At 45.1% G+C, this 106,243-nt stretch overlaps 4 protein-coding genes and 1 long non-coding RNA gene across 10 annotated transcripts; 2 read left to right on the top strand and 3 right to left on the bottom strand.

Moving 5' to 3' along the window:
* Positions 1-8,751: 8,751 nt before the first annotated feature.
* On the bottom strand, positions 8,752-18,862 carry RND1 (Rho family GTPase 1). The gene is made up of 5 exons (XM_061614821.1): positions 18,026-18,862; positions 17,067-17,154; positions 15,207-15,316; positions 12,094-12,228; positions 8,752-9,765 (listed from the first exon to the last, which is right to left on the bottom strand). The coding sequence occupies exons 1-5, from the start codon at positions 18,143-18,145 to the stop codon at positions 9,520-9,522; spliced, it is 699 nt and encodes a 232-aa protein (XP_061470805.1). The 5' UTR covers positions 18,146-18,862; the 3' UTR covers positions 8,752-9,519.
* Positions 18,407-27,187, top strand: LOC133379473 (uncharacterized). Its single transcript, XR_009761183.1, has 5 exons — positions 18,407-18,520; positions 20,713-20,876; positions 21,881-21,980; positions 23,496-23,629; positions 25,676-27,187. It is a non-coding gene; the product is annotated as an uncharacterized LOC133379473 (long non-coding RNA).
* Positions 27,188-39,584: 12,397 nt separating this feature from the next.
* On the top strand, positions 39,585-65,860 carry CCDC65 (coiled-coil domain containing 65). Of its 5 annotated transcripts, none has more exons than XM_061614817.1 (10): positions 39,585-39,780; positions 44,844-45,013; positions 47,326-47,465; positions 51,066-51,233; positions 51,678-51,847; positions 51,953-52,091; positions 53,909-54,106; positions 56,814-57,032; positions 59,435-59,587; positions 60,713-65,860. In XM_061614817.1, exons 3-10 carry the CDS (start codon positions 47,334-47,336, stop codon positions 61,025-61,027), a joined length of 1,494 nt encoding a protein of 497 aa, XP_061470801.1. In that variant the 5' UTR covers positions 39,585-39,780; positions 44,844-45,013; positions 47,326-47,333; the 3' UTR covers positions 61,028-65,860. The 5 variants fall into 5 exon arrangements, with proteins under 5 accessions (XP_061470801.1, XP_061470803.1, XP_061470800.1 ...); XM_061614816.1 differs by lacking the exon at positions 39,585-39,780 and adding an exon at positions 40,765-40,892; XM_061614818.1 differs by lacking the exon at positions 39,585-39,780 and adding an exon at positions 40,985-41,079.
* On the bottom strand, positions 61,701-70,351 carry FKBP11 (FKBP prolyl isomerase 11). The gene is made up of 6 exons (XM_061614822.1): positions 70,121-70,351; positions 69,671-69,736; positions 66,852-66,939; positions 64,398-64,431; positions 63,907-63,977; positions 61,701-61,937 (listed from the first exon to the last, which is right to left on the bottom strand). Exons 1-6 carry the CDS (start codon positions 70,259-70,261, stop codon positions 61,720-61,722), a joined length of 618 nt encoding a protein of 205 aa, XP_061470806.1. The 5' UTR covers positions 70,262-70,351; the 3' UTR covers positions 61,701-61,719.
* Positions 70,352-92,168: 21,817 nt separating this feature from the next.
* Positions 92,169-105,992, bottom strand: ARF3 (ADP ribosylation factor 3). 2 transcript variants are annotated; one of them, XM_061614808.1, is made up of 5 exons: positions 105,885-105,992; positions 101,070-101,280; positions 98,848-98,958; positions 97,175-97,299; positions 92,169-93,928 (listed from the first exon to the last, which is right to left on the bottom strand). In XM_061614808.1, exons 2-5 carry the CDS (start codon positions 101,215-101,217, stop codon positions 93,767-93,769), a joined length of 546 nt encoding a protein of 181 aa, XP_061470792.1. In that variant the 5' UTR covers positions 101,218-101,280; positions 105,885-105,992; the 3' UTR covers positions 92,169-93,766. The 2 variants fall into 2 exon arrangements, with proteins under 2 accessions (XP_061470792.1, XP_061470793.1); XM_061614809.1 differs by lacking the exon at positions 105,885-105,992 and adding an exon at positions 105,712-105,869.
* Positions 105,993-106,243: the final 251 nt, after the last annotated feature.

Raw genomic sequence — 106,243 nt, 5'->3', positions numbered from 1 at the left:
GGCATCATGTGTATTAAAGCTATTGCCTCTTCTGGGCCATCCCTCAGCCAACAAGATTAGGGTTGGCATACCAACCTGTGGCCTTTCAGCTCATGTTGTTAGATGCCAGGTCAGTCCACAATATAACAACTCTCATCTATAATTTGACTATGGATGAGGTGGCTCACCTAGCATGTATTATCAAGACCTGTGTAGACAAGCTGGGCAGGCCTGATCTGACCCAGTCTTCCACCCTGGATATTCAGTGCAGCACCAACCAGGCATGGGGCTAGCCTGAAGTTGCAGGGGGAGGACCTAAACAATGGGGGGGTTCTGTAATAAATTTAATTATTTTGTTTTTGTAAAAAATTAGGGGGGGAGAAAAAGTGTGGGCTACAGGTCTGGCACCAACACAGGTTACAGTGTTGGTGTTGGGGAGATTGCCCTCACCCATAGGAATTCCATCTTTCCTACTAGGAAATCATTCCTCTGGGAGCAGGAATTGAGAGCTTTTTCTTGGCATTGGGTCATAGAGACAGCGGTCCTGTTGCTGAACTGCTTACCCTGCTGCATGGTTGTCTTCCTCCCTGAGCTGACAGTGGTGGTCTTGATGGTGGTGCTGGAGAATTCCCAGACTATTGTGCTGGGGGACTTCAGTATTACGTCTGGGGCTGCCTTGTCTTAGCTGTCTCGGGACTTCATGGCTGCCATGGCAATCATGAGTCTCTCAATATATGGTGAGAAGGCTGGTGAAATCTGGCCCACAGGCAGGATTATCAGAATCCTTGGAGGCCTGCTGTGATAAAATTGCAGGGAGGACGGAGTCTCTCAACTTCACTCAGAATTTGATGCCACAGTTGGGATAAGTTGTAGAGAGGTTTCCAGAGCACTGTCTGATCTGGTTCTGTGGGATCAATTTCAGTTGTTGCAGCCTGAGGTTGTGGGTACACACTTGAAGGGGTCCAGCCAACTATGTGCCTGACCTTATCAACCTTCTTGGCTGATAAAATCTAACTGAAGGGGATTGGTTGGATGGTGTGACCTCTTCTCGAGAGGCACTTCTGGGATCTTGGGGTGCTTGATATCTACTGTTCACTTTGGGGCAAAGTGATCAAGATGATGGTGGCTGGTCAGCGTCAGCTGTGCTTGGAGGAAACATTATTTGGACCCATTTCAAACTGGCTTTAGGCTTAGTTTTATTATTATTTATTAGCTTTATTAGTCTCTTGATACCTGAAGGTCCCCAAGAGATTTACACAGTGTTAAAACAAAACAAATAGACTGTAAAAACATAACAATAAACAACAAAACAATAGCAATACCACTCCCGCACAGCCACAGGAAGGTTTGGCTAAAAACAAAACATCATCTCAATCTATCAAATGCCTGGGAGAAAAGATACTTCTTTACCTGGCACCCAAAAGATGTCAATGATGGCACCAGGTGGACCTCACTAGGGAGCAAATTCCACAGATGGGGAGCCACAACTGAAAAGGACCTCTCCCTTGTCACTTCCTTTGGCACTGAAACAGTCTTATTTCCCTGACTGATGACTTGTATCAGGAGAGGGATGGGTAGGAAGTGCGACTCTGTTGACTCTCCTTGATCTCTCATTGGGTTTTGATATAATCAGCCATGGTATCCTCCTGGAGCAGGCCAGTATGTTAGGAGCTGGAAGCAGAGTGTTATGATGGTTCTGCTCTTACTGCAGGACCACTGCAAGAGAGTAGCATTGGGAGATTTCTGCTTTACCACTTCTGGGCTTTGGCATCCTGCACAGTTCCATCCTGCCCCCCCATGTTGTTTAACATCTATATTAAGCCATTGGGAGTGTCATCTGGAGATGAGCAAGGTGGTGTCAATATGCTGACGATATCCAGCTCTGTCTGTCTATACCATCTGAATCAGGTGAGGCTGTGCAGGTGCTGGACCAGTGCTTGGAGTCAGTAAGGGACTGGATGATGGCCAGGCCTATAGCCATGGAGATGGAGGGGGGGAGCTGCCCCCCTAAGAATGTTTTGCCCCATAAATTTTTTTACAAAAAAAGTAATTAAATTTATTACAGAAAAAAACCTCCCCCCTTTTTTGTCCCCCTCCCACCGAACTTTTAGACTGAACTGAAGCCAGATCCTAACAAGACAGAGGTGCTGTTAGCGAGTGGTTTTCATGTCTGGGAATTGGAGAGACATCCTGTTTTGGATGGAATCACACTCCCCTCTGAAGGAGTGATATTTTGCTTGGGGCTACCCCTGAATCCAACTTGTGGCCCAGGTTGCTTCAGTGGCTATGGCTGGTTTACCAGCCAAGCTCTTTCCTGGACATAAATAGCCTGGCTACAGTGATCCATGCTCTGACGACCTCCAAGTAAAATTATTGTAATGTGCTCTTTGTGGAGCTACTCTTGAAGATGATCCAGAAGAACATAAGACGAGCCTGCTGTATTAGGCCAATGGCCCATCTAGTCCAGCTCACAAGCAGGATCTAGCTAATGCAGGATATGGCTGCAAGAGTTTTGAGTGGCATGGCAAAGAGAATTCATATAACATCAATCCTTCGGGAACTGTGTTGGCTGCCTATTTGCTTCTGGGCCCAATTCAAGGGGTTCTCAACTGTAAGCCTGTGATCTGCAGAGGTGCTCTTATGATCCTGCCAATGTGTGTGGCCCAATTATGGAACTCTCTTCCTTTGGAGATACAGCTGTTTTTCTCACTCACGATTTTTAGGCAACAACTGAAAATGCATCTTTTCACACAGGCATTTGAGGAAGGATTGTAAGCTTGGTACGGCTTCTTTTGTGTCTGCCACTGAATTAGCGAATAGTTTGATGTAGTGTTTTAATGTAATGTTTAATGTGATTATTTGTATTTTTTTTGTTCTGTTTATTGCCCTGGGATCCTTTACGATGAAGGGCAATCTAAGAATATATAAATAAATGCTAAGATACACAATCAATAAAGCAGCAGCAATTTTTATTGTACTTTTGAGTGAATATTAATTGGTGGCCACTTTGTGAGCCAATCTTGATTAAAAAATATAGCAAAATAACACTTAATTATTATTAAAGAGCCATGCAAATAAAACCATGTTGACCAGGTGCCAGATTCAAGTTATCTAGAAACCCTGAAAACCTCTGTTTCTTATTATTTGAAATAGACCTCTGACCATATTTGTGTCTAAACAAGCTTTAAAATATTGTTAGCCACTATTTGGACCTTTTGTCTGCCTTCCCAGTTTTGCATATGTTTATCAGTTTTGATTAGGCCAGGGCAACCCCTGTCCCTTGGAGATATTTTGTTTTGGTTCATTTAATTTTTTTGGCAGCAGTGGAGAGAGGGCTGCTTATCTCACTGTCAACTTCCAGTTACTTTGCCTGAGTTTGTCATTCTCCTTTTTTTTTCTTTTTTTTTGGTCATTTGGTCAAGACTTCTCTTTTCTGGAAGAAGCTTTGTTGCCTTTTATAGCTTCCTTGACTCTGTTCATTAGCCATGTTGGCATCCTCTTGCATTTCTTTGCACCTTTCCTACTCCACTGTGTACCTTCCAGCTGAGTTCATTATCAAAATTTTGTGTAACTACCAAATATATTGAAGAGATTTTACCTCCTTTGCTCACCCTTTCAATTTCTGTTCCACTAATTCTCCCCATTTATAAAAAAGCTCTCTCTTTTGCAGTTCAGTGGGAGAAAGTTGGAGTTTCCGTGCAGTTTCCCACTTACATACATGCTGAATTTGGCAGCATTGTGGTTACTATTTCTAATCATTGTGATGGGCAATGTGTACATAGAAAGCTGCCTGACCCCAGGTCAGCCAGTTTGCTCATCTATAAGAATATAACAGCAGCCCTACTGGATCAGGCCCAAGGCCTATCTGCTCCAGCATTCTAACAGAGTATTGTCTGCTTTGAGTAACAGCAGCTCCCTGAACTCACAGAGGCTTTCCCATCACCTGCTAGCTGATACTTTTAATGCAGGGGTGGGGATCCTGTGGCTTTTCAGATGTGGCTGAACTACAACTTTCATTATCACTGAACATGGTTATACTGGCTGGGGCTGCTGGGAGTTGGAGTCCAACAACATCTGGAAGGCCACAAGCTCCCTAGTCCTGCTTTAACTGAACCTGAGAGCTTCCACATGCAAAGCCTGTGCTCTGCTACCGAGCTATAAGCCTCTCCGTTTGTGTATGTTGCAGGAGGGTTGCATATTGCAAGAAACCTGGGTTGGGCTGTAATGCTGCTGCGTGTGCTCCACATACATTGCACCTTTGCAGGATCTCCATTCAAAAGCTGGGCTAACCAGCATTATGAATGGAGGACAAGTTTTTGCATTCTCCCCAAGCCTTACTTATTCAGCACTTTTCTTTGCCCCATAGAAATTACTAGCATCTATGTATTTATATAGGTAAAAGAAAAGAAGCTGTGTCAATTCTTTTATACGGGTGGCATTGTTGGGATTGAAACTAGTACTCAAATTTTAAGGGAAAAGGTGGGGGAAGGCTTAATGAAATTTACAACAAGCCGTACCATTATAGTCAAATCATGGCCTTCCTGTAGACTCCTAAAAACTATATCTAAGCAGGCTGTTGTAAAAGAAAGTTTGGCCCCCTCTACCTCATCCCCACCCTCAGTAAACACTGGTGGAAACTAAAGTTGTCCTCTGTTCCCACTAATCTCAACCCAGCCAGTAAGAATCCAGACTGTATATTTGCATAGTTCTATGCCATTATATGCATAGCCACAATATTGGTTTTGTTTCTTGTTATCTCTACTTTAGTTTTTGCCGACCTGGTGCCTTCCAGAGAGTTTGGACTGTAGCTCCCATCAGCCTCTGCTGCTAAGAGTAGCAGTCCAAAACATTTGGAGGGCACCGGGTTGGTGAAGACTGAACTAGAGTATATGCAGGGTGGAACATTGAGAACGGTTGTATTTAGATAACTATGCTCTCAGGGAATCATCTCTGCCTGTACTCCTTGGTAGAGCAAAAGAAAACAGCCTCTGACTCTTTATATTACCTTCTCCTTGCTTGCAACTTGGAAACTTAAATTGGTCCAGAATGCAGCAGCGAGATTACTATCTGGGGTTCCAATTAGATCGCCTATAACTCCCATTTCAAAACAGCTGCATTGCTTGCTAGTTCATTTCCAAGTCCAATTGAAAGTGTTCATGTTAGTGTTTAAACCCCTAAACCGCTCAGGCCCCAGATGTCTGAAAGACCGCCTCCTTTCCTATAGACCCTCTCCGGTGTTGAGATGAGCAGAGGGGGCCATTTTGGTAGTTCTGCCACCCTCAGAAACTCAGGCGGTGGTCCCAGGAGAGGGTGGGTAATTCATTCGTTAATTCATGTGCTTAAAGTGAAACCTTCAATTGGAAGTATAGACAATGCAGATGATGATTGTTATTATTAATGACCTGCATTGTCTATATTTTCAATTTATAGTTTCAGTTTAAGCCAAGGAGCTGGAACCTGTGACCCTCCAGGTGTTGTTGGACTGCATCTCCCACCAGACCCAGCCAGCATAGCCAATAGTCAGGGATGATGGGAGTTGTAGCCCAGCAACTTCTAGAGGAGCATAGGTTCCCTCGCTCCTGCTTTAGGCCCAAGTGATGGAGGTACTCCAGAAAGTTCATACCCTGTTAAAAGCAAATAAACCAGAGCCCTTCCACCTCGGTTGGTAACAGAGGACAACCCACCCACCCTAAGTGGACACACCTGTGGAAGTTGCTGTTGTGAGTCCTCTCTTCATGACATGGTGTACTCCTGCACTATGGCCACTGCAACTCTGAGAGAATGAGTAGGCCGGATGTGATAGTAGACATCTGTTTGCCAAGAGGGTAAAGTCCAGTGCAGTGGTGAGTCCCTACCTGTCTACAGCATAGTGTAGTATAACTATGGAAAAACCTTGGGTCAATAGAGGTGGGTTGAGATGCCTAGCCTCCCTTCTGTCACCGTTTCTCCCTCTCTCAAAAGAGAGGATCTGTACCAACCCTGCCCCATGGAATACTTCAGGCTTCTTTAGCTCTCGGTGTCGAGAATTTTTCTCCCTGCCAGAGACTCTTGGAAAGCTTGCTCTAAACAGAACAAAATATGTAAAGATTAAGCAATAATGATCATTAAATGACACACATTTTATTTACAAGACACAATTCTGCATCAAGCTATTCAAATGTACCTCTGGTGGTCAGGTGTTTTAATTGTAGATATGCAGAGCAAGCCAATATATGTCTGTTCAGAAATAAATTCCATAGAGCTCAATATGACTTAATCTCACCTATTTGTGCATGTGACTACAGTCTTAATGTGGTAGAAGAAAGGGAAAAGGGACTTGGATAGCAAATAGGGAAAGGTAAATATAGGTGTAGACCTGGGAGGGACAGGTTTAAATCCCAGCTTCTTTTTAACAGTCAATGGGTAAAGTCCATCATCATGAGGACTAGGATCTTTCCATCTTTTTATGAGGAAAGCTGGAATTGAGAAGACTCTGGTAAAACTTCTGTCCACTTCCTGAGAGCCACATTTGCAATACAGAAAATACAGGTGTGCCACTGCAAAACAGCTGCCCTCATACACTGTCAAGCATTTTGAGTTATCTTCCAGCAGCAGGCTCAGGTAGTTGCTAGAGTGACCCCTTCCAGCTAAGGTGCAGATTCTTGATTTGGGCTGTAGAGTACCAAAAGCATCATTTGACAACCTTTTCTTCCCCATGGCACTCCATCCCACTTGAAACTACAGAATTAAAACTTCCATTCTGTATTTTGCTAACCAGATTTGGACATAGTGAAAGGAGACAGAATTCAGGCCCAGCTCATGGCAAAGCTTCTTACAATGTAGGTTAAGGTGATGGCTTGGCTAACTAGTAGGAGGGGAGGAGTTGTACCATTTAACATCATTACAGGGAAACACTGCACAAAGCTGCCATTTATCACTAAAGTGTGTTTTAGTAGTTGGTATTTGAAAGGGAGCCATAAGGTCTGCCATCGCAGCCTAAGTAGATGGTGGCAGCATTGACTTGCTCATGTATCACCTTACATTACCTTTAGCCAGTCTGGATGAGGGTCATGCTTTTTTGAAACTGGTATTTTTCTAGTTGCATTCATTGGCTGTCTTCCAGTCCAGCCTTACTGCTAGCCTTTGTTATGAAGCAATTGTTTGGAGATTGCTCATTGCCTCGGTCAGGCAAGAGAATCAAAATTGTTACAGGAACTGTAGCATTCCCTGATCAAAAGAGCTATAGTGGCAGAGAAGCTGTCCTAGAAAGACAGCTTGTTCATAATTGATCTGTTCCTGCAATACACATCATCACAAAGTATTGAGTATGTTCTCGAGTGCACTAAAGCAGGGCAGCAATGAGGCAGATTTGACCAACCAATCATCCGCCCAAAAAACATGCCCCATTATCTACTGCAATGGATAGGGGTATTAACAGACATGTCAGTGTGGGAAGGATTCCTTAAAATGAGAGTTCGAAAAACACTCATCTAGTGATACATATGCTCTCATTTAGAGCGTCAAAATACATTTTTAACAGCTGATATGTGAAGATATTGGAGCTTAACCAATGGCAAGTTGGCCATCAATAGCTAGCCGCTGAAGTCCTGATAGCTGCTGCTGCTAGGGGCTGAGATTGTATATAGATGTAATGAAAATAAGTGATCTGGCAACACAACCACACCTAACATAACAACATCACCAGCAACACAATGGTGGTGGTGGTGAGATTGCCTGGGAAACCACATGCGATAAACCTTCATGCACTGTTTAAAGCCGTATCTTCACCATGCTTATGCAATGCAATGCAAAGGCATACAGGATTTTGGAAGACAGGAGTGCTGCAGCAGCAGATTCTCCTCCCCAACCCCTGGAATCTGAGCAGACCTCCAGTATTGTCAGCACACTAGCACTGCATCAGGCTGGGTTCTCAAGCCTCCAAATTCCATGGGGCATTGGCACATACCTAGTGCAACCCACACAATAGTTCAGATTCCACATAGGTAATTCCAACCAGATGCAGGTAAAACCAAGGCAGTAGCAGCCTAAAAGCCACAGAGGCCATTTGTGATCACTATATGAAAAGAGGGATCGTGTGTATATTTGATGTATTAATGTATTCTGCTCAACTGAGGGAGACTGACCCTGGCAGGGTTTGAGAAACTGTCCTGGAGGCTCAGATCAAGGCAGCCACAAAAACCTTTGAACACCATAATTCCATACTGTTCAACAACGACTGGCAGCAATTCTCCGAGGTCTTAGGAAGGGGCCTTCTTCTAGCCTTGCTACTAGAGATCCACTCAAGCGCAGATGCTGAGGAATGTAGCTGGGCCCTACTGCATACAAGGAAAGTGCACAGCCACTGAGCTGTTGCCCAAGAATAGGGAATCTGTGATCCTCCAGAGGTTGTTGGACTGCCAGCTCCTATCAGTCCCAGCCATGGTCAGGGCTGATGGGGAGTCCTAAGTCCAATAACATCTAGAGGGGCATAGGTTCCCCACCTCTGTTATAGGTGATCCAAGTGTTTCTAGAGGTACTGAGCTCCAGGTCACTTAGCACAAGTGGTGGGAAATCTGTGACCCTTCAAATGTTGATGAACTACAACTATCATCAAGCCCTGACCATTAGTGATGCTGGCTAGGACTGATGGGAGTCCAACGCTCCTGCTTTAGGGGATGAGGAGAAAAGCCAACGGTTTGCCTTCATTTGGTATTTGCAGGTAAATTTCTCAGTTTCTTCTACTACTGGGAAAGCCCAAGAGAGGTACTCCAATAAATCAGAAACGCCCTTGAATGAGGCTGTTAATCTGTGTTATATTTTTATTAATAAATAAGTTTTTTCTTTTAATAACACTGAACACTTAACAGATTCCACCCCCCAGTATTTCCTTTCCTTCTCATACACAAAGAGACAATGTCTATAAAACAGTCACTCCTGCCTCCCTTCCACCACCCCCATTTGCAGAGGGAGAAGGAGAGTGCCCAAACACCTCTCTTAAAGGGAGGAGGGTGAAAGGAAGGGTGCCAGATTGGGAGGGGAGCAGAAGGAGAAGGGAGAGGTGGTCTTCAATCAGCCTGCTTTGCACAGGCAATGGAGACAAGCAGCAGATGTGAGAAGATGATCAGGGCCAAATGAAAGTATCTTCGGTGCCTCAGAACAGGGTAGATTCTTCTGAATCCTTCCAATCTACGTGGAACAGCCACCAGAGCCACTACTGTCCAAGATGTTGCTATGCCAAGGCCCAAAGGCTTTTCCAGAGCAGGGCAGGTCTTGGGCCAACCTTCACCCTCATAGTCCAGCCAAACTCCCCCGCTCCCTCACATCTATCTGGAAGAAGTGCACACAGCAGTCGCACGGTGGGAAGCATTGCAATGCAAAAGGGATGGCAGGCTTGCTCAAGCCAGTGGGGGAGTGGGGAACTGGATCCTCCGGGATTCTCTAGGCCTGGCCCATGCGCACCAAGCAGCCCCCCTCCCCACCCCCAGAAGGGCCAGCTGGAGGGCCCAGAGTCCGCAATGCTTCCACCGCCACCACCCCTTGCTCCCAGAAACAGGCAGCCCTTTACATGACTGAGCAACTTTTTGCTTTCTCCTTCTTAAAAGTGGAAGAGATGAGCTCAGATCGACTGGGTAAGCGGAGGAGTCTCTTAGGGAAGCTTCGGGCTGGGCTCTTGGGGGGCGGGGGGCCAGGCTTGCTCAGGCAGATGGAGGCTGCTGTCCGGAAGATGCTGTGGATGCTCTTCTCCGATGTGAAGGCTGAACACTCCAGGTAGGTCTCTGCTCCAAGTTGCTTGGCCGTGGCACAACCCTGGAAAGGGGGAAAAAAAGAGAGAGGACATGAGAACCTGGCTGAGGAACATAGCCAGCGCTCCAAATCAGGACATGCATGTTGGCCTGGTTTGCATAACTATATAAACTATTAAACTATGGTTTGATGTGAACATGAGCTGTGCTGATGGATGCTGCTGACAGGTTCTTGCTCCGCTAGGAAACAAGCCAGAATCTGGAGTATCATCTGAATCCAGGCTTACGGTTGGTTTCACCCAACCAACCATGAGGAGTAACCCAAGTACAAACCGGGAATGCAGCTCATGGTTGGTTTGGAAAGAAACAAACCACAAGCCCAGGCTTGGACATCATCACAACAAGCTAGACTCTGGCTTGTTTCCTGGAAGAAGCAGGAGCAGGAGAGGAGCAGAGCAAGAACTTTTCAGTTTGTTTTTTAAGTGTTGTTTAAGCAATGTGTGAACTGGGGCACTATGAGGTTTTGGGAATTAAGGCGCTAAGCACGCTTTAAGCACATCCCAATGTTACAGGCCTCCTGGCAAGGCCTTTAGTCGTGACAGAGGAAAAAATGTGTGGGTGTCCACATGGAATTTCCCCCAGGTCCTATCTCTACCGGAGCTATTTTCCTAAGTCCTCCAAGAGTGAAGACTCAGTCAACAGTCCTCAGCCCCTTTCTGTGAAATGACAGACATACTGCTCCCTTTCTGGGCCTTTTGGAAGATTCCCTGCAGCTCAGGAACAGGATATGTGGCTCTTACCATCACAGAGGGAGAGCATCAGCCACAATAGCTGCTGCAGTAGTTTTGTTGTTGTTATGTGCCTTCAAGTCAACTACGACTTATGGCAACCCTATGAATCAGTGACCTCCAATAGCATCTGTCATGAACCACCCTGTTCAGATCTTGTAAGTTCAGGTCTGTGGCTTCCTTTATGGAATCAATCCATCTCTTGTTTGGCCTTCCTCTTTTTCTACTCCCTTCTGTTTTTCCCAGCATTATTGTCTTTTCTAGTGAATCAAGTCTTCTCATGATGCATCCAAAGTATGATAACCCCCGTTTCATCATTTTAGCTTCTAATGGTAGTTCTGGTTTAATCTATTCTAACACCCAATTATTTGTCTTTTTCACAGTCCATGGTATCCACAAAGCTCTCCTCCAACACCACATTTCAAATGAGCTGATTTTTCTCTTATCCGCTTTTTTCACTGTCCAACTTTCACGTCCATACATAGAGATCGGGAATACCATGGTCTGAATGATCCTGACTTTAGTGTTCAGTGATACATCTTTACATTTGAGGACCTTTTCTAGTTCTCTCACACCTGCCCTCCCCAGTCCTAGTGTTCTTCTGATTTCTTGACTATTGTCTCCCATTTTGGCATAATGGTAACCAGGCTCTCTGTGGAGCAGCTACCAAGAGTGACTAAAAGAGCTTGGGGTGGGGATGCTTTACATTTTGCCTGCAATCCTCTTTGGGAAGCTAACAGATAAGAATGAGGTAGGCAATAGTCCTGGTGGTTTCAGCTCAAGTCGCCAATGTTGCAAACTTCCTTTTGATCTGGCTTGTTTCCTCTCTATCCCTTTGGGATTCTGGCTGAACACTAAAGCACCAAGCAGCTTCAGGGCAGCTGAGCTGTATTTTGGTTGCAACTGACCCATTTGCCCTGGCTACAGGATGGTTGCAAAATCTAATGCACAATTGCCCATATGAAATGCACAGCAGATGGTTGGCCACAAGCATCCATCTTAAGGAGGCATGTTCCCTCAGTGGCTTGTTCATCCCAGGACAGTTCCAACAGTATTGGCAATACCCAAAAGGTACAAGACAGCAAAACGCTATAAATCCAAATGCTGCAACATGGCTCAGCTGTACAAAATGCCTTTCATCAAAACCACTATTAGTAGGAGTAAGCCTTCGCAGAAAGGCTCATTGGCTATAAACCTAGTGGATTTTGAAGAAAGTTTTGTAGTATACTGTATCATGCAATTGGAGTGTTCATCTTATGGCTTTTGAGACTGCATAGATGATTGTCTATGGTTTTAAAGTAATATGATTCATTAGAATAATTAAGAGGATGTGTTCAGAATGCCTTTTTGAGTTGAACACAATGCTGGTTCCAGTTTGCAAGATAGTCTTTGGGAGGTTTTTGTTGTCCCCCTCCTTTAAGGAATTTGAGCTTGACATGGGATTTTGTTTAATTAATCATTTGTGCCATCATAACAGGTGCAAGTAACACCCTGAGCTCAGAGGATTCAAAAAGTGATGACACCTGCCCTTCTAGGAAGGGGTTCAGATTGGAGGAAGGAATTCCATTACAGGTTAGATAGTCAGACTAGCACCCTGACCTTACCTGTTCATAAGAGATAGGGGCTTGCTTTTGGTGAGACAGCTCCATCAGGGTGCTGAGGTCAGTGCGCAGGTCTGTCTTGCAGCCAATCAGCAACACACGGGTGCTAGGACAGTAGTCCAGGATTTCTGTCTTCCACTAGAACGGAAGAAATATACTGAAGGTGAGTTGAACCCCTAACATTCCAAGGTTCCAAACATGTATCCCAGGTAGAGAAGTCACCACACTACCACAATACAAGCTGTCCTGCCCTCCTGGGCTCACTTAAAAAACTGCTTTGCTGACTGGGAAAATTCTACACTTGGTGCTGCTATTGCTTTGTTTCTGCAGAGGGTATGAGATTGTTAAGCACAAAGTGTTAAAGAGTTCTATATGAAAATTTAAGGATGCACACTCTCTCCCTCTCTCCCCCCCCATAGACTGGACACACCTGGAAGAAATCTCTATAGCTTTCATTACTGTCAACAGTTCTATTCCCAAGCCAAGTTACACATGACAAGAATTACAGAGTATTTGCAAACATAAGAATGGAGAAGTAGGCCCAGATCTTAGAACATTAGTTTTCTAGGGCCATGATTAATCCTAAAGGCAGATTTCAATTACTACTAGAAGAGAATTTAAAGGATGACATATTATATAGGTCAGTTGGCTTGGTGTTACTAATATGGCCACATCTTAGGACAAATCTCTTTCAAGAACCTTTGAAGTCCTCCTCTCTTGCCCTGAACATGATAGGTAGGAGCTCAGATTATGAATAAAAAACATGCAATTTCTAACGGAGGATACATAATAGTACATTTAGCACTAGCGATCAGGCAGTGTATACATTGCAGCTTCTTGCACAAGTGGATCAGTTCAGATTTCCCCCCTTAATGACACCCAATGCTGGGAAACCATCCTACACCCTTTTGGCAATTGTCTTCTCTGAATTTGTGCTTTTAATATGTTTTAATCCATCCTACACCAAATCATAGAATAGTAGAGTTGGAAGGGGCCTATAAGGCCATCAAATCCAACCCCCTACTCAATGCAGGAATCCAAATTAAAGCATACCCGACAGGTGGCTGTCCAGCTGCCTCTTGAAGGCCTCCAGTGTTGGACAGTCCTCCACCTCCCTAGGTAATTGGTTCCACTGTTGTACTGCTCTATCAATTAGGACGTTTTTCCTGATATTCAGTTATAATCTGGCTTCCTGCAACTTGAGCCCATTATTCCATGTCCTGCACTCTGGGATGATCGAGAAGAGATCCTGGCCCTCCTCTGTGTGGCAACCTTTCAAGTACTATCATATCTCCCCTCAGTCTTCTCTTCTCAAGGCTAAACATGCCCAGTCTTTCAGTCTCTCCTCACAGGGCTTTGTTTCAGGTTCTCTTGTTGCCCTCCTCAGAACCTGTTCGTCGGCATCCTTCTTAAAGTGTGGTGTCCAGAACTGGATGCAGTACTCAAGATGAGGCCTAACCAGTGTCGAATAGAGGGGAATCGATATTTCACGCGATTTGAAAACTATACTTGTTAACGCAGCCTAAAACAGCATTTGTCTTTACCCGCTAGAAATGAATCTGTCTTCTTATGGCTCACCATTAATAAGACTCAATTACAGGACTGTCCCCAATGCTTAGAATACTCGTGGATTTTAAGTGACAGGTATGTACAAACATACATGGACTATGAACACACATTTTTCTAAATATAAATGCTCAAAGTGGCAAGAAATTAAATTGAGAACTATGAGCTATTATTTAAATATTAGGCTGATGGGAAACTGGAGTTTAAGGATGCCACAGAATCTTCCTCGCTGGAGGATTTTTTGGAGATTGAGGAAAGAGTAGCACTATCCATTTTTAATTTTTTTGTATAGCACATAGAAAGTGCAGATGCTGGAGGCCTCTAAGGGTAGACAGGATATGCATTTGTTTAAGTGGATGAAAGGGAGTAGTAGAAATATGATCTGGCAATTCACTTTCGTCTCTGGGGACACAGGAGATTAGGCAGAACATTTGTTTTGTGTTCAGTACGATTCCTGAGGCAGTGTCACAGCTGAGTGGAAAGAGAATCTGCTTTGCATGCAGAAGTCTCCAGGTTCAATCCTTGGCAGCTCCAAGGAGGGCTGGGAAAGACTCCTGGTCTGAAATCCTGGAGAGCTGCTGCCATTCAATATAAACAGTACTGGGTAGACAGATTTCTGTGTTACATGGTATGTCCTTGCAAACTATTGTTCCACTCGTTCCCAAGACAATCTGTGTTCTTGAAGGCCACTCTTCTTCAGACAGTGGTCGAAAGAGAAACGAGAGGTATTTTGCTGCACCAGCAAGTCTCCTAAAGAATGGTCAGACTCCATAGTGAAGCTGGCTCCAACAGACAGGGCTGGCATCAGACTGCAGCAGGCCCTTGAAGGCGGCGGTGACACTACTGCCACTGCCGGGGGCTTAAATGGGCCCGGCTGCATTAGTGTGTGCTTGCCTGCTATCACCCAAGATGGCAGCGGGGGCATGTTGATGCCCCCGCCGCCATCTTGGATGACAGCAAGCATACACGTACAGCACACTGATGCAGTGACACAGGAAGTGGCACAGCCAGCCCACGCCAGCAGCATGGAATGTGTTGCCTGGGAGGGTGGCTCCCACTCTGTGATCTGATGCTGGTGCAGATTGTGGAGCGGGAGCTACACCCACCCAGCTGAAGGGGTCCCCAGCCAGCGCCCAATCTGGCTGCCTCCTGGCAGCAGGCCTGCCAACAGAAAGGGCTTCAAAGTTGTGGAACAGATAGATAAATATATATTGTGCACACGCACACTAGTGTACATGGCTTACACCTATGTACATTTACATGCAAAATTAAAAACAGAATAAATATTAACATGGAACAGGTTCCTCTTGTGCACCATACTTTGACAAAAGGGTTACCCATATCCAGATACAAGTGCATTGGGGGCCTGCATCCAGCCCAAGAGGCCAGATGGCCATCTCTTTGCTCTACAAGTTTCTGTGGCACTGCACCCTCAAAGTCACTACCCCTTGACGCTTGGGAGTTTTTACAAGCTCTGATGCGAAGTATGGACCACTGACAAGGATGCCTCACTTCCTCATTCAGCATGTAGGCAAGAACCCATCTCTCACCTTCTTCAGTGCACTATCCATGGTCTCAGGATGGCTGACATCAAAGCACAGCAGGACTGCGTCCGAATCACTGTAGCATAGGGGACGCACATTGTCATAGTAGGGGGATCCTGTGGAAAGCAGATAAGAAAGTCATGAAGCAGTTCAGGACACCTTCTCCCCCACTTCACACAAAAAAGTGGCATCCAATTCAAATAAGCCTAGAATAAAGATGCCCTATTTTAGGATTAATTAGGCACACCTTAGGAATAGGTAAAGTAAAAGGAAGCAGCCCTTGAGTTCTTCACCCCGCCTTTTAAATACTGTCTTCTCAGGAAATAGCTTCAGCAGGGTTTATATAGCCAAAGCCATCCCCCATTCCCACCCCATACAAGTAATATTGAGGGGAGGAGGGGGTGCAGGGCCCCTATTTTCCAGGAATGGTTGGGGGGGGGAATGCAACATACAGGGAGGAACAGGGGTTGCTTAGCAACATCTCTCACCAGTGAGTGTTGAGAAAAATGGGTTGCATATGTGCAAGAGATGTTATGGACGCAAGAAGGGGGGGAACTGCTGCATAGACGCAAGAGGGTGGAAGAATAGGATCACGCAGCCCCCTTCTCTCAGAAGCAGCAGCATCCAAAATGCTTCCGCAGCCCAGACACTGCGTGCCCAGAATAGCAAGCAGCCCCTGGCTCCCTGCACCAGCACAATTGCCATGGCAACAAGGGGGATCCAAATAGCCAGGGACCCCCACCCCCAGGCCCCCTTCAAAAGAGGGGATGCTGCAGCCATTCCTTATCCCTGGTTGCTAAGGTAACTTCACTACACCCCTCCATGCACACACACAATGTGTTTAAGATCCCCTTATTGTGAGTGGCCGTTTTGTCCCCATTTCACTAGCAAAGGCCACCAAGCCCCTTGCCCTGGGAACCCCCCCTCCTCCTGAACACACATACACACACACACACAATGGACAGATCTCCCCTCTGCATTCCGGGGGGGGGGTGAATAAAGAATGGAGTCAAAACTGAGCACACGGAAAAGCAAGGATTTTTCAGCAGCCTCCAGATACTCCAGAAGATGTGGGAACAAACAGGAGTTTGGGGAGGGAAGAGACGATTACTGCATTTTTTCTTCAACCCTGGGGGAGTGGAGAGTCTCATTCTAACAGGAGTCTCACACAAGATTTCTTGTACACAAGCACATCCTTACGACTGTTCTGATCTTAACACACAAAATGAGTTGCTTTTTAGGGCAGTGCCCCTTAAAAATGGGGTCTTGGTTCCCTTGGGTCAGGATGCCAACTCTATAATAGGATAAAGTCTTTGCCTTTCCCACCCTCCCCAGTTCTGCCTTTCCCACCCTCCCCAGTTCTTCCTCTCCCCCCCCCACTTCCTTGGAGGAGCCATCCACTCTGCATGCCAATGCTCGATGTCCTCTTTTTTCAGTTCAGAGCTGCACCGCAGTATATAACGCATCCTCCCCCCCAAAAAACCCCCTCTGAAATACAAAGTAATCTTATATTTGCTTCAAAGTCATTTATTTGCCAGATCCTTTCCTGGTCTTTACGAAGGGATTTAATGCACACCCACCTATCAGCCTTATATCCTCCTATACCCAGAGCTAAGAGAGATCAAGAGGTCCCCTGGGCAAATGAACACTAGGAACAGACATGGTTATTAAAATGCCCTCTCCCCACACTGAACCATTGAGAAATTCTAATTTCATCATCTATAGCCCATAAATACTCAGAACAGGTGCATTTGTATTTCCACAAATTAGCCCTCTACTCAAGATGCTTTATGGCATTGCAGCCGATGAGTGTAGGCTGGTCCTTCACACAGCAAGGCAGAGTCTAGAAGGGAAAAAGGTGCTCACCAGATGTGTCCCACAAACTGAGCTCCACATGCTGCTCCTCTGTCTCCAGGCACGCTGTATAGTTCTCAAAAACAGTGGGCACGTATGTCTGGAGAGAAGACATGGAAGGGCATCAGGCAGAACTTTTTTGGGATAGTGTTGGGTGTTGGAAGAGCTATAAAATACAATGCTGTGCTCTGTCCGGAGAACATTGCTGACATCAAAGGAGAGTGGGGGGAGAATCCCACTACCTCCAAGTGGAGACAGTGGTGAGATCAGCACCAGATGACTCCCCCCAGCCCCATCATCATTCTGAAAGTCTCATGTGATTGACAAAAGCAGTTTAGTTCACAGCTATACATATCAAGCCAATGCCACTAAAAGGCTGGGGGGGGAGGCCATATTGATCGTCATACAAACAAATAGCTAAGACGACAGCAACACGCTAAAAACAGCAAGCCCTCTGACGGACAGCGCCACAGTTAAGACAGCAGCAGAGGGAACCCGTGCACAAAGCAAAACCTCCAGGTTTTAACGAGCCTAGGAGTCTGACAGGCAATTTCCCATAATAGCTCCCCCCCCCGAACGCCCTGGAGGCACGTAACACCGTTACATTGCTGCAGCTAAGCAGGGCTCCAATCCAATACACACTTACCGGGTAGTAAGTCCCATTGAACCCAATGGAGCTTTCGTTTAAGTAGACATGTATTGGATTGCAGCCTAGATCTCCGCCGGATCAGTGCCTGGATGGAGGGCTCCCTTAAAGCCTCCAAAGAAGCCGCTCTGCGCTTCCCGAAAGGAAAAAGCGAAACGCACAAATTTCCCTGTTTAATAAAGATGGGCAGCCAGAGCTTTTTCTCTACAGAATATACTGTAACGTCTTCAGCTAGAAAGCGACCGCAGTCCACGAACCGCAAGGCCAAGGCAAGCCAGGTGCCTCCCGCAACTTAAGGCCCCGATCCCCATTCACTCCCACTTACCTCCGGGTAGCAGTCTTTGGCCAACACTTGCAACATGGCAGTCTTCCCACAGTGTACATCCCCGACTAAAACCAACTTGCATCTGGCTACCACTGGCTGAGGAGTTCTCCTCTCCCTCATGACGACGTCAAGTGCAGCTCAACGCACCGGCAAGGTCTTGCCGGCAAAAAATTAAAAATAATAAAGATCCAAAACGGCTCTCAGCCGGCAGCCTCTCCCCTTCTGGCACGCTAAGCTGAGTATTTCGGCGGAGTCTACCTTTATAGATAATATGAGAAACCAATGAAAAGCAGAGGCGGTCTCTCTTCGCAACCAATCAGAAGAAGCAGGACTGTAGCCCGTTGACCGGTGATAGAGCAAGGTAGCTGAGTCAGAGTTTCTTCCTGCCCCCTCCCTCATCGTAAAAATATATTCCGACGTCTGGAAGGATTTCTCACCTTTCGTGTGGGGTTAAAAGGGGGAGGGAGAGTAGAAGAGCGCTCGGGACAATGTGGGGTAAAGTAACTGTAAATCATTTTACAAGGGGCTTCATCTTTGTTTTTTTTCTTGTGGCGTTGAGATGGAGCTGGGTAAAAGGTTAGATTTGTTGAAGAAGCATTGTCGGGATTTGTTGAAAAAATGAATTAATCGGTGACTAAGTTTGTTGGGTTCATGACCAAACAATGTTTTTGTTTCAATGTCCTACGTAAGAGGAAATGGACGGCATCCTGCCAAGTATATCTCCTCAAAAACAAGTGTGTGTGTGTTTGAATTTGCATGTGGAAATGGTCAAATGTTCCCAAATCCAGAACGCTGTCCCAATTTGGGCCTGCTTTTTAAAAGGAGTTAATTTGTTTACTGGTGACTGCTAGGCTGGAAATAGCTCAACAATGGAAACATACTTGCTAAAAGAAACGTATAAAGAATTAGGGTATAAGATTATTCAATATGGAAATGAACTGGAAACAGCAAATGCCGCCACAGACACGTAGAAGGCTTTGACCTGATTTAGGGCGCAGTCCAACTCACCTTTCCGCTGGGCTGGGGTGAGTTGTATGCCGCGGAGCCTGGGCTGCAGTGGCTGAGCCGTGGTACCGCTAGGAATCTGCCGGCGTTGCCGGGGGTCCGCCGAGGATAGCCAGCCCAGCAGATGGAGGGCTGATGGAAGCTGGCGGAAGCCCCAAAAATGGGGCAATCTGGGGGCATGGTGGGGGAGGAGCTGCAGGGTGGGGGACTTATGCAAGATCTCCTTGCATTCAGAGCCCTCTCCCAAGTCCCGATCCCCTTGCAAACTCCACCGGCCTTGCGGGCGCAGTAAAATGTTTTTAATTATTCCTTGTCACGGCCTACGGGGAGCACTTATTCCCCAGGAGTCCTGTTGGAGCCAGCTCCTCCTGGCCCGCTCATGCATGCGGCTCCCAACAGAGCTGGTGTTCAGCTGGGCTGGCCCCTCCCGAGCGAGAGGAGGATCCCGTGGAGCTTTCCACCGGCTCCTTCTCCACCAGTCCCCCATCCGCCGGCTTCCCTGCATTTTGATGGCTTTGCCCATTAGATGAGAAGGGAAGTTGGTAGGGAACTCAAGAGCATCTTAACTCTTGTATTTCACTACACGGTTGTAACCTCATCCCCGAAGAAGGATTTGATTATCTGTCTTGCTTTGCACTACAACAAACTGTTTTTGTTAATGTAGATCTATGTAGTATTGTTTTGATGTCCTTTTCCTAAGAAAAATCTTCAATCCAGAAACCACAACATCAGCATTTCAAACTTTATTTTTTGAAATGTAACCCCTAAGAACAGTCTTTGAGATAAGTGTGCTTCAAATTTGGTGAGTCGTATGTGCGAGTCTGTTGTCTAATTCACTGTTCTTCAACCTTGGGTCCCCAAATGTTGGACTACAACACCCATCATCTCCAGACAGCATGGTCAATGGTCAGGGATCATGGGAACTGTAGTCCAACAACATCGGGAGACCTATAGTTGAAGATCAATGCTCTCAATCACTCCAGCTCCCACCAGTCTCAGCCAGCATGGCCAATTGCTGGGGATGATGGGAGCTGTAGGCCAACAATGTTAAAGAATCCTGGTCTAATTTTAATGATAGAATTATAGGGTGATATTTATTTATTGCATTTGTATACCGCCCCATAGCCGAAGCTCTCTGGGTGGTTTACAACAATTACAAAAATTAAAAAAAAATACACAAATTTAAAAACACATGCTAAAATGATATCTGGTCATACTAGCAGCAGATCCACTGATTTAACTGAATGTACTCTGGGTATAACTTAGTTGGATATCACCCATAGTTTAATGAAAAACAGAAGTTGCCCCAAATACCAGATGTTCCCTGAAAATATTCTGTTCATATTTTTAGTATCTTCCAGGTAGGAAAGAAATAGAAGATATTTTGATATGATTTGTAGGTACAATAAAAGAAGTTTAAGAGAGAAATTCTGAGATTTCATTGTCATTTTTCTCTTTTCTCTAAACATTGAGAAATCAATACAAAATTTCATTCTAGTTCTCTTAAAAAAACATGGAAAAACAGTGCCCTCTGTAGGAAACACCTAGAAATACCAGTGATATAAAGCAAAACTGATATGTGAGATCAAGTCCTGGCTTGTCCTGTTAGTGCTGTGGTTAAGGTATACCAGTTTCTGTGGTAAGCCAAACTGCATGTTACATTCTTTTCTTCTTTTAAATAGGCTTGACCTTGTCACTCTTATATGAAGCAAAAACAGAGGCATGGGACCAATCTGCTGCTGCTGTCCTGATCCAAATTGGTCCCAGCACCAGGTTTCCACCAAACCATCACTCTGCCTGGCTACTATTTATCCCCGAAGGAAGCTGTTTGCAGTAAATTGCACAGGTATTTGTCCAGATCAGGAGCGTGATCCTGGAGTGTGGCCCCATGTGCCTGCTTGTGCTTCAAAATAAAAGTGGCAGCATTCAACATGCTTGATACATATATATGAAATATGAATAACATCACATGTAGCTTGATTGCTGTGGTTCATCCCACATCCAACTATATTTTAAGGGTTGTATTCACTCTTAGTCCTACTTAGAGAAGTTCCATTAAAATTAATGGGCATGGCTTATCTTAAGGCCTTTGATTGCAGTGGGTCTTCTCTGAGTTGACTAACACTGGTTACAACCCTAAATCCAAACAAGCATATATAATGAGCTCTATACTGACTCAGATGAATGGTCAATGGTGGCTGATGCTCATTGGGACTGGTAGGACGGAAGTGTGATATACACAAAATATGTTGCTTTTACAAAATGTTTTTTATTCTTGGCTTTGTGTAGATTGCTTGCTTTTACAAAATACTTTTTGCTTTTTGCAAAATGCTTTAAGTTGCTAGAAAGAGAATTTCATAGGAACACAGTTAAGTAGGACGGAAAGGGATTTTTGCTTGAAGTCAGCGAAACTAGAAGGCAAGCTAAAATAGACAAGAACCAGAAACACAGGGGCAGCTTAGATGTTTGTGTTTAGATTCTGCTTCGCTTGATTAACAGAAGGGTTTTTTTTCTTAGACTGATGTAAGGAGGGGAATACCAAGGGAGGAGGAGATATGCCAAATATGGATAAAAGTAAATATGAGGATGGGGGATCCACAAAGTTAGTAGTGGGAGATGTAAACAGGGGCGGAGATTCATGTGACATGAATAGGCGGCACGGATAGGTTGTAAACCCTGGAGTACTCGAGGAAACAGGGGAGGGAACCAAAGCGTTGGGCTATAGGATAAAAGAACTGTACCAATGTCACTTGGGTGTGCCTCCCTTGTGGTGGACACCCGTTCTTGCAAGACCGTATAATAAACATGTTAATGCTGCTTCACTAAAAATCTTGTTGTGAATCTCTCTAGAACCGTTGTTTCTTACAGAAGTCAGGGGGACAAACAGCAGGTGGAGCCAATGACAGGCAAAGCCACTCCCCTGATTGACTGTGAGTAAGAAGGTCGGCAGGTAGGTGCTGGGTGAGGGCAGGTTGAGGTTGGTAGGGCAGTGCTCTCGTCCTAAAGGACCAGCCTTCACTGCTAATGGACCATTCTGTCAAGTGTTGTTAACCATGAATGGCAGTGGCTCTCCAGTGTTTTGATCAAGCTCTTTTCATGTTTCTGTAATCTAGCAACTGGTTCTTGGGGTTTCATACAAATAAAATATTACCAGGAGCCATGTCTAAAAGACATCCCTATCAGTGTAAAATGTGGTATGGCTAGGAACAGTGAACCAGATCAACATTTTCAATTAGTAATTTCTCCCTCTCCCTCTCCCCCTCCCTCCCTCCTGGCTGCTTTCCCCCTGAAACGTCCTCTCTTTCCCCATCCCTTGTGGGACGTTCAGATACACACTTGAGAGGTAAACATGAGTTAGTAGAGAGAGAAAAAAAGCATTGGGGTTGGGGAACCAGCTGGCAAGCTGGGTAGCTTCCAGGGAGTATGGCCTGAAGGTCTGTTCTCTGCACCAGTGCAAATGATTTAGGTGTTTCAAGAACAAAAGAAAAGCCCTGCTGGATTAGATTAAAGTTTTATCTAATCCAGCATTCTGTTTCACACAGTGGCCACCCAGATCTCTCTGGGAAGCCCAGAAACAGGACACACGACCAATGGCTGTCTCCCACTATTGCTTCCCTGTGACTGGCATTCAGAGGCATGCTGCCTCTGAGCCTGAATATAGCATATAGCCATTGATAGCCTTATCCACCATGAACATGTCTAACATCCTTTAAGGGCAGAGAGACCCTTGCGGTTGTGTTGGCTTCAGTGTCTCTCCTCCTCTGTTTTCTGAACCTGAGGACTCACAACACTAGTCAAACTCTGCCCCCTGAAAGCTCTGAAGTTTTACCTTGAAGTCAGTTTCACAACTGATTGGCCATCAACTCCGTTGCCACCCCAGGTGTGTCCAATGGAAACTCTTTGCTGTAGGCTCAGGCAAACACAGTGATTGGCTCAACACTTTGCTGTGGGTGGTCCTAAACGGTCTGACATCAGCAGTGGGGAAGGGGAATGCGTCCAGCCATGGGCAAATATGTTTGAAACTGCAGCCAGACAAAATGGTCTTGCTGCTTTCGAAACAACTAGTGTGCACGTAGCCTAACTTAAACATGTCTAACATCCTTTATCAATGACCATCAACTGTTTTAGCTGAAGCGTGTATGGTCTTGCACGAAGCCCAAGTGGGCAGATCAGAGTGAAATAATTATGGGGGTCTGTCTGATCAGTATGTCATCCACAGTGCCAAGATCAGGAGGACTGTGCCTTGAAACTGTGCAAGGCTGCATTCCTAAAAGATAAGTCCTAATTCAAAACAGAAGACCAACATCAAAATATAAGGCCACTGGGATGTACAAAGCCCTTGTCACACAAACAATTTTCAGGCATCCCAAAAAACAAACACCCTGAACAATCTCTCCTATGACAAACCCCACCCTCATATGCCCCAAAATCACCCCCCCTCTTTCTCTGTCATCCATGGAAGCAGGTTGTTCAAACAGCAAGGGTAGCAAACAGACCTTACTGGGAACTCATATAGCGCATGGATGACAAACAGGATATGAGCCCAACCACAGCAGTTTTAAGGACCATACACATAATGAAAAGTAAGACAACAATAAGGTAAGTGATGGCACTTTGCTCTGGGCACTTTTGCCTAAGGAAAAAAAATCTTGTGTGGTTTTCACACTTGTAATTTGTGAGTACCAAGCTGGTTCAGTTAAACACATGCATAAAGAAAATAAGAATATAAAAAGAGTCTTTCTGGGCTGATTGATTTTATTGAGTGTCAGTCCTGCTCTTCCTCCCAAATGAGCCCAGAGATTAGACTAATGGTCCATCTAGACTCGCATTCTGTTCCCAGAGAGGTCAGCTAGATGCCTCAGGGAAGCCTGCAAGCAGGACATGAACCCAACCTCACTCTCCTACTCTTGTTCCACCAGCAACTAATAGGCTGTGTCTGATACTGAAGGTAATAAGAGCCATCATGAGTAGTAGCCAAGGGGTAGCCTCTTATTAAGAGGCACATATGAATGCTGCTGCTATCCTAGGATGGAGCCAGTGGCCAATTGAAGTGCCCAATGCTGCAATAATACACACAGCATCAGTAAGACTTTTTGAAATGTGTTGGTTGTTGAGTGTTGATTTTGGTTATTTCCCCCTTAAGGCCAAAGGTTTCTGTCAGATTACTGAGTCTTGCATCTATGTTGAAATAGGTTTGTTTTGTGCCATTGTCCTTGAGAAAGGGAGTCAGCAGCAGTTCTGCCCATTGTCCTGCACAGTGACATTTATTATTTAGGAGTGAAGTGCCCTTCATTACGGAGGGAGGAACATAGAGGGGAGAATAAGGACATTTCAGAGGCCATCCATTTTAACTGGAAAATAGTGCTTGCTACCATCAGATTTACCTGTCACCTATGAACATGTCATTCTGAAGTGAGGTGAAGCACACTTGCAAGGGAGTATGTCTTCTTGAACATAGGTAATGGAGAGGGGCCATAGAACAGTGTTAGAGCAGTGGCTTTGGATAAAGAAGGTCCCAGGTTCAATTCATGGCATCTCCAGTTATTAATATTTATTAAATTTCCATCCTGCTCTTCCTCCCAAAGGAGCACAAGGCAGCAAAATTAGCAAAGCTATAGAATTAAAAATGAAGCATATTTAAAACATTAAGAACATCTAAAACAATTTAAAATATGTTTTAAAAGATCAGGTAGCAAGTGATAGGAAAGATCCCTGCCTAAGACCTTGGAGAGCCACTGCCAGACAGAGTAGAGGATACTGAGCTCAATGGACAAATGTTCTGGCCTGGAATAAGTTAGCTTCCTATGTCCCTAATTCAATAGGACTTAGTTTGAAGTAAACAGCCATAGGATTCAGCGGTGGCTGGTGGTTCCATGTCAATGGGGCAGTGTAATCCTCTCCAGGTTTTAGTCCACACTTTCAAGGAGCTGACCAGCCAATACTGATAGGATTGCACTGGTCATGAACGCCATCTCAGGATATGTGGGCAGGCAATTGAAATGTAAGGGTAGACATCTAGGGATGCTAAATGAAGCCCCCAACTACATGAAACCCCACTGCCCACACTTTTCTTTTAAATGTAAAAAGAAAAGGTATACTCCATAGAAGAGAAGGGGTGATGCTGGCTGCATTTTTTTAAACATGTATTTAGTTTTAGTTTATACTCTGGTTTTCTATTATCAGAACAGCTTATGCCATAGAACAATGACACACAGCAACCCATTCAAATTCAGTTACAAACAAATGACAAAACATTCAAGAAAAAGAGTATAAAATTAACAACTAAATAAAGTGCATTAAGTAGCTGTTTGTCCCCTCCCCCCACAAGCCTGGAAAAGGGGAAAGCCAAAGCCTTGACAGGTTTACTAAAAGTTCAAATGGAACTGTTGCATGGACTTCTTTAGAATTTGACAAGAGGGGCACCATTAGTGAGAATGCTCTATTTCCAGGGCAAGCCTATTTTGCTGCAGAGAGCAGGGGCTTCAGTCCTGGCCAGCCAGCATCCTGTGGAAATTCCCAACAGATCTTCCCTTGAACTGAGCTGGGAAGTACAGTTCCCAAAATAGCTCCTCATTGAAAGTAACTTGGAATAGATTTGGCCCTCATATGTCAAGGAGGTGTGACATTCTCCACTTTCCATTCTAGGTGTTGATTCACAGTCTAGTTCCTGTCATCAACAACATCAGAGAATTCACATCACTTTTACAGATTAGCTGCAATGTTGTCTGAGCATTTGGGGATGGGAATGAAAAGATCTTGCTCATTGCTGTTCGGACAGTTGAGCTTATGAAGAACCTGGCATTGGACAAGTAGGAAAACTGAGGCACAGAGCTGTAAAGTGGTTTTCCTAATGCAGTAATTTGAGAGCAATTACACATTTTCTTTATCTTTATCTCTTGGGCCCATTTCCAAGATGGATAAAAAGAGACCGCTGGCTCATAGTCTCCTTGGTGTAGCCAAGGATGGTCCTCAACCACACAAAAAAAATCTTCAGTGCCTCTTTCCATTGGTTCAAGCTTTGGATGCCTTATTTTGTATTGCATATGTAGCCTCCATTTTAACACATGATTTGCATGCATGATTTATAGCTGTCACATAAGATGATCTGATCATAATTGCATATATTTATCTGATTACAATTGCTTGCATGTGCACCCGGTTCTCAAACAGGCACTGCTGAATGTAAAATTAATTAATTAATTAATTAAAATTAAAATTAAACAACTGTGAATGTAACGCTGGCCACAAAGGTCAGTGCTGCCAGCTTTACAAGGGAAGACGAGCTATTAATACTACTAGTGGGATCTGCCACAAAAGCTGCAGAGTGGTGGAGTGATCCTGTTCAGTATTCAAGCAACTTGGCCATGCCTTCTTCTGGGATATTTCATTCCATTCCCTTTTTCTGTAGTTTTCCATCCCCAACCCCTCAATATTCAGTCAGCATTCTGTGGCCACTGAGCATACTCAGTCCTTGTTGGGCTGGCTTGGGGTTGTTCTCTCCTTACATTTTCCCCCTAAAGATTTTTTGTGTACTTCCTTGGTATTTCCCAGAGCCCGCTGATGCCTCCCTCTTGTGCAGTTTTGGCTACATAAGGATCTACACTCACCCCTGAACTTGGAATATAGAGGAAATTATTTGTTCCAGGTCTTCGGTAAATAGCTGAGTAGAGAGCCTGTGAGAAGCATCCCCTGAGCCTGACTTTCCCAGCAGTCTACTGGTTAGCTAGCCACTAAATTTGGCCCTGGATGTAGCTCCTGAGATGCATACACATCATAGCTTTAAAGGATATCCCCCCCCAAGAATCCTGTAGCTTACCCCTCACAGAACTACAATTCCCAGCACCCTCAGCAAACTACAGTTCCCAGGATTTGGGTGTGTGTGTGTGTGTGTGTGTGTGTGTGTGGATATGCACTTTGAATGTGCTTTAAAGATATGGTGTGTAAGCAGGCCTGAGACATTCAACTTCCAAAGGCAGAGCAAGTGTTCAGTAGTCTCGGTTCCCAGCTATCAATGATGACACAATACTAATGTTGGTTACTAGTTCTAAGTGAGCTATGTTTTGAGCTTTTGTGCAAATAAAACACTGGAAACTAGCATCATATGATAAACTCCCTGAATTCAAAAACCCCAACAAAACAGTGTCTTCCCTTTCCTTTTTATTTTAACTGTTCACATTCATTTTCTTCCCATAAATAAGAAAATAAGTTCATAATCTTCATCTCTAATAATATTAGGACTAAAACACACTTTACATTATTCATACTTTTTTTGAAAAAGGAAGATCCTGCTTAAACTTTGATTTTGAAGGAAAAACAGCTGTGGGTCTGAATCCAGAACCAGCTCTTAATCCAGATTGAGGTCCTGCACCAGTTTCCTGCCAGAAATTGTCACACCGCCTGCTCTTTGCTCCCAAATAGTAAACAATAAACAACATCATCAGGGTCAAACAACAGTATGGAGAATTTTCAGCAGAAAATTCCTTCGGGCATCTGAAATTCAGGAAAGGATTTTCAAAATGAGGTAACTTCCAGGCAGGCTTAAATCTTGGTATGTTTCAATGGAGAGCTTAAGCTTTGCCTGCGTTCTTCAGAATTTCATTTATGTTGCAATGTCTGTAATTGTTAAAGGTTAACCAGAGAAGAAACTCCCCTCAGAGAGAACATTCCCTAGCTGTACAAACCTTTCCTTCTTACACTCCAAGATGGTTCTTACAATGGTTGTGGTGTGGGGGAGAAATTTGGTTACATTAATAATGGTGCAACTACATAAGGTGGGGGAGCGGGAGGAAGGAAGATGGGCTGCCTACAGCAGGACTAGCCCACATTTTTGTTTTTGTTAAGGCAAAGTTGAAGCACAGGCTGGTATTCTGTAAATGCCTCATTTGCTTCTATGCCCCAGAGAAGTGAAAAGGAGCTAGAAAAGCCCCTGTGACATTTTGTTTTGGGCTAATAAAGGTATGAATTTTGGGATTTTTCTTATAGGTCAACAACATAGCTCTTTTTACTTTTCATGTCACACTTGTGTAGCAGAAGATCCCTAATGCAACCAGAGCATATCTGGCCCCCAGTTTCCTGCCGCACCTCACCTTGGCATAGTGTGCAGCTGGAGTTTTCAGAAGGATGTGAGCTCAGATTCTGATAAAACAAAAGTCACATCAGTGTGCACAAATAAATCCAAGGTGAGGTTGTTGACTTGGGATAACAGTCTCTACACTTTATTGGTCTCTACACTTTATTTCAGTCTATTACAGTCTATCACTATTACAGTCTATCACTTTATTACAGTCTCTACACTTTATTTATTTCGCCTCTTCTCTCTACCCCACCCCTCATCAAGCAAGTAATGCAAACAAACCCCAAATTGGCAAGGAAGGCTGTTGCTTAATTCCAGGTCAGTCTGGCTACTGTTGCACCAATGGGACAAGCCTAACTTGATGCATTGAAGGGGATATGTTGTCACCATCTTCATATTCTCCAACTGCCCCTGTTTACCATGGGCAATCCCTATTTTCTGCTACTTGTCCCTTGTAAAACACTGCCTCCTTTTTTATTTATTACCCACCTTTCATCCAAGGAGCTCAAGGTAGCATGCAAATATGGTTGTCCCTCTCCTGATTTTATCCTCACAACAACCCTGTGAGGTAGATTAGGCTGAGAGACAGTGACTGGCACAGGGTCACCCACTGAGATTCATGGCCAAGTGGGAATTTGAACCCTGGTCTCCCAAGGTTCCAGTCAAACAACCACTACACTACACTGGCTCAATTTTACGTCTATCTTTTTTTGGGGGGGGTGGACAACACTTCTCTGGAAGTTACATCTCTCTCAGTAGGGGACAGATGCATCCTGACTCAAATTCAGTGCTTTATTTCCTAGATTTTTGGAGAAGACAAGTTCAGTGCCATTTCCTGACAATGCTTTCCTGGTTTTGGATCACAAACTGGAAATTCTGATGATTTATGTATAAATGTGCAATAGCAAAAACACCTTCTTTGCCTGGCACTGACTAAAGGAAAGGAATGCCTGGATTAGAGCCAGCCTAATGAGAAAGAGGGGAGGTCCAGGCTGAAATTTCTCCATTGTGTCATATGTAACTTGCTTAGAAAGTCATGGTTTGAACTAGTTTGGTGGCTAACAGACGGGAGTCACTGGTTCAAATGTCACCGCAGCCCCATGGTGATCATAAGCAAGCAAATGTCTCTCAGACCCATTTGCAACTTGGCAATGATGCTGCTGATTATAATACTGACCTGCTTTATAGGGTTGTTGTAAGAATGTATTTAAAATATTGATGTCCCACTTTTCCTTATCAAAGTTCAAGCCAGCTCACAACACACATAACCAACAACATAATGTATATGAACCACTCTGGACATTCAAAAGATATGTGGAAGATGACTATGCTCTGGGCACTTTCTCCCGCTTGGGTGTTCATAGAAGTAGTGGCATTAAAAATGCTCTCATCTGTCAAATATCAAAGCTTGTAGATGCGGAGGAAAGAGGTCATAGGAAAAAAATAGCACCGTGGATGGGAATCTATGAGAGATGCAGAGATGTCTGATGAGGTGATGTTTAAGAGGTAGTTGAAATGGGGAAAGAACCAGAGACGTGATGAGGGATAAAGAGGGAATGAGAGGAATGGTTTTAGAAAAAGAATAATTGACTTGGTAAGTAAAGAGATAGGTGGTTGCATCTAATCAAGTACCACCACCCCCGTTGCCATGGCAAACTGCTGCAAAACAGCCCTCTCCAAAGATCGGAACAAAGTAAAAATATTCACTAACATGCTACCTCTCAAGGATGTCAGATCTTGAGTGTTGTGTTAGTATTATGGAGAAGCATTCTAGCAGTCGTTGTGTTTGGATGATCTTTGACATAGGCTTAGTTATGACTGAAATGGTAAACCTGTATGTGGTCTGTTTCTAGAATGACACATATTCAATAAGCTTTCTCAGTTCTTCTAACACCTTTGACCTCACATCTAGTTATACGTTGGAAGAACATAATGGCAAGGGGGAGACCTATCTGGCCGCATCCATAGGCCAGTGAATGAACAGGTGCTCCGTTGTTTACTTTCCTCTTTATTCTTTTTTCCTTTAGCATTGTGTCTATTAGATTGTGAGCTTGCAGACAGGAGCTGTCACATCATAATTTCTGTATGGTGCTTAGAAAATTTTAGATGCTTTTAAATTGTTAAATACAAATTATGGTATCGAGTGGACTGGTTTCATTAGTGTAAGGGCTTCTGCACCTTCCCATTCTCCATGTGCCTCCCACACCCTCCCTAAATCTGCTCCAGAGGTTTGTGGGAAACCCCAGAACAGATTTAAGGGGCATGCAGGAAGAGGAAAAGAAGATCTGTAATACATCTGAAGTCCTTGCACCAACGGAACTACTTTGTTGGATACCATCCTCTGTTTGTGTGTGTTTGTGTGTGTGTGCATGCATGTGCGTGCAGTCACGTATACACACACACACACAGCCCTGCATCTTGCTGAAGGCTCTTCTCTGTAACCTGTATTAATTTATTCTGAAATAAACTGCCCTGGCTCTGAAGTAGGTGTGCTCATCATGAACCAACGGAAGGGGTCAGTTCTAATTCATCAGACACAGAGTATTGTCATCAAACAACGTATAAATAATTTATTGAAAATTTAAACAATGAATAGACATTAACCAATAAACCCTAAGCCAACAAGTATTAATACAGTAACATACCATGTCAGTAATAATTGACAGTAACTTCTGAGGCTGTGGAAACAATTGAAAACTCTTGAAATGCACCTCTTCTCTCTCTCACCTCATGCTTAACTCTGTTTTATGTATTTTTATCTATTTTAATGTTTGTTGTGTTTTTTCCTTTTTTATTGTGAGCCGCCCTGAGTGCCCTATTGTAGGGTAGAAGGATAGCAATATTTTAAATAAATAAAATAAATGCTGATGGGGACATCTCATCCATAACTGGCTCTATCTGCCTGTTCATCCCATTCATCATCCCCCATCAACACTCTAAAAGGGGTAGGGCATTAGTTTAATGTAAGTAAAGCAATAATAGTAATAGCCTTTAAAAAGATATTTAATGAAGTGATTAATCACACAATCAATCTATGTGATTACAGTTACAATAGCTGTCACTTAAACACATTTAGGCTGCAATTTTATATACCAGGGTAGATAGCATTGTGCCCTCAAGACATTGTGGAGTGCCCTCCAGATGTGGTCTCACTGGCTGGAGCTGATGGGAGTTGGAGTGAAAAAAATCTGGAAGGTATCACATTGGTTTCACCGGCTTTAAATACTTCTCTGGGAGCAAGTCCCATTGAGCTCAGTGGGTTTCACTTCTGAGTAGATGTGCATAGTACTCTGCTGTCAACATCATAAACCAGGAGTGGGAATGGGAATGTCTTCAGAGATTGCTGAAGTACAACTCCCATCAGCCCCAGCAAGCATGGCCAATGGCTAGGGATGATGGGAGTTGTAGATCAGCAACATCTGAACAGCCACCGATTCCCCACTTCTGTCATAAACCATGTGGTATGCAGTGGAGAAAAAGAAGCTAATGAACCATATGCACACGCGTACCTTTTCTTCTTCTTCAAGGCATCCAAAAATCTCCATAGAAGGTGAAATAGGGAGAATGATTTACCAGGAACTAATAGCAGAAAATTCTTTGGCACTTTTCCTGGTAAATAGGGATAATTGGCACATATGTGTGGGAGGGGAAGTAGTTGTTTAACTTATTAATTTTACTTACTGAGGCTGCCCTCCTATAATTATTTACCTGGGAGTCCTATTTAACATAATAGGACTTACCTCTGAATAGACATGCACAGGATTGTACTGTTTATTATTTTGTTTACTTATTTCATTTTATGGAATAAATTGTGTGTAGCAGTGGTCTCAGTATTGTGAGAGGAAGTTTAATAGAAGTAGAGCAAAAGTTTGTGTTGTGAAAGATCTTTTTGGGGGGTATAAAGGGAGTGGCAGCAAGAAGTGCAGTTGAAAGGTGTATTGTTTTTAGTTCCTCCTGTTTTGTTTCCTCAAGTCATCCCAACTTAATACCCAGGGTCAGGGCCCCTCCTTTTTATTGTGCATTCGTGATGGTTTGTGCTCATGATGGTATTGGAGTGGTTATACGAGATCCCACTTCCAATACTGTTTGTGCCTACCAAAGTTTTGGGGCAGACATTCTGCCTAGTTGGTGCAAGTCCTGTAGCTGAAATCCTGTAATTTTTTATACCACAGATGTTCTGGTTTATTTTTTGTCCCACTTTTGCCTCTTTAGGCAGCTGTAATGCAGTAACTTTGGGGAAGCATCTCAGAACAACAAATAAATTGAAATGATGTCTGGATGTTCCTCTCTCTCGCTCTCTCTCTCTCGCTCGCTCGCTCTGTGTGTCTGTCTGTCTGTCTGTCTGTCAGAGACGAAGCCTGGAGGGACCCTATATGACCTGGCACCCAACCAAAGAAGCAGGACTAGAACTGGATTTTTCTGCATGAAGCTTTATTCAGGAAGTCAATTTAGGAACACAGCATCACACTCTAGGCATGAAACAGAATACTGGGACATCTTTCAGGATACCAAACAGTTTAGGCTTATCTCAGGACAAGGCATGGAGGTAATAGCAAGGAGTTGCTGCAATAGTTTTAAACAGGCATTGAAAAAATGGAAATGGACTGCCTTCAAGTAGATTCTGACTTATGGTGACCCTATGAATAGGGTTTTCATTGTAAGCAATATTCAGAGGTGGCTTACCGTTGCCTTCCTCTGAGGCTGAGAGGCAGTGCCTGGCCCAAGGTCACCCAGTGAGCTTCATGACACTGTGGGGATTCAAACCCTGGTTTCCCAGGTTGTAGTCCAACACTCTAGGTTAATTCTAGGTCTTTCTTGCTTGTGCTATAAGGCAAAGGCTTTTTCTAGAAGCTGTAAGCATCTTCTGAAGCCATCTCTAATCTCCTTGACCTTGGTGAAAGCATAAACTCCGGCTCAGACTGGCTGCTTTCACTTAGCTCTCTCAGCTGTTCATTGAGTTTTAACTGTTCCACAGCTAAATCTGGGCTGGGTGCCAGGACAGATTCAGGAGACAGTTCAGGAGAAAGGAGGAGGAGTTCTGGACTTTTCTTAGTAATCCTATTAGCAAACCCAGACGCTTCTGAAGACCTTTCCCCTGTGCCTCCTTTATTCCTTTCCGAAGTACTGGCAACTCTCTCTCCAAGATCTGTACCTCACTCTTCATTCTCCCCTTCTTGCCAAAGGTTCTCCTTGGGACCCATGACTATATATATGATAAACACATTTTCCAAAAAGCATGATTTGAGAAAAAGCAGCTGCAGGGTCTCCAAGCCAGACTGGAACAGTGGCATACAGGGAGAGTTTTTTTAAAAGCCCTTTCGTCCTGATGGAATTGGGGTACTGAAAATAACCTCCCAAGCTAGTATTCCCCACTCCAAGGAGCTGTTTACTTCAAGTAGCACTTTCAGGGCAGATAACATCTGGGGGACAATTTTTGGTGGGAAAATAGGTAAAGAAGAAAGGACTAACACCCATCTACATGCACCTTGGTCCTCATCTAGATTGGATGCAGCTGATTCTTCTAAAAAAAGAAAAGGAAAACAAATAGCCAGTACTGAGCATCCTTTTTAGACAGCATGTTCATTGTATTAAATATAATATATATATACTCATAGAATACTTCTCACAAACATCTACTTTTCAGGAACTAGATTATATGGAGGAACATTCAATCATACGATCCCCCACCTGCAGTCAGAAGCAGTATAGTCTAAGCACAAGTTTACCTACCACTTCAGGGAGAACTAGGCCCTGATTTCAGATTTCTTTGCAACCATATAGTCACTGTGTGCTCCTAGGCCAGCTGTCACTAGTGAATGAAAATACTTCACATGCTATAACTGCTAAATAAATGTCTAGGATAATAGATACTGAAGCCAATCATAATAAACGTATATAGCCAAAAGCCTTCTATGCCAGAACAAAGAAAAGGGCTGTCTTCCAGGAGTAATGGATGGCCTGGTGGGGTGGCAGCACTCATCAATCCTCCCAACAGCTTAGTTGCTGCTGCTTACATGGAGGGAGAGGGAAGGGGCAAGGTGGTGCAAACACACCAGTCGAGCCAATCTGGTGCTCCTGCTGGTGCATTTGAGGTCAGGTGGTGAGATGATGTCCCAGCAAGCCATCTTCTATTCTATCTCATCCTAACTGCCACCTAAGTCTCTGCCGGGTGAGGCCCAATGCAACTGCCTGTTCAGGGGTGGGGAATCTGTGGCCCTCTAGATGTTGGACTCCGGTTCCCATCAGCGCCAGCCAGCATGGCCAATGATCAGGGATGATGGGAACTGGAGTCCAACAGCCACAAGTTCCCCACTTCTGATAGCTGAACCTTTGCCTTTAAAGAAGAAGCTATGAGACAGACACTTTTAACAGAAGCCAGCCAGTGCCTCTTAAAGGAGTAAAATACTAGTTAATAGGGCATGTGTGTACCATGCAGGCAGGAGATGAGTTTGCCACCTGCTATGTTTCTATATGCATGTGTATTCTCTGGACAATAAACAAATGAAAGATTGTGGTTGGTAGCGTGAGTAACCAACAAGAGTCAATATGAATGGGGCAAGGAGAGCAGGAGGAGGAAGTGCTAGACGAGGGTCACTTCCAGATAACCTGTTTACTGATCATTCATCCTGATTTCTTTGCGGGAAGATTACATGACATTGGCTATTTACTGAGGATTCCTTCTGATTTGTTTGTGGAGAAGTTATGCGACATTGCATCTAGCAATTGTTATCCGTCACTTTCAAGTACATTTTCCCATCATTTTCTTTATCATAAAAAGATTGGTTTTTTTGGGGGGGGGAACTGACTTTGTTGTTCAAGTGTTCTAAATCAACTTTAATCACACATCCAAAATTTGCCAGTATGTGATTGAATCCCACCCAAAAATAGCTATAGTCTGGAAGTACTCTAGGTTGCAGAGCAAGGAGAGAATACAGGAAGGAAGGGATAAAAACTTGGGTTTCTGCCCAAGATATTCCAAAGTCCTTATTCTGTATATCAGGAAACTTTTAGCTCCCAAACTACTTTGACTGTAGGGTTGCCATGTTCATGGCCTGAGACTGATCCTGTATCTTTAGGAGAAGAGAAAGTCAGCCAAGTGCAGGTGTTCTTGCAACCCTGTAATGGGAAAAACCACAAGGTGGAATTCTCCCTCCCCCCTGCACAACTTTTAAAGATACAGAAGACCTCTTGGTTGCAGCCTCCAAGAGGTCTTCTGTATCTTTAAAAGTTGTGCAGGGGGAAAGGAGAATTCCACCTTGTGGTTTTTCCCATTACAGGGTTGCAAGAAAACCAGCACTTGGCTGAATTTCTCTTCTCCTAAAGATACAGGATCAGTCAGGCCATGAACCTGGCAACCCTATTTGGCTGTCAGTTTTTTCCGGTACACCCATGCTTTTTACAGTTTCATATGGGGGAAATGCAATAGACAGTTTTCTTCTTCACATCTCTATGCTGGGGAAGTTGTACTTATTGAATTTCTATCTGCATTCACTTGTTAAAGACACAAGAGGTTGCCAGAAAATAAATTGATGGCCTGGAAAAGTGGGAGAATGGGTTGGCTGATCTCAAGATACTGAGAATACTTGTTTATCAAGAGTAACTCTGAGGAAGTGCTGCCACCTTGTGGGATTAGATAGTTTTGACTGTTTGACACTGGAAAAGGATCATATGCCGCACACACATTAAAGAGGCCTCAAATACTGTGAGCAGTGATCTCTTGTCCTGCTGGCCAGTGGGGGCAGAGGTTCTAGGCACTGAGAGAAGAGGTGGATTGGCTGATTCTTTCAGAAAACCATGTCTTCCTTTGAAGTGCCTGGATTCCCACCACAGTAAAAGAATTAAATAAAAGGTTGTTGGATGGGGTGGGGGACACATGCAGGCTTCATGCTTAGTTTCTCAGCACTGGCGCAAAGCTCTGTAGCACACACAAAAAAAGCTTTAGTCAGCCAGTGTTCCTTTAAACTTGGCTGTGGTGTGGTTTCTTGGAGCTGGGATTATTTACCAGCCAGCATTTTACTGGTCCCAAACCATGTTCTTCCAGGGGCTGAAAAGCGAATAGCATCCAGATAATGCAATGGTTCACCCTGACTCTTCCTCCTAAGGAACATGAACAGGAGAATACTATATGGCTTATATCCTGCTTATGCACTTCCCATGGGCAGCATCTAGTTGCCCCCTGTGAGAATAGATGAGCTTAGACAAGATAGGCCTTTGGAAGGATCTAGGAGGGTTTTTAAAAGAAAAAAAACTGTGAAGAACATTTTATTTCCCATTGTCACCACAACACATCTACTTCAAAATACAAAACAGACAAAAAGGAATAAATATAGTAATTTATATCTCAGGTAAGATTATTGCAGTGTGGCGTAGTAGAGGGTCAGATGACAAAGACCAGGGTTCAAATCCCTGCTTGGCCATGAAGCTCACTGGGTGACTTTGGGCCAGTTGCAGTATCTCAGCCTAACCTACCTCACAGGATTGTTGCAAGGATAAAAACAGGAGAGGGAAAACCATACGTACACCACCTTGAGCTCCTTGGAGGAAAGGTGGGATATAATAAATAAAAATAAATAAATATTACAGCCTTGCTTATTGCATATTACAAATGTTGCTTGCTATTACAGATATCTTTGCAAGATTCACAAGGAGCTCCTGAAATCTGGGCACCAGTCCCAACCCAACTGCTCGAAAGAAGAAAAAGTCAGAGACTATCCAGGCAGGCAGCCACCTCATGGTTTCAGACCATGCAGTATACAAAATAAATGTTTGCCAAATTGCATCATGCTTTAGAACGGGGGGTTCCCAAACTGGGGCCCGTTAGCTTCATTCAGGTGGAGTGCACAATGTTACTGTGAAGAACCCTTAGCAATTTGAATTCCATAGAATTCTATGGAATTCAAATTGCAATACAATAAAATACAGTGTAAGAAATAAAAGCAATACAAATATAATTAAAAATCATACAGCATCTAGCACAACAGATTACAATTGCTATAACAGGCAGAAAAAAATCATTAAGCAGTCCACCACGACCCTCAGAAATTCTCAAGTGATCCATGGGGGAAAAAAGTTAAACCACTGCTTTAAAGTTGTTGATTCACTCCTTATGGTCCAAACAATGTTGGATAACCTTTTCCTGGCTCTACCATTAGGCAAGGTGAAGCTCCTCATCTCAGGATACCATTAAATGTTGATGTGTGGATAGTGTCATTATATGGTTCAGCATCCTCAATTATTTCATTTCATTATATTTTTAATACCATATGAGCATGATTTGGATTTTCTTTCAGTCCAAGGCCTAAAGCACTATTATGCAGGTAAACCTTCAGTATCAGTTGAGTTGAGTTTATTTACAGTCAAATTGACCCTTCAATACAAAATAATATTACAGTATAAACAAGTATAAATGGGATCATTTTGATTTAACAGCAGAAAAATATATACTCAGGTAAAAACAGTATACAGAAAGAAAACATTAAAACTAAATTATTGCACCTTTATTTTCCTACGTTTAATAGCAGCAGCACTAAATTTGGCAACAGCAAGTGTCACCTCCGGCTTCAGTATCAGTGTCAATTCCACATAATAAAAAAAGAACAAGTGAGGCCGTGCAATTTTTTCACCCAAAATTCATTTAAAATATTGCAAGAAAGCTTTCACATTTCATTTTCTTAAGCAGGCAAACGATTTCACATGTAAAAAATATGTTGTTCCTCTTTACATATTCCTGAAGTGTGTTTTGTATCAGTTAACAAGCAAGTTATCAGAATACAAATTACAAAATTTAGGATAAATTGAAACCACAGATCATATTGTTTGAAGAGTGTGGTTTGTTTTTCCAATAATCAGCAATCATTATCCCATTTTTAACAAAACTGTTGTATGCTTCTTTTCTTGTGTATGTATATAATTTGCAGATTTTGACATTATGGCCTATTCAATGTATTTTCCCATTCAGATAATTTGTGGGATGTTGACAACTTGCAGTATCTTACATAACACAACTGCGTTGCAAGTATTATGTATGAAATCAGTGTGCCGGGGTAGATTTTGTTGGGAAGGTCAATAAATTTTTTTAAAAGAATCTAAAGGAAGTTTAATATTCATTGTCTTTTCAATTTGTATACTAATAAACTGTTTTTCAGCTATCACTTGGCATATATTCTTTTTTTTAATTCTTATAGTAGTAGTAGTAGTAGTAGCAGCAGTAGTTGTTGTAGTTATTGCTGTTGTCATTATTATGCCATCCATCCATGTGGCAGGTCTCTGCCCCAGCAGCTTACAATATAGAAACAGATACAACAGAGACAACAAAGGAAAAGGAGGGAAATTGGGAGGAATAAACAGATGACAAATATGTAATTATTGTAGTTACACTTAGGCTTCATTGTAGCAGGATATGGGGACGGATAGTGATTATATAAAGCAAATAAGTGTCCTTCCCATACCACACACAATTAATTAACCCATGGGACTCATTGTCCCAGATGATGCCTATGCCAATTGTAATTATAGGGGATAAACTCCCTCAGTGATTAATCCTGACTTCTTTCTCCCCTATTTTAACCTATCACACTAATCTTCCTACTCTGTATATCCTGCTGAATTTGAGTAATTTCTAGGCTGGAGATGTGGAGGATGGCCTGACAGTGAGGAGGATCCCAGGCTATTTTTAGACTGGTGTTGCCTCAATAGGGATCAATGTCTTCATATCTAGTCCTGGGTACCACAGGCAGGTCCTGTTGTCATGGCAACTGCAGCCTTTTATCTCTAAAGAGGTTCCAAAGCAGGACATTGCTTTTAGTCTCTGAGGGGTGTGAAGAGATGCCTTAGGCAAGTGAGCTGGATGCCTTAAGAGATGTGGGGATGCCTTAGGCCAGGGATAAGGGATCTGTGGCCCTCCAGATATTTATATATAATACATAAAATTTATATAATAAATTTATATTTGTTAAATTACTATCCTGTCCTTCCTCCCAAAAGGAGCCCAGAAATTGAACTCCAACTCCCATCAGCTCCAGCCAGCAGAGTAAATGGGTCAGGGATTATGGGAGTTGTAGTTCAACAACATCTGGTGGGCCACAAGTTCCCCATACACGGTGCTGGAGTATTCCTGCTAATCCTGCGCATGTTTAGAGTGGGCTATGATTAATGCTGCAACAAGCTCTGGCTGGCAGAATTCAATTATCAACGAAGTCCTTGCTCCAGAAAGGCGTGGGGGGGTGTCTGTGGGTTGGAATATCCATTTTATTTATGTATTGAAAACATTTTCACCACCACCCTTTCTATATCTCAGGGCAGTTTACAATCAAGTATTAAACCCGAACGAAACAAAAACCAATTCAAAACCAGCAGAACAATTTTGTAGGGATCCTCATTTCCTTATAGCAGCTGCAAGAAAAGAGAGAAGGGACTTCCTCAGCTGCGAGGCTCTTGCATCAGGTTTCATTCCTACATGATCCCTCCTTTTTCTTTCCCCCTTAGGCTGCACAGCTTTGTACGCTGTTGGCGTTGGAAGAAACGTTTGAGGGTCGTTTTGCCGAGTAGCCTGGCAAGAGGGCGCTCTAACTGTCGTTCGCTTCCCCTCTGCCCTGCCGCTCTCGAAACTCAGCGGGAGAGGCTGTCGCTAGGAGACCGGAGTGACTCGGCGTGGAGCGACGGAGGGGGAAAGAGAGAGGTACGACCGAACTAGTCTGGGCCGAAGGGGAGAGGCAGGGGGCAGTTTTAATCACGATATGTGAAATTCAAGGCCGGCCAGCTGGGATGCATCCCTTGCTGGAAAGATTTGGCGCCAAATCTTAGGAAAAAGACCCGAAGCTTCTGTCTTCTTTCTGTTCTGTCTGTCTGTCTTTGAGGGTGGTGCCATACCGAAATTCAGATTCTATAAGGAGGACATCCATTTTATTCAAAAGACATGAAGCAGTTTTGTTTGGTCTAGAAAAAAGGTCAGATCTTTGGGACAGTGTTCCCCCCCACGACATTTCTACTTACTCAGACAGGCTTTCTTTCTGAATTTAAAATCCCAAGCATATTCCACCCTTTCACCTGAAAAGTTCCCCCCCCCTCCTCAAGTGCATGTATGTGTAAGAAGTGTAAGTGAAAGAGGAGCATATGCCCTTGCGTTTTTGCCAGAGTCACTGATCTTCACATGACTGGAAGTAGGTCATTCTCCCGGTGCAGTGATATATGGAGAGACGCAACAGGAATGACACAACAGAATTTCCCATCTCCAACAGGCTGATTGGAAGGAGGGATGACCAGAGCAGTGAATCATGCAGAGAGCACAGTGAACAATTTATTCTTGGCACTTTGGGTTCTCAAGAGTCTTTAATTATGTCAATTAACTTCTTGGGGCACATTGGCAGATGTCAGGAGGGCACACAGTTTGGGAATTAATGCTTTAGGGACATCTGCAGTGCCTGCAAGGGAAGAGGACCATCACTGCCCAGGGAGGGAGAGCCATCTGCCTGCTTTGCTGCTGCTGCTTGGCCAACATCTTTGCTCTCTCCTTCTTGGGCTCCTGCTCTGCACGTGGGCACCTTGCAGGACCAGGCCCCAGGTACTCAGCCAGCTGTGCCTGATACTGTTCCACCTGTCCCTTCTCTGGAGGGAATATATAAGCCGGCTGGCTGGGGGGGCTTGGGAGATCCAGTGCCTGCAAGGGAAGAGGACCATCACCACCCAGGGAGGGAGAGCCATCTGCCTGCTTTGCTGCTTGGTCAACATCTCTGCTCTCTCCTTCTTGGGCTCCTGCTCTGCACGTGGGCACCTTGCAGGACCAGGCCTCAGGTACTCAGCCAGCTGTGCCTGATACTGTTCCATCTGTCCCTTCTTTGGAGGGGATATATAAGCCGGCTGGCTGAGGGGGCTTGGGAGACCCATTGCCTGCTGTCCATCGCTTTTGGGCCCCTATTACATCAGCTACTACGGACTGCCGGTTGCTGAAGCCCCTCGGATGCTGCTGTGCTGTCTGAATGTATGAGTGGGTTGTATGAGTGAGTGTGTGATTGTGTGTATATGCCATGAGTTTTATTATTTATTTTATTTTTATTATGTGCCTGGGCGAGGGGACAGTGTTGTGGGAGGGTGGACCAAAGGGGGCCCCTATTAGTGTAGTGACGGGTAATGGGAGGTATGGTGCTGTGAGTAGGACATGCCAGTTAAGGGGAACTCGCCCCAGACAACTGGTGGCTGTGACGTGTTCCGGTCCTCCCCACACCCACAGGATTGCTGGTAGTTCTATCAGCCAACCCTCGGATCTCCAGTTGCTGCTTTTCAATGCCAGATCAGTAAATAATAAAACCTCCCTCATCCATGACCTAATTGTGGATGAGGCGGCCGATCTGGCATGTATTACCGAGACCTGGGTGAGCGATCTGGGAGGTATTAATCTCTCCCAGTTGTGCCCACCTGGGTATTCGGTTCAGCATCTGGGTAGATCCGAGGGTCGGGGAGGGGGAATCGCTGTGGTCTATAGAAGTTCCATCCCTCTTGTTAGGCACCCTATCCAGGTGGCTAATGGTCTAGAGTGTCTACACATAACGTTGGGTCAGCGAGACAGACTGGGAATACTGTTGGTGTACCGTCCACCCTGCTGCCCAACAGCCTCCCTAACTGAGCTGACAGAGGTGGTCTCGGATCTATTGTTGCGTTCCCCCAAACTTTTGGTATTGGGGGATCTCAACATTCATGCTGAGGCCGCTTTATCTGGAGCAGCTCAGGACTTCATGACCTCCATGACAGCCATGGGGCTGTCTCAATTTGCTACTGGCCCTACGCATGTGTCGGGGCACACTCTGGACTTGATTTTTGCCTCTGGATTAGGGGATGGTGATCTGAGAGTGAGGAATTTTACATCTATTCCTTTGTCATGGTCAGATCACCGCCTATTAAGGTTTAGACTAACATTGTCTTCTCCCCTCTGCAAGGGTGGAGGACCAATTAAGATGGTCCGTCCCCGGAGACTAATGAATCCTGAGGGTTTTCTGATGGCTCTAGGGAATTTTCCGGCTGATAGAATTGACGGTCCTGTCGAAACCCTGGCCACGCTGTGGAATACAGAAATGGCCCGGGCAGTTGACACGATCGCCCCGGTGCGCCCTCTCCGTTGCAGAGCTCAATTGGCTCCCTGGTTTACCCCGGAGCTAAGAGTGATGAAGCAAGAAAGGAGACGGCTTGAGTGCAAATGGAGGCAAACTCCCGACGGCTGTAATCATGCACTTGTGAGGGTCTCTACCAAACTCTATGTGAAGGCAGTGAGAGCAGCAAAGAAGCAATACTTTGCTGTCTCTATTCAGTCATCTCTTAACCGCCCAGCGGAACTTTATAAAGTTGTCCGGGGACTTTTACACTCTGGTCCCCAGGACGCAATAACACCATCAATTGCCCGCTGTAATGAGTTTGCGCGACACTTTTGTGATAAGATCATGAACATCCGCCGGGACCTTGACTCCATTATTGTAGCAGTTGATCCTAATGAGGTGTCCAGAGCACAGTCTTGTCCTGTTTTACTGGATGAGTTTCAGTTGGTACAGCTCGAGGATGTGGACAAGGTGCTTGGACAGGTGCGGGCGACCACTTCTGCTCTGGATCCTTGCCCCTCATGGCTAATAAAAGCTAGCAGGAATGGAACAGCCGGCTGGGCCAAGGAGGTGATTAATGCCTCTTTACGAGAGGGAGTGGTCCCATCCTGCCTGAAACAGGCGGTGGTGAGACCGCTCCTAAAAAAACCCTCCTTGGACCCTGATAATTTGGACAACTATAGGCCGGTAGCAAATGTTCCATTCCTGGGCAAGGTCCTAGAGCGTGTGGTCGCTCGCCAACTCCAGGCTCTCTTGGATGAAACTGATTATCTGGACCCATTTCAATCGGGCTTTCGGCCGGGGTTTGGTACAGAAACGGCCTTGGTCGCCCTGTATGATGACCTCTGTCGGGAGAAAGACAGAGGGAGTGTAACTCTGTTGGTTCTCCTTGATCTCTCAGCGGCGTTTGATACCATCGACCATGGTATCCTTCTGGAGCGACTTACGGATTTAGGAGTGGGAGGCACTGCTTGGCGGTGGCTCTGCTCCTATCTCGGGAATCGTCTCCAGAAGGTGATGCTGGGGGAACATTACTCGAGTCCCTGGGTACTCCAATATGGAGTCCCGCAGGGTTCAGTTCTGTCCCCCATGCTTTTCAATATCTATATGAAGCCGCTGGGTGAGGTCATCAGGAGTTTTGGAGTGCGTTTCCAGCAATATGCTGATGATACGCAGCTCTACTACTCCTTTTCATCTTCGTCAGGTGAGGCTGTTGATGTACTAGACCGCTGCCTGGCTGCGATAATGGGCTGGATGAGAGCTAATAAACTGAAACTCAATCCTAACAAGACTGAGATGCTGTTGGTGGGAGGGCCCTCTGCCCAGATGGTTGACGTTCGACCTGCCCTAGATGGGGTTACACTCCCCCTAAAGGAGCAGGTACGTAGTTTGGGGGTCTTATTAGATCCGCTCCTGTCACTTGAGGCTCAGGTAGCCTCGGTGGCACGGAATGCATTCTACCAGCTTCGGCTGGTAGCCCAACTACGACCCTATCTGGACAGGGAGAATCTCGCCTCAGTTATCCATGCTATGGTAACCTCTAGATTGGACTACTGTAATGCACTCTACGTGGGGCTACCTGTGAAGACGGTTCGGAAACTTCAGCTAGTGCAAAATGCTGCGGCCAGAGTTCTCACTGGGACAAAGAAATTTGACCATATAACACCTGTCCTGGCGCAGCTGCACTGGCTACCGATATGTTTCCGGGCCAGATTCAAAGTGTTGGTTCTTACCTATAAAGCCCTAAACGGCATCGGACCGCAATATCTGGTGGAATGCCTCTCTCGCTATGTACCTACCCGTTCACTACGCTCGACGTCGAAGGCCCTTCTCCGGGTCCCAACTCATAAAGAGGCCCGGAGATCAACAACTAGATCTAGGGCCTTCTCGGTGGTGGCCCCCGAACTATGGAATGCCCTCCCAGACGAGATACGCCTGGCGCCTTCTTTGTTATCTTTTCGGCACCAGGTAAAAACCTACCTTTTCGCCCAGGCTTTTTAAACATTTTAAATTTAATTTTAAACCTAATATGGATTTTAATTTATAAACTCATGGTAATTCTATTTTGGATTTTTATCATGTTATATTTTCCACACTTGCTCATATTTTAATTGTGATTTTATTTGTTGTACACCGCCCTGAGAGCTTTCTGCTATAGGGCGGTCTAGAAATGTAATTAAATAAATAAATAAATAAAATAAATCTGGCAAAGATTGTACAATTTGTTGACAGGAGAAACTAGAGAAGCCAAGTGTGTAGAGAGATGGAGAAAATTATCCAAGAAGCTAAGGATTCCTTTAAATCAGGATAACATGTATCTAACAAGGAAAAAAAATAGATCTCCTTCAATTTCTTTGCCACTTTTAAATTTGCAGAGGCTCTGTGCCCTGAACAGCTATATGACAGGTAAAATATTAACATGTGGAGAGTTGCCTAACATGAAAAGGCAGTGATGGGGGAAGCATCAACTGTTGATTTCTGTCTTTTGTACTGCTGTTAAAAAAGTACAGAGCTCCTGTCCATTAAAAAAAAGGTTGCTAACAACCCTGTTTTTAGGAAGCAGGACCCTTTGAAAGGACTGCAGTCAAGCCATCATGTCAGTTGCTGTTGATTATTGGCCATCTAGGCTCACCCTTGCTTGCTTCCTCCCTTCCAATAGGCATTCCTGGCAATTCTGGTATCATCAGACGTGTCCCTCAGAAGGTCACAGAGCTCTGGTGGCATTGGTGGAAAAGCTGTCGAACCCAGCACATGAGACAGCTAGTGGACTGAACCAGATTAGAGGCTTCAGGCAGAAGTGAGATCTAAGAACTGCAGTTAAAAATACAGGTGAGGGAAGGAATGGAAATGGAAGGCAAAAAGGAGAGAGCTAGTGGACTTAAACTGGGGAGACCAGGTTCAAATACAGACTCAGCTGTGAAGCTCACTGGGCAGCTTTGGGCCTGCCACGATCTCTCAGCCTATCCAATGTCACAGGATTGTATGAGGATGAAAGAGGGAGGACCATGTACACCAGGCATGGGGGACTTGTGGCCATCCAGATGAGGTTGGACTACAACTCTCATCATTCCTGGCCATTGAACATGGTGGTTGGGACCAATGAGACTTTGGAGTCCAACAACATTGGAGGGCCACAAGTTCTCTGTTCCTGATGTTTATTTATTTTATTATTTATTTATTTTCATTTCTAGACCGCCCATAGCTAATAGCTCTCTGGGCGGTGTACAAAACGAGATTAAAATACAATATAGAATAAAATCAGTAACAAAGGAACACATTAAACTAAAAACATTAAACATAAAGCATTAAACATTAAAATGCCTGGGAGTATAGCCAGGTCTTAACCTGGCGCCTAAAAGAAAGAACCGTAGGCGCCAGGCGTATTTCCTCCGGTAAGCTGTTCCATAATTCGGGGGCCACCACAGAAAAGGCTCTAGATCTAGTAACAGTCCTCCGGGCATCCTGGTGAGTTGGTACCCGGAGGAGGGCCTTAGATACTGAACGAAGTGAACGGGTAGGTTCATAGCGGGAGAGGCGTTCCACAAGGTATTGCGGTCCCACACCATGTAAGGCTTTATAGGTCAACACCAGCACCTTGAATCTAGCTCGGAAACAAATAGGTAGCCAGTGCAAGCGAGCCAGGACAGGTGTTATATGCGCAGACCGATTGGTCCTCGTCAACAGCCTGGCTGCCGCATTTTGCACTAGCTGAAGTTTCCGAACAGTCTTCAAGGGCAGCCCTATGTAGAGCGCATTACAGTAATCCAGTCTAGAAGTTACCAGAGCGTGAACAACCGAGGCGAGATCATCACTGTCCAGATAGGGGCGTAGTTGGGCTACTAAGCGCAGGTGGTAAAACGCATTCCGTGCCACCGAGGCCACTTGAGCCTCGAGCGACAAGGAAGGGTCAAAAAGGACCCCCAAACTACGAACCTGTTCCTTCAAGGGGAGTGTAACCCCATCTAGAACAGGAGAAACATCCACCATCTGGGCAGGGAAAGAGCTCACCAACAGTGTCTCAGTCTTGTCTGGACTGAGTTTCAGTTTATTAGCTCTCATCCAGTCCATTATCGCGGTCAGGCAACGGTTCAGCACATCAACAGTCTCACCTGTGGAAGGTGAAAAGGAGAAGTAGAGCTGCGTGTCATCAGCGTACTGATGGCAACGCACTCCAAAACTCCTGATGACCGCATCCAGAGGCTGCATGTAGATGTTGAAAAGCATGGGGGACAAAACCGACCCCTGAGGGACTCCACAATGGAGAGTCCAGGGTGTCGAGCAATGTTCCCCAAGCACTACCTTCTGGCGACGATCCGCTAAGTAGGAGCAGAGCCGCTGCCAAGCAGTGCCCCCAACTCCCAACTCCGTGAGCCTCCCCAGAAGGATACCATGGTCGATGGTATCAAACGCCACTGAGAGATCAAGGAGAATCAACAGAGTCACACTCCCCCTGTCATACAGGGCGACCAAGGCTGTTTCAGTGCCAAAACCAGACCTAAAACCGGATTGAAACGGATCCAGATAATCGGTTTCATCCAAGAGCGCCTGGAGCTGGCCGGCAACCACCCGCTCCAGAACCTTGCCCAAAAAAGGGACATTCGCCACCGGTCTGTAGTTGTTCAAAACATCTGGGTCCAGAGAAGGTTTCTTTAAAAGAGGTCTTATTATTGCCTCCTTGAGACTACCAGGGACTACTCCCTCTCTCAAGGAGGCATTTATTACCTCCCTGGGCCAGCCGGCGGTTACAGCCCTGCTAGTCTTCACTAGCCAAGATGGGCAAGGGTCCAGAGCAGACGTGGTCGCCCGCACCATTCCAAGCACCTTGTCCACTTCCTCGAGCTGCACCAACTGAAATCCATCCAATAATAAAGGAGAAGACCGCGCTCTGGACACTTCAATGGATTCATCTGTCATAACATCAGAGTCTAAGTCCCGACGGATGTTCACCATCCTGAGATCCTTAAAGGAAGGACAGGATAATAAATAAGGAATGGGTGTGAAGAATGAATTAAAAGGGGTCTACAGTTGAGCCATGTTGGTGTTTGGTAATTAGTGCTGTCCCCCTTTAGCATTGAGCAAATACATCTTTGGTAGGGGACTTGGGTTCCTTCTCTTTGTCACTGTATTTCCTTCATTCATAGGTGCAATCATGCCGAAGAAGAAGGGGCGCAAACGGCAGATGCTGACTGACGAAGAACGGCTGCTTATGATGCAACAGAAGCAGCTGGCTGAGGAGGAAATGACTAAGAAGAAGGAGGACATGCTGGCCCAGTTCCTAAAGGTACCATTTGTTTGGTTGGACATAAGGTACACTGCTACAAGGAAGCAGGAAAATTTGTTGTGTGTGCTGTGCTGTAGGGAGGGAAGTGGAGTGTCAGTAGCAGATACTATGCTGCATGAATAGTGTGGTGGTGGTTTTAAGATATAAGAAAGAAATAATATTATATATGCTTGTTTAAAATTAAAAACCATGTGGCAGAGGTCCCTCTGTGTTCTAATCTGTCTTAAAATGTTAGGGAATAAGGTAAATCCCAGAATCTTAGGGTTTTCAGCTGGGATGCTAAGATACCTTTTAATCTGGAATGTTCCACTTGTTGATAATGCAGGATTGTAAAGCAGAAGAGAGAGTAAAATCATGCTCTGACCCTCATATTTGATGCAGTCAGACAATGAAAGAGCTTCAGACTAGTGTGGTAGATGTATGAGAAATTATGTTTAGTTTGTGGGAGGCAAGAGGTCAAAACTAGGCTTATGGCTCATAGGTAGATTTCCAAAGCAAAGCAGGGCTAGTTTTGTTGTTATGTGCCTTCAAGTCGATTACGACTTATGGCAACCCTATGAATCAGTGACCTCCAATAGCATCTGTCGTGAACCATCCTGTTCAGATCTTGTAAGTTCAGGTCTGTGACTTCCTTTATGGAATCAATCCATCTCTTGTTTGGTCTTCCTCTTTTTCTACTCTCTTCTGTTTTTCCCAGCATTATTGTCTTTTCTAGTGAATCAGATCTTCTCATGATGTGTCCAAAGTATGATAACCTCAGTTTCATCATTTTAGCTTCTAGTGATAGTTCTGGTTTAATTTGTTCTAACACTTAATTATCTGTCTTTTTCGCAGTCCATGGTATGCGCAAAGCTCTCCTCCAACACCACATTTCAAAGGAGTTGATTTTTCTCTTACCCACTTTTTTCACTGTCCAACTTTCACATCCATACATAGAGATTGGGAATACCATGGTCTGAATGATCCTGACTTTAATGTTCAGTGATACATCTTTGCATTTGAGGACCTTTTACAGTTCTCTCACAGCTGCCCTCCCTAGTCCTAGCCTTCTTCTGATTTCTTGACTGTTGTCTCCATTTTGGTTAATGACTGTGCCAAAGTGTTGATAATCCTTGACAAGTTCAATGTCCTCATTGTCAGCTTTAAAGTTACATAAATCTTCTGTTGTCATTACTTTAGTCTTCTTGACGTTCAGCTGTAGTCCTGCTTTTGTGCTTTCCTCTTTAACTTTCATCAGCATTTGTTTCAAATCATTACTGGTTTCTGCTAGTAGTACATCATCTGCATATCTTAAATTATTGATATTTCTTCCTCCAATTTTCACACCTCCTTCATCTTGGTCCAATCCTGCTTTCCGTATGATATGTTCTAGATTAAACAAGTAGGGTGATAAAATACACCCCTGCCTCACACTCTTTCCAACTGGGAACCAATCGGTTTCTCCACATTCTGTCCTGACAGTAGCCTCTTGTCCAGAGTATAGGTTGCGCATCAGGACAATCAGATGCTGTGGCACCCCCATTGCTTTTAAAGCATTCCATAGTTTTTCATGATCTATACAGTAAAAGGCTTTGCTGTAATCTATAAAGCACAGGGTGATTTCCTTCTGAAATTCCTTGGTCCGTTCCATTATGATGTTTGCAATATGATCTCTGGTGCCTCTTCCCTTTCTAAATCCAGCTTGGACGGCAGCCTTTTCTTGCTCCATATATGGTAAGAGCCTTTGTTGTAGAATCTTGAGCATTACTTTACTTGCATGGGATATTAAGGCTGTAGTTCGATAATTACTGCATTCCCTGGGATCCCCTTTCTTTGGAATTGGGATGTATATTGAATGCTTCCAGTCTGTGGGCCATTGTTTAGTTTTCCATATTTGCTGATAAATGTTTGTCAAACTTTGGACAGATGCAGTCTCAGTACCTTGTAGCAACTCTGTTGGTATGCCATCTGTTCCTGGTGATTTGTTTCTTCCAAGTATTTTAAGAGCAGCTTTCACCTCACATTCTAAAATTTCTGGTTCTTCATCATACGGTTCCTCCGTGAATGATTCTGTCATCTTTGCATCTCTTTACAGAGTTCTTCAGTGTATTGCTTCCATCTTCCTTTTGTTTCATCTCGGTCAGTCAGTGTGTTCCCCTGTTGATTATTCAACATCCCTACCCTTAGTTTAAATTTCCCTTTCATTTCTCTACTCTTTAGGAGTAGGGCTCTTGTTCTACCCTTTTCGTTGCCCTCTTCTATTTGTATACAATAACTATTGTAGTAGTTCTCTTGGCCCTACATACTAATCACTGTATTGTTGCATTTAGGGTTCTAACTGTGTTTCTATCTCCTTTTGCTTTTGTTTTCCTTCTCTCTTTAACCATTTTAAGAGTTTCTTCAGTCATCCATTGAGGTCTTTCTCTCTTTTTAACTAGAGGTATTGTCTGTTTGCATTCTTCCCTGATAATGTCTCTTGCTTCACTCCATAGTTCTTCTGGTTCTCTGTCAACTAAGTTTAAAGCCTCAAATTTGTTCCTTATTTGATCTTTATATTCTTCTGGGATGTTATTTAAATTGTATTTTGGCATTATAATTGCTTCTTTAGCTTTACTCTGAATATTTATTGGGAAATCCCAGAATCTCAACACTTTTTGAGCTTAAAGCTCTTTCCTAGGGGAGTATTTTTGACAGCAGAATAGATGTTTAGTTAAATGACTGCCTGTATTGTTGTTGTTTTTAAATATCCTTAGGGAAGACCTTCAAGCTCAAGACCTTTGGGATTTCCCAGTAATTATTGATTTGTACTATTTTGGGATTACCTCTATCCTTCTTTGCTGTTGTAAAAGGGCAGGCATGGAAGGCAAGGAGATGGGTAAATAGCCAAGCAGGCAGGCAGGCAGGCAAGCAGATAGATTGGCAGACAGCGGAGCAGTTGAATGGCTTCCAGTGGCAAAAGATTACTCAGATTGCAACAAAGGGCCTTGAGCTTATATTGGAGAAAGTGGGATGTAGCTGTTTTTATGGTCATATGACTTCTGATCTCATGAAGATTCTGACCAAAGGGTAAAGTTAACAGTGCAGTCCTTATTGACACTCCTGGTGTTAAATCGAACAGTTTGCTACTTTAATTGCCAGTGCAGGCAATTATGACTTCTGCTGTATATGACTTCTGCTGTAGAGATGCAGGGATAGAACAGTGACTCTATCTGTGGCAAAGAGAGCCATAGCCAGAAGTGGCTTTACATTTAGTACCAGATTATATGTCACTCTAGTCTTTATCATATGTTCTGACTGGAGGTTTCAGTTAATTAGCCTGCAGTGCCTGAGGTTCCTTTTCCCACCAGCTTACTTGATGGCTTATTGAGTATGAAACTGGCTAGTGGAGAAAGTTGCTATCATAAGGTCATAAGACGATCCTGGTGGATCATACCAAAGGCCCATCTAGTCCAGTATCCTGCATTTACTGCTCAGTCACTAGTTTTGTGATAACTAATGGTTTATAAGAAATAAATGTGATTGCCTACTCAATCACTGCCCTTATTCTTGGGCTGATAGATTATCTTGTGATGTCTGGGCTGTGCTGGGATTTCTAGTGTAATATTTTGGCTTTCAATGCAGGAAAAGCTGGCCAAGGAGGAGCGCAACAGCGTTGTGAATATGCACAAAATCACCCTGCAGTGGCGCACTGTGCTTCGTGAAGTCAAGGCCAGGGAGCTGCGCAAGGACATTGAGATTCTCAGCCAGACCTTTGAACGTGTGGTGGACTGCAAAGACAGCGTCATTAAGGTGAGCCTTCGGCCCAAACAGCCCATGCAAGAAGATTGCTCTGTTGGAGACTGGAGAGGGAATTTCATGCAGCTTCTGAGACTTACTGCTGCTATGTGACACTGTGGAAAAAAGGGCTAAAGGAAAATAACAAATGGCACATTGTTCAGTCTTGTGAAATGACATCTTAACAGCTTTTTTTATTAACACTATCAGGTTGGAGAGCTAAACATGTGAGTCCCAGCAGTATAGGAACTAGAGTCAGGTGGCATGCCAAGGCTGATCCACAGGAGAATCAGTTCAGCAGCTTTATGTGTATTTGCTTGCCTAATATAATTTATTTCAATTGCTAGAATTTTTGAGTATAGGTCTTAGAATTCTGGATATTTCAGTGCTGAATTCTTTAGCTCTTTAAAACAGGTTGGTCTCCTGCTGTGGTCACATGATCCCTCTCTGTCCCTGTAGTCCCTTGCTAAGGACCTTGCTGAAGCAGAAGCTCAATATGCGCATGCTCTACGCAGCCATTTGCACAACATAGACCAACTGCTACAACTTCAGCGCTGCCGCCTGGGCTACTTAGAGGAGGATTACCAAACTGAGCTACAAGCGCTGCAGAAGGAGTTTGACACAGAGAGGTAGAAGGGGGGAGTGTGGGTCTGGGAAGGATTGTGGTTCGGCTGCTGTGAAAACCTGATTTCTTGGACTATTCAAATTCATGTGGCTGTTCACATTTCCACCAGGAAGATAATCATAGGCCATCACGAGCAGGAGACTCGCTACCTCCAGGATGTGCTGCTGGCTATGGAACAAAACTTTGCGGACAGTGAATATGAGGCCAGGCTTGACTTCCAAAGTACGAGAGATGATGTCAAAAACAAGGTGTGGGTTAAGACTTGGGGATGAAAGTTTATGGCAATCTCTAAATTTGCTAATGAATCTGAGATTAGTAAGTGGTTTAGAAATTATTTAATATGTAAGTTGGAGTCTCATTATTACATAGCTGTGTATTGATGCTCTCCCTTTTTTCCTTTTTAAATTGTTTTAGCCCTTTCCAAATTGGTTTTAATTAATTAATGCACTGTCCAATTGGTATGTAAGGGCAAGATGATCTTTCAGGTATCCTAATTCCAAGCTGTATAGGGCTTTATACACCAAAATCAGCACCTTGAACTTAGCCTAGTAGCTATTTGGTAGCCAGTGCAATTCTTTCAACAGTAGGGTAATGTGTTGGCAACATGCTGCCACATTTTGCACCAGCTGCAGCTTCTGGATCAGCCTCGAGGGCAACCAGAAGCTGCAGCTGGTGCGAAATGTAGCAGCGAGACTGCTCACTGGGGCAGGGTATCGCCAACATGTCAGTGTCACCCCACTGCTGAAAGAATTGCACTGGCTGCCCATTTGCTACCGGGCCAAGTTCAAGGTTCTAGTTTTGGTGTACAAAGCCCTATACAGCTTGGGACCAGGATACCTGAAAGACCATCTTACCCCTTATATACCCAGTTGATCACTGCGCTCTGCAGGTGAGGGCCTCCTGCAGATACCATCTTATCAGGAGGTTCTTTCTGCACAATATAGGAAACGGACCTTTAGTGTGGCAGCACCTACTCTGTGGAATTCCCTCCCCTTGAATATTAGGCAGGCGCCATCTCTGCTATCTTTTCAACACCTTTTGAAGACTTTCCTCTTCAACAAGCCTTTTAAGTTGAGACCTATCCCAGTCTGCGTCTGTGTTGTAATTGCTTGTTAATATGTTTTTTTAAAACAATGTCTTTAACCCTTTTTTAAAGATGTTTTTAAAGCTTTTTAAAAAAAAATTTAACGTTTTATTTTAATGTATTTTAAGGTCTGTTTTTATGATGTTTTAAAGTGTTTTTAGCACTTCTGTTTGCCACCCTGGGCTCCTGCTGGGAGGAAGGGCGGGATATAAATCAAATAATAATAAATAAATAAATAATAACCCCACATAGAGCACATTGCAGTAATAAGATATCAAGTATATGTTAAAAGAAGCATGGAGCCACTTCTGCTGTGTATTTCTTTCTCTCCTCTTCCCAGTAATGTGTAGCAAACCAGCTTGACCTGATTTCATTGAACTGTGTTTTTCCCCATCTCCCTCTGCCCCCCCCCCCACCGCATAATTGGCTGGCAGGCTGAGCAAATGCACAAGGCAATAACATTATATCAAGCATTGTGTTATCCTACATATTACTAGGAACAGGGAGAGAAAAATAAAACTGTCACTGTAAAATCCAGTTCCACTGTAAGATCCCGAGTACAGCTGTAAGAGAGGTTCCAAGAATATGGTTGAAATTATGTGCACTGTAGGCCATTCTTATTTACAGTTTTTCTCCAGATACAAGTTTTTTTGCAGCTGGTGCCTCCACTCATGACCAAAGAAACAAACAAAAGAAACCTGCGTGGGCATACTAAAGTTTCTTATAGTGTGCCTGCAAGTAAACAAAGTTTTGCTTGGGAAAGGAGCTTCTAGGTAGACTGATCTAGGGTTAGGGCTGATCTAGGGTTAGGGCTGATCTAGGGTTAGGGCTGATCTAGGGTTAGGGCTGATCTAGGGTTAGGGCTGATCTAGGGTTAGGGCTGATCTAGGGTTAGTCCAAAAGGAGCCAGTTGACCAGAAAACTGTAGAGCAGATGAGGATATGATTGGTGGAGTCCTGATCCATGTTCATTTCCCCCCAGAACTTGGAGGAGAAGCATTACCTGCGCATGCAGTTAGAGGGCAAAGTGGAAGAGCTGTGGAAACGCTTCCAACAGGCCTTGCGTAATTACACAGAGGCCACAGAGGACCGCAAAATTGCCTTTGAAAACCTCAAAGTCAGAGATGAGAAGAGCACCAAAGAGATTGAGATGCAGATGAAGAAACTGCAGAAGATGCAAGTGAGTAGTTCTTCATGGGTTTATCACACAGGGAAGCAATTGGGCTGCATTATTGAATGCAGGCATTATGTCTTCCTGCAGTTAATGGCACTGATGAGCTGTCCCTACAACACACTGGTGTTCTTCCAAAACCATAGCATTAACAACCTCCCACTGTGGTTTGGTTCAGCCATAACAGACACACCCCAGTTCATCATTGAGACAGATACCTAACCAGTAGCCCTGTTTATACATTTGACAGCCCACTTGCTATGACTTCCAGGACCATGTGGGGCTGCTGCTTGGCTCACAGCTTAGCTGGGTTCATATGGAGGCACTCTTTTGCAGGAACCAGTGCCTTTACCTCCACAGGTGTTATTATTATTGTAACAGAAAAATATTGCTATAGGTTACAGGAACCGGGGTGACTGTGAATACATTCTTCATATGAAGGAACCATTTATATGAACTATCCCCTCTATGTGGACAGAGGCTGTAGACAGACAGGCTAGGGGTAATATGGGAGGAAGGGAGGGTACTGAATGTTTGATTTGGGCCTGCAATGCTCAGTAGCCAAAATCAGAGCTCATCAGCTTCCTCCTGTAATCCAGGACTCCTCTCCATAAATCAGCTTTCTCCTCATCCCACCAACAGAAGAACCTTGGAAAATAGATTCAAGTCCCATTATATCCAGGTACTCGTGAAGGAGTCACAGACCTATCTGCACAACTGTTAATGGGTTTTTTTGCACAGTCATTATTTCACACCGTAAATGGTAGATTTTAGTCATATCTTGCCCTGGAAACTTCCTTCAAAACAGCAATATTTTGAACTTGGGAAAATGCAGTTCTTCCTTCTGACAGCGTACCCATTGCTATCAGAATTGCTGTGTGGAAGTGTTGCCCACTGGAGATCTCCTATTAGCGAGACTATCCTTTTTATTTCTTTTTTTCAAAAGAGCTTAGAGGCTATGCAACTTCAACTTGGAGGAAATCATTCAGCTTTTAAAAGTTACAAATGCCAGCAAAACAACCCACTTCATTTTTACGCGTACACACACAGGTTTTTGAAATGTTTGTTTTGTTGGTTTTTGTTTTAATATTCTTTTGCATTGGAGTGCTCATCTGACTGGATTTTTTAATAAGATGAACAGCAGCAGACTTATCTTGCAAGACTGTCTCCTGCCCACCAGGGTTCTGTTTCTGTCCCCATCCCTTACATGCAAACTCATTATTGCATTGCTGCCTTCCAAAAGGGATTTGTGAGCTTCTCACTCTCAGACAAAACTGCATTTGGTATAAGCAGTGCATGACCATGTGGAAAAGCCCTTTATCTCTGCCTCACCATTAGCATCTATAAAATGGTAAGAACCAGAGGCAACCCTACCATGAGGCTGCCACTTTAGGAGGTACATGTTGGATTGTGAGCCACATTAAGGGTGGTAGAGTGGAAGGCAGCTACATTTGATACATGGCGCAAAATTTACAGGTGTTCTCATGCAGTTTCCGTTCATTTCAACAGGACTTGAGCAGGACTATTTCCTGGTGGATTTGCCCTATGTTAATTATCGGGAAAGAGAAGGAGCCATTTGGAGTTTTGCCACAGGCACCAAAATATACTTCCCCTGGGACTAACATGGATAACTTTCGCATCTACTTAATCCAGATTGTCCTCCTTATTCCTTATCTCACACATAGTGGGCGTCCCCCTCCCCCAGTCTTTCTAACTTCAAGGAACTCTTTCTGTGTTGATTTGTCTTCTGAGGAACCCTTGCGCAGTTGCCACTGAATCCTTGTGCACTGGAAAGGATTAAGTGGCATGTTAGAGGGTGGGCTCCAAGTTCAAGTGGAATGCTGGTCAGGCCTGTTAGACCTCATTCTTGCCCTGTGTGAACTGAGAGTGTGCCCTAGAATACTCCCCCTGGTTGCGCATTACAGGGGGAGAGCAATAGTGGTAGCAAACTGTCTTTTCAGGAAGCTCATCCACAGTTACTGGCCTATTAATGGATGAGCCCCTGATAAGCTTCCACACAACCCCAGGATTCCCCTGGAAAGCAGTTTGTAAACCAGAGTCATACATCTACTGTCTCCCTCACTCCATTGTCACAAGCTATTCCATGTGGATCAGAGGTGAGGAGCCTTTTTCTGCCTGAGGGATATATTTCCTCATGGGCAACCTTCAAGGAGCCACATGCTAGTGGTGGATGGGGCCAGAGGCAAAAGTGGGTGGAGCAAGAGCTGTGACTCTTTACCTTTGTACAGCAGGCTGCATTCCAGCCACACAACAAAAGTCAGAGGGTTCTACATGTACACCTCTCCATCTAGGCAAGCAAGAGGCATTATCACAGTTCCAGCCAGGCAATAGTGCTCAAGGAGGGCAGAGAACAGGGCTAGTTAGGGTGTGTCACCTGGAGAAGGGGGATATGAACCTGGAGGTGGGGTAGCCTTGGGAGAGTCCTGGAGGGCTGCATTTACCCTGCATTTGAGGTCTCCATCCCTGACTGAACCACCCTCCTTGCCTCCCATGCTTTATAACTCACCACAGTTGTTCCTCATCATGTAATTAATTTGACCTAGAACTCTTGTTATAATAAATCTCACACCAGCAAATCTGCAAGCCAAAATAGCTGTCTAACAGCACCTCTTCCTGTCGCCATGATTTTCATTTTGTAGTTGCTACGGAGAACCTCCTGTAAGTAAGCCTGACTGTATCCCTCTGTTGTTGCTAGGACCTCATTATCATTCTGAAGAACAAGATTGCACTTCACGCACGGGAGAGCGAGGAGCAAAATCGGCGTGTCCGTGATGAGAAGGAGGTGGTGTTGAAGCAGCTGCAGAAGCTCAAGTGCCAGATGAACCGGGCAAGAGCCAAGGCTCGTAGCAGTCTGGCTAAGCTGACCAGGGAGAGCAGCGGGGCTCTCAAAGTGCTGGAACGCGTTGTGCAGAAGGTAAACTTGTATACTTCTGAGTAGTCATGGTCTGAGATTCCTTCTACCCAAACATGCAGAAAGGAGGCAAGGGCAGGAAGGGATGGGGTGAAGACAGGTGAGAAGAGCATGCATAAGTAAAACTTTTGGTGATCTCTGGAAGCCCTCAGGATTCCCAAAATGGAGTTCAGAAGATCCAGAAGAATGACTGCAGATGTGCAAGCACAGCTTTGGCATGTAAAAAATAGCACCTGGTTCGCCCTAGAATGAACGGGAGACCAGCTTTCAGGGGAAGCCACCACCTCGTAAATGGATTCAGACTCTTATGCTTCTGCCATTTTCAAAGGCAGGGAGGAATCAGTCTCGTTTCCCCTCCCCTGCTTGGAAGCTGCTTCCGTTAGAGGGCCTGCTTTGTTTCCCATCTTGTATGCCATGTACAAGACTCACGAGCTGGTGATGTGGGAAATAATAGAATTTCATTAAAATGATTTTAAGAAGCAGCAGCTACTCTTTGTGCAAGTGTGCCTACATGCCCTTGGAGAGCAGCAGAGCATGGTTGTTACCTCTTCTTGTCCTACCCATTCTAGAACAGAAAGTACTTCCAGAGGCAGCTGGAGAAGCATAGTCTGCTGGGGGCAAAGATAAGGTGTCCTAGACTGCAGAAAGAAGCATATAGTGGTTGGGAGAATTGTTCAAAGAGGCAAGATGGCTGGAAATTCCTGTGGGAAGAAGAAACTGGGGAAGAGAGAGAGGCAGCGGCAGCAGAGGCTACATCTTACGGCTCATGGCCATATGGAGATATTTGACACGTCTCTTCTTACATGCTGTTGGATACGTATCTTTTTGCTCAAGTTTTCCCTGATCATTGGAGGTGGAGCTGTATACTTTTGTATCCTATTATGCTGTATTTTATTTTTTAATATATGCTACTGTTTTGTTGTTAGGGGTTGTATGTGGATGGGTTTTTGTGAATTTGAGTTGCTGTACACCCTTAAGAGATTTAAATAGATAGTGGTTTAGAAATACTCTTAAACAAATAAATACTGGTCCTTGCAATCTCAGAAGTGTTATGGAAATATATATGCAAAGTGATTCAGCGGTCTGAGCTGCATATGCCAGTGTGTATATTTACCTTAGAACCAGGTTTTCACTGAGACTTAAGACTTAGTAAACTAAGAAAAGCTACTTTATTTATAGAAGTACATGGTAGATAGGAAAGGCATACCTAGTTTTAACTAACTAAGTTGGATGCGCAATGCCCAGACGTGGGTACTGCCCTCATGGCTCAGGAGAGAGAGCAAAGACAAAGATATCTCCTCTCTCCTTGGACGGTCGAAGAAGGCAAAGGAAGGAGGGGCAGGTCAGCTTCCCTGAGCATATCAGTTTACAAAGGAAGGAAGTTAGGTAGAGAACAGCACAGGTAAAGGTAGGCACGCCTAGCCAGCTGGAGGACCCTAACTCTATCTTCCTTCTGGAATACAAACAAAAGAACCCAAACAGGAGTTGCTCTTGCCCCACTTCCAACAAGAAGGCAGGAGAGTACGAAAGCATCCCAAGTCCTTGTCATCTTCTCTTTGCATTGAAGGTGTGATGGCTTTTCTACTATGCGGCAGCAAACCTGTCATACTCTATTCTTGTCAAGTTGCTGCTGCCAGTTTGGCCTCTTTGATAAATGCACCTGTGTGAAATGTGTTTCCAAAAATATGTTTACCACATTCACATGATATTTTAAAGTATACATTCAAAAAACTTCAAATCTTAAGATATCCTTGGTGGGGGGAGCCCATGTGCACTGTTGTGTAAAAATGGGGCAAGTCTCTCCATTTTGTCATGATCTTGTGCTTAGAAGCCATGGTGCCAAGAAGCTTTCAGTTATGCAGTAGTGACATCCATGTCTCTTCTTACACAGAATTACTTCAACATTGGACAAACATCATGTGTGGTGATTCTTAAGGTTACAGAAGCCCGAGGCTGATTGGAAGGCGGCAACTCTATTTCTAGGAACTCCCCTTCCAGATATATAGCCTCTTCTCCCCAGACCAGCCATGCATGGCTTCAAACTGTCCTTAGGTGATGGAAACTTAAAAACTCCTAGAGAGCAAAAGAGATATTGTGAAACGTTTCTCTTTAATCTCAAGAGATCACATGCAGTTCAGTGTCTCTCTTATGGGTGACTGTTGCCAACTAAATCTGTATTACAAACTCATCTGGAGGCTATAGGTTCGTCACTCCTGCCCTAAAGAATCCTGGTGACTGGTTTGGTGAAGGTGCTGAAAATTCTGTGAAGACATTCCTAGCCTCCCCAGATAAATGCAAGTTAGGATTGCACACAGATGCCCCATCTGCAAGCTCCAACTCTGGGGAACATCTCCTATGCCAGATAGAGGAAAACCACATCAGCTTGTTGTTTTTTGTCCCTACAGGCAGAGCTGATCCTCCGCCTGGCTGAAATGTGCCGCAGGTTGGAGTCCGAGGAGGAGAAGGTGTTACCGTTTTATGCTAGCTCCCTGACCTGGGAAGAACAGAAGGCTGCAGATAAGACAGTTATGGAGAAACCGGAAGAGCCCCTAGCTCAGGTGAATAGCCTGTATGCGGAAATGGGTGCAAGGCACATCTGTCTTCTTCACTGACAAAGAGAAGGAAATTATTCCTTTGGTTCGTTAATCCCTTTTGGAACGTTATGGTTATTCTGTGTCTCCAGGGCATTATCAGTTTAGCATTCACTGCCCTTCTCTTCCAGAAGTGATGGTAGGATTGAGGCAAAACTGCACTGGCACCAATGGAAACTTTCATCCCAAAACTAGTAGAAGCAGTTGGGGTAGAGGAGGGATTTTCGTCCAGACTATGGCAGGGGAGGAAAGAATTAGTGCCCATGTCACAGTCGCAATCCTGATCAGGCCCTCTATGCCTGTTCTTCACGGTGGGGGGGGGGAGATATACAACTTGAAGCGATGCATTTAGCATCATGTGTAGCAGGTGTGGGAAACCTTTGGCCCTCCAGATGTTTTATTTATTTATTTATTTATTTAATTTATAAACCGCCCATAGCTAATAGCTCTCTGGGCGGTGTACAAACAGAGTTAAAATACAATGTTACAATAAAATCAATAACAAGTATCAGCAAAATTTAAGCTAAAACATTAAACATAAAGATTAAAACATTAAAATGCCTGGGAGCATAGCCAGGTCTTAACCTGGTGCCTAAAGGAAAGTACTGTAGGCGCCAGGCAGATCTCTTCAGGTAGGCTGTTCCACAATTCGGGGGCCACTACAGAAAAGGCCCTAGATTTTGAACTACAACCCATCATCCCTGACCTGAGAGTTGTAGTTCAGCAACATCTGGAGGACCAAAGCTTCCCCACACCTCATATGCAGTTTGGCCCTAACATACTTGCACAAATGCATTCTGCCTACCCCTCTATTCAAGTACACCTCCCTAAAGTGCTGCTCTTCTTTGTGGTGTTTGGCTACTGCTCAGCTATAGGAAATAATCTTTGTAACAAGACCAGCAGTTGTTATATTCACAACAACCATTTCCTGGTTTAGAGCCTGCTCAGAAGCTGTGCATTTCTTACAACACAACCACTAACTCCAAGCAGGTTTCCCTATCTGGGCAAATTCCTGTCTATTCCACAAAGGAAGATGGCAATGTAATTTCTTGCAACCAGCCCAGTCACCTGCATTTTCCGTGTCTTTTACAGATGATGCAGGACTATGTGGGGCTGGAGCGCTTCTGGCAAAGATACAACAAGGTGAGGCTAGAACAGCTCTCACTGGAGCGGACTAAAGAAGCTCTGCTCCAAGACAATCTCAAGCTGAGGCAGCTGCTCAAGCAGTACCTGGATGGCATCTCAGTGAATGATGAAGTTCTGAGCCAGATCAATCCACTGATGATTGTCAACCAACAAAATATCATCCCATCTATGCCCCAGTCTGTGCCTGTCAGAGAGGACCGGTTCAAGCGGCCTATCTATAATGTAGTGGAGGCGGCACACGAGGTCAAGCGGATCCTCTAGGCCAGCAGCATTTGATTTCTGAGCATTCTGTTCTGCCCCATTAACAGGCCACTGGGCACAAGGAAGAGCGAAGCTGTCTCAGCCAGAAGCCTGTATCAGGATCTTTTGGGAAGGGCTATTCCCATAGCAAGCTGCCATTAAACAGAGCTGAGCTGATGTGTCTTGGAGCCTTTTCCCCCCCTGCAAACAAGCTCACAGAGAGATGGGTATATTGAGAACAGGTTATGGTATGTCTGCCCCCACCTGCAGTCCTGATGCCTTTGTGTGAGCTTTAAAAGAAATACCACCACTCCTACCTGCAGGAGGGGTTTGGAAGTGGCTCAGGTGCCAACCTTTTTGTGTCCTTTTCCCCATCTTTCTTTTCCTACTTGTTACATATATATTTAATTCTTCCTCCAAGAGTTCAGAGCAAAATGTATGGCGTTCTGGCCCTCTTATTCCAAAGGCATTATCTGAGCTGACATTTGTTTTGCACCAGTTTAACTGACTCAGAACCACACACACCCTGCCAAATGCTGGGAGATGGAATCTGTTGAGGGTGCCGTGAAAAGTTTATGTTAACTATCCTCAGGCAACCTCAGAGAACACCTGCCCTCCTTACCCCTGCCTTTGTGCGTATGGAAGTGTGAGCATTCCGCACTCCCCCAAAAAAAGCAACCACAAAGCCATGACAAAAAAGGCACAGGACAACTTTATTTCTTCTTCGCCTTGTTTCTCTTCTCCTCCTTGAGTTTCTTCTTGGACACATGGGGCATCCGGGACTTCTGATAGAGGTGGTATCCGATGAGCCCCAACAGCGCAGGGACAAGCCCAATGCATAGCAGGGGCAGCACGTCATTCACCACCTTCTGCCAGTAGGTGGCTCTGGCGAGGCCTACCAGCTCCACCTCAAACTGCAGGACTGCGTCAGCTGGAAAAAGGAAGGAGTCCTGTGAAGCAGGGCTGGGAGGCAATACAGCAGTGCTACAGGCAAGTTTGTATGTATAGGCAACTCTCCCTAGGAAATCTGGCACTCCAGTATAATTCATCTGTGGTGGCTGGTGATGCTAACAATAGTTTATGCTACTCGGTGGTGCTGTCAGGACAGGACTTTGGGGGCAGAAGTTCAGGGCCTCACTCAGCAAAATCAGCAAGAGCACCCCTCCAGCCAATAAGAACATCATGTCTAAAATTACCAAATTGCACCACTGGTGCTGCTGCAGCTAGAGCAGTGCCAGTCCTGGTAAGGAAGACAAGGGTGTGCCTAGTGCGGCTCCCCTGTGCTAGGCAACCTGTCCCTCTAGCCCCTTAGGCAATATTGGTTACTTTTTGAGGAAGAGCCACGGCTCAGTAATAGAGCATCTGTTTTGCATGCAGAAGGTCCCAGGTTTAGTCCCTGGCATCTCCAGGTAGGGCTGGAAGAGACTCCTGTCTGAAAGCTTGGAGAGCCACTGCCAGTCAGTGTGGACAATACGGAGGCAGATTGACCAATGGCCTGACTCGATATAAGGCAGCTTCCTATGTTTCTCTGAGGCTCTGAGTTGTCCACAGAATGCTGCGTGTGAAAGACTAAAAGGGTTGCCTTCACCCTCTTCATGCCTGCATCACTGCATGGTGCAAGTGGCTAGGATACAAAAGGCAGCAGAGCACTGCTGTCAACCTGCATTTGCACTCCAAGGATTGGACAGTTCTATGGGCTACATGAGTTTTCAGGCCAAGGGCAGAACATAAGCAGAGCGAAGGGTGCTTGTCTAATTGCAAAGTAGATTCAACACCCAGTTGATTCCTAGGTGAGCACATACAGTATACTTGCCCCCCAAGCTGATACCTAGATTGCAACCACATATGCCATGGACCCTGAGGGCGCAGCCAAAAGAACAGGAAGAAATGGTGTTAATGTGGGTGATGAACACAGGGCGGCTTCAGCTGCTGTCGTCACCCCATTTAAGCCCAATGCCAGATGCTAGCAAGTCAAACATCCAAATTCCTTACTAAACTGGCCAGAAGTTTCATTTTAAGCTATATATATTGGCAACTATGTTTTCTTCAGAGCTTGTGTACATTCAGTGACATTGAGACACCCTTGAATGCTTCTCCTTATTTCACAAACCCAGGTCCCACCCCAGTTTTCCACACGTTCTCCTGAATTCTGCCCCACTCAGTCTGCACTCCTGAATTCACCTTGTTTGAGGGTTCATTTTTACTAGAAATATGAAACCATGGCTCAGTCTGTTAAGTCCTTTTTAATGTCTGGTTTTAACCCAGGAAATTGTGAAGCAATAATTAACAAGAGAATGCTTCTGAGCACATGCAGAATTTCTTTCACCATTAACTAACTAGAGCAATCCTCCACATATCTGGGCATAAGAGCATAGCCAGGAATTGGCATCTGAATGCTGCAGCAAGACTTTTAAAATGTTAGTTCTGGCAGGGGCCACTGGGCTCTGCTTTGGGCAGGACGTCTTGGGCCAACACTGCTTTTATATAGGGTCAGCTCGGCTTTTTAAAAAAGTTTCACCCACTGCCTCCTACTGTTGCTTCATGATGAGCAGGAAATGGGAGAAGGGGATGAAAGACACTAAATACCTTGCATTTAAAAAAGACTACTGGAGAGATTCTTACCCCACTCTGTGTCTTTTTCATGCAATCACCCAGTGAATGTTCACATCTAGCTATCCCACAGCATCACAATACTGTTAAGTGACCAGTCAGTTACTTCTTAGACTTTCCATCTCAGCCCCTTCAGTCCCTCAACCCTAGATCAGAGCACTGTGCCATCTAAACTCCCAAAATCAATATAAGTGGATAGACCTGTCTCAAAAAGCACGCCCTGGTTCTTTGATATCCCATGCCTAGATCTCCTTCCGAATGGTGATCAAATAAACACTAGTGGATCCTACCTGGGACAGATGGTGGGGACCCTCGTTTGCCATATGCCAGGTGAGGGGGAATGATGACTCTGCGTTTCTCCCTGCCAGAACAAGGAAAGGACGCATCGGAATTTGAGATAGTACATTTGTGCACAAAGCTGTTGACTTTAGTGGGGATCCATTGGGCATAAAAAACTGGACAGAGAATTGCAATCTTCAGTAAAACAAACTACAAAATCTTAGAGGGAACAGGATTCAGATAAATGCTGTACAGATGTATCAGACCAGTTTTTTAAAACTGGATTTCCTGTTCATATGTAAGGACACGTACGTGGCTAAACCAAGGGTTCTTAACCTGAATCATACTGAACCTTCCCAAGAAGAAATGAAGGGCTGAGAAATGGCATCAGTAGAAGGGGAGGAATCATGGCTTGCCTTAAACTCCTGAAAGACAGGCTTTAGGAAAGGAGTTCTGAGATGGTGACCCAGGCCACAATCCAAGCACATTGGAAGTTACTTACCCAACACACATATCCAGCAGACTCTGTTCTAAGCCTGAACCAAAGAAAAAACAGATCAGACAATGTGGCAAGAAGCGTCTGTGGCTTTCAGCCATTAAGTTCCTTTCTGTATATATGGGGGTAGGGAGAGGACACACTTAGGCCTAATTCTTACGGAGTTTGGGCTATACCACATCAGAGTGATGTGGAGGGGTTTGCATGACTCGCTGTTCCTTTATAGGTAAACCTGTTAGAGCAGGCATGGGGAACCTCTGGTCAGTGGCTAAATTGGGCTCACCAGGACTCCTAGTTTGGCTATTTCCCCTCTGCCATGCCCACCTCTTGTCAGTCACATCTGATAACTGTATGATGTCAGGGATAGGACAGGTGAAGCCACAGCTGCAAATGAGCAATTAGAAGTTTTATAGTGTGCTCCCAATTGTGCACTTCCAATACAGCTTACATTCAGCATTGTTTAAATTTGGTGCCAAATGCAAGCTGTGCTGCTTTCAATGAGGGTCAGATCCACTCAGGAACTCGAGTGGATCAGTAATGCACCTTGTATTCAGTGCCAAATTTAAATGTCAAATGCAAGCTGTGCTTGTAAAGGAACAATTGAGAATGCAGATTTCCAATAGTTCCTATGCAAGTGCGGCTTGCATTGGCGCTGTTTAAATTTAGCACTGTGTACAAACCACGCTGCTTCAACCAGAGGTCAGATCCACCTGATGTCATGTGACATCAAGTGATTGACAGGTGGTGCTTAGAGGGTTGGCCAGAATTGCATCTGACCACAGGCTGAAAAGAGTTCCCCATCACTGTGTTAGATAGGCATTTTTTTGCCCTTCCCCGCAATCATTTTTCTCCCACCCTCCACTACCTTGTTCCATTATGGGCATTCACATAGCTTTTTCTGTACTGGTAGCATGCACATGACCTTAAAAAAAAATCCCAGGAAGTCCACAAGAGCAAACTACCAGCCTTAGTTACATGTTTCACAATGGGCAAAAATGCATTTCCATTAAAAAAAACACCAAAACTGAAGCCTTGTACAAGAGTAGTATTTAGCTGACTTGGTATAAATCTTGTGCAAGAGTGATAAAGAGATCTTGCACAAGACTTCTGAATAAGATTTTTTTTTGAAAGCCTGATGTGTGTACAATGATTACAGTCTCCAAGGTCCTTCCCCATGTTTACTGTGTGGAGATCTTGAGAGAATAGTTCTCCTGAAGAGGACATGCCTTCTGCATGCCACAATCAGTTTTAACAGGTATCAGCTCCTGAAAACAAAATGGCTAGGTGGTGTTCAGGTAAGGAGTAAACGGAAGTAGGGATGTGGTGATAGAGAACACCCACCAAAGCATCACCATACATGTGACAAACCACCCACCCCCAATTATGTGCTAATGTGCTTCCACACCAGTGACTGCAGGTTATTTTTACTTCATAATTGGATTTTCTGTAGTAACAGGAAATATGGATTATTGGGGGGGAGGGTCGGGCTGGTGTTTTGATGCTGCTGCCACCTTGCAGATCCTGTAAAAAGTGTGAGTGGTACTAATTCTTCAATAAATTATAGTCTGGAAGCACCAAGAAAACTGGTTTCAAAGTAGTTTATATTTGTTAGGTAATTTTGCCCACTGTATAATCATCATGAGATGGATGGGAACAGTTTGTTCATATTACATTTCAGTTTGCGATTTATTTATTTATTTAAATTTATATCCTGTTCTTCCTCCCAGGAGCCCAACTGATCAAACCTGCAAAGTTCCCAGAATAAAACACAGAATCATAGAGCTAGAAGGAACCTAGTAGGCTGTCTAGTCCAAACCCCCTCCTCAGCTCACAGAATCCAGAGCTTGAGCACCCACCACCACCCGCAGATGGCTCTGTAGCCTCTGCTTGAAGACCTCCAGCAAGGGAGATCCCACCACCCGTGTAGGCAGTTGCTTCCATCATTGAACTGTTCTTAATATCAAGTAGTTTCTCATAATGTTCAGCCAATATCCACCCTCCTGTAACTTACGCCCATGTCTTTGCTCTCTTCTATATGACAGCCCTTCATGTATTTGAAGCGCATTGGTCCCCCTCAGTTTTGTCTTCTCCAAGCTAAGCATACTCAGTTCCTTCAATGTTTCCTCATAGGACTTGTTTTCATATCTCTGTCCATTTTCATTGCCCTCCCCTGAACCCAATCCAGTTTGGAACCAAACATGTAGCTTATTTGTGTTTTAATAGGTGGATTGTTGTTACTTTAATGTTTAATAATTCATTAAGCCACTTTGAGCAACTCCTTTTTGAAGTTGAAAAGTGTGGTACAATTTTATAAATATTTTTTTTAAATGCCAGAAAATAATAGTAGACACTCCTTTGGAAAAGGGCCAATAAGGAAACAAAGTTTCTGCTCCAACTCTTGTGTATATTGCTTAGTGTGTCCCTTAGTCAAACAGTATCATACAATTGCCAGAGATATACCTGGGATGACTTGTCTTTTGCCCAGCTCCACTTGCAGTGGATCACGGGAAAGTGAGCTATCAATGATGTGGCCATCTTCGAGGGTACCCTGCAAATAAACAACACCGTCACACATATAGTAGTGTGCGGATTTTGTAACTTGGGTGGTGCCAACATAGCAGACTATTGCCACCTGCCCTGTTGCTAAACTGTAAATTAAAACTCAAACTCAAGAGGAAATGTTGAAACATGTGGTTCTTACACAAATGGAGCAACACAGTATCAGAGGTGAATAAGGGCTGGCATGACATGATAATGTAATTTTCCATTTTTTTAAAAAACAACTCATTACAAGCTGTGGGAGGTAGTTGCCAACTTAGGAGAGGCATTCACTTTTCTCACATTGGAGAGAGCACTTCTAGCATAGCACCTACGGTGACGTGTGTGCATTATCTATTCTAGCAACTAAGAAAAGAATGCTCATTTTTATTCATATGCAAAACTGCAATGTAAGTAAATTAATTAATTCATTAATCAACTAAAACTCACTTTATTTATTGATCAGAATGAATCAAGTGACAGGCCCAACATAGCCAAATGTAAATATATAATTTAAGCCCTAATTCTGGGTAGATGATGCTCAGATAGGCTTTAGCAAAACTCTAGAAGACATTCCAGAGCTGTGAAGCAACTTTGGAAACAAGTTGCTGTGTGATACAGTGGGCAACCTACCAATCACTGGTAGAAAGAGGATTGGCTGATACTATTTTTCTGTCCTAAGCAAAAACCACTTCTCTCCCCCCCCCACACACACACACAACCACCATCTTACTGTGAGAGAGAGATTGTGTTCCTTCCTGAGTGGGTTTCCCAACTGCTTTCTCCCTTCCCTGTCTCAAAGAAGTGAAGGAAGGGTCTTTTGCTCCATTCATTTTTAATTTGTTTATAAATTTAATATTCAACACTTCAGTTTAATCAGCATTCTCAGGGCAGTTTATTAAAATAAAACTTTTTTTAAAATGAAAAGGCTTAAAAAGCAACAACAGGTAAACAGGGTGGAGAGAATCAGTAGCAATTAACAATAAGCAAAAAGATGTTTAAATGTGGATAAATGAAAGGTTGTTTAATTGGCACCAAAAAGACTTGGTACAAGGCAATTACTCTGTGGCCCACAAAGAGGGTGGCACCACTGACAAGACCCTTTCCCAGTCGCTACCTACCTCTTTTTGGAAGACGAGGACACTCTTCACAAAAAGTCCTCTGAAGACAATGTTGGTATCTGTCCTTTAGACACCCAAGCAGTATATGGCTTTAAGAGTTAAACCCAGCCCTTTGAACTGTGCTCAGAAATAAAACCAGTAGCCAGTAGTACAATGTATTGTGTCCAATTGGTCCCAGACAGCAGTCCAGCAGCAGTATTTTGACCCAAATGAAAGTTTCCAAGTAGTCTTCAAAGGAAGCCCCACTTACAACACATTGCAGTAAGCCAATCTGACGGTTATCAGAGCATGGATAGCAGGTATCAAGCTAGGTATCCCAGCCTTCCTCAACCTGGTGCCATTCAGATGTTAAGGACTCCAACTCCCTTCATCCTCAGTCAGCATGGGCAATGATCACGGATGATGGCAGTTGTCCAAAACATCTGGAGGGCATCAGCTTGGGGAAGCCCGACCGATTCACTTGTATTGAATGAGGGAAAAGAGGATGTAGTCAATCAAAACAGGGATAAGGGGAAATGCTCCACACAAACTATGTAGTCCCAACAACAATCTGGAGCAGGTGAGTATACCTTCCTCCCCACAACAGGTTCTTTCCCCACCACCAGTTTCTACCTTCAAGGGGTACTTTCTACATCAAACGTACCCTCCACAATGGGGTGCCCTCCAGATGCCCAAAGTCTTTGTAACGTACAAGGGTTCATGGCACAGGTTTAGAGAAACAACTCTTCAGCAGCATATAAGTTGAAGCAGGATAGCGGTAGGATGGAGCCTGTGACCCTCCAGTTGTTGCAGGACTTCAGCTCCCTTCAGCCCCAGCAAGTATTGCCAATGGAGAAGGAGAAACCAGTGACATGAACCCTTGTACATTACAGAGACTTCAGTCTGGGCTCTGGAGCACATTCTATGGCATTGGTCTTCAACTGGTGAGTCTGGACCCAGTATTCTGGCCGGATCCAAGGTGAGTCACAACAGCAGCACTTCCACCATACAAATCTATGGTAAAAAATATATATTAAGAAATGGGTCTCCATTGCATAGTGGGATTATAGCTGCTGGGTCCCAGGTCTGAAAAGGCTAAAGTGGACTGTTCTACTGCACTGTTCTTCAACTTTGGGTCCCCAGATGTTGTTGGACTACAACTCCCATCAACCCGTCAGTTTAGTCAACGGCCAAGGATGACGGGAATTGTAGTCCAACAGCATCTGGGGAATGAAAGACAGTGTTCCAGGGTCTACCGCAAACTCAATTCAAGTGGAACACTAGCAAAGCCTATCAGGCTTCAGGATTACGCCACGTGGCCTTCGAGCATGCTCCAAAACACGTTCAAGTCCTTTATTGCCTTTGTTGCACACCGCAAAGAGGAGATCTGGTAGCCGGGTGAGCAAGCAGGTCTTTCAAATAAACTTGCCCACCGTTACTGATCTTTCATTGGGTTCTTGAGTACGCCCCAACACCCCCTCAACTCTACGCACCGACCCGGAGGACGCAGTTCACGGAAGCCCCGCCCCAAACGGCAGGGAAACCCAGCAAGGGGCATCTGTGCTGACGTGTGCCTGCACGGCTTTTCATTGCTCTTCGCCGCGCGCTCGCCCCGTGAGCGCCCTCTCTTATCTGATTTACCGTGTAATGGATTTGAATCGTGTCTCCCACCGCGGAGCGCTCCACGCAGTTATCGGGGGGCTCTACCTGCGAAGGAAAGAACAGGAGGCAGGGAAGTGAGTGGAGGGAACAGATTGCAGCCGCTCCTTCCTCCCATCTGGCAAGCAGGGTGCATGAGAGCCTTATGGAGACTCTGCTGCAGCTTTTCTCTCGTTGAGAATTAATTGCAGCCCCGCTCTCCCGAGGGAGGCGTCTGATGCGAGGTTGTTGTTTGGATCCCGCCCCCATCTGATGCGATCATGCAAGAAGGCAGGGCACGATCCCGCTCCCCCTAGCTGCTATGGGGCCGGATCCCACTCTGCTTAGCCTCCGTCTCGGCCGGCAGAATCCCCAGAGGCGCGCCCGGCGCTTCCCCGTCAGCAGTGCAGTAGCGGCAGGAGCGTGCCATCGAGGGACGCCACGCACACTCACTAGGGTTTCTAGCTGCAGCGTCCGAAGCGGAGTTTCGCTTTTGCTCTCCTGCTCCTCCTTCTCTGCCTGGCTCTCAGCCCCGCAGCCCGAAAAGAGGAGGAGGACGAAAAAAAGGAGGCTGGCCCGGTGGCGAGGCAGCATGGTGAGGTGAGACGGAAGCAGCAGGCGGGTGGCAGAGAAAGTAGGAGCAACAACTGCCGGGCTTACCCCTAAGGCCAGGGGTGTCAAGTGGCGCCTCCCCGTTGCCTGCCTCCCGCCCCAGAGGAGGGAGGGAGCAAGCAAGCAAGCAGGTGGCCTTCCTAGAACCGAGAGCGGGAGAGGAAACAGGGTGGTTCTGTCAGAGCCTTGGTCCTTCCCGGGCAAAGGCGGCTTCAGCCAGGAGGACCGGGGGGGGATGTGCTCAGCAACTCTTTTCTGTTGGACACACGCGCGCTACACAGTGCGCACAAAGGGTCTACAAACAATCATTTCTGAAGAAAAGGAAAAGGTGTCTTTCCACTGAGGGCCGGCCCTAGACTAAACAGTGCCCTGGGAGGTCAGCTTTGTAGGGCTACCCAGAGGGTTGATGGGGCCCGTTGCAGATGTAATGTTGGGGTTTCTACTGCTGCCCCCTACCAGGACCAATGCATGTGTGGAGAAAGCTGAGAGGCCGCATATGAGAATTGCTACATGCACGGTTTGGGAATAAGGGCATAGGGATTGGGTTGTGCTGTTCTCCGGAATATCTGCTCCCCCAACCCCTTTCTGGCAGAGCTGCTTTCTGCTTCCTGGGGCTCAGTCTCGCAGGTCTTCTGTTTCTGGCCTGCTGCTGACCTTTGCACTACTGACTCAGGAAGGATTCCTCCCTTAAGGCCTGGACTCACACCACTCCTGCACGTTTCCCTGTGGTAACTGCCTATCTGTCAGGAACAACATTGCTCAAAACTTTGATCTCTCAGCCACAGCTATACAATTTGCACAAGCCAAAGCTCAGGATGCCACATTCTTAGCACCGACAGTGCACTATGCAACACAGCAGGGTATCACAGATTTTACTCTATTTTTTGTCAGCATTTTTTATTTTGCAATATCCATTATTTTTATCTTTAAAAAAAATTATGAAAAGTTATAAATAAAAAAGTATCCAGGTGATGTCTTGTGTTTGTTGTTGTTATTGTGTTTACAGGGTTTATAGTATTTGAAGTGCTAAGTGCTTGGTAGTGTTGCCTAAGGATAAAGCTGTTGTAGTGGGAAAGTCCAGATAATGGCTTAAAATATGCATGTAATGTGCTGAAATCATTTACATATGCTTAGATTTGCTTAGAAGATGCTTAAGAATTATTGAAATAGTGTATAAAGTCTGCTGTATGCATAACAGTCAAATAGTAAAACAGGAGTAGTTTGAAAATGCCCCCCTTTTTTCCTCCGTCTCCTGACTAAATGTACTGCCTTCAAGTCGATTCCGACTTATGGCGACCCTATGAATAGGGTTTTCATGAGGCTGAGAGGCAGTGACTGGCCCAGGTCACCCAGTGAGCTTCAGGGCTATGTGGGGATTCAGACTCTGGTCTCCCAGGTCGTAGTCCAACACCTTAACCACTACACCACACTGTCTCCTGACTAAAGTTGTAATTTTCCTGGGAAACAACTGGACTGAACAAAACATGATTTTCTCATGAAGTTGAGTATGGTACAAGATAACAGGTCTGGGCAGACAGCCAGTGTGTGTGGTAAACAGTCAAAGTGAAGGAAGAGGGAATCCTTATATGGTGAAGCTGACTAGTTGAGAAAGAAAGACTCTTCTAGAGCATCTTATGAGAGCCTGATTAAAAGTAGCAAAAAGCAGATAAGACCATGGGAACCCACCTTCCCATAGGAAAAAAAGGGTATAAAAAGCCAGGTACAGTGCTTGGGGCCCCTCAGTTCTGCTAGAGTCGGGTTGAAGAAAGCAGGAGAACCATCCATCTATTCCATCCATAACATCTGATTGGTGTTGTATTATGACATGCATTTCTATGTCCTTTGTACTTTGGCTCTGTGATATGACTTAGAGTTTAACTCAGTCCTTCAACTATTCTAACTTGTTTTAATGAAGATGTGCCTTCAGAGTCTTACACTTTGATGTTAAATGTATATCCAGCATTTTATTTTATGCTGATAGATGTTTCTGCAATGGTGGCTAAGGCCACCTAGAATGCATTTTATTAGTTGTAGTGTGCAAGATATGAATAAATAGCATATATTATAAAGACTGTTCTGCTGTCTGAAGTCTCCCAAACAGAAAATTTCTGGTACATCCCACGACTCAAGAATTCTTGAGTGCGGTCTCCTCTATTCTCTGCCTACTAGATGACTGCTGTTGATAACCTGTGAGCTTAGGTGACCTACCGTTCGACATAAAAGGACTATATACACGGAGGAAGGGAGAAAACGAGAACCCTGTGCATTCACCAGCAAGGGGGTAGTCTTGCCGGTAACACTGTACCACTGAATTTTACCTAGCCCAGAGGACCTCAGTGTGGAAACTGAAAAAGAAACATATTTTAAGCAACCTGTTTACAGAAATACTTTAAAAAGAAACATGCTGTAAACAACCTGCAGAACTTGGTTTTTGCCACCCAAGCTCACTGCAGTTAGTACATTAAAAAAAAACAGCCACTGAGCTCAGCTTTGTGTTCCTCTCAGTCTGGCACCCTGAGCGACTGTCCAGCTCCCCCACCCCTAAGGCCAGCCCTGTGTCCACCCTTTCAGAAACCTCAGGGGTGTGGGGGCTGGCACTGGATAGTCCTAGGAGCTCTGCATATGCTCAAAAGAAACTTTTTCCTATTTCATGAATTCAGGGGCTCAGCTCTGGGGCTGAGAGCCATTTCTAAGGCAGAAGTGGGGGAACTTTGGACCTCCAGATGGCTGAACTATAACTTCCATCAGCTGCAACAAACATGGTCGATGGCTGAGCATGGTGGGAGTTATAGTTCAGTAACATCTGGAGGGCTAAAGCCCTTTGCTAAGGAATGAGCATCTTCAGGATTTTTTCCTGAGGGGGGCAAAGTAAACTGGCATCAGAGTGAAATGGAAATGGACTGCCTTCAAGTCGATCCCAACTTATGGCTACCCTATGAATAGGGTTTTCATGGTAAACAGTATACAGAAGGGGTTTACCATTGCCTCCCTCTGAGGCTAGTACTCCCCAGCTGGCTAGGGCTTGCTCAGCTTGCCACAGCTGCACAAGCCAGCCCCTTCCTTGTCTACAATATGCAGCTTACCCACAGCTGCACAGGTAGCAGGGCACGTAGCCCCTGAGCCACTCCCTGTGGGGGTGATCTTTAGCTGGCCCTTGACACCCAGGAGACACAAGCGGGGATTTGAACTCACAGATTCTGGACCTTCCAGCCAGGCTCTCCTCCCCACTGTGCTATACACCAGGTGTGTAAATCTGCTAGATCACTGACTGAGCAGGAATGAGGCCTGGTAAACCTGACCTCTGAGAAAGAAAGAGAGGCCTACCCCTCTCTTGTTTCTTCAGTGCAAAGACCCATTGAGCGTCAAAAAGTAGGCCTTTTCTCTGGATGAAGTCTTCCTTCCCTCAGCTGAAAAACTACCAGTTTTTCCCTGGTCCAACACACAAGCATGCATGCCAGAATAACACCACAGGACTATGCTTCAGGGTTATCATATACTACTTTGTTTGTTTGTTTATTATTTGATTTATATCCCACTCTTCTTCCCAGCATGAGCCCATCTGCTCACTCCCCCAGCAAAATGAGTATAACTGCTCTGGGTTGTTTTTCAGGGGTGGCATAATCCATACAGTCTCAGTCACTGTACAGTCCCTGCCTCCTGTGATATGGATATAATTATGTTGGACTTTTATCGGCATTGGCAGATAAATGTTTTAAATTTCTACAAAATCAGAAGAAAGAAAATTGGTATAAAATAAGACCTGAGAGAAAGATAATTAAATCCTGTCTTTGTTGCTATCTTTTGATTTTCGGTAGACATGCTATTCCCTAATCACAGCTGCACTAAAATCTTGGATACCTGAAATAGTTTCTATGGGTTCGCAATCTCTTCTCCACTAGGGAAGATCAGCAGAAAAGGCTTAAACACAAATCATGAATCCCTTCTCTAGACAGAGGGTGTTTCTGTCTAGCCGACGTATTCTCTAATTGGCTAGATCTGCTTCCTTTAATGCCAGTCATTGCTATGACTTCATTCAATGGCTTATAAAGCTAAAAGGTGGGAGTAGCTTAGTTTCTCGTAAAATAAATGGACAGCACAATACCTGCACGTTTTGCCTCCTGTCTCAGATTCTACAAGTGTAAGTGGCTTACTTTTCCTCCCCTTTTAATAACGGTGATCTGGAGATTGTGGTTGATCTGTGGCCCCTCCAGATAGAAATTGCAGATGCTCATGTTTCTAGGGCTGAACCTCATAGCAAATTAAGGAGCATACAGCTTGCATCCGGTTGTAGAAGGCTTGTGGTTGTGCCCAGGAGCATACTGTACAGCATATTAGCACACTAACTGCAGGTAACTACAGAGTCACACAAATGTCTGGTGGTACAAGCAACGTGGACAGCAGCACTAACGCGTCCACATGTATTTGAATACACAAAGATATCTCAGCTTACAGTTAGTTGATTTAATACATGACTGACTAGAAAAGTTTTAGATTGCGTCACACATTCAACTACAGCAGTGTTTCTCAACCGATGAGGTACCTCCCCTTGGAGCAGCGTATGAAGATCGGGGAGAGGGGGATGATTTCCTAAAAATATGTACAATATAAGTAAAATGTGGATATTTTAAAAATATATGTACTTTGATTCGGTTTTATTATTAAGCCCAATTTTTTTATTTATTATTATTATTATTATTTATTTAATTTATTAGTCGCCCATCTGGCTGGTTGTCCAGCCACTCTGGGCGACGTACAAGATAAAACAATACATTATAACATTAAAATTTAAAACCATAACAGTAAGAAACCTAACCCACCCCAAAAGCCTGCCTGAAGAGCCAGGTCTTCAAGGCCCGGCGGAAGCTTATCATAGAAGGGGCATGGCGGAGATCATTTGGGAGAGAGTTCCACAGGGTGGGGGCCACTATTGAAAAAGCCCTCTCTCTAGTCCTCACCAGTCTAGCTGTTTTAACCGGTGGGATCGAGAGAAGGTCTTCTGAGGCTGATCTTGTTGAGCGGCATCCCTGATTTATAATTAAAAGTCACACTGTTTCAGGCCTTTTGAAAATAAAAATAAAATAATTAGAGGAGCCAAGTTTGAAGGGGGCCTGGGATTTTGATGTTAGCTAAAAGGGGACATGGCTGAAATACAGAGTTCTCCAACCATGTGGAAAAGAGAGCACTGGGTAGTTCTCCGACGTGCTTTCACAGGTTGCTTTGCCTATTTTTAAAGCTGACGTGGAAAGCAAACATAAGGGACTGTCACCTTGAGTGTGTACAAACCACAGAGTTGCCACGAAGGATAAGGTGACTTCTGGAAAGTGAGGTAAAAGACATGGCCCTGCTGGTGTTTGCAGGATCTAAACAAAATTAAAATGTAATAAAATTATGTGTGGGGAGATATATATATAATATTTACCTTTCTGGGAGCAAGTAAAGGCAAGTATGGGTTTTGAAGTGAACGCAGATTGCAAACAACTGTTGTAGTAACCCATGAATGAGTAGAAAAAGTATTTTTCAGTCTTCGGCAGCAGCCCTGTATTCATTTGTCATTCCTAGGTGCCACCACCAAAGTCTGAAAACACCCAAGTAGCCAGCATCTTAGGATTGATCGAGCTCTGAACACAATTGCTCCCCCCCAATCACAAACGACAGTACTGTGGAAAATAAAGGTGTATACCACTGTCAAACAGCATCAGATACTCTTCCAAGCCACTGGCATAACAATAAAAAATGTCCATATTGAAGGAGATATAACATGTGAGTGTGACTAATTTGCAAGCTACTTTAATTTGCCATTAGCTTACATGTATTGCATTAACTTGTACAAAACTGATCAAGGTGACTCTTCTTTGCACATGTTTGTTCAGGACTGTGTTGATTCAACAGACAAAGAAGTCCCATCTTTTTAAATCTATTTGGACTGCTATAATTCAACAAGTGCCATAAATATTTGCTAGATCTTCTTGTTCTACCTTGTAAATTGGCAACTGATTTGCCTAAGATGTTTAAGTGTACATTTGAAAATATAAAGTATGAAGAATGTTTTTTTGTGTGTGTGTGTATGCAAGCACATGTGTGCCAGACACATAACTCTAGCACAGAGAGATCATGTCTGAAATCCTGAAGGTCCACTGCCAGTCAGTGTTGACGGTACTGAGCTAGATGGACTAATGGTGTGACTTGGTATAAAGCAGATTCCTGTGTTCCATTGGAGAGCCAAAATTGGCTGTGTCTCCCAATTGAATCAACTTTTAGTAAACACACTACTACCCAATGTAATAAGTTAAAAGGCCCTTTTAAGAAAGGCGAGGGCCTAATTCCCCCAAATAATCGTTTGTGTTAAGGATGCTGGGAATTATAGCTCTGTGAGGGGTAAACCACAGCTCCCAGGATTCTTTGGGGGAAGCCATGTGCTTTAAATGTATGGTGTACATGTGATCTCAGAAGAGGGCATTTTGGAAAGCATTTTCAGGATTCTAAGTGTGGACTTGGAGTGGTGACTTTAATTCAGATTAGCAATCGTGAGGGCAGAAACAGGGAGTAAATTATTCAGGCCCAGATGCAATCTTACAAATGCTTTACATATCCTTTCTAATCTTTATGCTAAAGTTCAGTTCACAGGAAAACCCACCACCATATGCACAACAGTTAATAGTAAGCTTTTAAAACATTACAGTAATACCTAGCAATCAAATAAACAATTTACAGGTGGTTCTTGGCGGCAGTGCTCCTGTAGTCCTATTCAGCAAAGTTGCACTTGTAAGAGCGCCAGAGTTGCACCCGAATATGAATAGGAATGTGTATTTTGAATGCACATCCCCTATTGGATAGCTGGAATTCACTCTTACACTACAATCCTAGGGCATGTTAATTTGGAAGCAAGCCCCAACTGTGTTTAATAAGGTGTTCTCCCATGTAAGTACACATAGGATTGCCGCCTTAAATCCTGACTTAGTAAACAATATTGGTGATTTCTAAATATGTATGGGTTTGTTTTGTAGTGTAGTAGAGTGTCCCTCTATCTCATCATGATACTTTCTCGAGCTTGGAAGAAGGACAAGATAACAATGTTAACAACAAATCCAGCAGCAGGGATTAATGATGGCATGTAGGAGCTACATACTACTAACCATGGGGGACATCTCACATGGAATTTCATCTCCCTGTTCTCCCTATTTATGCAACTGGAACAAAGTGCGTATGTTAGAATCAAATCACACACTGTGATTGATTTGTCTGAATTATTTGCTTGCCGCATTACATAGGATTCTGGTTTTGTAAAAAATAGTCACAAATGCTGCATCACTAAGATAAACAACATTACCAGGTAAGTGGGAGAAGTGACTGGAATTCAGAGACATATGTGGTCATGAGGAGGGACTACAAGTTTTGCCAAGTGCTGGAAGGTCCGGCACCAGCAGGCAGCTAGGTTGGGCACTGGCTGAGGGCCTCTGTGGCTCAGAGGTGCTGCTGGGGCTGGGGTGGGCAAGTGTAGCCTGAGCGGAGCAGGAGCTACCCTCCCAGGCAACACACCTCTTGTGCGGGCTGGCTGCACTGCTTCCTGCATCGCAGTGCTGCTGCCAGGGACTTAAGTATGCCCGTGCATGTCAGCACTTTAGGTGATGTTGATCTAGGGTGATGGCAATTGGGTGCATGCAGCACACTAACATGCTGATGCAGCTGAGTCTATTTAAGCCCCTGGCAGCAGCAGTAGTGCTGCCACTGGCCGCTGCCACCTTTGAGGGCCTGCTGCAGTCTGGTGCTAGCTGGGAGTGTTGGCATATTACTTTCTGTCTAATGAAACCCCACCCAGAGAGATTTCCTTTATTTTCTTTGGGTAGAAACTCACGTTTTTATATTTCTGTGGCTGATTCTAAATGATGCAATGGATCTCTAAGTTCTCCCTGTCTTACACCTTCAGACCTCATAATAAGTGCTGCTCCGATGGTATTGGGGTGGTTATACACAGTGCCAATTTCAATACTGTTTGCACATGCAGAAAGGTTTCAGGGTGGACATACTGCTTCATTTCCAATCAGTGCATGTCCTGTAGCTTCCTGGTGCAATCCTGTAATTTTTCATACTACAAATGTTCAGGGATTTTTATTTATTTATTTATTTATATGGTTCATGCTTTTGCTGCATGATAGTGCAAGAGTGCCCCTCTAGATAGCAACGCAATAACATTTGGGAAGCATCGTGGAACAACTAATAAACCAGAATGATGTGTGGACAGTCCCATATAAATCCACCACTACTGCACTATTATTATGTCAATGGCATGTTACAGAACACACCCACAAAACACCACCAGTCTTGAAGGGCCCTTACAGTTGCCGTATGCACTGGAATCCCTCCACCAAAACAGTGACAGTCAAAATACATCAATTTTGAAAAAGTGCGGCATCCCACTGTCACCACTACGTGGCAGTAAAACATTAAAAAAATTTTCTTTTCATTCTTTGCCTGGAAGAAGAGCATGTCCAGGTTATTCAGGAGGACAATCAAGAGCTCAAAGTGGTACATCTGCCTTCCCTCTAGCCCCACTTTCTGACCGTTCATGTCTGGTTTCCAGCTGGAATGTGTCCAGCATAAATGGCAAGGAACTGGCTTAAATGCTTTATTTGGGTCCTTCAGTTGTATTAGAAGGCTATGCAGCAGTGGAGCATTTTTCCCCTTTGTGGAAAGTCTTTATGAAGCATCACACCAACTTGCTTTCTTCTACCAGCTCTCTCTCTCTCTCTCTCTCTCTCTCTCTCATCAAAACCATACTCTGCCGCCACCCCACCCCTGTCCCCCCTCTAGAAATATAGAGATTAGTGAGGATAACTGGTACTCATGTCTTCCTACAAATCCACTCATCCCACCAGGGAACCCAGAACCCTTGATGCAAACTGCCCTTCTCTGTCATGCTTGGGTTGCCAACTGAACAGAAATAAAGATGGGAGGAGAACAGCCTGGCCCGATTTTTAACTTGATATGCAGAAGCCAGGCAGGGAAGCTTTCCAGAGCATGTGCATCAAGCTGATCTGTGCACATCAAGCTGCAGTCGACAGCACAGCTACAGCGGCCAGTTAAAAAGCTGACAGCCCAAATCATCCTAGCATTCACCCTATAAGCCTCCTAGAACTGCATCCCCACCACCCCCGAAACTGGCTTGGGGCATCTGGATGGTGCCATATAACCATTTGGCTATTCTGCCGACCTTGCAAGCTAAGCAGGCCCAGATTGAAGACAGAAGGGCACTGTGAGATGGTGCCTGCAAAAGCAGGCTGGGTGCCCCCGGTGACGGGATAGGCATGCCAGCTATTTCTCCTGCTGTGTTGCTGCCCCCATTGTCATTCCAGGGCTCTGGCTGCCCCCCTCCATACTGACATACCAGCCCTCGTTGCTGTGATGAGATGAAGACGGACTGGCGGCTTTTAATGGGATTATGGGGGCTTCCCCCTCCTCTGCCCAGAGACAATGCAAGATGGATGAGCCCAGCACTGGTGAGAAACAAGAGGCAGGCTCTAGCCCAGGCTGGGTAGGCAGGGGGGAGAGCAGGAAAGGGGGCTCTGTCTCCAGTTGATGCTGTCAGCTTGCTCCCCTTCCCCTCCATGATGTCAGGGAGCAACGGCTTCTCCAGAGATGCAGCAGGGCCGGGGAGCCACAGTGATGGGTAGCCCAACATGCTCAGGAGACCTGGCTTTCGGGCCTGCCCTAGTTCATTCTCATCGTTCGTGACTATTCGTCAGAATTCAGCCTAGCACCAGCATATTAGGTGCTGTACAAAATAGCAATGCCAAAGCAGCACCAGGTCTGGGCTGGCTCTGTGTTTTGGATGGTCCTTGGGCAAGACAGCAGGCGAGAGCCCTCCTTCCTCTCTGTATCAACACTCCCCATCCATTTGTCCTCTCCCTCCGAGTCCAATCCATACCGCCAGCTACAGGGACAGTGCCAGGCGCATGGAGGGTGCTGCTGGTGCTTCTCCTCTTCACTTGCTACTGCTCTAGAGAGGGTAGGTGACACCAGGAAGAAAGGGCTAGGAGGCTCCAGGGGTTAGCAGTAGGCCTCCTGCTGGGGTGGAGCCTCAGCAAGTCCCCAATAATCAGGGCCCAATCCAGTACATTTTGCTGCCTAAGATAAAGCGCACCATGACAGATAGGGATGTTTGCACTGAAATCAGTTTGCACTGAAAGGCCAAGCTACCTAATTCACACTTTCCAAAATAATAAGCTAATTGAAACACAGCCAGCCTCTGAAGTCTGCGCTTCTCCAAATTTTGCAGTGCAGTTCTCCAGCCAAGTAACATATACAAAAATGCATATACTAGGCTCAAGGGTCGTTAAAAATGCATATAGGAGTGAAAATAGGGAACAAAAATGAGGGAACATTGCTTTGCAAAAATGTGCATATTAGGGGAAATTGTGTACAAAAAATAAATATGTACTAAAACACAGATTAATTTTCATGAGGACTTTTTGGATTAAAACAAAACCACAAATCACAAACTGATGTGGTAATATGGCGAACTGAAACTGAAATTGTCATCTCTAATGACAGACACCCTCTGTAATTCCATGTACAGTGACTGACTAGACTGGCAGTTGAATCTGGGCTCCTGCTGGGAAGAAGGGCGGGATATAAATAAAATAATAAATAAATCTTACTTCTCCACTGACTGCTGACACGGAACCCAAGGGTGCCAGGCTAGCTTAGGGGGCACAGGGCAGGTTGCTTAGCGCACCAGTCCTGTTCTCCAACATCTCTCTGCCACTCCCTGCCACCTAACATCTACCACCTGAGCTGGCTACCTCACTCTGCCTAATAGCAGCGCCAGCCCTGCCAGAGATGCTGACTCCTGACTTCAGCCCTGGGCTGTTTTCTTCTGCAGTAGTCAGACTATAATAAATTCCAAGCTATCAGCAGGGAGCATTACATAACAGGACCCCAAAAGAGAAGCATGATTAAAATGTCAACTTCTGATGGCAGTTTTCTTTCACATGAAAAATGTAAGTCGTTACCCTTGCACTACTCCATCAAAATGTGGTAGAGCTACCATGGATCAGGTAAAATTCCTTTCCTGGGCAGATCTGGCTCATGGCCTTACAGATAACTAGCCTTGGAATGGAATATAAAGAAATAAGATGGCCTTCTCAGAATTCATGCAGTCTACATTAGATGTGATAAACCAGAGACAGAAGTGTTGAAATGGCGTGTGTTGAAATGGTGGCTGGGTGGGGGAGACATATCTAGTTCTGCCTCCACGACTGCATGGCTCCTGGTTCCGCCCCCTGACATCCACGTGTTGAATGTGGACACTGGAGAAGAAGAGGCCTAGGCATGCAGGCTTCCATGTGAGCTGTGTAACCCTGCATGCATAGGCAACTGCATATGTAGATTCTCTGGCTCAGACGTCCATGCTCAATGCATGGAGATTGCAGGGGAGGAGAGGGCTAGGGAGCAGTGCGACTTCAGGAGTGAAGGTCCAGTGGCCCAGCCCTGCTGCCCTTTTAATTACATGAACACCCATAATGCTGTTAATGAGCAAAGGCAGCTCAAGGGATCAGGAATTGCCAAGTTTATGGTGGGACTGAGAGAGAGCGAGAGAGCGCACAGGGGGGGCTTGTCAGGGCTAGCCCCACATTAGGCAAAGTGAGGTGATTGACTCAGGAGGCAGATGCTGGGAACTGGCAACAGCAGCCCCCACCTGTTCCTTCTAAGCCCCCCAAGTATTTCCTTCTATTAGGGCAGTGTTTTTCAACTTTGGGCCCCCACATGATGTTGGAATATGTCCCATGATTCCTTGCCCAGTGGCTGAGCTGGCTGGGAATGATGGGAGTTGTAGTCCAAGAACATCTAGGGACCCAAGGTTGAAGAACAGTGCATTAGAGATCAGAGTTGCATGTGCTACACAGTCTGCTGCCTTAGGTGCAATGGAGGATACTATTTTGTCACCACTGCTGAAGGAAAGTTGCTTGTCCTGTCAGCCTCTGTACCCAGAATAGGGAGGAGGTGCATCACTGTCCTTCACTTCAGGCAGCACTTGGGCTGGCCCTGGTCAGGAGCCTCCTCATTTTGGCCTCCGCTTCTGACTTCTTTTGTCCTCCTGACCCTTGCCTTGTCTCACAGCTTATAGGTCCTGGCTGACCTCAAACTGTTGTTCAAAGCTCAGCCCTGATAGTGATGGATGAACAAGCAAGGCACTGGTGGAGAGGCATCTGCCAAGAAAGTTGTCCTTAAAAAGATACTTTATAAAAGAAGAGGTAACAGCAGACCTGTAGCCACAATGTTGTGGTGGTGTGCCTAAAACAACATGGGGAGAAGGTCCAAAGTTGGGTGTGGAGAACTGTTGCTGAACTACAGCTCTCATTAGCCCCAGCAAACATGGCCAAGGATGACGGAAATGGTAGTTCAGCAACATCTGGAGAGCCAAAGGTTTCCCACATCTGTCCTATGTCAAGCAAAGTCTAAACACAGCCAATCCATTTACTTATTTATATCCCATATTTTTGCATCACATAACTCAAGTCAGCATACACAGGGGGCTCCTAGGCAATCTCACATCCAGACCTTCAACAGATCCAGAGATCTGTTTAGCTGTGAGGGTTGCATGAGAATAAGATCCTTGTTAACAAATAAACTTGAGTCTGTGCAGCAGAAAGAAACAGACCCTTCAACCCAAGTTCTCCTCTCCCCTGCCTCCTTTTCTACTTTCCCTTGCTTGCTCTCTGTCATAGACTCACACTTCTCAGTCCTTCCTGCACACACCTTCTCCCCAGTGTCCGTGCCAGGCTATTTTGCACCTTAGGCAAGGCTAACTACTTGCACCCCTCCCAAAAAAATGGCTAACTTCAATTTTCAACAACAGATGTCTTGTAGAAAAAATGAAAAGCACAAAACTTGAAACTGCTCAATTTATTTTAGTTGCATTTTTCCAAGGGTTAAAAAAACTAATCTGTACAAAACAGTGCCCCTCAAAGGTCAGTACTGTGCCCCTTTGTGGTCTGCGCTCTAGGCAGCTGCCTAGTTGGCCTAATGATAGCACCGGCCCTGCTTCTCCCACAACAACGGACATTCCTAGGAGCCAATCAGCATGAAAGGAGAACTTGGGCTTCTCAGTGGCTAACTCACCTCCTAACAAACTGATTCGCTCCAAGCAGCAGGAAAGGATGCTGGAGACATAAGGACCCTGTTCCCCAAAATAAAGGAGTGTAAGAACCCCTAGAACCCTGGACTACACCCCTGTCTGTAAAAGGTCTCTGTCAAAAATCCACCATGCACAAGAGACAGTTTGGTCTTCCGGCTCAGTCTCTCCTACATTGAACATGCCCCCTTAAACGTGTGCACATTACACTGGATGCCAGGATTGGACAACTACCTTGCCTTCTGTTCTGAACAGAGAAGCGCAAAGAGCTTTCTTCAAGGGAGCAGTGGCTGATGTAGGTGCCCTTATCCCATTGATGGGGTGGGGGCATGCCAACACAATTTCATGGGCCTGTCTTTTTCCCCTGCTCTTTTATGTATGGCATCCATTTGTGTTATGCCAGATCCCCCATGGCAGCTATTTTGTGATTGGCACCCACAGCACTTTCTCAACATTCCAAATGTGCCCATTGGCCTAGAAAGGTTGCCAGTCCTACATATTTGCTATCGGTGGCTCTCTATGGTTTTAGCCTTACCTGGAGATGCCAGGGCATGCAGAGCAAATGTTCTATCACTCTTGTAGCCCCTTCTAGATACCCAAATTTGTACTCTTCTCAGGATAAAAAATTACACACATCTATATGTCATTTGCTTAAACTTCCAAAACCACCCAGGGACTGATCCCTAAGTCTTCCCAGAAGCAGGCACCACACATCAGAAATAATTCAGCGGTGGCTTGGGATGCTCAATCTGAGGCTACAGTCACATCTGCAGTTGTTTTTTTTAATCTGGGCACAGATGAAGTTCATCATGTTTCACCCCTTTTTACTCCAAATCTGGGATTTTTGAGATCAGTTGTGTTTTCCCTTCAAGCCAGCTTCACACCAACTTAGAAACTGTTTGGTGTATCAACCCACTGCAACTCCAAGGTGTGTCCAATGGAAACACTTTGCAGCGGGTGGTCCCAAAAGCTCTGACATCAGCAGTGGGGCTGGGTATATTCCATTATTTATTTATTTATTTATTGCACTTGTATACCGAAGCTCTCTGGGCGGTTTACAGCAATCAAAAACATTAACACAAATACACAATTTAAAAAACATATTTTAAAAACAATTTAAAACACAATTTTAAAGTTCAAAACAATATCAAAACAATTTAAAAACACATGCTAAAATGCCTGGGAGAAGAGGAAAGTCTTGACCTGGCGCCGAAAAGATAACAGTGTTGGCACCAGGTGCACCTCGTCAGAGAGATCATTTCATAATTTGGGGGCCACCACTGAGAAGGCCCTCTCCCTTGTTGCCACCCTCCGAGCTTCCCTTGGAGTAGGCACCCGGAGAAGGGCCTTTGATCTTGAATGTAGTGTACTGGTGGGCTCATATCGGGAGAGGCGTTCCATCAGGTATTGTGGTCCCAAGCCATGTAAGGCTTTATAGGTCAAAACCAGCCCCTTGAATCGAGCTCGGAAACATACAGGCAGTCAATGCAAGCGGGCCAGAATCGGTTTTATATGTTCGGACCGTCTGGTCCTTGTTAAACAATAAAGATGTGAATAGCCAGGTGGAGACTTGTTTCAAACCACACCCAGACAAAATGGTCTTGGGGTTTTTTAAGCAATTAGTGTGCAAATAGCCTTGACCACAAGATTCCATTTGGATGCCAAAGAAGCCTTGGCTGTTATTCACCTGTCTGTGTGTTTTTCTTCACAACAAATATATCACCTCCCCCCCCCCGATAACATACATACACATTAGGCAACTGTAGATTTTATTCTCTATAACAGTAACATTTATATCTGGCTGAGTTGTCATCACACTGATTTCATTACTTTCCCCTTTCCAAGATGCTGCTTGCCTACTCTCCTCTGAGCAAACAGGAACTCCCCACAGAAAACAAGTTCAGCAGGAGAGATCCATCTTCGTAAAACTTCCCTTTTCTAGCTTTTCAGCAGAAAACACACTTCTGATTTGAGGTCCAGCAAGATTACGGCAAAAGAGATGCATTGTCTTTCACAAAGGACAAAAATGCTGGTATCTAAACCTCAGTGCAAATGTTCATCTAGACCGTCATGTGACAGAGAAGTAGTGTACCCTACAATTCTTCACTATGGAAATATGAGTTCCTTTTGGGTGGAAGGGCAGGACATAAATAAATATGCAAAAAATACATATACATTATCTTGAATTTTTTTTTTAAAAGTGCCCTTAATTCAGTCTACCAAGTTGTTGCCCTAAATTGTATGTGTATTATTTGACTCAGACAACTTTCCAGAGAGTAAGCTTTCGTAAGGTTGCAATCTTGAACTCAGCAGGGCTTATTTCTGAATAGATCTGTGTAAGACTGCACTGTATGAGTGAGTAAAGGGTTTTAAAAAAGAAATCCTCAGCATATTTATCTCAGAAAAGCAATGGGAAAAAAGTATTTTACTTACTACCCACTCTTACATGGGACTCCCATCCAGGGGGACTGATCAGGGCTACACTTACCTTTAGTATCAGTTGCCCCTCTAGACTAGACCATTCACTGGACTGCTAAGGAAAGAAGTGCTAACAGTTTCCTACTCCAAGTATTTTAACATTTATTTCAGTTATTTATGTACAGCTTTTCTACACAAAAATGTTCTTAGGGTAGTTTAACATAGTAAAATAAAGGCAACAACTAAACATTATAACCTGTTTTAGGCCCCATCTGCCCTATATATTTAAAGCAATATCACACAACTTTAAACAGCCATGGCTTCTCCAAAAGACTTCTGGGAACTGTAGTTTGTGAAGGGTGATGAGAGTCATTAGGAGGCTTCTATTCCCCTCACAGAGCTATCATTCCTGGAGTGGTTTAACAGTCGGTCCCTTTCCTAGGGAACTCTTGGAATTGTGGCTCTGTGAGGGGAATAGGAGTCTCCTAATAACTCTCAGCACCCTTCACAAACTACGCTTTCCAGGATTTGGGGGGGGGGGAGAAGCCATGACTGTTGAAATTGTATGCTAGCACACCTTAGAGCAGCCTTTCCCAACCAGTGTGCCTCCAGATGTTGTTGGACCACAATTCCCATCTTTCCTGACCATTGGCAATGCTGGCTGAGGCTGATGGGAGTTGTGGTCCAACAACATCTGGAGGCACATTGGTTGGGAAAGGCTCCTTAGAGCCTTGTAGGCCTTATCAGCTCCTGGTTCTCAGAGAACTCTCAACAAAGGAGGCTGCTAGAGGTGTTGGGGAAAAGGTGATGTTAAAAGAGTCCTCTCCTTAGCCTTCTTGTTGCTTCACTGAACCCATGTAGCCACAAGGGAATAACTTTCCTGCCTGGAAAGATGTTACTGAACACCAGGGCCCAGGACACACAACATGTTAATGTCCAGTGTGTCTTGGAAGAGGTTTATATAATAGTTCATTTTAAGTATGAATAGTGGTCTCAATTGTCCAAGTGCCAGTCCTTAGGTAGTCTAATGGCACCATCCACACACAAGAGGGAGGTATCATCAGGCTTAGAAGAACCCAAAGGTTTGCAGAAGTAGGGGGGAAAGTTAGCAAAAACCCTATAGGAGGGACCCCCAAAAAACAGCCTAACAAGGACTGAGCATCCACAGCGGCCACAGAATATGGGCCAACTGTTGGACAAGGAATGGAATGGACTATCAAGCAAAAGGGCATGCTAGCTGCCAGGGATCCTCAATGCCAGACTGCAACATTTTCCCACAGGTCCTTGTTATTACATCTATATCCCACCTCTGTGTTCTATGGAACACAAGGAAGGATATGCAGGGTTCCCAGACAGTCCCCCATCCAGGCACAATCCAGACTCAGAACAACTGGTTTGCTGTGTTATGTGCCTTCAGCCTATGTCCGTGACTGAAAAGCACGTGTGGCATATGATTGTTCTCCTCAAATGGTCAAGCTACTAATATTTTTAAGATTTTTCCACAAGAACCACCGTTCTTGGAAGCTTAAGGAATTTTAGAGACTAGCACAGGGAAGAATCTGGAAACATTCCACACTGCCCTGGCATGGCATTCCAAGAGAGATTGTGTGCTTGCTGTAATCTAAGAACCCCTGCAGACTTTTTTTGGGGGGGGGAGGTGCATCCTGCAACATTTCATTGATGCAGTATTAGGGCATTAGTGGTGGATTTCTACTGGACCAGCCACATATCATTCCACTTTATGAGTTCTTCTGCTACGCTTCCCCAATGTTACTGCATTATTGCCATATGGAAGGGCACCTCTTATAGCTCATCAAAAGTGGGACAAAAAATAAACCAGAGAATTATGTGGTATAAAAAGTTACAGGATTTCAGCAGAAAGTTATAGGGCATGCACAAACTGGAAATGAAGCAGTATGTCTGTCCCAAAACTTTTGTAAGCACAAAGTGTTGAAAACAGGATTGCATATAACCACCCTGATACCATCATAACAAATAATGAATGGACAATAAAAATTACATCTGGAAGGGCCCTAATTTGGCCAGCACCAGTAGAATGTAATGGTATTTTCTCCATTTGAACAGCACTCAGCAGCCCATTTCAATGAGCTCCATAAGTTAAATGGACAACAAGGCTCACTTTTAATTGAAAAGCCAGTGTAGTGTAGTCTTGGACAAAGACCTGGGAGAACAGAGTTCAAATCCCCACACAGCCATGAAGCTCACCGGGTGACCTTCTTAGGCCAGTCACTCTCTGTCAACCTAACCTACCACTCAGAGTTGGGGCAAGGATAAACCATGCACGTCATCTTGGGCTCCTTAGAGGAAAGGTGGGATGTAAGTGTAATAAAGAAATTGGATGGCACTTGGAGTTGGAATTAATTTCAAGAGATGGGTAATGCCACCAAAAACAGCAGCCCTATGCACCTCCCTCTCTTGATCTTATAGCATCTAGCAAATAAAACAGTGTATTTCCTATCATGCTCCAAGTCTTCCCACCCTGCCCCTAACAAATAGCAACCAACAGAACAGGACGAGGAATTCAAAAGCCCAGTGACATATCATGCATTTTTATTTACTAAGATATTACATGGGAGGTGGTGGTGGAGAAAGAGAGGTAGGGCTGTCCTTGCCAGCACATGCGTTACTTACTACGCCTAGTTCCTCTGTAATTCTCTTTATACAATGGTGGTGGTGGGGAATGGCCTTTCCCTCCCAATAGCTACAGAGATTTGAGGGGCCTCTGGCACCAAACTAAATCTAAGATCACGCCATAGAATCATAGAATAGTAAAGCTGGAAGGGGCCTGTAAGGCCATCAAGTCCAACCCCCTGCTCAAAGCAGGAATCCAAATCAAAGCATTCCCGATAAGATGGCTGTCCAGCTGCCTCTTGAATGCCTCCAGTGTCGGGGAGCCCACTACCTCTCTGGGTAATTGGTTCCATTGTTGTATGGCTCTAACAGGAAGTTTTTCCTGATGTCCAGTCGAAATCTGGCTTCCTACAACTTGAGCCCATTATTCCGTGTCCTGCACTCTGGGACGATCGAGAAGAGATCCCGGCCCTCCATGTGGCAACCTTTTAGGTACCTGAAGAGTGGTATCATCTCTCCCTCAGTCTTCTCCAGGCTAAACATGCCCAGTTCTTTCAGTTTCTCCTCACAGGGCTTTGTTTCTAGTCCCCTGTTCATCCTTGTTGCCCTCCTCTGAACCTGTTCCAGTTTGTCTGCATCCTTCTTGAAGTGCAGAGACCAGAACTGGATGCAGTACTCAAGATGAGGCCTTGAAGCTTGAAGGGAACCTTGGCTTCAGCAAGGGACCATGTGGAGTCAGCAGTGAAGTGACTGCTAGTCCCAGGGAGCCCACAGAAAGAAAACAGATGCAGTAGTAGAAATAGATGTCCTTTTTTATATAATAGGATTCAGCATTAAGTCACTTGAGCTGAAATACTTAAGCTTTGTAGGCAGTTTCACACATTGAGGTTACAGCTGCTTCAGTCTGGTGTGCAATCAAATACTGTGCATTAGAGTAAGAGACACTCAAAGGCAGATGACTAAGATCCCACCAAGTGCCATCTTTGCACTTCCAGAGCTATATCCAACCTAGTCATTAGAAACCTAGCTTTTGTACAGAAGGGCAAAAGTTCAAGCCTTCAGGTTTCTTTAAACTTAAAACCATGACTGGACTGTATACTAAAGGATGAGAGACTAGGGTTTGGGAAGAGCTGTGAATGGCCAAAATGAGACTTTTCAATTTTTCAGGGTTTCCTAGTTCCTCTATCGGCTTTCATCCAAATCTCCTGCTCACAACTCAGGCTATCAAAAGCCTGAATGTTCCAATGCAGGAAGGTGGGGGGGCAGTTGGTAACAAGGGAGAGATATAAAGAGAACAGGCGTATGTCTTACAGCAGTGGTTTCTTACCTGTTGACCATCAATGAGAAGCTACAGAATGGCAAATAATTTCCCATGAAATCCGCTTGCCCCACTACAGACCTTCCCCTGTAAAGGCCAGACATACAGAGCTTTGTGTCTTTTCTGTTTAAAGGTGCTCTCATTCCTGCCTAATATGGCCAAAGAGCATGTGAATATGTCCCAGAACACAAGTGTCATAGCTTATTAGTAGAGTACGTGCCTTAACATTCAGCATGTCACAGGTTCAATCCCTGGCATCTCAAGTTAAAAAGATCTTGAGGGTAGCAGGTGATGTGAAAAAGTACTCTGTGCCCAAGAGCCGCTGCCATTCAGAATAAATCTGATGTGGGGAACCTGTGGCCCTCCAAATGTTGCTGAACTACAGTTCCCATCATCCCTGACTCTTGGTCAGGCTGGCTGGACTTGACAGGAGTTGAAGTCCAACAACTTCTGGAGGGTTACAGGTTAGCCATCCCTGGAATAGACAATACTAGGTGGAAAGATAATCTGACCTGGTATAAAGCAATTTTCTTTGAGAGAGTTATTCTGAGGCAGAAAGCTAGGAATGGAACTCCGGAGACTTTGCATTGTTTCCCTTGTTTGTGTTGCAATTTCTGTTGGGAAATGGAGTACAGAGTATCTAAGGCCCTAGACTTTTTGGTCTACAGATTTAAAATAAACCGTTTTCAGTCACTGATTAAGCTTCTTCTCTCACATCTATCAGCAATGTGAGGTAAGGCACTTATGTACAAACAAAGGGGGTTGGATGTGGGAAGGATTTTTAGACCCTGGTATCCTTTACACTTTTCAGAGCAGCAAGCGGAACAGAGCACAATCTGATGTCCTCAGGGTGGGCAAGATCCCCCTTCTTGGATTAGCAGCTAATGGGATTTAGCTGCTCATCCAATATCCCCCTTCAATACAGGAGTGGAGGGGGCCCAAATGCCACTCTGGATTTAAAATTACACCCTTCCTCATAGAAAAAGCGCAGCTCAGTTAAGCTGTTTCTAATTAAAGTCAGTACCTATATGTCTATCACCACTCCTGAACTGGCCACAGCAACCCCAGCCAAAAGGAAGAACCTTGTAAATGGAGGAGAGAGAAAAGCACAGAATACAAGATTTTAAAAGAGAAATGTCATCAGCCAGCATGGAGAGATGACTCAGGGGGTGGGAAAAGTAAGACACATCTTTTTCTGGCAAGCACAGGACCACCTGCCCCTTCACTCCATGCTCACACAAACGGTTAAAATGAATTAACCACCTTTAAGGAACACAGGTAGCTGTCGTATACCAAGTCACACCATTGGTCCATCTAGCCTAGTATTGGCTATCCTGATTGGCCAATGCTCTCCAGGGTTTGAGGCAGGAATTACATTTCCCTGGAGGCACAGTAGGGCCCCGCGGGACCAGGCCCCCACTGTAAAGCGGAACCCATTGACTATAATGGGTCGCATTGCGCGAAAATGACACGAAAAAATCGGCTTTAAAACGGGGAATTTCCCCTAATTGAAAGCTGCCGCATCAGCAGAACGCCGTAAAACGGGGCCCTACTGTACCAGGGATTGAACCTGGGACTTGCGGTGTGCAAGCAGATGCTCTACCACTGAGCTGTGGCCCCTCCCCATACCTTTTAACCCACTTTTAAGTCCCGATTTGTGTTGAGATGAGGGAACAGGTGTACAGACGCCACTTCAAAGGGTATGCATCTTACTCATGAGCTTTTTTTTTCTTCATTAAAACCATAGTTCCCAGTGTTCCCTAAGAATGAAAGAAAATTAAGAAGACTTCTGTGGGTGAGTGTTCTGGGGGCTCACAGAAAAAGATGCCTACTATACCTTCTACATCAGGGATGGGGAACTTTTGGCCCTCCAGATGTTGCTTAACTACAGTTCCCATGAGCCCCAGCAATATGGCCAATGGCCAGGGATAATGGGAACTGCAGTTCAGTAACATCTGGAGGGCCAAAAGTTGCCCCCACCTGTCCTACATGATTCACTGCTCCAGTGGTAGAGCATGTCCCTTGCACACAAGAGGTCCAGGTTCAATCCTGCCTAGCTCCTCCAGGAAGGCTGGGAAAGACTCCTGTCTGAAACCGTGGAGAGCCATCGCAAACCAGACAGACCAATGGCCTGACAGTATTCACAGAGAGAGAGGGAGAGGCCCTTTCCAACTCTACTGTTCTAAGATTCTATGGTTTTATGTGAACAGCAGAGAAGGTATGCCACCCATAATAAACCACCTTTGTATGTGCGTGTTATTGAAAGGCAGGGTACAGATGTATTAGATAAATAAAACCCTGATCCTCTTCGCCCTTTGTTCATGTGAAAATAGTCATAGGAAAGAAATGAATAAAACCCACTTTGATAGAGCTACAGAACATTAACTCACCCACCCCAAATCCACAAACACCAGGCCAGAGCCAGCAGCTACATAAAACAAGTTTAATATCCAATGGGGGTGCACAGAAGTCATGGTGCATCCAACTGTTCCGGGGGGAGGAGGCGAAAAAAACACATATAGGGAGCCATGGCCCAAAGAATGAACAAATCAGAAAGAGGGGGAAAGAAAACCACTTTACACCAAGCAAAGGGAGCTGAAGTTGGGTAGGGGGAGGGAAAGAGGAATAAATACGTATTTGCTAGGATGGGGGAAGGGAACACACAGTACTAACACTGTCCAGAGGCAGGGAGTGATCAGAAAGTTACATGCAGTGACCTGGGTTTAACCCTAATACAATCATTACCCCCTAAAATGGAAAGGGAAAAGAACCCCACAATTCTTCCCAACTTCTCCCAGCATGGAAAAGGAACCTTACAAGAGAAAGAGTATGTTGGAGGAAGGATGGAGTGATCTGTACAATTGGGAGACATCCACACAGTAAGCAGCAATTTTTAAAAAGCCATCCTTGTGAAGCTGCCAGGGGTGGGTGAACCCTGCATGTGCCCACGCTTCCCTCGGATGGAAAGAGGAAGCCAAACCAGGGAAAAAAGTGAGCACTTACATTTGCATGGGCAGCTCTGTGACAGCACTGGTCCCAAATCTAGTACAACAGCCCATACTAATGACCATCAAGGCTGGTCCACTTTCTGAGAAGGGGACATGGAATTAATGGGGCCAAAGAGAGATGCATTATCCAGGGCTCCAATGCCATTTGGTCTAAGAAGTTGGAATGCAAATGATTCAGTTCATCAGCAGCATTGAACAGCTAACCACATGGGCGACTCATGAAGCTGTTAACAGGGCAACGGACGGAGGGGAGGTAAGAACAGCAGGATAATCAGTATTGCTGCAATCTCAATTGTTGCCAGCAGGGGGCACTACCCAATAAAAAACATAAGCAGAACAAATACATCACCTGGGGGACAAGTGGAAGTACTGCTCTCTCCTATACACGCCCCCCAGTTCAGAAGGGGCCTCTGATCATCTGCAGACCCATATCCTAGAATGCTCCCTCCTTGCATTCATTGGCCTCTGCCTCCCTGCACATATTGCGACTGCACACACTCCCCTTTCACTTCCCATCTTTGTCACCTGGGTTCCTTGACTGCACCTGCACCAACAGGACACAAAAGTAAGAAGCAGGCTGCCACTGAGTATTGGTCACCTCCAGTCATAAAGGGAGCCAAGTTTCACAGACCACCAAGAAATACAAAACTGATCAACAAAAACAAAAACAGGAAGAAAAAAAGAAAGGCCACAGAATCGGCACCCAATCCCTACTTGCCCCAACCCTCCCACCACGCCCATATATTTTATTATCTCTATATATATATTTATCACACACGCACGCACACACACAGAGACCGTGCAAAAAATCCTGGCAGAGCCAGAACTTGAGAAAAAGAGAAAGAAACCAAAAGTTAACCCCAACCCACCACCCAACCCCCACAGCAACCGGTGCCGGCAAGGAAAAGCAAACCCATTAGGGAAAAGAAAGGGGGGGTGAGGGAGGGGGCTGGATAAGGGGGGAATCAACCCAAAATGGAACCGACAGTGAGAGGCTTAGCCCACCACCACCCCTGCACTCATTTCTTGTTCTTCAGCTGGTTGGCCAGCCAATCCAAGCCCTCATAGAGGCCGTCCCCGCTAGTGGCACAGGTGGCCTGGATGTACCAGTTGCGATGGCGCAGCGAATGCAGGCCCAGCTTGTCCGTGATTTCTGCTGCATTCATGGCGTTGGGGAGGTCCTGGGTGAAGCAGCAAAAAAAAAAAAAAAAAAGAGAAAAGTTAGAAGCAGAAGACTACCAGCTGTACCTCGATGGGGCCCGATAGTTCAGATAAAGGAAGCCAGCCTCAAAGAGATGTCTGAAAAATCTACTGCAGACCCAGTGCAGGTCTGAGTCAATGACTCTTCTCTAGCGGCAACTGACCCAATTCCATTGAAGCCTTTCCAGGTATTGCCTCCCCACATGTGTGGCAACCAAGAAAGGTAATTTTTTAAGAGCAACCATCTAGCTACCCCATCCTTCCTTTATCAAGACTAAGCATCCCTATTAGTTTGTTTTATGGGAGCCCAATGGAAGCCCAACATGGGAAGCTATGGAACTTGCTCTCAGAGGAGGCAGTGATGGCAACCAACTTGGATGGCTTTAGAAGAGGATTTGACAATTTCATGGAGATTAACAGTATCAAAGGCTACTAGCCATGATGGTTATGCTCTGTCTCCACAGTCAGAGGCAGTATACTTCTGAAAACCAGTTGCTGGAAACTGCAGGGAGAGAGAGCGCTCTTGTGCTCAGGTCCTGCTTGTGGGCTTCCCACAGGCATTTGGTTGGCCACTGTAAGAACAGGATGCTGGACCAAATGGGGCACTGGCCTGATCCAGCAGGATCTTTTTATGTTCTTACCTGTAACAAAAGCTAGATAAACTGGCCTATTACTGTTAAAAAAAAAACACTGCAGTCATCTGCTGATAGTCTCACCAGGTGCCCACACAATCTGGAGGTGAAGCAGGTTGGCGACCAGGGAGAGTATGTTTTCAGCTGTAGCGCCACCTCTAGAACTCTTACCCCAGAGAGGTTTGTACTGTTATCTTTTTGATGCCAGCCAAAGATATTTTATTGTCCAAGGTTTCTGATGTGTTAAAAAGATGCTAAAAGTATTTTTTTCAGCAGATTTTTTATGCTGCTTTTAATGATATTAATTTTTATTCTCTCTCATTTTACTTGTAAATCTGTCTGAAAATTTAGGTTGAAGGATGGCACAGCGATGTTTAACATTATTTTCCATAGTTCATTCTGCTTCTGCTAGCCACAGGGCGGGGTAAGAAGTCATTATGTATGGCATCGAAGTCCCAATCAGAAGGAATTCTTATTGAGCAACTCTTTGGCCTCCAAGATGTAACCAGGCTGTGTCCCCACATTTTCAGACACATTACCCAGCCAAAACTGCTAGAAACTCACTTTGGACACACAAAATCCAGAAACTGGCATTCATAGAAAACAGAATTCTATACCCCATACCAGAGCGCCACTATTTTTCTTGAATTATCCAGACAGGCTTATCTTTGCAGCCACAAGAACATGGGATTTATTTTGCTTAGTTCTGCACCCAATACCAATCCCTTGCTTGCACAGAATACAAACAGCCAAGCAAATAAAAAGTGACTCCTTTTAAGCAGTGAACAGAAAAGGGAGGAGGGGAAAGGCGTGTGGCATATGCAGCTCCTCTATCAGGATAAGCAACATGGACAGAAGCAGCAACTGCACCTGTGAACACCCTTCCATCTGCACAGCTATTACACGGAGCAACATGGAATCTCAACAACCTAAATTCCTTACCACGGAAGGAAATCATCTGAAGTGTGGTATACAGTTCTCCACTGATCCTTTTTCTGAGATGTAGCCATGCTGATCCGTGCCTGGTTTTTTAACCGAAGCTTCCAAATTTTACCAGAGTAGGGATGGAGAACCTGTGGCCCTCCAGATGTTATTGTGATTCCCACCTCCTTTCAGCCCCAGCCAACATAGGGTGATGGGAGTCATAGTCCAGCAACATCTGGTGGGCCACAGGTTCCCCACTCCTGCCCTAGAACAGAAGTGGGCAGACTTCAGGCTTCTTAAATCTTTTTTTGTTTTACTATAATCCTGATCCGTGCCCAGGGACTTACCGGGCTGCGTGGTGATCTTTGTGGCAGTGGCCAAAGCCTGAGCCGCCATCTAAGGGTGCAGCATGCCGCAAAGGGCTGGGGCAGCCAAGGGGATTTAAATCTGCTTCCCGCCCTCCTCTTGATTCCTCAGCACCCACCCAACCCTCCCTCTGCTGAAGTGTGATTAATTTGGTCGCTACGGGGCCGACTAGGAATTTTTACCCTGCCTGCCTGCCTTACCGGCAGGTTTCTTTTGCCTAATCAGCACTGTGGTTAACTGGAATGGTCAAGGGTTAGCACGGGTGCCTTTGTTTGTTAATAGGCTGATTTGTTTGTTTGGCTTTAATGTGTTTAAATGGTCATTTGGGCAAAGAAGTGTGGGAAAAGGTTAAAAGGGGAAGGGCAGCTAGGAAGCACCTTTAGGTACCTTTGGGGGCCATAGGTGGTCCGGAGGCCTGCAGCTCAGGGCTATATGGCCCAGGGGCAGAATATGGGCCGCCTCTGGGGCCAACGTGCCTCACCTGCTCGGAGTTTCAGGGCACCGAGGGACGGTGACGCGGGTTGGACCCCTGAGGCACCTTAAGGGTATGGCTGAGCTGGAGTCTGGCACAGGAGCAGGCCCTGGCTCAGACGGGTTGGTTGCCCTATAGCTGCAATCAGGCTTTGCCTGGTTCATCAGGATGCTCCTGCACTTAATTTCCCCTCTGCAGGTTCATTATTCTAATTGGATTCTGTTTAATAAAGTGGCCTATGATTTTAACCCAAGGAATGGTGTCTGTGTCTTATTTTGGCATTAGGCCGCAACCCCAAGATCTACTACTCATGAGAACCAAGTACAAGAGACATATAGTTAGAATTAAAGAATACAGCACCTCTTAGCACATTCTGATCCTAGGAATTTGAGTTCAACACCAGAGCTGAACCGAGCTCATAGTCCTTTCATACAAAAGTCTAAACCTGGTCACTTTCTTAATTTCAGCAGTCTCATTTGGATGGAAAACACCGTTTGTTATTGCTGTTGTCAAAGCAATTGAGAGAGTGAGAGAGCAAGAAACAATTCCCAAACTACTACAAATCATCCCCAGATTTACCAGACAGGCACAGTCATTATTTTCAGTGGGTCTACTCTGAGAAAATGCTAGCTGAACACAACTCAATAGCTCCCAACACTGTCAAATCAAGGCTGCCAGCACACCAAGATGTTATTGTGTGTTCCTCTCCAAACCTCATTGCCAGGAATGTCTTTCCTTTCAGAAGAGGCAGGCAGGAAGAGGTAGAGACCTCCAGATCAGATCAGATCAGCCTTCAAGGCTCAAAAGCACCCCGTGTTCCACTGTGGACCAACCTGTTTGTTAGCAAAGACAAGGAGAACAGCATCTCGCAGTTCATCCTCTGCCAGCATCCGCATCAGCTCCTCGCGTGCCTCATTCACCCTCTCCCGATCGTTGCTGTCCACCACAAAGATCAGACCTGAAAGGAAAAAGGCATTTACAAAAGAAGGCACACGTGGTTTTTTTTTTTTTTTTTAAAGGGACATCTTGCAAGCAGTATGAAGAGGTAGAGTGAAAATCATGTGTCTTGCACTGGAACTAGGAGGCTACTAAAGAATGTGACTATCATGCAGAGGAACTCTGAAGACTGCACAGACCTGTCGAGTTGCTCAAAAGATCTAACAATCTGGAAAGGTAAAAGTGAGCATGGAATCCAGTCCCTAACCCAATTTTTTCAAGGGAAGGTGGAGAGAAAGTTCCCTATTGGAAACTCACAGCCCTTCAAGAGAAGTGAAGTCAGTTTAAAAAAATCATGCGGTTTCAAGTAGCCTTCTCAACTACACAGCCTTATTGGCACTGTCTGCCAGTCTTTTTCTGCATGTAGAAGAGTTTTGGGGGAGATAACAGATATGTTTTACTTGCCCCACTCCCCAAAACCCTCTCTCACACACCGAGATATGGGCTAGTTTTCAAGCTTGAGGTGTGCAATTTATGTCCAGGGTGAGTACCCAGTGCTTTAAATCAATCCCTCAAATGTCCAAGGGCATTATCCGAGTATAAACAAAAACAAAGAAGGCACAAGAGCAAGTTAAACCAAGGCCTTCTGTTCAGCTGATTAACTCCACCACCCCTTTACCAAGAACTCCCAGGCAGGATGCTGAAACCAAAGAAACCAGAGGCTCACTGACAGCTTTAGAGTCTTGACTGTGTAGTCCCAGGGTCACCACAGAATATCAGCATTGCAGGGCTGAAAAGTGATCCAATGCGTCATGTTGTTCAGCTCTGCTTAGAGCCCATCCAGAAGCAGGTCATCCTACCCCAGTCTTGCAAGCATGACAACAACAAAAGTAACTCATTCCGAATTTTACAAACTGACCTGTTCACATACCCATACAAGTAGTTTGTGGACAGAAGAAAGGAGAAGCAGTTTAAGAGAGCTATTCTTGTTTGGTCACCTGGAGGCCATTCTTAACTTGATACACAAGTGGCTATTGGAAAGGCCTGACATGTTCCTCAGAACCACATCTGCCAGATGCCTATTCTACTGCTTTATAGTCCAAGGAATGAGATTATCCTGTTTCTCTAGCCAGTTTGCTGCACTATCAAAGTGCTCTTATGACTAGCAAGGACTGCTTAATGTTTAGCCTGAATCTACCTCCATGTAGACTGTGGCCACCGCATAATCCTAATCCTCAGCAGAACACAAAGCAAACCACTCCAAAGGAATCCCAAGGTTTTCAGCAACATATTCTTGCTGACCCTTGAGTAGCTCACCAATCACTTTGTTTCTCTTTGGAACCAAGAGAGCCACACACCAGAGATAGCCATCCCCTACTGTTTAAACAACTGGTTAATCCCTGGATGAGAGAGCCAAGGGACTCTGGTCAAGTTACCTCTAGAAAACAAAACAAGTGGTTCAGCTGAGTTCAGGGGTTGTTGCTCCAAAGGCAACCCGAGGGAGCAAAAAAGCATGCCAGCCTGAAAGTGCGTGTGTGTTGGGGGGTGGGAAGCTTGGTAAACCCCATACCCTGGGTGTTCTGGAAGTAGTGCCGCCACAGGGGCCGTATCTTGTCCTGGCCACCAACATCCCAAACAGTGAAGCTGATGTTCTTGTACTCAACCGTCTCCACGTTGAACCCTGAGGAAGAATGGCAGAGTCAGAACCTACTTTTGCACAGCAGGGAACCCAGCCTTCCCGCTGAGCTAGAGAGAGTCAAGAATCACTCAGCATGAGGGATGTTCTACGGCAGGAATCAGCAGTAGGCATCACACAAGTCACAGCCAGTTTGCACAATTTAAAGACAACACACCCAGTATTAACATGTCTTTAGATATGTGAATGGTAGACCCAGTTTCCTTCTGATGCTATCTCAGCAGTTTCCAGCATGAAACTTCAGGTGGCAGGTTCTTTTGTTGACAACTGGAAGGCCATAAGTGTCATCTTTATTGGTTAATGTAAACTGGGGCTCTATGTTGTTGCCTGCTTCAACTGACTTCATTTTTTTCCTTTGGTGATGGCACTGGTAATGCCAGGAAGTAGATAATCTAAATGCTTTATATTGTACTTCGAGATTTTTTTTATCGTTAGTTGCAAGTCACTGTGATATTTGCTCTCAAAAAGTGGATTATTAATTCAATAAAATAAAAAGGGACTTTAATTTACATTTCAGGGTTCACCAGCAAGATGTGTTTGCTAGTGAACATGTTCCCATGAAGAAGTTTAAGCACGTTGATTAAACCCACTCCTTTTCAAGTAGAATACCAGCTATGGACCAACAGTAGGTTGAAGAAACAACGGGGCTCTATGAAGTGAAGTCATTGGGCAAGCAGAACTTCTGCTCAGGCAGTGGGATTTTCTCCCTCCATGTGCCCATCCCCCCAACTCTGCTTTGGGTTTCCCCCAACTCCGTGGAGCAGATTTGGGGGAGGTGTATGGGGGGGACACAGGGGAGAAGAGGGAGGGGCAGATCTGTTGCATGAGCAGAAGTCATTCCACTTGCTCAATGACTTTGCTGGATTTAACCCATGGGCTCTAGCATGACTAACTGTTAAATATTCTCAGTAATGAGTCATCCCTTCCAACATAGCTGGACAAAAATCAGATGGTGCAATCCATGAAGCACTACTGCTACGCAATCTGTTTCTTTCCACAGGGTTCCAGCACAAGCATCACCGATGAATGAAGGTTGCACAGCAACAGTGCATAGCCAAGTGCGCTCATACCACCTTCACAGAGGTCCCCCCCCAAAAAAATTTTCCTTCTTTCTGAGCCATTAAGACGTTACAGGTGTTTCCAAACTTCCCTTTTGAATCTATAAAACTGGTCTTTATTATTTTTTAAAAGTTTAAAAACCAGACAGTCCTGGTGTAATCCAGAGATCACAGTGACATATTAGTGCCTATTAGCTATGAAAGCTGAAATGGAATCTCCAAGCTTGAGAAGGAGGGCACCTTGAAAACCAGTTGCTGGGGGAAGGTTTTGTCTTCATTTATTTGATTTATACCCCGCCTTTTCTCCCAGCAGGAGCCTTTCTCCCAGTTCATGCCCTGCTCATGTTCTCCCCAGGCGCATCAGGTTGGCTGGCCGCTGTTGTACCAGATAGACCCTTGGTCTGATGCAGCAGGGCTCTCCTTACATTCTCACTGCTCAAGGGGGCTTTGGGATAGTTGTGCTTATGAGGTGTAGAGTCTGCATGGAAGGCTGGGGCCACAGCCATCTCATCTTAAAGCCTGCCAGCCCACTCAATCCTGATCCTAATCAGGAACAAGAATCTCAGCTAATAGGCAGGCCCTGCCCCAGTATACCACTCTTCCCAAGCGGGAGATGGAACCTTGGAACACCACTAATAAATCAAATTTGAGCGAATGATTGGCATTGCAGGCAGGGTTTTGTGTGCCGTGTGTGTTTTCAAGGTCCCCTTCTGATGTACCCACTCCTAGTTCTGTGAGTCACACTAATTAAGCCTGCTGTGTGCCCCATTAGGGAGGGAACAAACTAGTACAAATGACAGGGAAATTGCTTTAACTTAGCAGAACCCCCCACCAAGCTTTTACAGAACAGGGGCTAAATCCTAGGCGCAGTAAGGAAGATGGGATAGAAGAGGTCCCATGGGAAAGCAAAATGCTTGCTTACATCGCTGCCCTGAAGTGACAAGTCACATGGCCAGTTCCATCACCTGACTGCAAGTCTACCCTCAGAAAGGGGAGGGTAGGAACGCACTTCCCCACACTTAAGACTAGAGACCATACCAATAGTAGGGATAGTGGTGACGATCTCTCCCAGTTTGAGCTTGTAGAGGATGGTGGTCTTCCCGGCAGCATCCAGACCCACCATGAGGATGCGCATCTCCTTCTTGCCAATCAGGCTCTTCAGCAGGTTTCCAAAAATGTTCCCCATGGCGGCAGGTTCAACAGTGCAGGTCTTGGCTTCTTCTGTCCAACTGGTGTCAAAGGACAAGTCCTATGAAAATAGGAAGGGTTATGAACTGGAGCAATGACAGCTCCCACCATGCCTTGGGAGGAGGCAAAAAACAAGCTGAGTATCATGCTTGAGACTAGCCTACAAAAGACTTACAGGGAAAGCCCAGTCTTCCCTAGCCTGGTGATCTCTGGACACTGTTGGACTCCCAACTCCTATCATCACCAGCCACCATGGCCAATGGTCAGGGTTGATGGGAGTTGTAGTCCAACAGCATCTAGGCATGGCTGGGGAAGGCGGGACTAGCAGGTCTCACAAGAGAAGATAAGCCCGAAGAAATATGATGAATTATAAACCTTCCTAGCAGGCCTATGGATTTAAGTCAGGGCTCACAGATGCAAACAGAGGGTACCCAGTTTTACATTCAGCAGCCAATCACTGAGTATACAGTGAACCAGGGGTGGTTAACCCATGGCTTTCCAGATGTTGTTGGACTCCCAACTCCCCACAGCCCCAGCCAGCACAGCCAATGGTCAGGGATTATGGAAGTTGTAGTCCAACTGCATGTGAAGGGCCACACAACTTCCCCACTCATGCAGGAAACACAGACTTCATTAGAAGTGTTGTATTTGAGGTGATGTTAAGGAGATAGTGTCCTTTCTGTGGTATTGCATATGCAATAGCTAATTCACACACGCAAGGCCATTTGATGTGCAAGTCTAAGACTTCACTGGAGACCTCTTTTGAATGGAATCTTCTTTCAAGCAGGAGGAAGGTTTTGCTGAGTTGAAAGCCACACCTTCTGCAACTCAAGCCAGCCCTACAAATGAAGCTCACAAAAGTTACTTGCCTACTACAACATTTTCACACTATCCTGTCCACCCACACAATTTTGTTTTTCATTTTTGGCACTGCAACTGTCTGAAAAGGTATTATAACAACTCATTTACAGTTCATCAAATCGCTGGCTGGTTATATAAAGGCAGTTCTTGCTTACCAACAGGCCAATGCCTCTTCACAAGCCTCCCTGCCCTTCTTTCAATGGTAATACAGAACTATTCCCATCTGAAGATATATCACTCAGGCAGAACAAACAGCCTCTCTGTCTTCTTTCAGCTCTTATTTATTTATTTAATTTATATCCCACCCTTCCTCACAGAAGGAGCCCAGGGCAGCAAACAAAACACTAAAAACACTCTAAAACATCTTAAAAACTGACTTTGAAATCTATTAAAACAAAACATCTTTCAAAATATATTAAAATAAAACATCTTTCAAAAGTATCTTTTAAAAAAAGCTTTAAAAACATCCTTAAATGCAATCTCAACACAGATGCAGACTGGAATAAGGTCTCTACTTGAAAGGCTTGTTGAAAGAGGAACATCTTCAGTAGGTGCTGAAAGGTAAGAGAGATGGTGCCCGTCTAATATTTAAAGGGAGAGAATTCCAAAGGGTAGCTGCAACAGTACTAAAGGTCCTCCTCCTATGTTGTGCAGTATGGACCTCCTGATAAGATGGTATCTGCAGGAGGCCCTCACCTGCAGAGCATAGTGATCAACTGGGTATATAATGGGCAAGACAATCTTTCAGGTATCCAGCTGTATAGGGCTCTGTCAATGAGTACCATCCATTTCCTCCACCTAAAAGGTGCTCACCCTTGATGAATGCTACAAACATATGCACAGCAATTCACGGTGCTTCCCCCCTCCCCCACATTTAATATCATTTCATAAAGTTAGTGACACAATAAATGGATACCATATCTGGCAAATTGGGCAATTTGAAAGCTGCAAAAAATTTTTATCCCTGAGCAAGATGCCACCCCCATTTTATTTGTAAAGAGGGGAGGGGCTTAAAATTAGAAATTAAACACCATGCTAAATTTGATCCCAATGAATTTAGGGCATCAGAACATTTTCCGGTTCAGTACATCGTCTTCCAAGCCCCTATATCAGCCTTTCCCAACCAGTGTGCCTCCAGATGTTGTTGGACCACAATTCCCATCTTTTCTGACTATTGGCAATGCTGGCTGAGGCTGATGGGAGATGTGGTCCAACAACATCTGGAGGCACACTGGTTGGGAAAGGCTGCCCTATATCATGATAGGCTTTTCTATATTCAAACATTCACAACAATGTTGAGCCGACATATTAACAACAATTATTTCTCCTGTGTGGAAGAATGGCATTGCCCTAACATCATCTGAACTTCTACAAAATTCAGACCAGCATGAACATCCTCAGATTAGTTCCTAACGCCCCCAGTTTTGTTACTTCAGAAATTTCTCCGTTAAGAAGATCAGGCCCCTACAGATTAGAAAAGAGACAGCTTGAGTGAGGTGGCCCATTCTCCAGCCCCTACCCTCAGCCCCACTCTGGATGCCAAACTAGACACTAAAGGACACTGTGGCAATTGGTAAGGAGGAAACAGGGCTTGCTGGTGCCCACACTGGAGGAAGGTTAGGGCAAAAGCCACTGCATGATGGATATGCCAGGGACTCTCCAGCAAAAGTAGTTGCTAACCGGGGACCTATCAATTAAAGCATAGCAGAGCATGCAGAAAGCTCCTTCAAGAGGCTCCAACAATGATGATCACTGTGCACTATTGGAATCCGGTCCTCCCTTTAGGCAGCACCAGCAGAAAATATATTGCTTGGAAATTTGCTCTGAGTGGGGTTGCAGCACACTGTCTCAGGGCTGTAATGCTCAACACGACTCTTTATGTAAGACTTGTTTCTAGGAACCTATAAGGCAGCAGGTGGCATCTGAGTAATCTAATTTGTTTTCCCCAAGCCCTATGATGATTCTCACAGGTTGTGGACAAGGACAAAGCATGGTAGACAGGCAGGCTACTTGCTCTATGTGACTTCCCTCAAAGGCTGAGGAGGGGGATAAAAGCTATCTATCAAGTGCACCCTAAACTTCTGAAAGGTAGTAACACAGGATGGGATCAAACCATCACACCTCTTTTCTTTACCAATTGTATGAAGTTAAGTCACTGTCATCTGAAAGAATGCTAGGTGACAATAGTAAGCAAACAACTGTGCCAGAATGTTATTAGTTTAAGACTGGGGACCAACACCCAGCATGCTTCAGTAGGTGGAGGTATGCAGTTCAGGAAGATGGGAAGTGAAGTGCTTCAACCTCAGACAAGGGAGCTGTGTTTCTAGGATGCAACGTAGCTTGGAAGAATGCAATGTCTTTAGACTTGGGTAAGTGGCTTCTCTCTGCTCTTGCCCACACAAGACTCACTTTGGAGGGGAACAGTATCCAAACTGATAGATAGCGTTGGGAGCAGGATGGGATTGACATCACATAGTCAGCAGAGACCTATAAGGGATCCTTTCTCCTGAGTCACAATAATGAAAGGCAAAACAGAGAGGAGGGAGGCACGTGCCAGGCACTACCCGTCACACAGAGAAAACCAGCAAGCTCCATATGGGAGCAGTTGTTATTGCCACAGGGCTCAGTCATAAGCCACATCCAGAGGGTCAACAAATTGAACCTCATAAAGTCTTTGTGGCCTCTCCCCATCAACACACAAAATCTGGATGATTTGTTTCTGGCTTTGACCAAACATAATCTTGGCCCAACTCACTAGGCTCTATTTTCATTCCAAAATATCCAGATGTTTAGCCCCTTGATTTCACTAGGAAGCTTTGTGTGTGGAAAGGAACTGACACATCCCAGATTCCTGCTTATGTTGGGTGATACTGGCGCCTCCTTCAGCCAAGAAACATTAAGTGCACTTTCCACAGCGTTCTACCCCAGGTTTTCAAGGCCCGTTTCAGAGTGCAGGCCCGACTAGAATAATGTTCCTGGCAAATATCACTCTAAAAAAAGTCTACGAAGCGGGAGAATGCTTAAGCTTTGGTCCTAATCTGTAGTCCCTTACCACACTGCATCGAGCCCCCGATTCAAGTCCTACTCTCGAACACTGAGAAAAACACGACGCCTGTCCTAGGCGCCGCGGCCACCCACTCGAGCGCGATCCACCCACACGCGCGCTGCCTGCAGCGCACGCACTCCGATGAGCAACCGCTGCTCCTCCCGGCAACACGAGTCTCGAACTGTCACCGGGGCTCAGGAACCAGGCGCCGGGTGCTTTGCCACCGGTGCAGCGCACGAAGCCAGCCAGCCACCCCCACACTGTAACTCGCGCATTCTCGTGGCTCTCCCGTCGCCTCGCGAGCTGAATCTTACCCGATACTCTCCTCCTCCACTCCCCCGTGATTGCACAAGCCACAATCAATTTTTTTTAAAAAATACACCCCATTATCACACACGCCATCTAACTTTGCTGTTCCCAGCCTTCCTCCTGGCCTCCAGCGGGGCAAGGGCAGAGGCAGGGCGCAGCTTCCAACCCTTTCCCGTGACTCTCACAGAGACCCTTGCACAAACGCGCACGCACCCCTCCACAGCCTCTCCCCGCTGCCGCAATGGCCCCTCTCCTCTCTTCTGGTCTCAAACTGACCTCCGCTGGAGCTCGGCCGGCCTGTTCACTCCCCGCTGCCAACCAAGCTCTGCTCCCTTGCAGCAGCAATTACTCCGGCACTGCCCCCCTCCCCTTTGCCAGGTCCTTTGCTGCTACCGCTGCTGCTTCTCCTGCCGCCGCCCCCACAAGGCGAACCGGGCCCGAGCGCCCACCTGCTCCTGCGCGCGAGCCTCCGCCTCCCGCTGCCCAGCTGACTCTGCACTCCGAGTCGCCTGCAAGCCGGAAGCAGCAGCGGCAGCAATCAGGCAGGCCCGTGGACACGACGCTCTCGCGAGAACTTACCACCCCCTCATAAACCTGGGGCGGGGACGCGAATGTCGCGAGATGTCTCGTGCCGTCATCTCCATGGCAGCCGCTGCAGCAATGCATGTGGGGGAGGGCGGGGTGGTTCGGGTGTTGCATGAAGTGAATCTTTCAGATGCATTGCGATTGTTGTTGCTGCTGCCGCTGCCACTATTGCAGCAGCAACGGTGATAGATATGAGGGAAGAGATGTGCTGTTACATATATAT

This window comes from Rhineura floridana, chromosome 3 (assembly GCF_030035675.1).
Source record: "Rhineura floridana isolate rRhiFlo1 chromosome 3, rRhiFlo1.hap2, whole genome shotgun sequence".
NCBI classification, from domain to species: Eukaryota; Metazoa; Chordata; class Lepidosauria; order Squamata; family Rhineuridae; genus Rhineura; species Rhineura floridana.
Note: the sequence above shows the minus strand (reverse complement) of the source record. Positions and strands in the feature narration are given on the sequence as shown.

What these genes read in the sequence shown, in the direction of transcription:
- CCDC65 (XM_061614817.1), top strand. Translation starts at nt 47,334, where the DNA reads ATGCCGAAGAAGAAGGGGCGCAAACGGCAGATGCTGACTGACGAAGAA. An exon ending in TGCTGGCCCAGTTCCTAAAG is followed by an intron (nt 47,466 to 51,065) that starts GTACCATTTGTT and finishes CTTTCAATGCAG; the next exon opens with GAAAAGCTGGCCAAGGAGGA. An exon ending in CGGAAGAGCCCCTAGCTCAG is followed by an intron (nt 59,588 to 60,712) that starts GTGAATAGCCTG and finishes TGTCTTTTACAG; the next exon opens with ATGATGCAGGACTATGTGGG.
- ARF3 (XM_061614808.1), bottom strand. Translation starts at nt 101,217, where the DNA reads ATGGGGAACATTTTTGGAAACCTGCTGAAGAGCCTGATTGGCAAGAAG. An exon ending in CACCACTATCCCTACTATTG is followed by an intron (nt 98,959 to 101,069) that starts GTATGGTCTCTA and finishes ATTCTTCCTCAG; the next exon opens with GGTTCAACGTGGAGACGGTT. An exon ending in CTACTTCCAGAACACCCAGG is followed by an intron (nt 97,300 to 98,847) that starts GTATGGGGTTTA and finishes TTTTCCTTTCAG; the next exon opens with GTCTGATCTTTGTGGTGGAC.
- RND1 (XM_061614821.1), bottom strand. Translation starts at nt 18,145, where the DNA reads ATGAGGGAGAGGAGAACTCCTCAGCCAGTGGTAGCCAGATGCAAGTTG. An exon ending in TGGATAGTGCACTGAAGAAG is followed by an intron (nt 12,229 to 15,206) that starts GTGAGAGATGGG and finishes CTTCCGTTCTAG; the next exon opens with TGGAAGACAGAAATCCTGGA. An exon ending in CCCCTATCTCTTATGAACAG is followed by an intron (nt 9,766 to 12,093) that starts GTAAGGTCAGGG and finishes CCCCCTTTCCAG; the next exon opens with GGTTGTGCCACGGCCAAGCA.
- FKBP11 (XM_061614822.1), bottom strand. Translation starts at nt 70,261, where the DNA reads ATGCTGCCTCGCCACCGGGCCAGCCTCCTTTTTTTCGTCCTCCTCCTC. An exon ending in CGCTGCAGCTAGAAACCCTA is followed by an intron (nt 69,737 to 70,120) that starts GTGAGTGTGCGT and finishes TTTCCTTCGCAG; the next exon opens with GTAGAGCCCCCCGATAACTG. An exon ending in GTCCCCACCATCTGTCCCAG is followed by an intron (nt 61,938 to 63,906) that starts GTAGGATCCACT and finishes TCCTTTTTCCAG; the next exon opens with CTGACGCAGTCCTGCAGTTT.